At 42.9% G+C, this 132,540-nt stretch overlaps 41 protein-coding genes and 1 non-coding gene across 42 annotated transcripts; 23 read left to right on the top strand and 19 right to left on the bottom strand.

Annotated features, from left to right (window-relative positions):
• The first annotated feature begins 17,940 nt into the window (after positions 1–17,940).
• F4807DRAFT_329652 (uncharacterized protein) lies at positions 17,941–19,136 on the top strand. Its single transcript, XM_047995257.1, has 2 exons — positions 17,941–18,298; positions 18,397–19,136. The coding sequence occupies exons 1-2, from the start codon at positions 18,187–18,189 to the stop codon at positions 18,909–18,911; spliced, it is 627 nt and encodes a 208-aa protein (XP_047849079.1). The 5' UTR covers positions 17,941–18,186; the 3' UTR covers positions 18,912–19,136.
• A 25-nt stretch (positions 19,137–19,161) lies between these two features.
• On the bottom strand, positions 19,162–22,180 carry F4807DRAFT_329647 (HET-domain-containing protein). The gene is made up of 2 exons (XM_047995256.1): positions 21,245–22,180; positions 19,162–21,184 (listed from the first exon to the last, which is right to left on the bottom strand). Exons 1-2 carry the CDS (start codon positions 21,945–21,947, stop codon positions 19,413–19,415), a joined length of 2,475 nt encoding a protein of 824 aa, XP_047849078.1. The 5' UTR covers positions 21,948–22,180; the 3' UTR covers positions 19,162–19,412.
• On the top strand, positions 21,915–23,882 carry F4807DRAFT_329576 (uncharacterized protein). The gene is made up of 4 exons (XM_047995254.1): positions 21,915–22,241; positions 22,302–22,986; positions 23,075–23,525; positions 23,667–23,882. Exons 2-4 carry the CDS (start codon positions 22,325–22,327, stop codon positions 23,769–23,771), a joined length of 1,218 nt encoding a protein of 405 aa, XP_047849077.1. The 5' UTR covers positions 21,915–22,241; positions 22,302–22,324; the 3' UTR covers positions 23,772–23,882.
• Positions 23,883–25,030: 1,148 nt separating this feature from the next.
• Positions 25,031–26,523, top strand: F4807DRAFT_454604 (uncharacterized protein; the record flags this gene model as incomplete). The annotated part of the gene is made up of 6 exons (XM_048000600.1): positions 25,031–25,213; positions 25,293–25,406; positions 25,496–25,745; positions 25,799–25,916; positions 25,986–26,050; positions 26,129–26,523. 6 exons carry the CDS (start codon positions 25,031–25,033, stop codon positions 26,521–26,523), a joined length of 1,125 nt encoding a protein of 374 aa, XP_047849076.1.
• Positions 26,524–26,954: 431 nt separating this feature from the next.
• Positions 26,955–27,768, bottom strand: F4807DRAFT_454603 (iron-binding protein iscA; the record flags this gene model as incomplete). Its single annotated transcript, XM_048000599.1, has 2 exons — positions 26,955–26,992; positions 27,072–27,768. 2 exons carry the CDS (start codon positions 27,766–27,768, stop codon positions 26,955–26,957), a joined length of 735 nt encoding a protein of 244 aa, XP_047849075.1.
• A 515-nt stretch (positions 27,769–28,283) lies between these two features.
• F4807DRAFT_446804 (DUF1741-domain-containing protein) lies at positions 28,284–30,902 on the top strand. The gene is made up of 6 exons (XM_047999843.1): positions 28,284–28,632; positions 28,788–28,997; positions 29,076–29,229; positions 29,304–29,416; positions 29,466–29,803; positions 29,850–30,902. The coding sequence occupies exons 1-6, from the start codon at positions 28,543–28,545 to the stop codon at positions 30,826–30,828; spliced, it is 1,884 nt and encodes a 627-aa protein (XP_047849074.1). The 5' UTR covers positions 28,284–28,542; the 3' UTR covers positions 30,829–30,902.
• A 35-nt stretch (positions 30,903–30,937) lies between these two features.
• F4807DRAFT_329483 (uncharacterized protein) lies at positions 30,938–32,789 on the bottom strand. Its single transcript, XM_047995253.1, has 3 exons — positions 32,445–32,789; positions 31,283–32,374; positions 30,938–31,164 (listed from the first exon to the last, which is right to left on the bottom strand). The coding sequence occupies exons 2-3, from the start codon at positions 32,045–32,047 to the stop codon at positions 31,048–31,050; spliced, it is 882 nt and encodes a 293-aa protein (XP_047849073.1). The 5' UTR covers positions 32,048–32,374; positions 32,445–32,789; the 3' UTR covers positions 30,938–31,047.
• F4807DRAFT_t155 lies at positions 32,709–32,800 on the bottom strand. The gene has a single exon. It is a non-coding gene; the product is annotated as a tRNA-Asp (tRNA).
• A 1,474-nt stretch (positions 32,801–34,274) lies between these two features.
• Positions 34,275–35,473, top strand: F4807DRAFT_465578 (putative methyltransferase-domain-containing protein; the record flags this gene model as incomplete). The annotated part of the gene is made up of 4 exons (XM_048002294.1): positions 34,275–34,514; positions 34,565–35,110; positions 35,170–35,305; positions 35,355–35,473. The coding sequence occupies 4 exons, from the start codon at positions 34,275–34,277 to the stop codon at positions 35,471–35,473; spliced, it is 1,041 nt and encodes a 346-aa protein (XP_047849072.1).
• Positions 35,474–35,722: 249 nt separating this feature from the next.
• F4807DRAFT_454599 (serine carboxypeptidase) lies at positions 35,723–37,862 on the bottom strand (the record flags this gene model as incomplete). The annotated part of the gene is made up of 4 exons (XM_048000598.1): positions 35,723–35,885; positions 35,921–37,328; positions 37,381–37,666; positions 37,722–37,862. The coding sequence occupies 4 exons, from the start codon at positions 37,860–37,862 to the stop codon at positions 35,723–35,725; spliced, it is 1,998 nt and encodes a 665-aa protein (XP_047849071.1).
• Positions 37,863–38,751: 889 nt separating this feature from the next.
• F4807DRAFT_454598 (uncharacterized protein) lies at positions 38,752–40,866 on the bottom strand (the record flags this gene model as incomplete). The annotated part of the gene is made up of 2 exons (XM_048000597.1): positions 38,752–39,606; positions 39,730–40,866. The coding sequence occupies 2 exons, from the start codon at positions 40,864–40,866 to the stop codon at positions 38,752–38,754; spliced, it is 1,992 nt and encodes a 663-aa protein (XP_047849070.1).
• A 377-nt stretch (positions 40,867–41,243) lies between these two features.
• F4807DRAFT_329425 (uncharacterized protein) lies at positions 41,244–42,103 on the bottom strand. Its single transcript, XM_047995252.1, has 2 exons — positions 42,052–42,103; positions 41,244–41,902 (listed from the first exon to the last, which is right to left on the bottom strand). Exon 2 carries the CDS (start codon positions 41,766–41,768, stop codon positions 41,391–41,393), a length of 378 nt encoding a protein of 125 aa, XP_047849069.1. The 5' UTR covers positions 41,769–41,902; positions 42,052–42,103; the 3' UTR covers positions 41,244–41,390.
• Positions 42,104–46,846: 4,743 nt separating this feature from the next.
• Positions 46,847–51,173, top strand: F4807DRAFT_329402 (uncharacterized protein). Its single transcript, XM_047995251.1, has one exon. The coding sequence runs from the start codon at positions 47,393–47,395 to the stop codon at positions 51,125–51,127; it is 3,735 nt and encodes a 1,244-aa protein (XP_047849068.1). The 5' UTR covers positions 46,847–47,392; the 3' UTR covers positions 51,128–51,173.
• A 2,045-nt stretch (positions 51,174–53,218) lies between these two features.
• On the top strand, positions 53,219–54,611 carry F4807DRAFT_329266 (glycoside hydrolase family 18 protein). Its single transcript, XM_047995250.1, has one exon. The coding sequence runs from the start codon at positions 53,329–53,331 to the stop codon at positions 54,373–54,375; it is 1,047 nt and encodes a 348-aa protein (XP_047849067.1). The 5' UTR covers positions 53,219–53,328; the 3' UTR covers positions 54,376–54,611.
• Positions 54,612–54,847: 236 nt separating this feature from the next.
• F4807DRAFT_454595 (uncharacterized protein) lies at positions 54,848–55,768 on the bottom strand (the record flags this gene model as incomplete). The annotated part of the gene is made up of 2 exons (XM_048000596.1): positions 54,848–55,369; positions 55,448–55,768. The coding sequence occupies 2 exons, from the start codon at positions 55,766–55,768 to the stop codon at positions 54,848–54,850; spliced, it is 843 nt and encodes a 280-aa protein (XP_047849066.1).
• An 801-nt stretch (positions 55,769–56,569) lies between these two features.
• On the top strand, positions 56,570–58,389 carry F4807DRAFT_329172 (NAD(P)-binding protein). Its single transcript, XM_047995248.1, has 3 exons — positions 56,570–56,800; positions 56,876–57,319; positions 57,433–58,389. Exons 1-3 carry the CDS (start codon positions 56,740–56,742, stop codon positions 57,726–57,728), a joined length of 801 nt encoding a protein of 266 aa, XP_047849065.1. The 5' UTR covers positions 56,570–56,739; the 3' UTR covers positions 57,729–58,389.
• F4807DRAFT_446764 (ATP-dependent RNA helicase HAS1) lies at positions 57,433–60,181 on the bottom strand. The gene is made up of 4 exons (XM_047999842.1): positions 58,635–60,181; positions 58,432–58,552; positions 57,805–58,380; positions 57,433–57,754 (listed from the first exon to the last, which is right to left on the bottom strand). The coding sequence occupies exons 1-3, from the start codon at positions 59,837–59,839 to the stop codon at positions 57,874–57,876; spliced, it is 1,833 nt and encodes a 610-aa protein (XP_047849064.1). The 5' UTR covers positions 59,840–60,181; the 3' UTR covers positions 57,433–57,754; positions 57,805–57,873.
• Positions 60,182–61,724: 1,543 nt separating this feature from the next.
• On the top strand, positions 61,725–62,320 carry F4807DRAFT_465570 (uncharacterized protein; the record flags this gene model as incomplete). Its single annotated transcript, XM_048002293.1, has 2 exons — positions 61,725–61,952; positions 62,015–62,320. The coding sequence occupies 2 exons, from the start codon at positions 61,725–61,727 to the stop codon at positions 62,318–62,320; spliced, it is 534 nt and encodes a 177-aa protein (XP_047849063.1).
• Positions 62,321–62,560: 240 nt separating this feature from the next.
• Positions 62,561–64,782, bottom strand: F4807DRAFT_329237 (bifunctional 6-phosphofructo-2-kinase/fructose-2,6-bisphosphate 2-phosphatase). Its single transcript, XM_047995249.1, has 4 exons — positions 64,581–64,782; positions 63,724–64,427; positions 62,652–63,656; positions 62,561–62,593 (listed from the first exon to the last, which is right to left on the bottom strand). The coding sequence occupies exons 1-3, from the start codon at positions 64,684–64,686 to the stop codon at positions 63,108–63,110; spliced, it is 1,359 nt and encodes a 452-aa protein (XP_047849062.1). The 5' UTR covers positions 64,687–64,782; the 3' UTR covers positions 62,561–62,593; positions 62,652–63,107.
• Positions 64,783–66,919: 2,137 nt separating this feature from the next.
• On the bottom strand, positions 66,920–68,880 carry F4807DRAFT_465568 (uncharacterized protein; the record flags this gene model as incomplete). Its single annotated transcript, XM_048002292.1, has 4 exons — positions 66,920–68,315; positions 68,376–68,466; positions 68,527–68,776; positions 68,833–68,880. The coding sequence occupies 4 exons, from the start codon at positions 68,878–68,880 to the stop codon at positions 66,920–66,922; spliced, it is 1,785 nt and encodes a 594-aa protein (XP_047849061.1).
• Positions 68,881–70,869: 1,989 nt separating this feature from the next.
• Positions 70,870–71,499, bottom strand: F4807DRAFT_446756 (uncharacterized protein). The gene has a single exon (XM_047999841.1). The coding sequence runs from the start codon at positions 71,395–71,397 to the stop codon at positions 70,930–70,932; it is 468 nt and encodes a 155-aa protein (XP_047849060.1). The 5' UTR covers positions 71,398–71,499; the 3' UTR covers positions 70,870–70,929.
• A 1,189-nt stretch (positions 71,500–72,688) lies between these two features.
• Positions 72,689–73,778, top strand: F4807DRAFT_465566 (NAD(P)-binding protein; the record flags this gene model as incomplete). Its single annotated transcript, XM_048002291.1, has 4 exons — positions 72,689–72,732; positions 72,789–72,841; positions 72,894–73,062; positions 73,136–73,778. The coding sequence occupies 4 exons, from the start codon at positions 72,689–72,691 to the stop codon at positions 73,776–73,778; spliced, it is 909 nt and encodes a 302-aa protein (XP_047849059.1).
• Positions 73,779–75,019: 1,241 nt separating this feature from the next.
• Positions 75,020–76,372, top strand: F4807DRAFT_454589 (amidohydrolase; the record flags this gene model as incomplete). The annotated part of the gene is made up of 1 exon (XM_048000595.1): positions 75,020–76,372. One exon carries the CDS (start codon positions 75,020–75,022, stop codon positions 76,370–76,372), a length of 1,353 nt encoding a protein of 450 aa, XP_047849058.1.
• Positions 76,373–76,666: 294 nt separating this feature from the next.
• On the top strand, positions 76,667–78,147 carry F4807DRAFT_329010 (uncharacterized protein). The gene is made up of 3 exons (XM_047995246.1): positions 76,667–77,142; positions 77,198–77,414; positions 77,486–78,147. The coding sequence occupies exons 1-3, from the start codon at positions 76,922–76,924 to the stop codon at positions 77,717–77,719; spliced, it is 672 nt and encodes a 223-aa protein (XP_047849057.1). The 5' UTR covers positions 76,667–76,921; the 3' UTR covers positions 77,720–78,147.
• Positions 78,074–79,637, top strand: F4807DRAFT_329035 (S-adenosyl-L-methionine-dependent methyltransferase). The gene has a single exon (XM_047995247.1). It carries the CDS (start codon positions 78,576–78,578, stop codon positions 79,506–79,508), a length of 933 nt encoding a protein of 310 aa, XP_047849056.1. The 5' UTR covers positions 78,074–78,575; the 3' UTR covers positions 79,509–79,637.
• A 769-nt stretch (positions 79,638–80,406) lies between these two features.
• On the top strand, positions 80,407–81,906 carry F4807DRAFT_446751 (uncharacterized protein). The gene has a single exon (XM_047999840.1). It carries the CDS (start codon positions 80,465–80,467, stop codon positions 81,254–81,256), a length of 792 nt encoding a protein of 263 aa, XP_047849055.1. The 5' UTR covers positions 80,407–80,464; the 3' UTR covers positions 81,257–81,906.
• Positions 81,907–82,917: 1,011 nt separating this feature from the next.
• On the bottom strand, positions 82,918–84,884 carry F4807DRAFT_328958 (glycosyltransferase family 4 protein). Its single transcript, XM_047995245.1, has 2 exons — positions 83,999–84,884; positions 82,918–83,947 (listed from the first exon to the last, which is right to left on the bottom strand). The coding sequence occupies exons 1-2, from the start codon at positions 84,478–84,480 to the stop codon at positions 82,990–82,992; spliced, it is 1,440 nt and encodes a 479-aa protein (XP_047849054.1). The 5' UTR covers positions 84,481–84,884; the 3' UTR covers positions 82,918–82,989.
• Positions 84,885–85,030: 146 nt separating this feature from the next.
• Positions 85,031–87,655, top strand: F4807DRAFT_328947 (P-loop containing nucleoside triphosphate hydrolase protein). Its single transcript, XM_047995243.1, has one exon. The coding sequence runs from the start codon at positions 85,072–85,074 to the stop codon at positions 87,610–87,612; it is 2,541 nt and encodes an 846-aa protein (XP_047849053.1). The 5' UTR covers positions 85,031–85,071; the 3' UTR covers positions 87,613–87,655.
• Positions 87,656–88,406: 751 nt separating this feature from the next.
• On the top strand, positions 88,407–89,866 carry F4807DRAFT_328951 (uncharacterized protein). The gene has a single exon (XM_047995244.1). It carries the CDS (start codon positions 88,896–88,898, stop codon positions 89,472–89,474), a length of 579 nt encoding a protein of 192 aa, XP_047849052.1. The 5' UTR covers positions 88,407–88,895; the 3' UTR covers positions 89,475–89,866.
• A 1,291-nt stretch (positions 89,867–91,157) lies between these two features.
• On the top strand, positions 91,158–92,236 carry F4807DRAFT_446740 (EthD domain-containing protein). The gene has a single exon (XM_047999839.1). It carries the CDS (start codon positions 91,665–91,667, stop codon positions 92,037–92,039), a length of 375 nt encoding a protein of 124 aa, XP_047849051.1. The 5' UTR covers positions 91,158–91,664; the 3' UTR covers positions 92,040–92,236.
• A 484-nt stretch (positions 92,237–92,720) lies between these two features.
• On the top strand, positions 92,721–93,974 carry F4807DRAFT_446737 (uncharacterized protein). Its single transcript, XM_047999838.1, has one exon. It carries the CDS (start codon positions 92,967–92,969, stop codon positions 93,642–93,644), a length of 678 nt encoding a protein of 225 aa, XP_047849050.1. The 5' UTR covers positions 92,721–92,966; the 3' UTR covers positions 93,645–93,974.
• Positions 93,975–94,169: 195 nt separating this feature from the next.
• Positions 94,170–96,719, top strand: F4807DRAFT_446733 (HET-domain-containing protein). The gene is made up of 2 exons (XM_047999837.1): positions 94,170–94,864; positions 94,940–96,719. The coding sequence occupies exons 1-2, from the start codon at positions 94,588–94,590 to the stop codon at positions 96,622–96,624; spliced, it is 1,962 nt and encodes a 653-aa protein (XP_047849049.1). The 5' UTR covers positions 94,170–94,587; the 3' UTR covers positions 96,625–96,719.
• Positions 96,720–104,148: 7,429 nt separating this feature from the next.
• F4807DRAFT_446727 (AAA-domain-containing protein) lies at positions 104,149–107,468 on the bottom strand. Its single transcript, XM_047999836.1, has 4 exons — positions 107,205–107,468; positions 105,584–107,121; positions 104,750–105,424; positions 104,149–104,700 (listed from the first exon to the last, which is right to left on the bottom strand). The coding sequence occupies exons 2-4, from the start codon at positions 107,048–107,050 to the stop codon at positions 104,365–104,367; spliced, it is 2,478 nt and encodes an 825-aa protein (XP_047849048.1). The 5' UTR covers positions 107,051–107,121; positions 107,205–107,468; the 3' UTR covers positions 104,149–104,364.
• A 649-nt stretch (positions 107,469–108,117) lies between these two features.
• On the bottom strand, positions 108,118–110,829 carry F4807DRAFT_328823 (uncharacterized protein). The gene is made up of 5 exons (XM_047995242.1): positions 110,187–110,829; positions 109,696–110,124; positions 109,524–109,642; positions 108,791–109,471; positions 108,118–108,725 (listed from the first exon to the last, which is right to left on the bottom strand). The coding sequence occupies exons 1-5, from the start codon at positions 110,633–110,635 to the stop codon at positions 108,292–108,294; spliced, it is 2,112 nt and encodes a 703-aa protein (XP_047849047.1). The 5' UTR covers positions 110,636–110,829; the 3' UTR covers positions 108,118–108,291.
• A 779-nt stretch (positions 110,830–111,608) lies between these two features.
• Positions 111,609–113,943, top strand: F4807DRAFT_471941 (MFS general substrate transporter; the record flags this gene model as incomplete). The annotated part of the gene is made up of 4 exons (XM_048002975.1): positions 111,609–111,671; positions 111,738–112,160; positions 112,226–112,787; positions 112,884–113,943. 4 exons carry the CDS (start codon positions 111,609–111,611, stop codon positions 113,873–113,875), a joined length of 2,040 nt encoding a protein of 679 aa, XP_047849046.1. The 3' UTR covers positions 113,876–113,943.
• A 164-nt stretch (positions 113,944–114,107) lies between these two features.
• On the top strand, positions 114,108–115,315 carry F4807DRAFT_328814 (uncharacterized protein). The gene has a single exon (XM_047995241.1). The coding sequence runs from the start codon at positions 114,537–114,539 to the stop codon at positions 115,218–115,220; it is 684 nt and encodes a 227-aa protein (XP_047849045.1). The 5' UTR covers positions 114,108–114,536; the 3' UTR covers positions 115,221–115,315.
• On the bottom strand, positions 115,307–116,712 carry F4807DRAFT_446716 (uncharacterized protein). The gene is made up of 2 exons (XM_047999835.1): positions 116,557–116,712; positions 115,307–116,495 (listed from the first exon to the last, which is right to left on the bottom strand). The coding sequence occupies exons 1-2, from the start codon at positions 116,562–116,564 to the stop codon at positions 115,412–115,414; spliced, it is 1,092 nt and encodes a 363-aa protein (XP_047849044.1). The 5' UTR covers positions 116,565–116,712; the 3' UTR covers positions 115,307–115,411.
• Positions 116,713–116,984: 272 nt separating this feature from the next.
• F4807DRAFT_328757 (uncharacterized protein) lies at positions 116,985–117,989 on the top strand. The gene has a single exon (XM_047995239.1). It carries the CDS (start codon positions 117,170–117,172, stop codon positions 117,866–117,868), a length of 699 nt encoding a protein of 232 aa, XP_047849043.1. The 5' UTR covers positions 116,985–117,169; the 3' UTR covers positions 117,869–117,989.
• Positions 117,990–119,316: 1,327 nt separating this feature from the next.
• Positions 119,317–120,709, bottom strand: F4807DRAFT_328778 (uncharacterized protein). The gene is made up of 3 exons (XM_047995240.1): positions 120,189–120,709; positions 119,855–120,007; positions 119,317–119,595 (listed from the first exon to the last, which is right to left on the bottom strand). Exons 1-3 carry the CDS (start codon positions 120,539–120,541, stop codon positions 119,514–119,516), a joined length of 588 nt encoding a protein of 195 aa, XP_047849042.1. The 5' UTR covers positions 120,542–120,709; the 3' UTR covers positions 119,317–119,513.
• Positions 120,710–125,903: 5,194 nt separating this feature from the next.
• On the bottom strand, positions 125,904–127,804 carry F4807DRAFT_328719 (uncharacterized protein). Its single transcript, XM_047995238.1, has one exon. The coding sequence runs from the start codon at positions 127,324–127,326 to the stop codon at positions 126,112–126,114; it is 1,215 nt and encodes a 404-aa protein (XP_047849041.1). The 5' UTR covers positions 127,327–127,804; the 3' UTR covers positions 125,904–126,111.
• A 1-nt stretch (position 127,805) lies between these two features.
• Positions 127,806–130,221, bottom strand: F4807DRAFT_328684 (cytochrome P450). Its single transcript, XM_047995237.1, has 5 exons — positions 129,903–130,221; positions 129,313–129,845; positions 128,895–129,254; positions 128,323–128,841; positions 127,806–128,244 (listed from the first exon to the last, which is right to left on the bottom strand). Exons 1-5 carry the CDS (start codon positions 130,041–130,043, stop codon positions 128,136–128,138), a joined length of 1,662 nt encoding a protein of 553 aa, XP_047849040.1. The 5' UTR covers positions 130,044–130,221; the 3' UTR covers positions 127,806–128,135.
• A 276-nt stretch (positions 130,222–130,497) lies between these two features.
• F4807DRAFT_465545 (uncharacterized protein) lies at positions 130,498–131,856 on the top strand (the record flags this gene model as incomplete). Its single annotated transcript, XM_048002289.1, has 2 exons — positions 130,498–130,632; positions 130,693–131,856. The coding sequence occupies 2 exons, from the start codon at positions 130,498–130,500 to the stop codon at positions 131,854–131,856; spliced, it is 1,299 nt and encodes a 432-aa protein (XP_047849039.1).
• Between the last annotated feature and the right edge of the window lie 684 nt (positions 131,857–132,540).

Raw genomic sequence — 132,540 nt, 5'->3', positions numbered from 1 at the left:
TAATTATTTTAAGTTTAAGTTAATTAAAAGTTTTTAAAAAGAAAATTATTTATTATATTAATATAATTTAAACATATAATTATATAATTAAATTAAAATATAAATGTATTTTATTACCGTAATTTTATTATTATTATCGTCGTTTTTATTTTAAAATTTATTTCATAATTTTATTATTAATCTTTTTAATTAATTTATTAAATTTTAAATATTTAATTTTATTTTTAAATTTTATTAAATTTATATTTAAATATAAATTATATTATAACCACGTATAATATAATTTAAAAAATATAACTTAAGGTTAATAATAAATAATTTAAAGTTTTTTAATTATTTAAAATATTATTTAAATTTAAACTTAAAATATTTTAACCTTTAAAAATCGAAAATTTAAAACTATAAAATTATAAAAATTATATTTATTTACTTTAAAGCAATAATATTATAATTAATAATTAAATTAATTTAAAATTTAACATTCGTATAAAATTTTAATAACTTTATATTTAAAGTTATTTATATATTTAATAATTTAAATAATTATTATATAAAAACTTTATTAAAACTTATTTATTAAAACTTATTTAATAAGGTTAAAACTTAAATTAAAATTAATATTAACATATTTAAAAGTAAATTAATAATTATTACTTATATAAAAAAAATTATTTATTTAAAAAATAACTTTTTAAATTATATATTTAAATATTTATTAAATAAATATATTAACACGTTTTAATTATTAAAAATATTTAAGTGCACCGCGATTTAAACGTACCGATTTTATTTATTATACTTTATATTAAAAATAAAGTTTATATATTTAAATTATAAAGTATTTAAATTTTTTTAATAATTAAAACGTTAATTAAATAAAAATTTATTTAAATTTAAATTATTTAAACGTGTGGTTAAATTAAATGTATAGCTTTAAAGGAAAAAAACTACCATTAAATTTTAAATTAAAAATTTTACTTTTATATACACGTATTTAATTAATTAAAAACTAATGTGGTTAAAAAAGTATAAAACAAAAGCGGGGCTTTAATTTAAGCTCGCTAAAATAATAAAAATTATACGCCGGAAAAAACTTAACCCGTTCCGATTATTAATTATTTACGTTATATAACGGTATAATTTATTATTTTTTAATTATAAAAACTTATTTTTTTAATAAAAATTATAAAAAATCGTATATAATATAAATGTTTTTATATAAAATAAAAAAATTTAAATAAAATTATTATATAAAATTAAAAATAATTAAAATAATTTAAAAAAATAATAATAAAAGTTTTTAAAAATAATAATATTTTATAAAAAATAAAAAAATTTATTAAATTAAAAAATTAATAATTTAATATTAATTATTAAATTTTATTTTTATAAAAAAACATTATAAAAAAACTTTAAACGAAAAACTATTAAAATAAAAATATATTATTAATATAAATTTTTTTTAAATTTAATAATTAATTTATTAAACATTTTAATTAATTTAAATTTAAGTTAAAACGGGAAAACACCTTTTAAATATTTAAAAAAAAAAATTTAAAAAATTAAAAATATTATTAAAAATATAAAACCTTAAAAAACATTTAAAAAAAACACATTTTTAATTAAATTTTTAAAAATATACGAAAAATTATTATATCGCGTTTTTTTCGTAATTATAATATAAAATTTCATATTAAATTATTATTTTAAAATTTTTTAAAAAAATGTTAATAATAATATTATTAAAATTAAATAAATTAAAAGAAAATCCTTTTAAAATATATATAAACTTATATCGCATTATTTAATATAATAAAAAAATTATAAAAAAAAATTATAATAATATAAATTATTATTATAATAAAAAAAAATATTTTTTTTAAAAAATAAATAAAAAATAAAACATTTAAATTTATTAAAATTATAATATAAATAATTATTAAAAGCATTTATTTAACGTAAAAATATAACGGTATTATATTATTATTTTAATTAAATATATTAAAAATTTTCGATAATATAATATATTAAAAAATAATTTATATTTTAAACCGGAAAAATTATTTATTTTAAATAATTAAATAAATAATAAACTTTATAAAAAAAAATTAAATTTATATTTAATAAAAAAAATACGAAAAATTAACGCATTAAAATTAAAATCTTTTAAAATTTATTTTTATTATTTATTTTATTTATTTTATATATTATTATTTTATATAAAAAATTAAAATAAAAAAATATATTAATAATAAAATTTATTAATATTATAAATTTATTAATAATAAATAATAATTTTAACCGTAATTATTATAATAAAATAAAAAGCTTACGGGTGGAAATTATCATTTATTAATTAAGTTAAATAATTATTAAAAAACGAAAATCGTAAATTAAATAACGTTACGATATAATAAATAATAAAATTAATCCGTAATAAAAATTACCGAAAATTAAAAAAAATATATAAAACTTATAAAATATAAATAACGAAATATAATATAATTTTTACGTTATAAAAAAATAAATTAATATATTTTATTAAAATTTATTAATTTATAAAAACCTTAATAAAATTAAATTAAATAATAATTAATTTTTAAAAAAAACGTTAAATTTTTTAAAATATAATTAAATAAAAAACTAAAATAATTTAAACATTTAAAAATAATTAAAATAAAAATAAAATAATAATAATATATTTTTTTAAAATTAATAATTTTAATTTAAAATTATAATATATTAAAAATAAAAAAATATATATATTAAAATAATAAAAAACGTTATAATATATAAAATTATTATATAATATATATTTAACAAAAATAAACACGTAAAAAAATAATAAAATATTTTTATAATATTTAATTAATTTATTTTTAAAAAGTAAATAAAATATATAAAACCACATTTATAATATAATTTAAATTAAAAATAAAATATTTATTATTTAATTTATATTTAAATATAAAATTAATAAAATTCGAAAATAAAATTAAGCGTTTAAAATTTAATAAATTAATGAAAAAAATTAATAATAAAATCGTAAAATAAATTTTAAAATAAAAATAATAATAATAATAATAAAATCGTAGTTTTTTTTTTATAAATAAATTTTAAATATAATTATATTATTAAAAAAATAATTAAAAAAATAATTATTTAATTTAAGTTTAAAAAATAATTTTATAAAAATATGGAAAAAATTTTAAAATATAACGTAAAAAAATTACAATATATTAATTTTAGAAACCTTTTTAAAAAATATAATAATTAAGGAATAATATTATAACTTAAAAAAATATAAAGCTTTAATTTTATTATAAATCCGGATTAAAAAAATAAATCTTAAAACGGTTTTTTTTTAAAAAAAACATTTTTAATATAAACATATTTAAATACATTTATAATAATAATAAAAAATTATATATTATATAATTATAAAATATTAATAATTTGTAATTAAAAAAAATATTATAAAAATAAATCGTTTTTAAATAATTATTAACGAAAAAAAATTATTTACGAATTATAATTAAATTAAAAAAAATAAAAATAATCGTAAAATAATTAAAAGAATTTTTTTAATATATAAAGTTATATTATTATTAACGTTAAAAAAATAATAATATAAACGGAAAAAAATTAAATAATTTACGTATAATTAAAAATAAACGAGAAAAAAGAAATATATTATTATTATAATAAAATTTATAAAAAATAATTAAAATTAATATTAAAACTTAAATAAAAATAAACTTTAAAATTAATAAATAAATTTTTTAACCGAAAAAATATTATTAATTTTTTAAAAAAATATAATTATTAAAATAAAATAATAAATTATTAAATATTAATATACCCGTACCGCATTTATATTATTATTATTAATATTTATTATATTTTTTATTAAAAAAGAAAAAAAATATTCCTTTAAAATAATATAACTTTATATAATTTTTAATTTAAATATTAATAACTTTTTAAGTTTTTTATAAGATTTATTTTTATATATTTTTTAATAAAAATATTTTACATTTTTAAAAAATATATAATAATATAAAATATTAATAAATAAATTTTAACTTTTAATTATTTAAATATAAATTAATAATAATTAATTAATAATAAAACATTTTTATATAAAAAACGAATAAAAAGAAAATTTATATTAAAATATAAATTTTAAAAATAATATCGTTAAAATAAATTTTTTTACATTTAAATTTATTTAAAATAATAAATTAAAATATTTATTATATTAATTTTAAAAAGTTTAAACGTTTTTTATTATTAAACCTTTATTTTTATAAAATTAATTTTTAATTAATATATGGTTTTAATAAATTTAACCCGAAAATAAATAAAATATTAATAAATATTATTAAAATTATTAATTAAATTATATATATACGTTTCGATTTATATAAAAAAAACTTTATAAAATTTAAAAACCGAATAAAAATAAAATTTTTTTTTATTATATTAATAATAACTTAATAAAATAATTAATAAAAAATAATAAAATAATATTAAAATAATATTATATTATTTAAAAATTATTTATTTAAACGTATTTATTTTTTATTTTTTATGGTAGTTTGTTTATAAAAATTAAGGTTAAAATTATTATTATATTAAGTTAAAAATTTTATAACTTATGAAGTTATAAAGAATTATTATATATTAAGTTAATTAAACTTATTAAATTAATTATTCCTTATTTTTGTTATAATTGATTTTATTTTAATTTTAATATTTGTTTTTTACGAATAAAAAAGATAATGTCTTTATTATTATAACTGTTTTTTAATTAATGTTATACGGTTTAAAATGTTTTTATTTTTTTATTATATTAAAACTTGTTTTATTTTTTTTATTTTTTATAATAATTTATTTAATTTATTATTTACCGCGTTTAATTGTTTTTTATGTTTCGTTAATATTTATTAAATTATTTATGTTTTATTTTTTTATTATTTTTAGATTTTTATTTAAAATTTAAGTATGATTTTTTTTTTTATATAAGTTATATTAAATTATTTTCTTTAAGTTATTTATTAATTATTTACGGCATTATTTTATATTTAAGTTTAGTATTTTTTAATAATTATAGCGTTTTTAAAACATTAAGGTTTAATAATTTAAGTGTTATATTTTTTAATATTTTAATTATATTTTAATTATATTTCGAGTTGAATTTTTATATACGTTTTAAAATTATTTTTATTTAATGGTATAAATAAATTGTTAATATTTTTTAATGTATCGGTATTTTAATAAAAAAGTTAATTATTTTTTTTTATTAAATTATTATTAAATTTTAAAACTTTTAATAATAAAAAAGTAAAATATTTTCGGTGATTTTATACCTTGTAATAATTATATTTTATTAACATTATATGTATTTTTTTCGAATATAACTTATTTATTTTTAATGTTATATTTATTTTATTTTTATTAATATTATATTATTATTTTTACGTATTTAATAAATTAATTTTTATTAAATTTATTTAATTAGTTTTTTATTAAATTAATAATATTTATTCCTTATATAACTTTATTAAAAAGTATTATTATTATAATGTTATATAAATTAATAATATTATATAAATTAATAATATTATATAAATTGTTAATATTATATAGGGAAATGTTTTAATTAACGTATTATTATAATTATAAAATGAAAATTTTTTAATTAACGTTGTTATAAAGAAATATTTTAATATTAAAAAAAAATGCGTAAAAGTATTAAATAAATTTAATATAATGTAAAATTAAATTTATATAAACTTTAAATAATTTATTTTTTTTTATTAATGTTTTTTTTTTTTTTTTTATTTATCTTCGAATTATTTTTTCGTTGGTAGTTTAATTTTAATGTTTATTTTTAATATGTTAATTTTTATCGTTATATTAAATTTTTATTTTTTATTAACGCGTTATATCTTTAATTTATTTAAAATCATTGGATTTTTTTTATTAAATTTATTTATAAGTTTTATTACATTTTATATTAATAATTTTTTTAAGTATCATGCGTTATATAATATTAAATAACCTTTTTAATAAATTAAATATTTTAATATTAATTATTTACCTTACTTATTTACCTTTTATTATAAAAGTTTTTTAATTTTATATAAATGTTATTTATTATTATTGTTTTTTATTATTATTTTTCCCGGTTATAATTTACATTTTTTATATAAATCTACGTTTTATAAAATTTAATATAAGTAAATAATAAAAATTACTTTATTTATTTTTTACACATTTAAGATTTTTAACTTATATATTAAGTTATCGATTTATTTTTTAATTACGATCGGTCCTATTTTTTAAATATTTTATTTTTTTAAAAAATTCTTTAATAAATTATATTTTTTATATAAACCTAAATAAACTAAATTTCTAACTTTAAAAAATATTAATTTATGTTTATTATTATATTATTATTTTAACTTTATAATTATAAAATTTATAATCGTTTTTACTTTTTATTAATATATTTTTCGAAATGTTTTAAAATTAATATTATTTATTAAAACCTTTAAAATAAATAAAATTAATTATAACTTAAAATCTAATGTAACTTTATTTAAACTTTTATTTATTATTTATAATTTTACGTTATTTATATTATATTATAATACCGGAATAATATTAAATCATTTTATTTTTAATACCGAATAATGGTATTTTAAAGTAATTTTTATTTTTTAATTTTATCGTTTTAATTATTTATTTATTTAAAAATAATATAATATTAATATTATTAAAATGGTTTTTATTTATAAAAATAATATTTATTAAAACTTTAAAGTAAATTTCGGATTTTTATTCGATATAATTTTTAATAAAATTTTTTAATCGTATAATATTAATGTTTTTAATATTTATTTAACCCATGTTATTATATTATATTTTATGTTTTTTAAAATTAAAATTATTTTTTTAGAAAATTTATATATAATGACCATTAATATATTATAATAATTATATTAATTTATTATTTATAATATATTTTTCGAAAATATTTTAAGTAATTTAATTATAAAGTTTTAAGTAATTATATGATATAATTATAACGGGGAATTTATAAGTTATAATTTTTTATATGGTTTATTTTTATTTATTTAATTCTTGTAATATTATAAATAATAACGTATATATTTATAAATTTTTTATATTTATTTTTATATTTAAATATGTTATAAATCGTAAATTATTTATTTTATTTTAAAATAATATTTTATATTATGTATTAATGTTAATATTTTATATATATAATTTAATAAAATTATAAGCTTATGTTAATTTATAATTTTTACATGATATATTAAATTATTTTTTAATATATATTAATATTATTTAGTTATATTTTTATTCCGCGTTTTTACTTTTTATAACGTGTTTAATAATTTTTTTAACCGTTTATTTTTTTAATACCCGTTTATGATTTTTTATTTAAATTATTTATTAATCGTTATTTCGTATATTACATACGTATATTTATTAAATATATTTTTTAATATTAATTTATTATTATCCGTTTTTTATTAATTATAAAAATTAAATATAATTAATAAGCGTAATAACGTATTAAATATTAAATTTAATTATTTTATAATATAATAAATGTTTAAATTAAATTATAATAAATATATTAAAATTATTATAAATTTATTATTTATTTTATTTATGTTAATTATTCGTAAAAATTATTATACGATAATTTTTTTTATTATTTTATAGTTTATAATTATTTAAATTTTTTTTTTATAAAATTATAATTAAATATAATTCGTTTATATTACTTACATTAAATATATTACTTTTAATTTTATTATTTTATATTTTAATTCGGCTTTTATTAAAATTTTAAACATAAATAATATTAATTTAATTTTTATATTAATAAAATTTAATATTTTATTTTATTTTTTATTTAAATGGAAAATTATTATAATTAAATTACGTTATTTTAATATATTTATTTTAATGAAAATATAATCGTTATAATTTTAATAAAATAAAATTAAAAAGTTAATAAATTCCTTTTATATAATTTTAAACGTAAGTTTTTTTTCGTTCATTAAAATAAACTTTATTTTTATTATAAACTTTTATTAAGTAAAGGTTTTTAAAGGTACCGTTTTTTTTTTCATTATAATTAATATAATTATTTTTTAATTTTATAAAGGCTTAATTTTTTATTAATATTAAAAAATAAACTTTTTAAAATATTTTATTATTTTAATATATATCTTTAAATTAATTAATATTTTTAATATTTTTTTTTTTTTAATTTTAATCCGTTTTTTTATTAATATTATACCGTTTTTATTTATAATAAACTTTAATAATATAATAAATATATAACTTAAAAATAATTTTTTAAATAATAAAGTTAATTTAATATTTTAAAATATATTAAAAATTTAATTTAAATAATTAAAATATTTATTTTTTATATTTAAAAAAATTATAATATTATTAATATACGTTTTAATAAAAGATTTAAAAGAATGTAACTTTTAATTTATAAATTATTAATTAAAAATTAATAAATTTTTAAACTTTATTAAAGTTATATTAAACACTTTTAAGCCTTTTAAAAATATTATTATCATTTTATTTTTATTTTTAAAGGTAATTAATAATTAATAATAAAATATATAATCATTTACCATTAAAAAAAAATTTCTACCTTTTATTAATTAAATAATTTCTTTTTATTATAATAAAAAATAAATATCCGTTAAAGTTATTTTATTTAAAGTTTATAAATTAATTATAACCTTTCCTTTCTTTTTTCCGTTAATTATTTTTTAAATTATAAAATAAAAACATTTAAAAAAAAATGGCTTTTTTTTATTTATTCCATTTTAATTTTATCATATATATTATTAAAAATTTTATCGAGAAATTTTTTATTTTTTATATTTAATGAATATATTTATTTTAATTTATATATTTTTTTTTAACCTTTAATTAAATTTATTATTATTTTTTTTTCCTTAAATAAATTAATTATACTTTTATTTATTTATACGTTATAACTTTTTATTAACTTAATTAATTTCGTGTTAAACTTTTAATTTATTATATAATAATATATATTATTTTATATAATTATTTTAAATATACGTTTTAATTTTATAACGTTTAAAATTAATGATTTCGTTTCTTTAAATTTTTTTATTTTTTATAATATATTATAAATATCATTTATTATTTTATTTTTTATCATTAATATATTATAAATGTTATTTTTTAAATTAAACTTATTATTAAAAAAAATTTTATATTATTATTATTATTATATAATATTATTATTTAAATTAAATTTACTTTTTTTTATAACGTTTTAAAGTATTTATTATTTATTATTTTTTATATATTTTTTATATATTAATATTAATATATAATTATTATATTATTAATATTATTTATATAAATAATATTTTTTATTAATATTATATTATAAAAACTATATATTATACCTAGGAAATCCGGAATAAACTTAAAATCTTTTCCTTTAAAAAAATTAATATAATTTACAAGGATTAATATAAATATATATATTAATATTTTTAGTTAATTTTTAATAATTACCTTTTATTTTATTATTTATGGTTTTTAATAATATTATATTAAAATTTATATTCTTAAATAATTTAAAAATATTATAATATTTTTTTTATAATTAATTATTATTTAAACTTATTTTAAAAATTTATTATTTAATAATATATTAAGTTTAAATTTTTTATTATTTATTTATACGTTAATTAATATTCGTATTAATATTAATTAATTATTATTATTTAATATATATATATATAAATAAATTTTTTTTTTATTTTAAATATTCCGGGTATAACGTTTTATATATTTATTAATTAATTTAAAATATATATTTTATAATTTTTAATAAATTTATTTAATTATTTTTAATTAATTATTACATTTAAAATTTTATTATTTATATATACCGTTAATTTATTACCCGCATTATTAATTACTTTAAATTTTATATTAATATATTTTTTTAATATTATATTATTTTACGCGTTAAAAGTAAAGTTATAAATCGGGATGTTTATTACTTTTTTTACCATTAAGCTATTATTAATAATTATTAATTTATATTTTTTTTCCATTTTATTAATAATGTTATTTAATTTAAATAATTATTTTTTATTAAATGGAATATTTATTTTTAATTTTTAAAGTTTTTTATTAATTTAAAGTTAAATAAAATATTTATTTTTAATTTCTTCGATATATAAAAAAATATATTAATTTATTTATTAAATCCGGTTAATGGAAATTTATTAATTAAATTAATATGTTTTCCGTAGCGAATAATTTAATTAATTAAACTTTAACGGCATATATTTATTAATATATATATATTTAAAATAATTATTTTTAATAATAAAATATTTTTTATATTTATAATAAGTAAATTAAATATTTAATATATTATAAACATTTAAATGTTTAAAATAATTATATTCGTTAAATTTATTTTTAATTTTAAACTTTTTATATTTTTTTATTAAAAAATATTTTTCTTTATTTAATTTTTTTTTTTTTTATAAATATTATAATTTATTTTATATTTTATTAAATTTATTAAATATATTTTATTATTAAATCGTTTATTATTTTTAATTTAAAGTTTAAATTAATTATAAAGTTAATTATTAATTTAATATTTATTATAATTTTTATATTAATAAATTTATTTATTATATTTATTTTTATAATAACTTTATAACTTTTTATATCCCCGGCGCTTATTATTACGTTAATATTTATTTTATTCATGCCGATCGTTTTAATTATTTTAATTATTTTAATTATGGTTTTAATTATTATTACGGTTATATTATAAATAATATCGGTTATTTTTATTATTATTATTTAATTTAAGTTATTTTTTATAATATATATTAAAAACATTAAAATTTTTATTTATATTTTCGGCATTATTTATAATTTTTATTAATAATTTATTATTTAATAAAAATCTTTTAATTAAACGTTTTTATAATGTTAATTTTTTTATTTTTAAAATTTTTTTTTATAATAAATAATTATTTTATTAAGTTTTTTATAAATTATTTAAATATTTAAGGTATTTTTTTAATAATATGTTTTTTATTAATTACGTTATTAAAACGCGGAAATTATTATTAAAAATATTATAAATAATTAATAAATATTAAATTAATAAATTTATTTATAATATTTAATAATTTTATATTATTTTTATAATTTATTTTTTTATTAATTTATTATATAAATAATTTTCTTTAATAAAATAAGCTTTTTATAAAAATTTTAATACATTTACTTTATTAATTTTATAATGTTTAAATAATTATTAAAAAACATATTTAATATTTTTAATTATTTAAGCTTGGTCCGTTTACGATAATAATATTATTTATTATTATTACGTTAAACTTTTAAAAAATTAAAAAAACTTTTACGTAATGGCTTTTTTTTTTATTTTAATTATTTATATTACTTTTATAAAATTAATAAATAAATAAATGTTTTTTTATATGATATTTTTTTTAATTATTATATAATTTTTAAGCTTATATAATATTAATAAATTTAATTAAAAAAAATTAATATTATATATATTTTATTCGTTTTAGTTATATAAACTTCGATTATTAAAGAATTTTTTTAATAAATTTAATATTTATATTATATTATTAATTTAACGTCCGCCGCGTATAAACGGGTTAATTTTTTTTCCACCGTCCGATATATTATTATTATTTATTTATATATCTTTTAATAATATTACGTTAAATTATATATTATCGTTAATTATTTAAATTATTATAAATTATATATTATAATTAATTATTTAAATTATTATAAATTATATATTATTATTATTAATTTAAATTATTATAAATTACGTGTTATTATAAATTATTTAAATTATTATAAATTACGTATTATTATTAATTATTTAAATTATTTTTAAAAAAATTTTAACATTAATTTAATAAATTTATAATAATAAAATTAATAATTTTTTATATAAATTTAATTTAATAAATTATAAAAAGTTTTTTAATAAATATTATTATATATTAATATTTAAAAAAAAGTTTATTTTAAAATATATCGGTTATTTTATAAGTTAATATAATATTAAAATTAATAATAATACTTGTTTTAAATAAAATAAAATAAATAATAATAATTTTTATATATATTATTAAAATATTATAAAGTTCGGAATTATTATCCGATTATTTATTATTAAAAAATTAAATATCGGAATATTAAATATTTATTTATTTAATATAATTAATATATTTAATATTAATAAATTATTTAAAGTAAAAAATTATATTATTAATATTAAAAAAATTATTTACGCTTAATTAAAAAAATATATACGTTTTATATATCGTAATTAAATAAAACTTAATTTAATATTTTTTCTTTTATTTTTAAATTCGTATTCACGGAAAAATTTTTATAATATAATAATAAAAAAAATCCTTATAAATATTAATATTAATAAATATATTAAAATTAAATTTAAAAATAATATATTTAATAATTATTTTAATTTTTAACGTAAAAATATTTATTATATTTATTCGAATAAAAATAATTTTCGTAATAATTATATTAATTTTTATATAAATTTTAATAATTTAAATTTTAATAATTATTATATAAATTTTAATAATTATTATATTAATTTTAATTTAAATTTATATATTAATCCGTAAATTAATTCGTAATTATTAATAAAAAATTTATCCGTTAATAAAAATTTTAATAATAATAATTTAATAACGTTATTTAATATAAAAAAAAATTTATATTTATTTATAATTTATTTAAAATTATATATTAAAAAAAACTTTAAATTTTTTTTTATATTTTAATTAATATTTATAATTTTAAGTTTATAATTTATTTTTTTTAATATTTAAATATAAATGAAAATTAAATTTTTTTTTATAATATTTATATTTTTTATTTATTTTAAATTATTTTAATTATTATTTTAACGAATTTAAATTAAAACCCCACTTTTATTTTATACCTTTTTAACCATACTAGTTTTTAATTAATTAAATGTGCGCATATAAAAGTAAGATTTTTAATTTAAAACCTAATGGTGGTTTTTTTCCTTTAAAACCATACGTTTAATTTAAGAGCAATGCTAGCCGCGCAGTATGCAATCGCTTATCTCCGGCGCGCAGTACCGCTAAAATGGCGCTAGCGCGTTCGAACGGTGTGTAGAACACCCTCTAACGTTGCAATTGGGTTGAATCAATTATCCTACGCCTAATTCAAGTCCAAATCTCTTATAATTAGAATACCTCAAAAGCCCTTGATTTGAAGAATCTATCATCCTGATTTTGAAGGTTGCAACCTTGGAACAGTTGAGATATTGATGGTTGAAAAGATCGGTCGGATTGAAGCAATTCCAAGTCTTGCGACCCCGATTCAATCACTGCTCCATTTTAACCTTGCCATATCTCCTCCGGACCTTCGTTTTAGACCCTGCGAATTGGATTGAATATAAAATAGATTGAAGGCTTTTAAACTATTGTAATTATAAGAGATTTGGACATGAGTTGAGCGAGGAATAATCAATTGAAGTTGGCTGAGAAATAGTCGTGTCGAGTGGTTACAAAGGTACAACTAAATGTATGACGGTTTGTAGGGCAGCAAAGGTACCCGACCTATACCTCTTTCGGACGCGCTTTTTTAGCGCTACTGCGCGGCGGAGATAAGCAACATTATACTGCGCGGCTAGCATTGCTTTAATTTAATTACACGTTTAAATAATTTAAATTTAAATAAATTTTTATTTAATTAATGTTTTAATTATTAAAAAAGTTTAAATATTTTACGATTTAAATATACGGGTTTTATTTTTAATATAAAATATAATAAATAAAATTAATACGTTTAAATCGCGATATATTTAAATTTTTTTAATAATTAAAACGCGTTAACGTGTTTATTTAATAAATACTTAAATATATAATTTAAAAAATTATTTTTTAAATAAATAATTTTTTTTATATAAATAATAATTATTAATTTATTTTTAAATATATTAATATTAATTTTAATTTAAATTTTAATTTTATTAAATAAATTTTAATAAATAAACTTTAATAAAATTTTTATATAATAACCATTTAAATTATTAAATATATAAATAATTTTAAATATAAAATTATTAAAGTTTTATACGAATATTAAATTTTAAATTAATCCGATTATTAATTATAATATTATTATTTTAAAATAAACGAATATAATTTTTATAATTTTATAATTTTAAATTTTCGACCTTTAAAAATTAAAATATTTTAAGCTTAAATTTAAATAATATTTTAAATAATTAAAAAACTTTAAATTATTTATTATTAACTTTAAATTATATTTTTTAAATTATATTATACGTGGTTATAATATAATTTATATTTAAATTTTAAAAATAATTTTAATTTATAATTTTAATAAAAATTTTTACATTATTTAACTTTAAATTAAAGTTTAAAAAAAACTACATTTTACCTTATAAATATAATAACATAAATTATATAAACCACGTATAACGTGGTTAAGTATAATTAATTATTTAAACTTTAATTTAAGTTAATTAAAATAATTTAATCACGGAAGAAAATAATAATTTAAAAAATTTATTTATTTATTTTTAATATTATTTATTAAAATAAATTTTAAAAAATATTAAAATAAAACTTAAAATAAATTAAATAATAAATATAATATAAATAAATAAATATTAAATTAAATATTAAATTAAATATTAAATTAAATGTTAAATAAAAATAAAATAAAAAAATAAAAAATAAATTACTTAAAATAAAAATAATTAAAAATTAAAATTATTTAAATTTCTTAATAAAAAAAATTTTCCTTTATTTATATTACCGGTATAAACGGGTAATTAAATAAAAAAAAAATTATTACTTAAATATAAATTATAAACCTTTTTTAAACGGATTTTAAAAATTAAACACCCCCGAAAAAAACGAAAAAAAATGTTATTAATTATAATAATTTATTTATAAAAATTAAAATTAAAATTATTATTATATTAAATTAAGAATTTTATAATTTATAAAACTATAAAAAATTATTATATATTAAATTAATTAAACTTATTAAGTTAATTATTTTTTATTTTTATTATAATTAATTTTATTTTAATTTTAATATTTTTTTTATAATAAAAATAAATTTTTATTAAAAACCGGAAATATTAATATAAATAATTTAATTTAATTTTATTAATAAAAATATAATTTATAAATTTAAAATAAAAACATTTTATATAAAAAACTTTTAATTTAATAATATAAAAAAAATTTAAAAAATTTATAATTAATTTTTTATTAATATTATTAATAATATAATTAAAATTAATTAATTATAAAAATTTTTAATTTATAATAAATTTATAACGTAAATTTCTTTTTATATAAATTTTAATTAATAAAAAATAATTATATAATTTTTTTTAAATTTAATATTATAAAAAAATAATTATTATTATAATAAAAAAATTTATATTTAAATTATAAACGTAATATTAATAAAATAAAATAAAATTTATTTAATAATAAAAAAAATAATTATTATATAATAATTTTATATAATAATTTTATTTATTATATAAAAATATTTATATTATATATATAATTTTTTTTTATTTTTATTATTTTTATTAATAAAATAAATTTTTATAATTAATTAAAAAATAATAATCTATATTATTATATAATATAAATTATTAATAATTAAAATAAATTAAATTTTTTTTAACGTATAATTTTTATTTAAAAAATTACCCCGTTATAATACCGCACGTTTTTTATATAATATATATTATATAATTATATAAAATAACGAACATTCGAAATAAAATATAATAATAATAATAATAAATATAATATTAAATAATAAAAAAAATTTAATATTATTAAATTTAAAATTATTAACGTTTAAAATATTTTTTAAAATAATATTAAAATTATTTTTATATTTTTAAATATTATATTATTAAAAATTATATTTAATTTTCCGTTTTTTTTAAAAAAAATATTATATATAAATTATATTTTTAATAAAAGTTTAATTAAAATATTAATTAAATTTAAAAAACTTATTAACGTAATTACGAAAATATAATTTTTTTTTTCGAAAATTAAAAAAATTAATAAAATATATATATATTTTAATTTAATTATATATTTTAATTATATTAATATAATAAATAATTTTTTATTTAAAATTTTTTAATTAATTTAAACTTTAAATAATTAATTATTATTTATAATTTTATAATTAAGTTTTATTATATTTATTTTATTTATTATTTAATTTTTTTTAAATTTAAAAATTTAATATAAAAATAATTTTTTAAAATATAAATAAAATAATAATAATAATATATTTAATATTATAATTACTTTTAATTAAAATTTAATATAATAAAAATAAAATATTAATAAATATTATATTATTTTAATTTAAAATTTAATATTTTAAAAATAATTTTTTTAAATAATAATTTTAAATATTTTATTTTTAAATATTAAAAAAACTTTTTATTAATTAAATTTTCATTAAAAAATACGTTAAGCTTTAAATTATTTAAATTAATTTTCCGTTTATTTTTATATATAATATTCGTGGAGTTATTAAAGATTATATAAAATTAATAATACTTTATAAAGGGTTGGAAACTGTAAGGAGCACTAGTTTTAACTAGTGAGCCTAAGCAAATCCATTAAAAGTGGGGCGGGCACGGGTAGCAATAATGGCTGGGACGGAAACAAACTCGCGATCGAATCCGTTAGGCCAGTCCAGTATGCCAGCAGGATGGAAAAGGACAGTAGAGGTGCTACCATCTATGAAGCCTGGAGTCTTAATTGAAGTTGTCTCATTATAAGTTCTAGCTTGAGCTGACTAGCTACAAAACTATTGACACACAAGCTTAACTCACTTGCCTTTGCTCCTGCCTGCTATTCTCACTTACCCTTACAACTGTCTGTTGTTCTGCCTGCCAAGTCTATCAGCACGGGCTTTGCTGGCCACGCTGCGCGTGGCTAGGTGTGGCTTGTTCCAAAATCTAGTCTTAGCTTGCTGAGATTAAAATCGAACCCCTCGTTCGGTTAACCGTAACCACCAAAGGTGCTCATAACTCGCTATTCGCGACTTATCGTTCCCGGGGTTAATTGAACGTCTCAAAGCTTTGGAGCTGTATAACAACGAGATCAAGAAATTAAATCTTAAAACCTGCGGCTCGGTAGTAACTGACTTACTTCTGTGACTTGTATGTCATCTTACGGACGGTACGTATCAGAGCGCTAGCTGTATAACGTCAGATATAACCATGTCCTTATTTCTGGACGATTGAACTACAAAAGCTAATCGGTAAGTAATGTTGATTACTTAGTAGCGAACATCATGACAAATGGAAGTCTTTTTCAGGATTCACGAAGCAAATACGAGGTTTCCCTTTTAATTATCATTGTCATATATATATTTTTATGTTTCATAAGAAGATACAGTCAAACAACATAGAATCCGAGGTATATAGATCTCCGCTGCATACACGAGATCTGACGTGAGTGGTCGGTTCGCTTCAGCCTTTAGAAGGATGACCTATCACGATTGAGAAAACAGTCTTGGATCTGCGGCAATCGATGTAATCGTGTTGCGCTGACCATCCTCCTTCCCGATCCTCCCCCCACACACGCTATTGGTATTATATCATTGCCGATGCCATTGCTGCAGTGTAACGGGCTGACGGGGCAACGACAAGATGCAGAAGATCTTCACGCTAGATTGATAGCTTGAATAGCTTTACTACCTGATCGGGCAATTGCCCTGGCTCGCAACCTCAAAGGCGTAATGATAGGCATATCGGAGGCGAATACCCCAAATCGTTATAAATTTCTTTGATCTCGCTTTTCCCGCTTGCGGTTTTACGCCGTCGACCAAACAACGCAAGTTCGCCTTTTCTTCTCTGATCTACCGCCTACCACCTGTGCATCATCGTCCTATCGCTTATAAGACGTCAGTCACATCGTCGCCTTAGATTTAGAAACAGGAACATCCAAGATGTTGTTCCGTTCCACCACCCTTGCTGCCTTTGTCGCAACAGCGACAGCCTCCAACTCTACCGGTCCTTTTGCACTACATATCACTGGCAAAGCAAATTCCTCTATCGACGGTGACTACTTCCTTTTCCTTTAGCACAACGCTGCGCATATCCATACATGTGTGGGTGTGTCTGTCTAGAGAGAAACAGCTCGCTAAACTTGGACACAGGATATGCTGCCGCCTGTCACGCAGGTGCGGCTATAGAAGGATTGTGCTACTCAGCCGGCTCAACCCCTACAGCCGGGAGCGTAACCGAGTTCTACTTCAATTACACCGCCTACAATTCGGACACTGGCGTGCCTTCGCAGCCGGGCTGGCTTACCTACTTGTTGAGTGCGGGTAGCAACAACGGCACTATAACGATTCCGTCTTCGATGCGATTCATCCCCAACTTTGGAAGCAATGTCCTCACCGCTCTCATTTATCCGAGCGTCGAGGATGGCACTCCCGTATACTTCCATCCCGATAACGGCACGCTATATATCACCGGCGGCTATGATGATTCGCATTTCAACGCTACGTACCCAAATCCAGTCCCTTCTTTAGGCAACCTGACGAACTTCCACGTCTGCAATCAGTTTACCGGAGGCTATTATTATGAATCTCTCGCCTGGGTTTCCACGTTGCCACCCCACAACCCGTCATGCCAGGCTGTGGACGTGAGCATTCAACAACTTTCATAATACGGAGTTCCATGACTATGTATTCGATGAAGCCTAGGAAGTAATGTTTATAGAGAGATGATATGTCTATTCATTGTCTCATATTTATCCCCCCCGCGAGCTTTCTTGTAGACGAGGGCACGCGAGTGGCCAAGATAAGCTCATACTGAATCAATTAATATATTAATTCCTGTTGCTCGCTAGGTCGTCGGGGATGAATATTATTAGCATTGTCACACGCCACCAAACGAATATTGAGTATAAGGAGAGGATGTCTGAGGCCCTCATCTTGGACTACATAGGTACATGATAGACAATGAACTATCCCTGAGGTTGCGGTTAGATATTATATTTCTACCCAGGGACTATTGGAGGAACAACGTGTTAGTTGAGTGTCACTTTTAACTGCTTTTAGGGATAGCAAATAAGCTAATGTAAGACCAATACCCCGACCTCCCCATATATCTGTTTATACACAGGCAACTACCTACGTAGGCTCCTCGTTACCAACAAGGCTATCTACTAACAAAGAACAACGGTCTCCCATTTCGGATCACAGTCCTTCCATTTGCACAGCGTTACAGTCCCTACGGCGACCCTCCTAGCGACAAATGGTTTACAGGGCAACCTATGGACTAGCATCACATCAAGGAGCCACATCTCACCCCACCTGTCAAAGAAGGAATAACTATTCCTAACGGAAGATTTCTGCAGTTTTCCAGATAGAACGATAAAGTCGAAGAGCTTCTTGTTACCATTAGTGCTACGACGTGCCTCGATCCAGCTGTTTTCCAACGTCCTCATGATTCCTACAGCCTCACCGTACTTATTACGGAGAGAGGCGTCGGACATTTCATACTTCGCGGACATACCGTCGGCGTATCGTAGATGGTCTATCGACAAGAAAGCGACGGTGGTATTAAAAACGAGCGAGCCCGGGAACATGGCTGCAATCTTGCAAGCATCCTGGTCTAGATCCTGGCGGTCAAAGGTCTGCCATGGATTCTGTGGACAGTCTTTCCAATCTCTATTAGTCCTCCATTCCCCGGGGATATGTTTGCCTGCGAGCGCAGGCAGCTCTTCTCGCTTAGAGAGTTCTTCAATAGAGATCTCATTCCGTATCCACATCTCTTTAATATCGAGTTTTCGTAGCTCTTGCGAGTCGGGATCTTGATAATAGAAGTAGACGAGGCTCGCAATTTTAAGGAAAAGCTCATCACGATCATCATAATGCCAGTCGTAACGCACGGCACTTACCCAAGAGGCCCAGCTCCAGCTGGGTATGCTACAAGTCTCACCCCGGGGGGATGCAACGCTCGACGTGGACCACAGAAGACACTGCGTGAAATATTTTTCGGGTAGACCGTGGAGAAGCCGTGAGCCAAGTATTGCACCGAGCGCGTTGCCGACTCCGGCAAATGCGTTCAATATGTCTGTTCCAAATGACAGCTGGCGGCTGCTGTAATCCTGCACCCATACGCAATAGTCTCGTATCGAAGCTGTTTCCTTGACAGCGTACGAGTTGCTGACATATTGGTTCTCCATACAAAATCCCGAAACCTGGTCGATATGCCGGAGGTTGGTGGTGTCTTCGTCTTCATCAAAGGAGGAACTGCTGCTTCGCGTCTGAGAACCAAGGTCCCCGGACGCCCCGTACACGGCCGAATTATCCCAGGTAAATAGTTCAATGGCTTGTCCCTCGCAACACTCGTAAATGACTTGGTATTCGGTGATGAAGAGACGCCTCTTGGATAGCAGTCTCTCCTGAAAGGTCCATCCTCTCTTGTTCCAAAGTGACGTGTCAACAACGTTGCTGATATGATTTGTTATATCAAGACCTTGAGCCTCGACGTCTCCGGTATGAGGATGGGCCCAGACCGAGGATCGTGGATGCCGAGGTCGGTTGGCAAACCCCGGCAAACCTATCCCATTACGTGTGTTGAGAGCTGCGATGATAGTGAAAGTTGCTAAGTGATAAATCCTGTCCATTGCGTTGATCTGGCCTGGCTTGTTGACTTGATCGTCCTGGACGATACAAAGACGGTCCACCCACAGAAACCGCTCTCCCAAATCCCGACATAAGGCAACTGCATCAGCGATTATGTCTGGGATCCTGAGTGCTCTAAGACTGTCTTGCATCTCGAAGGCGTCAACGTTGGATCTTTCTAGTTGAGTATCGTTGCCTGGTTCTCCTGACCACATATAGCTCAACGCGACATATCGAACGAAGTCGTTGGGCTGTAATATTTTCATGTGGTGTGTATCGATGACCCGAAAGCCTGTAGGAAGCACATCTAATATATGGTAATTAACGTGCTTGCTTCAGATGAATTAAGAATTTTGCACCAACGCACCGTTTTCACCTTTTGAATTGACGCACTGTTTCCCGTGAACCTCGCTACAGTGGTTCAACCAGTTCCCAAGAAGCTGTATATCAAAGAAACACACTTCCCATTCCTTCATATCGCAGAGTACGGGAACTGTCTCGTTCGAATATTTCATCATGAACTGTGGGGTGGTAGTAAACTGTGTTGGCGCATTGCGAACTTCATCACTGGGTACATCAGCTTGGCCGTCACAGCGGATAAAATACGACTCTTCTTTGCCGTCTTCCGAATTCTCGTATGGAAGAGCTTTCACTTCAAGTTTAAGAAACGTCCTAACGACTATGTAATTTGGGTCTGAGAGGTTGGGCCTGCGGCGTATGATTCGTCCACCGGGGGAGACACCCCTATCCAGATAAAAGGGACCGGTGATAGAGATGACTATGTGTCGAGCAGGCCACGACTGTAAATGGGGGATTACCTGACTACGCATATAATATACATGGAGGATAGACGTGCACATGGCGCAATTCGGGTGTTGGATTAACTGTTCGACGTCAACGTATTCTCTTATTGTAGTAGATGTATCGCTTCTCTGTTTTATGATATTCCCGTACGTCATGTTGTGGATGTTGATTTGGCCCCATCTTTGACATCGCTGACAGAGAGATAAGGGGGTGAAATCCGAGTTTGTGTTAATCTTGGAAGATATCGAAAGCCCTTCCTCATTCATTGCCAAGGGCTATCGTATCCTGCGTATCGTACTAGTAGTTTCTTGACATAACAGACCACACGGACCAGGACCACGGATCATGATATGGTTGACTGTGGAGTTCTTCCATCCAACCAATCAGGGGTTCGTATTCGAACATCTAGTTTTATAGCCAATCAAACAGAATTATAAAACTAGGGGGCTCCGAAGGACTGTGACGTCAGTTGAGCGAGCGCGTCACTGGCCGTGTCGCGCCTTGGCCAATTCCCCTATTTCCCAATTTCCCAGTTTTCGTCTTGAAATTATATTCTTAATGTATGACCGAAGCGCAACTTGACAACATCATACCTAGTGTGTTCGTGCTAAAGTCTTAAGTCGATATACTTAGTATTACTAGAATGCCTCCTAAACGCGCTGCGTCCAGTTTAGCTGGTTCTGCTAGGAAAAGAACCGCTGCGCCGACTAACGTGCGGACAAGAAACGAACGATGGTCCGCTGTATCAGCCTCAGCTAATGCCGATGCTGATTATAAGACGATATGGCGGAATCCCGATAGGTGGTACGCGTACGTGACTATCTGTTCGCCTATACGGGATGAAGACGAAGACGAGGACGAAGACGAAGATGAGGACGAAGACGGCGAAGACGACGGAGATGGCGAAGGTAAAAAGAAGAATGATGACGACGACGAAGACGAGGACGACGATGCTCATGGCGACGACAACGAAGCCGAGGGTGAGACTCGGGATGGCCCTAATTGTGGCAAGAAGCGCTGCCTATGTTTCAAGCCTGCTCTGCAGAACCCGGACCACCCGTGGGTTGTCAGCAAGGCGGGCCACCGGAAATATATTACCCAGCATATCCATTTCAGCCTGCGTGTTCCCGATAACTTCGATATGTACACGTTCAATGACCATGCAAGTTATGGTTGCATAGAAATCGTGCAAAACCTGTTTCTCGACTACGTCGAAGCAGCAGAGCGTGGCTGGAGGGAACAGTGGGCTGTCTGTGAGGGTCTTGCTCTTTGGTTGCTGAACCCGGCTAGCGATGCCATGATGATGTGGGCATTCATATCTCATCCCAACCTGCCCCGTTTCCTTGGGTACCTCTGCATCTGTGCGTCTTACTAACATTCTCTGTCTGATTAGGGCTGATGATGGTGAGCTCGTCGACGCTACAATTCGTCTCGCCGGCCGAATGTTCCTCGATATGCTCGCTCAACTTGATAACCAAGACCTACTTGGTGACGTTACCGATGTAAAGAGCCTTGGCACCATCATGGCTATATTTCTGAAGCTATGCCCCGAAATGCGCCAATATGGCATACTCGATGGTGAGAGAGGTGACAAGAAGATCTTTGAAGAGTGCCATTTCGATGATGCTATTCTTTCTTATGCCAACCAGCGTGGCGTTACATTACGGGGCCCCGAAGACATTGATGAACTTACCGCGAACCTTGCGGGAGAGGTAGAGTTACCCAGCAAAGGCAAGGAGGATCCGTGGGGTTGGATCGCTGGGCTGAAGAAATACAAGGATACGTATAAGAAGGGAGATGTCGGTATTGACGGTATTGGCGGAGATGCTTTAGATATTACCACGGTACGTACCTGATGATTTACATATTTTGTTCCATTCTAGCTGGTGCCCGGAACAGAACGAGGGTTTGGTACTCCCGACACCTGCTGGAAATTCGCCCATCTATTCATCCAAGGGCTCGTCGCTGACAGTCATCAATCATAGTGGACTAGCGCCCAGCGCAAGAAGGCCAGCTTCGACGGTAAAGACCCCTTGGGCAAGCGAGAAATGGACGCTATTAAAAGAGGGATGGTGATGCAACTTGGATGATTTCGTCCTTGTTGATCATAGATCCTTCATGTATGCATACTCAAGTGTTTGGGCTTGCTGTTGGTGCGAAACTGACACTCCATGTATGATATATATTTCAGGGTCACGTCGAAGGGTGCCAACGGAGGTACGATTCACCTAGACAAGAGTCACCGCTCATCCAAGAGCTTTACCTAGGCCTAGAAAGAAATTGGTGTTGGTAATACCTTACAAATGTGGTGATGAGGTTATGTGATGAGGCAATGCAGAGGCACGGATGTTGTGAACCCGTGGCTCAGCGACGTTTTAAGAATGAAGAGGTTACGTCCAGAGCTACCAGGCCAACGGATGGATTTGAAATCTACCAACGGTATTAACGAGGATCGATTTTACCTACTGGCAGAGGTGGGAATTGAAAAAATAAAAAATAAAAAACTTATCTGCAATCGACCCTACCTCCTCCCTCTCCTATTACTACAGACCTTAATTCCCACGGAGAATGGCATTGGTAATTTAGTCAGCCTGTAGACAATTCTACGACACGGATCATGGGTTGGGGCGGCTTATATTACATACCTTCGCTCGGCACTCTTTTGCTACCGTTCTTATTTCGAAACATCTAAGCTATTTACCGGTGAATCAAGGGAAATACATAGCAGGACCGACACTATGAATCGGGAGTAGGAATAAAAGGACGGGGGGAGGTGAACGGCAGGATAACGGGAAGGAATGGTGATGCCGGCAACTACCGGTCAGCCAACCAGTCAATCCTATAATATGGACCTGCTCCGGTACCTGTCCCAGACGTCTTTTCTCTAACTTGTTCATGATATTGGGTTTCACAACAAATCCTGTGATTTTGAGGGACCAATGTAGGATGGTTATGTTGCATCGAATATTTGATGCTTACCTCAACTAGACTTGATCTTCCTCGCGTAGACTATGTGAAGCGGACGAGCCCTGGGGATGGGTTCCATTATAGGACCGCAGCTGCATGGCTACATCTGATGATTGATTTCGAAGGATTCCCCTTGCCGTTATGGTGCTTGGGACCACCGTCCATGTTTTGTACGTGCTCCCCATAGACACTCCAGCACGTAATTTCGTCGACCAAAATATTTGCAGCTAGTCACTCTTGCTTGTCCAGGTAGTTATTAACTTCAATGTCCCAATATAATGAAATGCTCCCCGAGAAGTCGTCGCATCTAGTATCTTCCTTGAAGTGATGTTTCCCCTTACCAAGCGTGAAAAGACCACGCAACACCACTCAGCTAGGTTAGATGGCTGATGCTAAATCAGGGTTAACGAACAACATGCACACGCCCGGTGCTGGTCACTGGATTGACACGGTTGTGTGGATCCTCATCGGTTTCGCGACAGCATTCCTAGGACTTCGAGTGTTCTGCAAGCTCAAGAGGAGTAAGGGCCTTTGGTGGGATGATTGGGTCTTGATAGCGTCGTGGGTCAGTCTTCACTGTCGATATATATATATGTCGATGCCAATAACGAGCTTGAGCTCACATAGCGTTACGATTACTTTAGCTTGTCCTTCTTGTTTCCGGCGTTCTCAATACTATTAGTGTCGCAACCGTTTTCTTTCAACATGACCAAGACGAGAGAATGGGAGTCCACGATGCTGGCCTGCTCACTACTATAGTAAGGAACTTCCAGTTTTATCTATCCCAAGCTGCTTTCCCGTAAGATGGCCATGTCCTTAATAATAAGCCATGCTTACGTCGTCATAGACAGGAACCCTATTCTTCGTTGCGGCAATATGGAGCAAGACATCTTTCGCCATCACCCTTATCAGGATTGCTGGGCCTCGGCTGAAAGTAGTGCTCCGTATTATCATCGTCTCCATGAATGGAATCACGTCTGTTAGCGTGGTACTCAGATGGTTGCAATGCCGACCGACCAGGCTGATCTGGGACTCACAGGCCAACGGAACGTGTTGGAATAGGGATCTTATTCTCGGGGTTACTATTTTCGCTGCCGGTATGTCCACGATAGCCCCAATGGCTCGGATGAACGACTCATCGACGCTGCAGCATATTCCGCTCTCATGGATTTCGTCCTAGCCGCTCTTCCGTGGCCCATTATCATAAACCTCCAGATGCGGACTGGTGAAAAAATAGGTATCTCCGTCGGAATGAGCATGGGTGTTTGGTAAGCCCGACAACCTGACGAGATACTTGACGTTATATTGTTCAACGATTATCTTACATGTTGCCACAGCGCGGGAGTAACTGCGATCATCAAATGCACCAAGTTTCAAGTACTTAGGAGTGAAGAGTTTGCTGGTGAGCAAAATCATTTGAGCCCATGACTTGCGGGCGAGACCGCTTTAACGATTACGGCTAAGACTATGAACTATGCAGACGACGTTTTCGAACTCTCAATATGGTCCGTCGCAGAAATCGCCACCACAATAATGGCGGCGTCGATTCCGGTGCTCCGCGCACTGGTGCGTGAAGCGACAGGGATGAATAAACGTCTTGAATGGGCCGCCGTGTATATCAGAGATCAATCCCGGAAAGTAGCGAGTAGGGTGTGCGGTATGAACGCCTCGTTGGTAACGCCTGGTCGCCCCAAGACAGCAAACCTCTCAGGCGGTACGGCGAACGACGACACAACCCAACTTAATATAACTAGAACGAACGGCCCCATATTGAAGATGGAGGAGGTCCATGTCGAAATTGTCGAGAGGAGACTTAATGACAGTGTCGATATCGAGCCAGAAAGGATCCCGCCGTCATATTCGCCGTGGGTATGATGGTATATCTGTCCGAAGACGGGGTAGACCCGTTAAAATGCCGGGGAGGCGATGGGTGGCGTTACTGACGTATAATCTGAGAGGGATTGTGACTGAATTCGGCATGCCAATAATTAGGTCCTGCGCTTGTAATCTTGTTTCTTTATATCTCCCAGTAGCGAATGACGAGGCGGTCCTACGTATAAGACCAGTCATCGGCAAGAGAGAAAGGGCGGGTTGTTGAGCAAATCCCGGTGAACATTCGAAATCTATCCAGAGGTAGCGAACCATTCGTGGTATAAACCGACCATCGAATTCGTAGTCGAATAGACGATGTTGAAACAAACAGAACCACCAATTGTATGATGTCTGTATGATCTAAATATATCCAGAACAACGCCGGCTGATGCATATGAGTGGTATCTTACTTCACCATCGCTTGCTTCCTGCCATTACACCATAAAAGACTCGCCACAGCCACATTCCTCCTCTGCAGGTAGATGGCATGTTAGTAAAGAAACGATGCCAAGATAACCCTGAAAAATAAAAGGGTGAGTGAGAAGACTTACTGATGTTCGGATTGCGGAATATGAACCGCTGGTTCAGCTTATCCTCGACCCAATCCATTTCACTTCCTATTATACTAAACAGTGCCTTGCTGTCGATCAAGACTTTCACTCCATCTTGTTCCACCTCCTCGTCAAAAGCTCCAGGTTCGTCGACGTAATCAAAGTGATACGACAAGCCGCTACAACCTCTATTGCGCACGCCTACTTTAATAAGCTTCGGCTCCGGGTTGTCTAACAAGACCCGCAGTCGTTCCACGGCTGACGGTGTGAGCTTCAGCGCAGCTTTGCGCGGCCTGAACTTGCGTTTTGGAGGGGCAGGCTTTGGTTTTGGCTTCTGCGCCTCTTGCTCCGTGAGGGTGGGATGGGGCTGTGATGCTATAGTTGTGGTTGTTTCTCGTTGCGCTGGAGCCGAGGTCGGAGGTGGTGGCCGGGTCTCGTGAACCTTCGGTATCGGACTAGCGATGGAAGTTTCTGGTATGGGTTCATTGCGCGGCTGAGAGGGCGGGTTTGGATTGAGAGGATAGGGTTGGTACGAAGGTATCGCTTGGAGTTTATCTGAAGGGCTATGCCAAGGCTGGAAATGGGAGAATTGTCGTAGGAGGGTTCCGCATGGTCGTGACCTCGGGACAGAGGTGGTGATGAGGCGACCCAACACACTCGTCGAAGCTCGTGAAAGAGCTATGTGCGGCGAATTCATGGGCGCGGTGGAGTACGGCAATTTGGTACAGGAGGTTGCGCGCCTGTGGTAAATTGGAGAAAAAGTACTGTTGTAGACCAATTTTCGATGTCTAGGTGCTTGTGTTCGTTTGTAGGTTCAGACGATTTGTGTATTATGGTATTAGTTGTTTAATAGTTGGTTGTTAGTAATTGTAACTGGAGGCAAAATTAGAAATTAGGAAACTAACGGCACTGAAATCGTCATCTGATGACATCGGTCGATTAGGGGACATCCGGTTCTTGCCGAGCCAATCAAAGAGTTCTTATTGGTCAACCATGGTGTCGGGTAAATGGCTCTTACGGAATATGGGTTGTTCCGGACAATAGTAGGTAAGCTGAGTACCTGCTGCTGACTCAGCGACCTCCAACCTTGTTGAAACGTTGAATTCAACCTAAACCTTCCACCTTATGTCAGCCAATCTAACTATATGGTATATACTGATATGTGCTTATCACCTAGACATTCAAATAAAGATGATTGATCAAGGTACACAAGTCGCATTCAATTAATTCGTTCATGATGCGCCGGTCGCGTGTCAGGTTATCTTATCATATCTACATACATACATACATACATATTCCATTACCTTATCCCACGATTGCCGGTTGTCGACCATCGAGATTCAACACAGCACCATATCACTTACACCCTCTTTTCACCACGATGATGGTCCTTTGCCTGTATTAGAAGCATAATAGTCGTACGGACCGCGTATATGTGCCTTCGTTTTCCCGCACCTCACCGTTGCCGGCCATGGATCCCTCTGCCTCTCCCCTGACCCAACAGGCTCGGCCTGAATCCTTCCAGCCAAAGGTGGTTCAACTATACGAGGCGCTATTCAAGGTTCGGGAGCAATCGGTTTCCCCTATAATCTTAGGACTGGCCAAATAGCTGACACATGGGATCCAAAGGTATGTCGGCCCTTGGTAGATTGACGCCAGCAGTTACTGCGTTGGGTACTGCGTGAGGTCGCTGATCGTCAATTTTCGCCCGAGTAGGACGACGTTGATCCAGACGCCGATAAGCCTGAGGGCTTCTGGACCGAGTTCTTCCTTCTAAAACCCGATCGGAACTCTTTGCAGAGGATACTCGCCCGGCTTGGACCCGACGACTTGATCGGTCTACAGTTGCAAACCCAGCAACTTTTCTTCCGCGCCGTAGAATGCTTGAAGAAGGGCAATGGAGTAGCCGACGCGCACGCCCTCGAGGTAAAACCCAAGACCTAGTTCTAGAAATACTATATAGGGAACATACTTCTAACTGGATGATTCCTTTTTCGTATAAAGACCCTAACAACTTTCTTCTCCGCCGTCCTCCCTAAGAAATATACGAATCCGAGCTCAGATATAATAGCCGTGTTAGCAGGGCTGGATCAGGTTGATGCCGTCTTCACTGATTTTGTAGGCGCTCTGGACGGGATTATCCGCAACGGTAAATCAAGTAGGTTGGCATTCAAAAATACCAAGTTACCTATGCTTGTAAGGTTGGTAAAGGGGTTAACAACTACAATATAGTGGAGGTTAGGCAGAAAGCCGTTGAGGTCGTTTTATCCATCACCTCGGGCGCGTACCAGACAAGCCTCCTGACGTATTTCATACAACGCGATCTTTTCCCCGCCATCATGAAGGTCTGCCTCTTTAATGTCCTGGGCAGTACATGAGACTGACTCGGCTTAGTTCATCCAAGAATCGGACTCGCCGCATAGGGTCCTAGAACCGTTCATGTTGTTGGGCCTGCTGGCAAACTACAACAAATTCGAATTCCAAAACCCCTATCAACTTCGGCTGAACGATTTCGTCAACGAGGCGACTATACAGAAGGTTGTCAGATGTGTTGGACACACATGCCGAAATCTGAGAGGCCAATATATCGATATTTTACAGGACTTGCCCGAAGGATGGACCATCGCGAACACTTTGAACATGATTGGTCTTGGAGCCATCGCTCCCGGTCCAAGGTCGAATCAGAAGCCAACATATGATCCGGAGGAAGCTAAGCAGATGTTCGCAAAATTGTAAGTTCCCTCCTGTTCACCTCCTACCCGTTACTAATCCCGCTAGGCCGGGCGAAGACGCTGCTGTGCTGCTAGGAACATACGATTTCAGCCACGCCAACAAGCTCTTCTGCTTCAATCTTGTCTCGCTACCAGCTGAGAAGGGCGAAGAGCAGCCCATCTCTAGTTTCTTATCGTTGACCTCTTACCTTCTCCAACATGCTTTCCTATCCACCCGAGCTACTAACTACGCGCACCTCAGCCTGATGGTTTTTCGGCTGCTCATTGAAGACCAGCTTCTGTGTAAACGGTTATGTAGCGACGAGAGCAAGGTCGCCGTCAGACTCTGTCGTCAGCGGCAGCCTTTCCTCCCGGCCGTTCGAGGGGAGCGCATCTTGGCAACTAGTGTTCTAGATACCATGATTGACGGTATCAATCACAACCTACGTCGCAGGCTAGACGTTAGTTTGTACACCCTATGTGTTGGTATTATGCTGCGCATCATATCATACCTATCGCGGTCCCGAACCCGATTGCAGTATCATTGGTCCGAGCTGTTCCGCTCACTCTTGTCCCTTATCCGATTCCTCACGACCTACGCCGCCGATATGAAGGGCCTATCGCACTTCGATTCTCTGCTGGATCTTGTCGTGAACCTCTTGGCTCTCTCCCTCTCCGCCGGCGAGGCATTCCTTCCTACTCCAGCCGCCTACGACGATCTATTCTACAAAGTTGTAGAGAGCGGCGAGGTCTTGATAAAGTTCCGCGACACGTACGCCCTCTCAAGTCGGCCGTCAAATTCAATAGGTACCCTCGTCAGCGTGAGCGCGCATTACAAGACCATGCTCGAGTCTGGCGGGTCCAAAAGAAATCTCACTAGCACGGAGGTAGCGGAAGTGATAAAACAGGGCTACGAGACATTGAGTATCCAAGCCAAGGAAGGACTTGACGGCTGGGAGAGATATCGCGAAGCCGACGAAAGGACGCTTCTGAAGAAGATGGCACGGGCGACCGTCACGGACGTCCATATTATCGTCCAAGCATAGATAGTGCGGCTCGAGGTTTAGGCGTGGCACCGACCGAGTCAGAAACATGTACGCACCGTAGATCCGGACAGCTCTACATAGTCAAAAACAGGTATATTTGACACCATGACAAGAGACATCTCAACTTTCTTTCAGGCCTGCCTAGCGAAATCCCCCAATCGATTAATACTGTAATCGCATTAGAAACTATTTCCGTTTAAATCCGAACGTTCCCATTTCTCAGCCATAAAATTTACGCGGCCAGATGTTCATAGCAGTCTTCAAGCCCTCTTCTACCGGCAAGCCGGCATGGATAGTCCGATCATCACCCGTGCCGTTCGCGAATAAATTGACCCACTACGGCACCGAGGGGTTAGCCGCCACTTCTTGGTATAACAAGACGAGTGATTCTGAACTCTTCCGGGTAAGAGAATAGGGAGAAAGGAGAAAGGAAAAGAAATAAGATATTACATACGAAAAGCGCGTTGCCAGCCACAGGCCTAAACGCCAAGCCCCCGTCCTCGTGCGTTTTCCAGAATCGGCGCCCCTTCCCGTCGGCCTTCGAGGGGACGGTAGTATTAATGAGCGGGAACCACGTCTCGCCGCCGGTGCATTGGTCTTGCAGGATGGCAAAGAAGCTAGCGATGCGGTTCCAGCTCTTCCCGCGCCCCATGCCCTTCCGCGCAGGTTGCGGGCGCTCGTACCAGTCACGGTGCCTATTGAAGCGTTGGCCGGCCGTATAACGTACCAATTGCGGCGGGCCAATGTCGTCCCGGGAAGGATCTAGCATCGTGCCGAGGAAGCCCTCGGCCCGCTCTAACACACATTGCACGGCCGGGTTGTCGCGCGGTAGACCGGCAGAGGAGGAAGTGCGATCCGACGTGCCCTGGTTGCGGCCTCGCTTATAGACACGAGAAGGGGCGAATTCGAGCTCACCAGCTTCTAGCAGGGCCTCGACTTCGGCAGGGGCAAGAAACGAGTCGATATAGATGAGAAGGGGGTCGAGGGATATGATTTCGGTTGTGTATGTATGCTGAATACAGCTGAAGGATGACGATGACGATGACGCTTGTTCAACATCTCGACCGAAGGTCTTTAAGATCGATGAGGAGTACGAGACAAGATGTGGGGATAGGGATGTGAGATATGGGAGAGCGGATCGGTACAAGGCCGGTGCTGATGCGGCGATTATGATGATAACGAGAGCTGCGATGCTTGACGGTCGAGTTATAGGAGCCATGACTTGCTACGACCAACGCAGCCCGTTCGTAAAGTAGTCGGCACTTCTACGATGCGATTTACACCAATGTAGCTGTTACTACATGGAGTGACTGGACTGAGGATTACAATCGACCTTGAACTGTAGAGCCCAGCGATATTCCGAGGTAGCTTTGGATCAGTATTCAGTAACACGAACCCCCCTTCGATATGCTCGGAATACGTAGTTCCGAACGAATCCCCTAAATAGTTGTCGATACCAGTCACGTCCGGTGGCATGAATGGTGACACCACATACAGGCTGAAAAACCGTGGATTTTTTGGAATAGAATGCAACGCATTGGAGGAACTAAGTACAAATAGGTTATTCGATGTGACATATCATTTTATACCCACCAACAGCATTGGTTACAACTTACAAGGAGGTTTTGATTATACAATATGGCAGTTAGCGTTCTTGTTTTATAATGTAATTTCACCGCCGATTCTATTGAAATAACAGAATTGCGAGTGCTAGTTACCGAACATACCATATCATCGGCCGAGGACAGTGACGAATTGAATAATCTCTTTCTAACCAGCCGATAGAGGAATCTGCGTGAGGCTAAACCATAAGCTGTCCTCGGATACATGGGCGCAAATAGAAGAGGAATAACAAACAATAAAAATAGAACTACATGAATCTCTCGATCGGGGAATTGAACCCCGGCCACCTGCGAATCGAACTCTGCCAAAGAATGACAAGCAGGTATCCTAACCACTAGACGAATCGAGAATTTGAGTCGCTGCAGATTTGTAGGCGCTAATTCCATGGCGCGGTGGAGCTGAGGAGCCATGATAGAAGTCGTCGTCTCCTAAACCTCCATATATAGGTATGAAGATTTGGCCTCAACAGATCATCTTTCACAGCTGAAGTGTCGTAACACTACATCTTATATCAAAAAATAATCTGTATCCATATGTATGATATGAATTATGATAGTGAGTACGGTTTGCACCAGCTGATGATTAATAATTCTTAGTTTATAACAATGAAAATTCCATATGTTCCTCTATCGGGGATGCTTAACTAAATAGCCAGCTATCCTCTCAGTAATGACTTAGGCAGTCTTTATAGTAGTAATGATCTTTCCCTTTCCATTCTATCCCTATCTATTCTTCCTCTTTTAATATCGAGTTTATAAATACATACATACACACACACACAAACACACACCGCAGCCAACCATGAAGATAGACGTTCCCACCAATCATGCGTTCCTCCTTTCTACAACTATTTGAACTGCCTGTCAGAAGCTTCCTCCACGAGAGCTGGTAGTCAGAGGTATCGGGAGTCGGCCTGTACGAGGCCGCCCTGTTAGCAGCTAGCCTTTAGCTATAGACAAAGGAAGGTTCATGTATGTATACCGCGTTCCCTGGAAGGGGTTAGTTAGAGCTCTTCGCGCAACAACGTCGTTCTTCCCTAGCTTCTTGGTTCCGCCTCGTAACACTGCCCTCAGAACACAATAATCACCAAAATACCCAAAACAACTAGAGAAACCATAAGACTAGAGTCACTACCATGTCAAGCCTGAAGATGGCCACGGACTTCCTATTAGAAGTCATCAAGTAAATTATAAAGAGCTAATTTTTCGCTGATCTTTCAACTCAGATGAAACACATTGTTGTCAACTAATCAGCGATACGCTTGGGATTTCTAGCTTCTTCCATTTCATTAGGTATGCTAACTAGACAGCACATAGTATCAAGTCACTTCTCGACTCTCTGAACAACCTACCTGACATTAGAACTTACCCTGCTATCATCGATGTTCCGGCTGTCACTGAGGGACCTAGTACTACTGGCCCCATTTTGACCAACGATGACTTATTGAAGATGAAAAAGCGTGGAATATATATGAAATAGGTAGTGTTGTCTTAGGGAGTCGTGTAATACAGGCAGTGTCCGGCCTCGGCTTCAGATAGGGTTAGTTAGAAGGCTTTCTCGAGCCTTCGTACCAACAAGAATGGCCAAGCGTGGATTGTATGAAGCGATTTATCTTGTTTTGTGTTTCTTTCTTTCTCTCTTTCTCTCTTTAAACGAAAAGGGCGCTGGTGAACTATGCATTTAGATAATGATATGTAAATACAAAGAATAAATACTACTGGGTTTTATGCATCAATGCGAAACGAGCTGCGATGGCGGATAGAATATCACCGTTGTTGTCTGAACGTGACTAAATGAAAATGCAAAAATTCCAAAGTCCAGACATGTCGGATCATGACATAGACCCCCGACTGCTCATTCTACGCCGACAATACATGCAGCTGTTTGAGCCCGATTTTCTAGCTTGGCCACCATCTAGTCTTCTCAAGAGCGCGGATGTACAGAAATGGTTATACAAACGTTTATTCGACCCAAGTCTAAATCCCAAGTTGCCACCCGAGGGCTATCAAATGCGTGTCTTGAAACTGCTTCTTTCTAAGATTAAGAAAGCTACGGATGAGCATGTGAGCCCTCTTTCCCCTCTTTCATTGAATGATGATCTAAACCTTCCCAGGAGGTTTCATGTGAGCTTAAGACGCACCTCGCGTCACTCGCTGCCAGAGGAGCACCGCCCGAGTTTCAGACATTCCACGAAAAAGCGTATGTGACGTTCACCTGCACACCAGAAAAGCCTGACCTCGTCGATGGCTATGATGATGCGCCAGAACGTACAGTAACGCTTCTCGAACGGCGGCACTTGGTATCAGGTTCACGAACGACGGGATTTAGGACTTGGGAGGCATCTCTTCACCTAGCCTCTTACCTACTGACAGATACTGGCTCAAGTTTTGTCCGTAATAAGAATGTGTTGGAGCTAGGCACTGGCACTGGTTTTCTCACCATTCTCCTAGCCAAGCATTTACAAGCAAAACGCGTCACTGCTACAGATGGCGATGAAGATGTCATTGAAGCATTAAACGAAAACATTGCTTTGAACAAACTGGACAACCCGCAAAGAGCCAGGACTGGAACTTTGACATGGGGTTGTGATCTAGAAGGGACCTGGGTCGAAGACGACTGTGGCACCCATCCGTACGATATTGTTATTGGCACCGATATTGTAAGTTCGTGCCGTCTGGTCGTCTTGAGACGGAAAATGGCACCTAACCTACTCTATAGACATATGATAAGATAGCTATTTCGGCTCTTGTATCGACGCTTTATAGTCTCTTTAACATGAGACCGGAGCTTAAGGTTATCATATCGAGCGTCGTCCGGAATGCCGAAACGTTCGAGGTATTTAAAGACGAGTGCGGTATGTATTTACAAGTTCAAATTTAGATAGAATACTCTAACCTTTGCAGCCTCTCGCAACTTTGCAGTTGAAGACGTCGAATTCGAGCCAAAGCCGATGAGGCAGCAAAAGTCACTATTCTATGCGGCGGCGGTGCCTATAAAGATATTATCCATCACCCGCCCGTGAGAAGCTTCTAAGGTGCCATATATAAGAACAACGCTTGTTTTCGTTTAAAGCAGAGAGATCTGGTGTGGCTTTGCTCCAAACCCCTTACATTAATTGGCGAATCATTAGATGTTACGAAGCAGGTGGCTGGTTAGGGGTTATGGTAGTAAAATAGACATACTACTTAGGCCTTGAAAAATAAAATGCCTAGCACTGAATATCCAAGTTAATATACCATAATCCATCTATAACTCGTCATAATCATATCAACTAAATATGTATCAATTTTAACATTGCAGCCCAAACCCCAAGAATCCGTGCATCAATTCCCCTTATACGAGTCGCGACACAACCTCCAGCTACCGAGGAACTCTCACTAGCGACCGCTATGGAAGTGGATATTGCATGGGGCGAGGAATTGCCTTGACCTCCCCTGGCGTGCCGTTACTACCGAAGATCTCTGGGAACAGCTGCGTCGAATTTTTATCCTTGATGATTCCGCTGATTATGACAGCCGTGCCGTTGAGTATGCTCTCAATTTGCTCCTCGGTGCACGTGGAAGTGTCGTAAACATAACAGAAATGCAACAGGTCCGGTGGGTCTTGGTTCTTAATCGCCCACGTGTCGGCCGGCCCCTCGGTCACATATTCGGTGTTCCCAACGAGGTCGACAGTGCCAGTCGCGATGTCCTTGTTAAATAGGGCGCGGTGGAACATTTTATACGCCGTCTCGGGCTGGTATGCGGGAACTTCGTGCCCGGCCTCGTACACGCGCGAGAATGAAAAGTTGCCGTACTGGCGGACTTGTCCTCCAATGTACGTTTCATTTATAACGATATCCGTGTATCCCGCGGCATGAAACTTTTCGGTGCCTGAGTAGTTGACTGCCAAGCTAACGGCCTCGCCACCGATCCAGTTGCACGCATAGTCTCGGTCGCCGTACATGAGGTGGACCTTTATGCCGCTTTCGAGCAGGAATGTGAGGTCCTCGATCCAGCCCGGCCGGGGATAGTCTCCTATAGCTCTGAAAGCAGAGGCTACAGCGCTCGAAGATTGAGTGTAGTTAATAGGAACACCAATCGCTCTCTGAACATGGGGTTGGTTGAGATAGAGACCGAAAAATGGGGCCGGAAAGGGGTTAGGATCGAGCGATGCATAATCGTAATAGTTGCGGCCCGAATATTCAAGATACGGTCCCCTGACATTATCAGAACAGAACGTTTCGGCATCCGAACATACTCTGTTCACGGTATCATTAATACCGATGTTGTCGGGGTCGTACTGAAGCGCCAGAGCGCGACAATCATTAATTTGGTCACGGCATCCGCCGGGCTTGTCGAGAGCGTCTACCATTTGCAAGTAAATGGTTTCGTTGACGGTTTCCAGGCCGTACGTATTGTTATAGGCGATATGCGGGTAAGCAGGCCATTGAACCTGGCGGTCGATACAAGAGTTGATGAGGATAAGCGTATCGAGATTGAGGATGTAATTCTCTCCGTCTGTACCGTTCCAAGTGCCATTCTTGATCTTCTGGTTCTGCTCTTCGAAAAAGGCCGTGAATTCCGGGCCGTATCTGCCGCCGTAGGACTCGGTAGCTAGACTGATCCTGGAATCATTAGGATGGTAACCGGGGAACTCTTGAAACCAAGACTGTGCAAAGTGCCACAAGGCAATGGCGGCATTACGAGTGCCTTTGGCCGTTTGGTTTCTGTTCTGGCTTGGGTATGTGCCGACTAAGAGGGTTGTATTTTGCTCGGGGATAGGGTCAGACTCATTAAGCTTGGAGATCTGCCCAGAGATAAGATCCTGGGTGATATTTTGTAAGGTGTCATATGAGAAGCCTACTTGAGTCGGTTGATCAAGAAATAGCATGTTGACTTGGGCGTGTCAGTGGGTAAGATATTGAGAGGGCTTCTCTACCAGGCTTACCATCTGTATTCCATGACCATGGGCTCAGCGTGGTCGAGTTGGAGTCGGAATTGACGTAGCAAGGGCCGTTCTCGGTGAAAAGTCCGTATAATGAACTACTTCCAGGACCGCCATTCAGCCATATGGAGAGTGGCGCGTTATCCGGGTCATTCCGGGCTTCGAAAAACCAGAAGAAGGTATTAATAGGGTAGTCTTGCTCCTCGCCCAAGTCCTCGAGTGAGTTGGGTGGAAGATGGACGTAGCCAGCGTAGGATTTAACACCCGGCGTCGTCTCGCAGATACCCGGCTTAGAAAAGATTAGACATAATAGATGAAATCGTCGTGTTATAGCATCTTCTCACCTCTTTATAGCTAATCTTGACGCCATTGCCAAACCTCGATTCAAGGACGGTGACGCCTTCTGGCGTTGGGGGAAATTGAGCTTGAATGACCGGAATCAATATGGAAAGTCTTAAGATTGCTTGAAAGCCATTCGGCGACATCTTGGAGCTGAAAACGTATACCGTCGAGCCGGAGGTCTTAGCAACTTCGCATTATAAAACCGCCAGGTGCCATGGCTGACCACCATTATATAGAGGTACTTATCAACCCATTTACTCGTATCAAAACTTGCCGTATTGACCCATCCCCCGCACTTCCGCCATTCGCAGACGATTACACCACTTGTAAACCTGGCATGGCTGCTAAGTGGATTGCCCACCTGCTAGGTAGTACGTAGGAATGTATAGTTATAGGACTGTAGAAAGAATCGGGGGAGATAAGAGGGTTAACGAGGCCGTCGGGATTTTCCCCGAAGGCAGCTTGGCTATACTAGTATTAGCACAATTCCGGAAGGTAACAACAGCAGGGGCAAGTTGGCCAACCTACGTATGTACTTAGGCTTCATTAGAGCAACCCCGCCTACATATATACGAGTAGCATCGAACATATCCGTCGTATTGCCATATTCGTCTAAGGCCTAGTTATTAAGCAGCTCCATATACTACCTAGTACACCAAGAATTCGTCTTATATGAAAATCTTAGTATAGAAGTTAAAGCTCTAAAACATCTCTTCTCCTTGTTCACCTCTAAGGTCGGCAAACCTCCTTTAAATAGTCTTGCCCGGCTCGAACATTTTTCTCTTATACTGTTCCTCCCCCGTCTGTCTTTCCGAAGTGAAGTCTTAACGCCAGCCCATATTACGAGCGCAATAACCCGATAACCTTCTGAACAAGTGCTATCCCCTACATGCTCCGGCTCCAAAGTCGTCTTCAATGTGGACATACCTATTTTCATGTTCATGAAAAACCTCATACAACAAAATTAACAAACGCTCCAATGCTATGCAACAGGCCAAAAAAACAACAACATCCGCGGCATGGCCTCTCCCTCTAAATGGCCCAACTTCCTCTCCTAGCCCTAACTCCCCAAGCCATCTCGCCAGAACCGGCATCATTAAGACTTGGGTGCTGGCGCGCCCATTCCCGTATATAAAGCTTGAGCGCGATCCATCGCGGTGGCTTTGGTTTCCTCCGAGTTCTTCTCTCGTCTTCTTCTGGCGTACGAAACCGGACATCTTCGCCGCTGTCGGAATCGCTCATCGAATATCCATGTCCCTTATGGATGCTCATCTCCATATGCAGCATGAAACCTTTCTCGACCTTGAGATTATCGTCCTTGCGCAGCTCCTCAAGGTCAATACCGCTGATCTTGCTTAATTCCAGGTCGAAGGCACGTGCCGTAGCGGGATATCCAAGACTTATGTAATTGTAGACCTGCGTGACAAAGGCATCATCGAATTCGGCCGCTATCCGTTCCTCGAGCTCTTTGCGAGCCTTCTCTTTCCTCAATCGTTCGTCTAATCCCGTGAGCATATATAGACCCCTCTGCTGGCTGTGACGATTCGTCGGAGACGCGGCCCCGGGCGACTGTGTACCGGTCATGACACCACTTATGCTCATGGAAGCGGTAAATGCGGCTGAGAAAGGATCGTTTGGCGAGGCCTGCTCCTGAGGGGTCATAAGAAGGTTGGGTCCCGTGTGCGCTGTTTCTACGGTGATATTAGCTTTGGCGGAGCAGTACCCGCGCCACAGCCCGGTGGTTCCCGTAACGTCCCGCCGATGCTCTTCGGGTTTGTTATCAGCGCAGTACCGCTGACTGGGCTCCATCCGCGTCTGCTTCGGGCTGGGACAAATGCGGAACGTCAGGTCGCCGCCAAGCATGGGCGGAGAAGCTGCCATGCGCATCTTTTTCATTTGAGGATCTTCCGGTTCATTATTGCGGAAGGCAAAGGGGATGCCAAATGGGCTGGCGCGGAGGCCAGTCTCAGGTGCGACGCGCGGCGAGGGCGCGCGAGGGTGCGAGTCTACCCTAGCTAGCAAGGCTGGCGAAGATGCGCTTACTACTGGGCTTGGAGCATCCCGCATCTCTTCGTCGAAAGATGTTCTGAAAGCAGACGTCGTCCATAGCGGATCTGCAGGTGGAGGAGCTATATCCATAGGATCTAGGTTTTCGTCCATGCCCATCCTCTCTTGTCTGGCCTGAGCTAGCTTTTCTGCATGCGCTCGCATTTCTTTGACAGCCCAACCTGGGTCAGACTCCTTACGGCGTAGAAGCTGCGAAGTACCGTGCCTTAACCGTTCGTCTAAGGGATCGTCGTCTTCCGAATTATCTCTGACAAGAAAGTGTTCCACACCCTCGGGTCGCACACCGTTTGGGAAGGCTGCCATAGCCGCCTCCAGCTCGCGTTGTCTTTGGGCCTCTCTAGCGGCTACAGCTAGCAGGTAACCCGAAAATTCTTCGTCACAGGACTCCCTTCTGTCACGAAGGTGGTAGTGCCTACTGCTCCACGAATCTCCGTCGTCATCGTCCTCTTCTTGCTCCGGAATTCCGGTTGATAAGGCGGGGGCCCCGATGCTGAGAGCCGGGGCGCCCTCATCGTCGTCATTTTCCTCGGAAGACTTCTCCGACTCGGATGACAGAATGGTGTCAAGGTCGGGGGTATAAGATTGCCGCGTACTTCTCCGAGTGTTCGGATGTGGCTTCATGGATTGTTGTCGACGCGGCGTAAGCAAACCTTCACTGTCGCCGGCGGCATTCGGCACGCCGGCAACGGCAGGACGAGGGGCAGCTTTTCGCTTCGGCTTCGGGGCATAGATGTGATTCGTGCCAGGTGTGATATCGGTCTTGTCAATTGGTTTCGTAGCCGGACCTGGTTGATCGGCCTTCTTTGATCTTCGCGTTGTCTCGATCAACTGCGGAGCGAACTTCCTTCTCGGCTTATTCTGAGATTGCTCGGCATGTTCGTGCTCGCCCTGCCTTTCCACTCTAAAAGAGAAGGATGGTTGTGGGGTAGTCGGTGAGGGGTCTGGGGTCAATTCGGCGGTAGGACCCATAGGATTCTTCCTGTTACCGCTTACTCTGTACGAGTCGAAGGTGGTCTCAATTGGCACGGGGGCAAAACGCCGAGTAGGTTTAGACGGCGCCGGCTGAGGCGCATCTGGCATTTCGGTATCATAAACCTGAACAGAAACATCTCGCGTGGGTCTCCTAGTCGAGTTCACGGTAGAATCCGGGGGGGTTATGAGTTGAAGCTCTTGCTTTTTACTGGAGGAAGATTTCACAGATTCCTCGACGAGTTGCGGAGCGAATCGACGACGAGGTTTCGCCGCTGGGGCGGGTTGAGGCATGGAGGTTGAAGCGTTATCATGCATCGATTCGTCATCACCAGATGCCATTTTGAGGGGTGGACGGCTTGGGGTTGAGGTTACCGGCAATATAACACACGAAGCGAAATAGAAAAAAAAGCTAGAAAGACAAACAACGTAAAAATTGCACAAGCATACGCTGGCAATGCGCAGGAAGAAAAGAAGAAAATCAGATGAACCGGAATTCCCGAAGGTTACGGATTAAAGAAGAGGAGCAGTAAAGGAGAGCAATCAGAGCGGTAGCGATTGTAAGAACAGGAGAACATTATGTTGGTAGGTCGGCTAGTTGGCTCCGATCTAGAAGCAGTATAAACCCACCCTAGCTACTTTTTAGCCCCGTGACGAGAGATGCCACAGATAAAATGAGCCATGAACCAAAGAACTGAGAACCAAGAGCTGCAAGAGCCACGAACCACGAGCGGCGCACCGCTAGTTTGCATGGAATGGAATGGGGATGATGGGTACAAGCAAGTCTCCCGCGGTCTCCTCCGGGCGGTGGGGAAGTGGGAAGTGGGAAGTGGATCGGGGAGTGGAGTTACTAAAGAATACCTAGTAGAGAAAAAAATAGAATATAGAGGGAGAAGAAAAGAGAGCGGCCTAGAGTAACCAGTGTGCATGTGGGCCTCGTGTTTGAAGTGACCTAGCGCAAGTGCCCTAAGTAACATTTGAACCTGCCCAAGTAAAATGGCCATGCATGACATGGAATTGATGGAAATGGTAAAATGAATGCTGGCTTCTGAGTGGATGGTTATGTCGAAATTGACCCAGAACGTTCTTAAATGCCATCGAGGTTGCCGGGTTTGGTCAGTGTCTAGGCTGGGTCTTTACATATAGTCTATACTATATGTAAGTAGGGGAGTTAGGTAGCTATGTACGTACACGTAGGCCATCGATACTTCCGTGCACCTATGCAAACTGTAGGAAGGAGAATCGGAAGGAGAATCGGAAGGTAATATCAATGATCGAAGCATAGGGGAAACTTACAGATAGTCCGAGTTATGTAGATGAACCTGTCTGCCTACCTACAGTAAGTACCCGTACCTTAGTCTTCCTAGGCTTAAAGTTTTGTTGGACCGGCCTAGGTAATTTAATATCATCATAAGCGTCAAAAACCTACCAGGTATATAGCGATAACATCCATCAATGATTGAATGCATCGCATGATTACTTAAGCAAGATATATTGATATTGTGATACATATGGATATGTACTGCGTATTATAAGCCTGCATACATGAAACAAGCTGTAGGATAGAACAAGGTACCATACAACTGTAGGCGTCACGGCTTCAACTTGCTGCAACCCCTCCTGTGTATTGCTGACCGACAATTTGGAACGCTTACTTCGGAAATACTGCGCACTATAAAGAAAGTTACCGAGGGAGGACGAGCTATCTTATACAATCCATCTCTAGCTAAGCAACAACAACTGTACTTAAAACGCATATACTGCTTAAACAATAACTAAGAGAATATTACGCCAACGCTGTTGTATCTTTGTTGAGTTTGGTAGTCTGATAAGTTTCCCCAGATTTCGCCCACCTAAATTAGGAGAGACAATGTCTGAGCGGTGTCGGGGGGCCTAGTATGCATTTGGCATTAATCTTCAAAGCCGGGTTTATATCGGGTTTCCTAAACCGGATTCTTCGCTTCTACCTATTTAAATAGATATTTTGTTCCCAGAAAAGTGACAATGCAATAGGTAGGAATGAAAGAAAAAAACGACAAATGGTAGTAATCGCTATAATCTTGACTCGTACAATAATAGTACATACCAGACTAGGTAGGTAGGTACATGTACCCATCAGATAAGTATTTAAGTAGGAAAATCTCTGGGGAAACTTACATATGTACCTACCTACATAGGTACATATGTACAGATGAAGAACCGAACCTCTCAACACAGGACCGCCCGTCGGATCTACCACTTTTTATCTAAGGTTATCTAAGGTTAGATCAGTCATACGTACAATAGGTACAGTATGTTACCATACTTTCAACAAGCACCAAATCATTAAACTTCACAAGCTTCAATCTTTTTCCTTAGTTCCAACATTTCGAACAATTCTTAACTCTACTTTTTTACGTATATATATATATATATATACCAAACTCCATTTTAATGTATTGATAAAGGGATGATTATCAAGAGAGTAAACTTGGTCGGTTTGCGAAGAGTTAATTGTGGATTAACGCATCTCCACTCCCTCTGTATCACCGATCTCGATCCTACATATTTCAGAAATTTCGCTCTATTCTTTTACTGAAAACCAACTGTCACGTAATGGCTGTTGGTCGGATACGCCTACCTTGTTGGGATAACTGATATAGTTTGGACGGAATCGAACGACAGTGGGAAGGAATATATCCAAGAGGTAGGTAAATCACACGTGTATCCTTGGTCTCTTGCTAGAAAGGTTAGCTATACTATGGATCGCTTGCGGCAAAACCACAACTACGCGTAGGTACCTACATAGTACGTTGGTAGTAAGTATGGAGTTGGGCCAATGGTTTACTTAGGGTACCAAGAACACGCCATACGCCGTTCTTTCACGAGCCTCACGCTGATGTGGAGTTAATCAGTTCCGCTTCTCCTTGATTGCTTACCTGGTACCTAGGTAGTATGTAGATTACTGCGCTCTTCGGCTTAAGAGAGCAAGGGGGAAAAAGACCTCACCTGATTTTACGATTGCCATAAATCTCGTATGATTGCTGATTCAGCCTTCCATTACTTCTGTACAGATACTAGGAACCTCTTTCTATTGTTCCCACCATCAATTAGAAAGTAAGCGGCATGCCGAACGCTATGTCTTTATCACTGGCCCCCTCTAACGACAGCATTGCAGCATACATAGTAGCTGGGTCTCGATGCCTTCACCGACTGTTCCGGACCGTCCTCGTGCAGCTCCGGGATATTGTAGCTCGCCAACCGCATTGGCCAGGTAGCCAGGTACTGTAAGCTCGGATCCTTGACAACCTATCTACACTAGGTACCAGCATGCTCTGCGAAGTGGTTGCGCAAGAGAGATCTGCGGAGGGATATGCCAACATCATCCACGATCTTTTTCTTATAATTTGCCTTATCTACTCCTGCCTCGCCTCCGAATACTAATAGAATCTATGGCTTTCTATGCTATGCGTATTTCTAACAAGAGCCAGAAAATATAATGCTTGAAATGAACGCATTTAGTTACACAGGATATTGCGTCTTGTATAGCACCTTATAACAAATACTTATTATTCGACGAAAGATAGACATGGTGTCACGCGAGTAGATGCAGTGGCCGGAAGGAAGCGGCTAACACCTTAGAAACAGACGCAGGCACGCGAGAGACGCGATACCTGAAATCACAGTTCGTCTAGAGAGAGGCGGGAGTGGTGGATCACTGCATGACAATGCGTAGGTAACACATCACGATAGGAAGAGTTCAGATGTTGGGACCCGAATCAAGTTTTCGGCGCTACGTTTTAATTTCGCGAAGTAGGACATTCTCCATCAACGTAATATCCTCGAATCACTCTAATCGGTAAGTTATTCTAGGTATTTACCATCCGGCTTGAAACTGTATTGTTCGTGCTGATCGGATACTCTACTTACTGGAAGCAATCTTGGGTAATTGGCTTGGTACAGATATGTTGCCGCTGATAACCTGGCAGATCAATGTTTGATGCTAACTGGTAACCCGTAAGGCTAGTTGTGCCAAGAGATATCTATTCGATAGTGTCAATGTGCCATAGTGCCATCTACCTACATAAGCAGTCAAGTCTTATCGTATCACAACTGTATATTGATGTGAAGCAACTAACCCATAAGTGCGAACAGGGGTTGGCGGGAAGATCCTCCAGGGCAGAGGGTAGGGTAACAAAGGCAACGAGATATGTATGTTTGCAAATCTTATAGCTCAGCTCTGGATTTAGGAATGGCTTGTGCTGTGGCCACAATGTTGTCGTCCTTCACATACATAGGGACCTATGTAATACTGGGAACGCAGGTATCTACATACAAACTCCAGCTTATCACAGACGGATATTGGCGCGATCGCAATTTTGCGCAGTACGAACTATAACATCAGTTCCACCAACGTGGATGGTTCTCCATGGGCCATCCCGTCGCCGTCACATGTCACATGCAGGTCTTGGGTTGGGCTGCATTTTCAACCAAAGGTTATCCTTGCAGGGCGCGATGTTATGATGTTGTAGCACCGGCAGCAACATGCCTTCATCTCAATCTTAGCGATTTCTAAGCTTATAGGCTGCTCAAGTAGCAGCTGCGATAGTAGTACCGCATCTTATTACGCGGCCGATGATTAGAGGCTGTATCACAAAGATCGCTAGTGGGGTAAATAGGATAAGAGATGCGATGACTCATCTTGCTTAAGAGATTAGGTACCTGACTATAGGTTAGGTATGTTATAGGTTGTGATGGAAAGGAGGGGGAGGTGTCTTACTTACATATCTAGGTAGGTAGGTAGTAAGTATATAGGTGCTGTATGTAGTTTGTGCTTAAGCTCCCAAGGACGACACGGGAGAGTGTAAATGCGACAGCTGCGCGCGCATGGAGTTCGAGCTCGCATTCTTTTATTAGTTGAGAATCGCGTACCACGCACTATCCTGGCGTGGGGCGTCAACTGTCCAATCGTATGCGGATGAAATGCGGCAGAGAGACAGATAATATCGACCTAAATCAAATATCCACTTCGCGCACAGGCATCGACGGAGATCGATGGAGTTAGTCATGACGTATCTATCGTCGCAGCGCATAATTTTCTAACCTCTCCAAGAGTGATGCTGGTGGTACCTAGGTAGAACTAAGAGGGATCGCGATCTTTGGATTATACGGGTTAGCTTCAGTTTGCTAAGCTGCTATAGAAGAACGGAGTTAAATGAATGCGGTTGCGGTGAAGCCCGAACTTGTGGACTAAAGCTAACATTTCTTAGCATCTCCTAAAGAAGTGCTGGAGATATTGTAGGTATGATGTATCAAATAGCACTGATACGGGATGCCCCTTTTCACATTCCGTAAATGTCTAGGTAGGTACTTAAGCGCAATTATCAAAGAGCGACTACTCAGACCAGGTGACCAATGGTACGCGTATATGTGGTATAGTACGGCATTGTTGCTGTTCGATGAAGGATATGTTGAAGCATTGATATCGAAAGAATAAGAGATAATATAATAGGGACGAATGTAGCTAGGATTGTGACCAAGTTCCCCACGAAGACCAGGATGTACATAACAAAATCTGACCCGTCAACCCGTATCCGACACAATAAGCTCCCAAGGTTCCAAGGGGTACCTAGGTAGATAATACAGCGTAACTGCAGACGAGGCCACTGGATATAAGCCACATGGGCTTCAATTGGCAAGCACGAGGACAAACATTGTCTTACATTTACATTAATGTACCTATGTATGTACCTAGCTAGATATTGATACAGAGAAGGTAGAGGAGGTATGTAGGAAGGTAGGACAGATAGGATGCACAGGGAACCTTAGCCAGGGAAAGCAGGGAAGAGCCTATTAAAATCTCGAACTCTTCATTCAGGTACAATCAATGACAACTCCATTCCTCCTCTAGTCCCTGCCATTTCTGTCCTGTCTGTTCTTACCATCGCACCTTTGCATCTACCGCTTTCGCGCCAACCCGATTTTCCTCACTCCCTCTTCCCTCCTTCGCAGAGTCCACCACCACTACTACAATATTTAAAAAAAACACCAAAAGCCAGACAAGGATCATGACCCGGTCTTAATCCCAGCTATCATGGAAGATTAATTGATTGACTGAAAAGACTATCAGCCGCCACAGCGGTGGGCTAGGAATTGGGTTCTATTTTATCACTATCACCTTTTTTTCTTCATACCTACTTTTGCTTTTTATCTACATGGTAAGGAGCAGCTTACCGCGTTGATCTAGCTGCTTGCTTGCTTCTTGCTTACCTTCTTTTATATGGACTCTCCTTCTATGCCGGATTTGCTATATTTGTTATCTCTGCTTTATCGCAACCATATCTTGTCAGATCCGAGTCTAAGTAGCCAGTAGTCTTCCTACTTCTCCATCTGTCCTAATTCTTCTACCTTGTCTCGTTTAAAATCTGCGTCGAAAGCGTCTATGCTCTGCGTATCTTGTTTTATATGAGCTATTTACTTGAGAATATCCGACGACAACGACGACGACGCATATGTACGACCTATTACCACGTTTAACGACTCGCCTTATGTTGTACATGCTCCGCGACGGTGGCTGTATTTGAGAAATATATTCTTTTCCGTCTGATTAGTTTGGGGAATTTGGAATGAGATAATATATCGAGTGGCGCTCCAAAATATGGCTGTAATGTACGACGAAGTCCCCCAACACGATAACGATGACGACGATCGAAACCACGGCGAGTCGCCTTCGATGTCACTTTCTCCGGCACTCTCATCGTCGCCCATGCCTTTCCTCCCATCCGTCGAGTCGACTTTTACTCCTTTATCGATGAACAGCGAATTCTACTCAGGAGTAGGCTTAGGGACTGAAGGTGGAGAGGTCCGCGATTTGGTCGGGAGCAATTCTCAAAAGAGGGAGAGCCACAAAAAGGCCGACAGCACGGCCACGATAAGGACCAGGGTTAGCGTTAGCATCGGCAGCATGGTCCAATCATTGACGCCAGCACGAGCCACCGGTAACCATCGTAACGAATACGGTCTCGTGTCTCCTGATACCGCACCCTCTTCCCCTTCTTTTAGCCCAATCCCAGACAAACCTAGTCCGAGTCTAGAATCCATCCAAGTCCTTAAGAGAGACCTGACTTCTAAATATGCTGAAATTAATCAACGCGACTCGAAAGCACCGGGTAGCATCCCGGTAGGGGAGTCGCAGATAAAGGATATATCGCATCAACATCAACACCAGCAAGATTCCCAACATCCCTTTATAGTCAAACCGAAACCACTTGTTCGTACTGCGTCTACGAAAAGCGTATCTCTACGTCATCCTACACCCGATTTGAATACGCGGTCATCGTCCTACGCAACTAATATCGCCCAGTTGGAGGCTACGGCTGAGAAGCTTTCGATGACATCGTCCATCGAGGACGCCATTCGTGATCTACATGAAGAACAGAAACGCAACGATAGCCGAAGATCCTCAATCCTAGCTGCAAGCATAGGCTCAATCCCTGAGAATAACGAAGCTGTCTCCTTCCCTGCTACGAAGCCCTTGTCCACTGCTGGCTCCATTTTCGAAACTAATAGTGCTGCACGCTACGGTGGTTACTCACCAGCCGGTTTTGTTATGTCGCCAAACCCTTCTCTGCTGTCTAATCCAACACGGATGAGGTCCGGCTCGGGTCCGCTGTCGAGACCAGAGTCCGAAGTTGGCAACGTCATGTCGAGACATGGTCCCGGAAAGAGTTCTGTACGAAGCGCCAAGTCAACTTCCAAGCCGACTTTGACGGACATTGCTGAGATGGAGCCTACCACTCTTACCCCGGCGGCTATGGATGAGGCAGACAGGTTGGCTGAGAAGCCGGAGGTAGACGAGACGTTACATATACCACCGATGGAGGATGTTGATCTTACTCCTAACGCCGAGCAATATGGAACCTACGATTACTGGGACCAAGCTGTTGCCGAGGCGCAAAATGACAATAGACAACATGGTAATAATGGCAGACCTCCGACTCCTACCGGGTCAACGGGCACTTACGAGCAGGCGGAGAGAGCCTTTGCTGACTTTGACGGAGCTCATTGTCCGTCTGACGTCGATGCAGAGGAGTCCTTATTCTTGCCCTCGCTCAACGGTCCATCTACAGATGTCGCTTTCCTGCGACCCTTTGATCTGGATCCATCGAGGGGTGATGATGAAGTGGGTAATTCAAGGCCTACCATATCAGGACCAGTCGGCCCACCGACCGTTAGGCCAAAGTCCTACTTAGATCCTGAAACCGGCAACACCATGCTTTACTACCCGGCGCGAGTCCCGTTGATGCTCAATCTCCCGCAGAAACTGTCTAAGAAACCGAAGTCGGAATCCCGGGATGCACGTAGGTCACAGCTCCCGGACAAGTTAACCGGAGTTGATCACAAATCTGGTGCCGGTTGGTTACCAGAGTATCTACCAGAGCCTGCGTTCGAGCCTTTAGGGTCGAAATCCGAATCAAGCATCCCTGCACCTCTTACTGGTACCGACGCCGAGTCGCAGATGCGACCTGCTTCGGATGGTCAAAACGAGTTCCAGGTCCAGCCCCAATCTGACCAGGCACAAGCAGACGACGCTGCTCGTAAGTCTCGCGTATCTATGCTTGATTCCGAAAAGCGAAAGTCGAAGGTGCCTAACCTAGACGGGCTACCGCCGCAATTACGTGCCAGTGCCTTTTTCGACCTTCCTTCCGAGCTACCTACGATCCAGCTCAAAGATGGATCTGCAATGGCTACTTTGGACAGTATTCTAGACGCATCCGCTAAGGCGCCTGTTTCGGCCTTCACGGACCACGCCTTTGCAGGATCCTTAGGATCAGAAGTTTATGGAACTGATAAGAAACGCAAGTCACACCTTAAGCGTGCGAGCGCTACTGATTTGTTAGAGCCCAAGAAGCGCAGTTCGTTTTTGCACCTCAGAAAACCAAGCGCTCTTGGTAAACATTCGGAATCCCCAGAAGAGCGACGCAATACTATTGCTGGAGGCACGGGAATGGACGAGATCATGAAACACGGGGGCGAACAAGATGAAGCGAAACAACGGCTGTCCGGCTCTGTGGAGGGCGACGCAGTGCCTAAGCCAGCCGAAGAAGAAGAAGATGAAAGCGAAGAGGAACCGCTCTATAATGGCCCCCCAACAACTTTGTTAGCCGAGCTCCAGATTCGAAAGCAGCAGCAGAAGCTTCGCACTCGACCTGTCGCTACGGCTTATCCTAATGGTATGCACTCCACACTACTCGAAATGGATACCGTTGCCCAGATTGAGCACAACGCCCGCAAAGGCAAAAAAGTAAATCTTGCTTGGGAGGATCCGAATACAGGTCCAGCCGATGATTCGGACGATGAAGATACACCATTAGGGTTGCTCGCGGTCGCAAGGGGGCAAGGCAACGACATAGCAGCCGCTATCGCCGAGATTAACCGGCCACTTGGCTTGATGGAACGGCGTGATATGGAAGACAACGAGCCCTTGAGTCGACGACGTGATCGACTTCAAGGGAGAGAAGTCGGACCAATGAAGAGGCCGAGCATGATGACACTTGGCCAAGGTCTCCATAACACGAATGGTAGTCTCAGAGCACCCAGCCTACAACTTCACGTACATACCCCAGAGGAAGAAGACATCGAGGGCGAAACGCTGGGAGAACGCATGCGGCGCTTGAAGGCCCGCGAGCAAGCCGATAACCCCCTTCCTCAAGCTAGACCAGTTAGCTCGTCATTTTCAGCTGAACTTCTAAGCCAGCTAGGTGATGCATTCAAGGAGAGCGAAAGCGGTAACAAAGGTCCAGATAAGCGAGAACCTCAACCAAAGGAGGAAGAAGAGACGTTAGGTCAGCGGCGTCGTCGTTTGCAAGTAGAGCGGGAAGCCTCTGATCGCGGAATGACCGCTGCCTTACTCTCGGACGGAGTCAATAACGCACCGAAACTTACGAAGAGACACTCGCTTGCCGATGTCCTTGGTACGCAAGGATCAAAGATCGTCTTGACCGATCCTAGGGCGCAAGCAGAGAGAGCAAAGCAAGAAGAGGCTTTCCGATATAGACAAGATCAAGACCAGAAGCTAGCTGTCCTTCGCAGCCAGATGCCCTCTAACCTAAGCACGCCTAATTTGAATCGGCCCGGAGGTTACATGGCTGGCCGGTTCAACGATGGTACCGGCGGTGGAACTGGCCATCTACGAACCAGCACAGCCTTAAGCGGATATACTAATCAAGACATAGGTGTTGGCGGCGGCATTGGGAGTGGAAGGATGACTAGCGGGATGATGGGAGCACCGGCCGTATATAGTGCCCAGGTAAATACTCCTTACGGCGTGCAAATGCAGGCACCTGGTCAAATGGATAGAGTAGAACGGTGGAGGCAGAGCATTCTGCCTTGAGGGGGTTTATCTATCCCGTTTTGCTGAACATATTCCGCGAAACTCTCTCTCGATTGGCTGGAGTGAGCAACGCCGGATTTATACCTGCTGGATTCACCAAGCATTGCGTCGGCGTTTCACCAGGGTTTTGGGGGTAATATTTTGGATCTTGCATGGATTGGCACCGTAGGGGATAACATTGGAGTTCGACCAAAAAGCAATTGTATAGGCATATACATAAACAGACATATATATAACATTAGGTAAATATGTAATTAGGGGTTTGCAGCGCGGAAAGGGTGATCTCGGGGTTGCGGCAGCACAGCGATGCATTTACACATTTGTAGTATACAAACATTATATATTATAGACACAGAGGATATAGCATATCACTTAATCGACTGAGTAACAAAATGTAACTAATGGGAGATCTAGTTGTCGAATCATAGTGACACGGCGATTCCGTTGCAGGTGGTGATGAGCAAGTCACGGGATGCCAGCGTTAATGAATTATCTCCTTCTCCCCATCTACCTATGATGTATCCGTCGAAGAGATCCAAAATACTTCACCGTCAGGAACATGACTCGCTTCGTGGGAGAAGCCTGCCACTGAGGCGACTAGTGGCAAAGTCAATAACAACTAGTTCCACCTCTTCTATGCCATGTTCCTAGGCTTGACTCGCGTTCTCTTGTCATGAGGCTCAACGACTCTCAGTCCTCCTATTTACTCGGCTCTCGATATCCCGGCATCATTAATAATGATTTGAGATCGATCACAACGAATCAGTTGGGACGTCTGTCTATAATCTATACATGATGATGAGGATGACTCAAAATGGTAGTGGCTCTCTTCTTTCTTTTTCCTCCTTATTTCAAAACTGATGTTAGGTACTACATATACAGGTACTTAGTTCAGGGGTGCCACACACATCCATGGATATGTAGACGCTCGAATTCACCCAATTAGGTAAGTACCGTCCTTACTTCAAGACGAAAGAGCCAATTAGACACAAGGTTTGAACTAGGACACCGGTTATTTTTATTTCCCACGTGGAGAGCTCCGTGCTAAGGTAGGTACTTATAATGCAGCCAATATGTAGTTACGTCCCAAGTCCCTTGAAAGTATGAAGGGACGTAAGGTTTGAGCCTTTCAGAGCGGGCCGTCAACCTTAATAAAAGTTTCTTTGTAGTTTGCCAATGTGCCTTGTTTACCTACGGCTAGATCCCGCCATTTGTCCACTACTGTTTCAAGTTCGAGATAGACGTATATATATAATATCGGTTAAGTCCGGCGGATGACAACATCCTTCTCATTCCATCACCGTTTGATTCTTATGAGGAATATAGACTGAATCGTAAACTCGGGCGTCGACCTAAACTTCTACATACCAAGCCACCACATTCCAACCACCAACCTTCTTGTAATCTTCGATAAGCAATAATGGTACACATGATTTTTAGATGCCACCCCTTTCGAGCTAAGAGCCTTGACGAGGTCTAAGATCAGAACTTGGTGGGAAAGAGGGACGCCAAGTCTACCTACAATCCTTTCTCTTACCTTGACAAACAGCAGAAGGCCACTGGTATACCTAGATTACTAGTGTGATCTGGTGTAGATCTGATGTCTGATCTTAGTTGACGCTAAGATGAATCTTCGTGGGTCAAAGCTCGACATCGCCTTTCTGTGAGAGGTCACCCCGTATGCGACTAATGTTTTGCCTCAAAGGCTCGATGAAGACTGGTTCAGCGTAGTCCTCGTGATTTTTTTATTAAAAAATATGAGAACCAACCCGAAATCATGAGGAAGGCACTGAATGCATCGTGGGGTAGGAATCGATCTAGTGGGAACGTAGAACCTGCTAGCCGTCGTCTGGAATGCAACCCGCACCTCCAACGCGAACGCTGCCTCCCTTCGTCAATGGTTCGCATGCATCTGTCCGTGGTGTATTTAGACTCTTCGATTCCCCCTCATGCTTTGAAGCCTCCCAAAGCATATATTTAAGTCCTTGAGTTTCTCCTGGTGGTTGGATCCGACCACTTCGATAGGCGTCATAACACTCCTTATTTCTTCCTTCGCTGCCGCACTGCAGAGGTCTTATCGCACTTTGCCTTTTTTTCCCTCTCTCTCTCTTCTTAGAAGTCATACAGCGTCTGACATTTCTTTTGAAATTAACCTTTACTTTTCAACCGTCGCTGCTTTCTCAGTATAATCTCACATCAGCATGCTGTCTTATTCTATCCTCATTGCCTGTTCCTTATGGGCTTCTATGGTCTTTGCCGGCTATGACGCGGGCGTCACAGAGAACATTGCGATATACTGGGGACAGAACTCGGCTGGTGCAATTAGCGCCGGACAACCTCAGAAGAACTTAGCGGAATATTGCACCAATGCGGCGGTGGACATCATCCCCATCGCTTTCTTGTCTAGCTTCAACCCTATACAGTTGAGTCTGACAAACATGGATGACGATAAGAACCTCGGCGACGAAATCGCTGCGTGCCAGGGGGCGGGCAAAACGATTCTGTTGTCCATCGGAGGCGCCATGTTCTACACAGGGCCCTCTAGCCCGCAGCAAGCCCAATATCTAGCCGACCAGATCTGGGCTATGTTTGGCCCTCCTAGCGGTGGTCCCGCTCCACGTCCCTTTGGCAATACTGTCGTCGACGGCTTCGACCTAGACATCGAAGCCCCGCTGCAGAACATCGCACCCTTCGCCGCACGTCTGCGCCAACACATCGACGACGCCAATGGCAAGGGGGGCCAGAGGTTCTATCTAGCCGCCGCGCCGCAGTGTCCATTCCCAGATAAAAACAACCAGGCCATATTGCACGGCGACGATGCCGTGGCCTTCGATTTCATCATGGTCCAATTCTACAATAATGCCAAGTGCGACATCCGGGCTTTCAGCTCGGAGGACCCATCACAGTCGGGCTTCAACATGGACCAGTGGGACAAGTGGGCGCACTCGAGCAAGAACCCCAACGTCAAGGTCTTCCTTGGTATCCCCGGTGGTCCTTCCGCCGTCACCACTTCTGAGAAGGCGTCGTACAAGCACCCCAGCCAGTTAGCCCCGATCATTTCTTACAGCAAGAAGTTCTCGAGTTTCGCTGGCGTCATGATTTGGGACATGTCCCAGGTGTGGGCCAACCCGGGCTTCCTCGATGCCGTCTCCAATGACGTGAAGTGTCCTCCCGCGAACGCGCGGAAATCCAATACTGCGTCCCTCCAGAGATCGCCACGAAACCACCAAAAGGATTGGAAGATGTAGATAAAGTCGCACATATATTATCATTCGTTTGGTCTTGAGCTCAACATGAATTAGGATTAGAAGATTATGTCGAGGGGAAGTACGAGAAATAGTCGATGGCCGCATCAGGCCCTCTGGTAGGCGCCAATTAACTGAAGAGACAACCTGGCGGAACTTGGAGAAAACTTTTTCGATCCCAATGTATTCCTATACTACATATATAGGCCAAGGAAGAAATAATCCTAGCTATGTAAATTATATGATTAGAAGAAGTCTATAGATACCCAATTCGTCAACTAAAGGCGGGTTAGATTTGGCTGTAAGGTATTTAATTAATAGTAATGATGATAAAATCAGACTTACTGTTCAACTTCATTTCTATTAGAGCCATCGATTCGGTACCATGGCTGTTCCATTAGGGTTCCCTCTAAGCTTCTTGAGTCTAATTAATCCGATCGTCCGATATCTTGCATGAGGTAGATGAATACGCAAGCTACTGTCGTGTCGTGCCCTTCTTCCAGGTCTCATTGACGATCTTCCAGTACCGGTCGCCGTCTGTCCTCATGTGTGATACGTGTGGGCTACGTTCAAACACCTCTCTTCGTACTGCTAGTCCCTTTGCCGCGGCCTGGTCTGCATGCCTTTCTACGTGTCTCCAATCAACCATGATATCGGCTTTACCGTAGACATACGACCGGTTTGTCTGCTTGACCAGATTCATGTCGTTATGTACCCTTTGATTGGCTGAAAGGAAATCCTCTCCCGAGAGCATTTTGAAGGGACGGTACCAAATCCAAAACCAGGCGACGATTGCGGTGATAAACGGAGCCGCAATCAAGCGAGTGAGGAAGGCTGAGAAGTTGACCATGAAGACACTATATACGGACGAAAATGAATATAACCCCGGACATGAATCATACACCGCCACGTGAAGGGGAAAGGCGCAACCGGTTTGATCTCGGAACAGTTGATACAATGTTCGCGTAGTGGCCGAGCCGCCATTTGAGAAAATATGCTACGTTTCTATTAGAGTTCATTGTGCCAGTATACTGTAAGATCTTGTTATATGAAGGACTATTAGATGTGTACTTACCACAAGGATTTCAGGTCGCGGCGGTGACAGCGATAGGACCCCTGAATTGATGAGAGATCGAAGATAAACAAGGGCGGGATCAACGACTTTTCGTGTAGATGATGCAAATATTGATTCCCTTAAGACAAATTTGACTAGTAAGATTTTTGATGTGGGATAGATGGACTGGTACTTCGTGATGTACTTGGAAATGTGTAAATCTTGCGCATCCATCCACGACGCAACCAAAATGAGCTTTGGAGCTTCTAGGTCCGTATGCTGGCCTTTAACGGACGATATGGGTTCGTATAAGTGTACGAAGGGCGACAGCTTCTGCATCATCGATGACAGCTTTACCACGAGAGAGATATGTGTTCTGTCAGATACAAAGGTTCGCGTTGTTAGGTCGGATAAGATGAATGATGAAGACGAAAGATGAGTGAAGGAGTGAAAGTTCCGCAGACCTCCCGAAACAAAGAAGTGCTCATGAAGACAGGAAGGTGCCTAGCAGTTGCTTGACATGTTGCACAAACTTTTGATTAGAAACTTTATAAATGTACTACCTACCTAGGTATTCATATACCCAAGTAATGGGCGTCCTACGGCGATGATGGTCGGCAGTTTCGGTGTAATGTTTGTTCCGCCGCAGCGTTGATCACCGACTACAACGGCGGTTCGAGACGCCGACCGGTCCGGGAGACGGCATAATCAAGTCATAATTTGACCATGAGTATTTTAGACATTGACTAATAGGATTATGCTTATTCCTCCACCAGTAGGGAGCCATGGCCACAAGCATTGTGCCCTTGATATTAGCCGTTCCTAACCAAGACGACACTGCCCGAGAGATAGAGCCCGCCCGGTCAATGACCGGGAGCAACCACCGACGGCGCCGGAACTGCGAATACGGTCTCTGATTCTGCGAAACATGACGTGCCAAAGGCAGCCAGGCAACTTCAGGGATTCGCCTCATTTATCATGATTGTTGCCATTGTCGTGAACCATATCGTACAATCTACTCACATGATGACATAGAGATATATTTCCGAGAATCGTGTTCCTTAGGATCTGTGGTGTCTCGGGATGGAATCTCCTAAATCTATTATTATATACCTAGGTAGGTTAGGTTGCATGCTAGAAGTGGCGAAGACAAGTGCGAGGGTTCCCTGATAAGCGCATCCCCTATCAAGGCAAGAATGGGGGATGTAAGTAGAGAAAAAAAAAAACAATTCGATTTGGCAAGTCGGTGATAAGATACCATTGTTATCACGATCACAACATCGTGTAATCCCCGGCGTAAAACGTGCACAAGAATGGCGTCAGGAATCTTCAAGCTCCCCGGCGTCGCTTTCATCACCGGAGCCGGTGGCACAGGTATTACTCTCACAACTCCGGAACAGAACATCCGTCATCGCGATACTGTCATACTCATACCACCCACCTAACCAGGTATCGGCGCCGCCGTCGCTCGCGGCTTCGCGCGATCTGGCTGCGCCAAGCTCGCCATCACCGACCTCAACCCGCGAACCCTTCAACAAACCAAGTCATCCATCCTATCCATCAACCCCCGCGCGCAGGTCCTAGCGCGTGAAGGCGACGTGGCGAGCGAGCCGTTCGTCCGATCGTTCACCGTTGACCTCGTTGCCCGGTTCTCGCGCCTCGATTACTCCGTGCACTGCGCCGGCATCCTGGGGGCTTCGCTGCGCACGCACGAGACGCCGCTGGCCGAGTACGAGCGCGTGGCCGGCGTCAATTGGAAAGGCGCCTGGCTTTCGACGCGGGCCGCGCTGGCGCAGATGCTGGCGCAAGAACCGCTGGATGCGCATCCGCGGCAGAGGGGAGCCGTGGTGAATATTGCGAGTCAGCTCGGTCTCGTGGCGCGGCCGACTGCATGTAAGCGTTCCTTATATTGCCTTCGAATCCGAGGTCGAATACCTACGGTGCATTTAACATAGGCGGGGTAAGACGATGTGTTAATTTACATGTTTACTAACTACTCGAAAAAGCACCTTACTGTGCTTCGAAAGCCGCCGTGATAAATATGACGCGGTCCGACGCGATAGATTACTCGCGGGATGGAATAAGAGTTAATTGTGTGTGCCCGGGCGTGATCGAGACACCGATGACGACGGGATCGCCTGAGGTTACAGAAAGACTAAGGCCAGCGATCGACATCGCGCCCATGCGGAGAATGGGGACGCCGGAAGAGGTAGCTGATGCTGTGCTATTCTTATGCTCGAGCCAATCCTCGTTTATCCAAGGTCACGCATTGGTAGTCGACGGTGGGTATACAATTAACTAATCGCGATGAAAATGCTTTGTGCAATTCTGATTTCTTGAGTGTACTGTTTACTCCCGTGTTGAGGATTTAAACGTACCCAGCTGGTATATCATGATAAACTCAACCGAAGACTCCGCAATTGATTGAAATTCCCAACTCAACACAACTACCGCCTCTTATTGAACTTCTGACCCTTTTGACCCTGCCGCGGCTGACTTCCGTAACCCCTTCTGCCTTGCGTCTTCTTATCTCTGCCCATACTCGCGCCTAACGTAAGGTCGATTCGGGGAGGAGTAGAAAAGCCAAAACTTTTGGCTACCTTTGCTAGATCCAACTTGTGGATGTCAAATACCGAACGTAAGCTGTGGCTCGCATAGGCGTGCAGATATGATCGGTAACCGTCCTTGGCACTCTGGTTGAGATAGTAGTTCTGAGAGATGAGCTTTTCAAGTTGTGAAGAGACGTTCAGAACCTTCTTGGCCGGGAACTCATACTCGAGCACGGGTACCTTGGCTTCCTTTAAGTGAGATAAGAAGGCGAGTTCGTGGGGTTGCAGGAAGAGGAGACTGCGGCCCTTGGAGTTTGCGCCACGCGCCGTTCGACCGACCCGATGAATGTAATCGCGGGGGTCGTCAGGCGGGTCGAATTGCACTATGTAATCGACTGCTGGGATCTAAAAGGCGATTAATGACCTAGCATTGCAAGATTATTGCAACGAACTTACATCTAAACCACGAGCAGCAACGTCTGTGCACAGGAGAATACCGGTTTTCGCATTGCAGAATTCAAAAAACGTGTTCGTCCGCTTCTGCTGCTTCTGTTTCCCGTGAAGAGAGAGGCAGGGCCTGAATGTTATTAGCAATGTATTCACGGATTGAGATCGTCACATTCGACTTCCCGAGAACAAAGAAAGGAATGTTGACTTACAGATCGATGTAGTTCAAAAGTTCAGCATAATAATTTACGCTTGCGCAGCTGGAGAAGAAGACGATAACCTTCTTCTTCAGATTTCGCTTCAAGAATGAGAAGAGGAGAAGGAATCGCTTGTCGGCGTCGCACGTCACATAACCTTGCTCGAGTCCGGCAACGGTAGAACTGGCGCTCTCTTCATCGACATTTATATAAAGAGGACCTGGGCGAAGGGAAATCCTAGCGAGGTCTTCGACTTTGGTCGTCTGCGTTGCGGAGAAGAGCATGGTCTGTCTGCCTTCGCTGGGTAGGATCTTGATAATTTGGCGCATCTCATCTTCGAAACCTATTTCCAGTATTCGGTCGGCCTCGTCGATGATTAGGGACTTCAGATTCTTGAAGACGAAGGGTGTGTTTTGCAGGTGATCTAAGAGTCTTCCTGGCGTCGCAATGATGAGATTCACGCCTTTAGATAACTTGTCGGCCTCTGCTCTACGATTTGCTCCTCCAATGACTATTCCGTAAGTCTGAGAGTGATGCGCCATCAGTTCGCGCGCGACGCCGAAAATCTGCAGAGCCAACTCCCTTGTAGGAGAAACGACGATAACGCCGGTTCCGTTTCGTGGCTTGAATCGGAGGGCACTTAGCATTTCGACGGCGGGGATCAAGAAAGCCAGAGTCTTTCCACTTCCAGTTTTTGCGGCGCCGAGCACATCGCGACCTGCGAGTAAAGGTGGGATCGCTCTCCGTTGTATAGTAGTCATCTTTCCGAAGCCCATATCCTCCTTGATAGCCTTCGTCGTCTTCTCCGAGAGGTTCAAGTCGGCAAAGTTCTGGGCATCGGAGCCTATGGCATCCTGCAGAGCGGATATTGCGCTGTCGGTAGGTAAGTCGGTGCTTTGGTTATTTTGGCCAGCGTCTTCATCCTCAGCATTTGCTGCTTCCACTCTCTTGTCCAGTTCGGATGTTTCTTCAGGGTCCTCTTCCAAACCACCATCTCCTACATCGCTTGCGTCTTGTTCTTCAAGTTCATCAAGTCCTTCAATCTCATCCCCTACTTCCACTTCGGAGTCGTCGCTCGAGGGTTCGGCAATATCACGTTCGACTCGCTTCGACTTCTTCAACTTAAGCGCCTTGACAGAAGGTATCTTTGACTTCTTGGATGCTTTGTCACCGTTGGCATCCTTGAGCTTTCTCTTTTTGCTAAGCTTGACTGACTCCATCTTGCCTAGGAAAGAGTGCGATAATTGGTCGTATTCGAAGTTGTTGAACTACAACTTTTAGAAGTGGGTTGGATAATGTTCAATCTTTCGCTCAGAGTCTATCGTCCTGGATTTTTTTTGCTTATCGATATAGAAAAAGACTGATAAGCAAAATGGGCCCCGTATTTCCCATTACCCGTTGTGGTCTGTGCGCTGGGGCTCCGTTAAAGCTCTAAATCGAAAGCCACTTGCGCCACTTACACCACTTACACTGACCCTGACTTAGAACCTTACTGTGCTTCTTCAGTGTTATTTCTTTAATTCATCCTTAATAGAGCACGTGTCAACCAAATATAGACCATGATATTTACTGGTTGTCTCGATCATTGAAAGAAATATAATGTTATAAGTAAATTTACGATCTTATCTATCATAGTTCTTTCATGAATCTTCCGCTCAGCATTGCGTATTGCAACCTCTTGGCTTCGGTCATTCTCTGTTTAGTTGTATGTATCAAAATCCATATTCGCTCTTACTACTCCTCATATCGTCGACCTCTTACTTGACCCATGCTTCTCTTGGCTCTGGACCCTTTCAGCTGCTGATATTGAATGCATGTCGTAAATGAAAGCAATACCGGATCCTGCTCTTGATTATAGTACCTACGAAATCCTTCCAGGCTGCCGGGTTCCTTGCCCACACATTTATAAATTGCCGGAAACTTTCTTGAATCTGAGGTCGTGGCGAGCTGCAGCACAGCTGCATACCGTTGCACTGGATAAATCCGTGGCTAAAATCAACCCTATTCTCTTGTGGTCTGGCTCACGATGGAACTCCCATGCCAGCTGTTCACGCGCCTCTCAATCTATCTCACGTTGAACACAAGATGAAATTTCAAGATGAGTTAGCACCGAGGCTCGATGTTTGGGTTGTTTGGTACCGCCGGACCAATAATCTCTCTCAGTTATATTAGGAGAAGTTTCACGCAGAGAAGTATATCCGCTATCCAGGTCAACTCTAGTTGAATTTAGATGAAGGCCATCTTCGATTCTAAAGCGGCTCTATGCTGCTGGGTAGTGCTTTTGTAGATGAATTTGTCTCTTTATTAGTAGGTCCGCAGAGTATGTTACCCCTATTTCCTATCTCAACGAGCCTCAGCCTACTCTTCTAGTAGCAAAAAACTAGGCTTATCTTCATCGGCACAACTACATGCCTCCCCTTTTCCGTACGCATTCCCGTCTCTTGGTCTTATTGGGCTTGGTTGTTAGTGCCACGTTACAACGTGATGTGACACTGTTGCGAAGAGGCGTCTCAATCTGGTAGCTGTGAGGCGTCACTAAGCTCAAAATATCACTTGGACCATGTCGTATCACGGCCGATGCGCGGACTTTTCCGTTGAAATCTAGGAGAACGTCGTAAGGACATGGCGTGGGGATGTGATAGCAACGGCTGAGGTGGAGCTCGGCGCCTTACAAGCTGCTGAGCAAGCCTTACCTCATTGGATAGTGCCAGAATCCCCTAAGCATAGGTCAGAGAGGATTTACAATGGCAGGCTCGGCATATAATTTGCCTGGAAAGGACATGTATGTGAGCATCATGATCAGTCTCCAAACTGACCACGAGCTGAGCTGTGATCGAGTCTCGACCGTGGGATATTATCTGCCCACATGGGCGAGAACGCCCAATCCCTCATCCGGCAGGTCCTAAAGACTCAAGGTTACCATATCTGTCGGAGTATATGCCCATCTGCCCACTGCTTGTCTGCAAGCCAAGCATGATATGTCAATGAGAAACAGTATAAAAGTATGCATACTTTCTTCCAGCTGGAGCAAATCTCGTACCAGCTCCCGGGAACCCGTAGTTTGTGTCGATCTCTCCTCGTCACGCAATTCAACTTTCTGCCACCATGAAACCAGTCTTCTTCCTCACTCTGATCACTAGCCTCGCCGCTTCTGTGGTGGAGGGATCAGGTCGTACCCAAAGCCAAGCACGACAGCCGCGACCTTCAAGCGGGCTCGCGACTATTACCATCCAACCATCGCTCAAGTTAGATGAAGTGAACTTAATGCAGCTTCCCGAAAGCCTTTCCATATCGCCTCGTGCCGCAAATGCCTTTTATGAGTGCAGAAGCTCGGTTTGTCTCACCTCACGTCCGCTCGTTCATTCATCCACTAATCATAATTCCCTTTTTCCTAGAGCCCTGCACCTGGCGACTCCGACTGTAACAACATCGTTGACGAGGTGCTCGCTCTAGACCAAGCTATCACGGTAGCGTCTAACGCGTGCCTCACCTTCCAATACGGCACATGCTGGGGTTTCTTCTGTTCGCTATGCCAGACCCTAAGCACAGACACCACCTTCATCGGCAACCAGCTCATCTCGGCCGAAGCACTCTGCGTTGCCAACGGCCAGATCGGCACCATCGTTAGCCAAGACGCACCCCAATGGCAGGCTGGTTTCGTCTATCAGGGCGCTGGCTTGCCTGACTATGATGTCTGCTAGTCTGCCCTCTTATATATACCTACATCCTCCTGGAGTTGCAACACGTTCGGTGGCTTCGTGGGCCGAGTGAGTTTTAACACTATTGGGGGAGGTTCTATACCTATGTGCGTGTATGTATATAACAATAGGGTATAATTTACCACATCTTGCCTTCACATCTGAGGGGTTGGTGGTAATTTATATGTAGAAGAACATCGAAGTTAAAAAGAAAGATATTAGACGTAATATTAAGTATTGCGCGATCAACCATTCGACCAATAGTAGCTACTTCAACTGAAATACATCAGTAATTATCCGTGGTGCGACTCTTGTAGAATAGGGGAGCACATACGAATGTATCACAGAACTAACCCCTTTCCACGCACCCTATATACATGAAATGAAGTCGAGAATCGCCACTTTCATGTTCTTTTGACTGTCATAATCAATCAATTCGGTGTTCCGCGGAATAGATATATCATATACATACACTCGGGCACGAATCTCATCTCATACGAGCAACCCACCCCACTCTATATTAAAATACCTATGCAGGGAGTTTCTTTTTATCCACAAGAGCCGGCTTCCATAAAACCCCAAAATAAAAAACCAATACACGTATAATTCCTCCGTTAATGCGCCTTTCAGAGACAGCCCGCCGGATCATTTCGTCTAGGTACTTCAATAATGGCAATTGTCGCCAACCGGATGCCCGTCGTCCCCTTAATTCCACATTGCCTATGCATGTTGTTTACGTTGTTTCGTTATGGTCATGATACTAAAGGGCCGACAAGCTAAGAAATCGTATTTAATGGACGGCCGCCGTGGCGTTAAATCCCAAGTTCGCCTCTGGAACGGGATCCTCGTGCTTGGCGGTGCTGCCCTTGCCGCGCCACGTGCTCACGGCGGGAATATCGGCTTGGTACCTCTCCTCGTCGGTTCCGTAGGCGCGCGGGGTTAGCTTGATGAGGCAGTGGAGAGGGACGTTCATCCAAGGACTGCGCGACTGGTCTTTCTTCATGAAATAGGCGTATATGCAACGAAGGATGGCTTGGTGGGTAACGATGAGAATATCTTCGGAGCGCTCGAGTTCCATGATAATAGGCTCGAGGCGGATAACGACATCCCGGTACGACTCGCCACCACGGTAACGGTAATTGTACTTGTCCTCATCGCGTGCCACAAAATCTTCCGGGTACACATCCTTGATCTCTTGGTAGGTCATGCCGTCGCAGACGCCCGCGTCGAGCTCATCTAACGCTTTCCACTGCAGTTGATTGTAATTGTCGGGTAAGAAACGGGCCGTCTGTATTGTCCGCTTTAAGGTCGAGGTCCACACCGTAAGGGGTCGATCATCCTATGGGATATATGTTAATCTCATGATTGGATGGAAACCATAGAATTTAAACCAATATTCAACTTACACCGACAGATTGGCGGACTAGATCAGGTAACTTCTTGGCATACTGATGTCCTCGCTGCGATAGGTCGGCATCGCCTCCTATTCTCCCATAAAGATTGTACAACGATTCACCGTGTCTCGAGAGCCAGACTGATCTTGGTCGAATATGTAGGTTCATCAGGTAATAAACAACCCGACTCTGAAGATAGTCTTTTATACGGTTGATAATGACCTGAGCACCGACATCCATAATCTTTAGGTAGGTATATTGGCTCTCGTCGCCATCCGCGTCTATGGATTTGTACACCTTCTCGTAGTTCTTTATCCGATTGCGAAAATCTAGGGCAGCCTTTTCCGGGTCCTGGCCCTTATAATCGGGACTGGTGGTCTTGACGTCTCGAATGTTGGCCATTATGAGATTCTCATTATCGCACTTGGACTCGACGAACAATACTTCGATACCCTCCTGCATCAACGTGTCGTATACCCATTTTCGTCGCTCCTTTGTTGAATTGGTGGCATCGAGTATCCCAATCACACCGCCTTGCCGGAACCAGCCCAACATATCAGCGATGGCAGCCTCAGCAGCAACCCGACGTTTTTGTTCGCCCTCGGCATTGCTAATGTCGAAGAAATCCGCTGACGGTTGGGGAGCATCGTGACGCCGATAATTGCCGACGTTGAAGGTCTTGGCATCGATCGAGAGCCATTGGAGATAACGCTGAGCTACAGAGGGCGAGTGAGATAGGTTAGTCTTTTTTTCTCTTTTCTTTTCTTTTCTTTTCCTTTCTTTTCTTGTTTTGTTTCTGGGAACCTCAAAGAGTCTTGGAGGGTTTCACAAAGGGATATGAAGTTTGACATGGTATCGGGGGGTGGTACCTTTTTGTGCTATGTAACTCTTCCCACGTGCAGGTAAACCGACCATGACCACGCAGATCTTGGTGTCCTCTGCCTGGACGGCACGGCCGTTAGTTTTTGGTGCCATATTTTCCTGCTACTTTCCAATATAACGAGATCGTAGGTGTGGGCAAGGGAAGCATGCTCTAGGGCAAAGAGCTTTAGATGGTATATGGCGGGAGGCGAATGACAACAATAGTATTCACGGTGTCGGGGAAAAGGGATTCAGTATTGGTTGGATATGACAGAACTATAGTTGATCAGGTGCTATAACAGCCGATTATATTTTTTTTAGTATGGGTTTTCTTCTTTTTCTTCTTTTTCTCTTCTTCTTAACGCAGTAATTCGTCAAGCCTGTAGTGTTGCATGCAGAAGGGGAGAAGATCAAAGGTGAAAAAGAAAAGTAAAGTTGCGGTGATGATGCAGAAGATTCCGTCACTATTAGGAATGCCATTGGCCCGCTGCTGGGCACACTACCGGGTTACACCACCGGGATTCTCAGGAACAAGCAACAGGGCTTTAATCAGGTAGCCAAGGTAAAGCATAAAACCGGGGTAGTTGGGTAGCTTCGAAAAAATAAGACCACGAAAATCTTAAATCTGGGAAGTCGGTAACACCCCGCATTGACAGGGAGAACCCCTCAAGGGAAGCCATTCTAATTCGACAATGGCAACCCGCTTTGTGTCGGGACAGCGGGGCAAAGGAAAGCTCCTAACGAAGTTAAAGGTAGCAGAAGTCATGGCAAGAACTAATGACTTTTTTGGGTTAAACCTTTGATTTGAATCCGATATTAAATTGATTATAATTCGTATTTTATTCCCATCAGTATCACCATCGAATGATCGAAAATGGCCAACTGACCAATTTTGGTCTGATGATCAAGAAATTTGCAAATATCCCAAGCGTTGAATTGATGGTCTCTGTATTACTCACCACGCCGGAAACAAAATGGACAAGGATGTATGAAGGCGAATACCGTGATCGTGAACCTGAAAATGGTCAAGGTCGACTTGAAAATCGGATTCAGTAGATGATGAGAGCGACTCGGCATCTTTCCGCAAAGGACAATTGAACTGTTCATTCGTCAAGTTGATACAAGAATCCCGCCTATCCGCAACCGACTCCTCCCGACGCCTATTCTCTTCCTTTCTCGCCTGGGAACACTGCCGGCATCTCTAACGGACGCAACTATTGCCGATGAAAATGAACCGCGAGTGGTTGGTGCCACGAAAACAGCATGCCTACCAATTCAGCCATCAAGGCCAGTCCGTAAAAGGAAGGGATGGCCTAATATGAAATTAAGGGTAGTGACACCGCCGGCAAGCCTGATGAATACCCAGACGGGTTTGCAGCCGGATCCTGCTCCGTTGTGCGAGCGAGATATCGGTTATCCGTGACCTCATTTATCTTCCCGGGCCATGATTGAAGAAGTAAACTCAGGATTCATTATAAGAAATCGAGAAACAAAACTTTACAGCCGACCTTAGGTAGACTCCACGCGTGACCCCGACAGACCTGGTGCGATCGGGTACCTGCAACCACACCCCTCATCGCGATCGTTTGGGAAGTTTGGATTCTCGCCTTTAGATTTGGCTACGATAAAAAGAGGATCTTCCCGTCCTAGTCTGCGGAATCCCGTGTCTACATCGTTCTTCAACCCCTATCTGATCGAAAGTATCGGTTCCGTTTGGTCGTCACGGCATCCACTTTCTCTGCGGTAGGGGATTATTTGCCAGAAGATTAATCCATTGCTCCAGTTAACAAGTAACAAGGAGAACCGTCGTATCTATCATACATACCTGACGAGCTAATTCGATATGAACGGTAGAGACTACATCATTACGATCACTCGAAATTGATCGGGGGCGATACGTTATTATCTAAATGGAGCGAAGTCGGTAATTAAGTCACTGTAAATCACGCCTCGGATTTATTTGGATGTAACGCATGCTAGACAGGAACGGCGAACGTACGGAACGCCAGCTAAGGTGAGTCGCAGTAGTTGATAAGGGTACCAAGATAACATCATGTCGGCGCCTTGGTCTTCCTTACATCACATCAATTTGTATTACTGGTGTATTCTTAAGCCAAGGTTCAGTTTTGTTTAGAAATACTTTAGGATTACTCCTATTTGACCCCTTTTTAGCTCATAGGCTACTGAGTACTTGTAGGTAGTCATAAGGTCTTCACTTAGAAGAACAATATGGAAGAGTACTTCGATCATATGATTTGTATCAATTGTTGCAAGAAGCTACGGATTGTTTTGGATGATAAGCACATCTTTGTTGCTTGGTCTTTATTCCGTCCCGAACTGATGAAGCCTACATCATCTCGTCATCGTCTCTGTACCGGTTTCTCACCCAAAACTTGGCCGCGTGCGCGACATCGAACTCGTACGGGATTGCAATCTTAAACAGGTCGGGAATCACGCGTTCGTTCTCCATTCTATCCAGCTCATGAAGAGCTAGTCCCAGCTCACGGTCGATACGCCAGGTAACTGAATTGATTCTCATGAACTTGAGACCATGGAGAATGTTGGCGACATCTCGCACGATTGCTTCCCATTCTGCCTTCTCCTGCTGAATATCTGTAATATCTCCTCCAGACTCATCATAGAAGAGCGCAGGATGCTGGTTAGAATTTGTACTCATGAGATACAATCCCTCCAGCTGAGGCATACGAGAGGCTAACAAGTTGACATCTTTGCAGAATGGTTCGCAATCAGTTGCAAGGTATCGAATTGACTTGCAGGCAGTTGCTTCGTTGAACGAGATTGCATTACGGCTGGCTCTAAAGAACATCAGCTCCTTAGGTTTGCAGGCGAGCAGGTGAGTCCAATTAACGGCAATATTAGACGAGTGAGCATGGTACAGGGGGTAGTTGTGCGAGCCAGGAAACGCTGCCTCGTTCACTCTGATCTGTCTCAGTGGCGCCCCCGTCTCGGTTACTCGCTTGGCCCATCTCACGAACCAACTAGTCGGCATCCTGACGGAGAGTTTCTCCAACTTCGGCATCGGACCGGGCGCGGTCGGCCACCACAATACGTTGTCATAACCGTTGAGTGCGTTCGGGATGTCGCCAGGAAAGCCGCCATCGTTGATAAGATCCATCGTGAGTTCTCGCACACTTGACCTATCCACCAATGCGTCCAGGTGTCCGCCATTCTCGTGCTCGTCTGCGAATTCGGGTCGGTATCGTCTTGGGCTGTTTCTAGCGCGCAACACGAACATGTAATGGCCGAGATGCAGAGCTTTGAGCTTCAGGGGCTCGCCGCCCGATTCGCGGTAGAGTCTGCAAAGCTCTCGTAAGAAGTGGGCCGGGTGACGTGCCGGGTCGTTCTGGTGTAGGTTGAAATTGGATAGTCGCCAACGGGTCGAGCCAGACAGTGAAAGACCCAAGTCCAGCAGGCCCGGCGAGTTGATCAAGACCTGGACGATCATATTTCGCCAGAGGCCTAGGTCCGCTCCCCACATATGGTGTAGGTGTAGGCGCTTGAGATTTCTGAATGGGAGCAGTGCCGGAACCCTCGCCCTGCTTTGGGTTAGAAACTGCCATTGTGCTTGGTCTGGCGAGCGCACGGGAAGATGGAAAAGATCAACTTCCAGACCTTGTCTCAGGTTGCGGTTCTGCGGTTCCACCACTGTGAGAGACTTCAAGCGCGGACAGTTGACCTGTAGTTCCTCGGTCACTTGGACGTCGAGAGGATATCCAACCCAGCTAGCTTCCCATGTTAGCGAACATTCGCTCCCTTTAATAGATCTTTAACTTAGTACTTACGTGAAACTCTCTAGACGAGGCATATGGCGTAACAAGATTGTCACATGGCTGCTAACAGTTAACCACCATCCTAGACTCTGGCAAACCTCGCCTACTTTAGTTAGTATCCTTATATAGCCGTCAAATACCTAGGTTATCGACTGCGACTTACTCGGGTGGCTAGCAGCTTGTACATGGTGGACCGTGTTCAAGTCTGTGTCTGCGTAGGCGCAGAATGTAAAGTGCTTGACATGGTTAAGGCATCTTCTATTTAATGCCAGCAGGCGGAACTTAGTATTGTCGGAGAGCCAGTCACCGTTTCGTTCGCAGAAGAAAAGTTCTTGGTAGTAGTACTCCGAAAAGATTTCGTTAAAAGCCTTGCTCACGAGGCAGAGGTTGAATAGCGTCTTGCGGTCATGGATCTGCGCACGTATTAGCGATGCTATACGATATATTATATTTCTATGTTTCTGCTTACCCCCGTGCTGAGAATGTGCAAGAGTTCGGGTAAGTTGAAAGAGGCCATGATTCGTAATGGCAGGGCTGTGGTGGGTGTGGGTTTGCGTAGGTGATGATGAGAGTAGCTCGTAGAACGGACGCAAAATATGGATATCAAAAACCTATGAGAGAGAATGCTTCATGAAGAATTCTCATGAAAGCATGAAGGCGATATCAAACGTTTAAGCAACAACTCTCCTAAGTGGTTGCGAAAGTGTTGTAGTTGCTTGCGTTCTAGATTGAATGATGGGGTTTTGGAAAGAAGATGGTACAAGCCTGGATGGAAATTTCCTGGTGAGGATGGATACCAATTGTTTTCTTTGGGCTGGTGATTAGATCTTGAGTCACTGATAGGGGTGTACGGTCGATTAGTCGTTCCCGAAAGGCGAGTGGAATAGAGACCAAGGATTTAGGTACCGAAGACATCGGGTCCTCCGTATACCAAGGAAAGGGGGTAGTAGCCAACAGTATCGAAACCGGGGAACTTCCCTCGAGAGTTTAGGAATATAGTCTACCACGATGAATACAAAGATGAAGAAGACTACGACAGCAACATGCCAAAATATTCATCATTCAGTTATTATGGGAAAAGGTTAATGCTATCCTATCGTCCACTAGATATTATATACGTAGAATAAGACGACAATAATCAAGATGATAGCGACGGCAGTAGGCTATGGCAGTAAATTATTAACCTAGGTAATAATATCTAGTCCTGTAGGGCATACATCGTAAGACAAGGCTAAGCCCGGGTGAATGGGCTAGACGTCAGGATAGATTCTAACATACTATTCCTTCAATTGGCGGTTGTCTACAGCCAAGGATTAGCAGTCAAAATACATCTAAGCACCCGCAAAAGCTCGGCTCAGGGCACTGCTGATACAATTTGTACGAAGAAAAATATATATAAAATCATGTACAATTCATGCTCTATGTTCTAGATCCGGTCCATCAGGTCATGTGAGCTTTATTTTGCCTGCTGGTGCCTGACTGGGGACAATTACCGGTCAAAGGGTTCGATAGTTGGTAACCACTCGGTACGCCTCACACACCCATAAGGAGCAAAGCCTTTCACCATACGTGAAAATGACATAATTCACATCTGCTTAGCTTTCCTATGAATAATAGGTGTGAGGTTTATGGATCCCCTACCCTACGGACTAGTTATGAAATAGAATAGGCCGCGCTTTGGTTCAAGTGTCTAAGATAACTCTCGGTCATCACTGCTCTTATCCTTTGGTCGATTAGATATGTACCTATATCTTGTCAATTTATGCATACAATAAGACACAACATCACAGCCGTCGATGTGAAGGAAGGGTGGGAAAGAACGTAGATATAGTAATAGTCATCGTCAAGATAGTCACTTTAACATGAATACAAAAGGGCGGGCTCAAGGGTTCCAGAAGTGACAATATCATCTATAATTCAAGGGGTTATTTCATTTCACACCTGCATTCTCATTAATATGGGGAGACAAGATTTCTTAGAGCTGACTATGGATATAATTTAAGCTGATTCTAGATTTCCAAGTGAGATCTCTCAATTGTGGATGATTTAACTTGCGAGTTCAGCACCTCAGTCGGAAGATCCATAGCCATAACGCCAAGGATTGAGAAATCATCATCTGTTTCCACGAATGAGAGGGACCAGGTACAGGATGTACAGAACGTAGAATGACAGGTAAAGTATGCCGCTTTTCGCTCACCGGTGGAAGTGGGCATATTCATCCTATTAAAAAGATTCCTCTATTAGACGATACACCTGGATAAGTTGCCCCGATAAAACATGGTGAGAGAAAGGATAAAAGAAATCTTCTTATGTAATTTTCATGATATTCAAACAGCATGCATTCACACCCCACAAACCCATTGTTTATAGGTCAAAGGATTATCGTCATGTGCAAATCACTTCCACTTAATAGGGAACAACAGAATAGCAGTAAAATTTCTATGTTATGAAACTAAATCATGATGCTAAAGAAAGTGAGTCTAGATTAGAACTAGCTAAATATTTCCACAGAGCTAGCCAGAAATGCGTAATCCGAAGAAGTTGGTGAATTCGGAATATCCGAGCCTTAGTTCTGCGGGTTCTGTGGTCTTTGGGGAGTAAGACTACCGTCGTTCAACTTCAGCGAGTAGAACCTCGGCTGGAAATTAAGAAAACCGTACGAAATGATGCACAGAGGAAGGACGAAGGCTTGTCTCCACTGGTCCAGAGATGCTTCGCCAACAGGGCTTCCGTATGTCTCATTAGCGAAAATAAATGCTTCATAGACCCTTTGCGCTTCCTCGGATAAGCCAAACAGGCGAAGGCTCCAGATAATGCCCTTAATATGTGTGTGGTTCTGGTCTGCTTCCTTCAGCCAACGTCCCACTAGCTCAGGGTTGTCTCGCACAAAGCTGAGTTTAAATCTGAAGTCGTCATCTTGATCCCAACTCACATCAAACCCGTAGAAGGCCATCATGCGGACAAGTGATGCTCTCATGTTCTGTAGTATTCCGTTGTGGCTACGAACGTAGATGAGTGTCTGCTGATCGAGCATACTTGATTGAAATGCCACTGGGAACACCCAATCTAGACAAGCAAGCCGATTCTCGAGTTGCCCGTCGTCCCATGAGAGTATTTCCTCGAGTCTTTGGTTCTCAAAACCCGGAGCAGACACATGAGGGTCCAGAAAGGCTATCAAACGTTGAGCCTCGAGGGCTTCAGGGGGGGGAATCGGCGATGGAGATGTCCATTGGACTTCTTCCTGCGATGTGTTGACTGTCGCCATTTTGGATGTGATAAATAGACGGAATATCTTAGTTACCTAGAGAAAGACAAAAGCAGGTTATTTACCTTATAGGCGCTTGTCACTAGGATATATACTGTAGATGGCTGGCAGGAGAAAGAATGGGCTAGATTATTGAAGGTATTTAATAGAAATTTCTAAAGGAGAACGAGCAAGATTGTTTCTGAACAATAATCCGTGTTGCCTGAAAGAATATACATATATACGAGATTCTCTGTTTTTGAACAACACGATCGTCATGACACATAGTCTCAACGATGTTCTTTCGGAGTGGCATAGCTCTGAAGCCCAATTAATTACTAGTTGCCTAAATATTCTTTAACATATGGCTGGATGATCGATATGCATAGGAATCATAGGTAGGTATAGCTGAGTCAGGTCTTGGTTTTAATTGGACAGCTGTAGCAACCTGAGACGTTGTAGGGCTGCTTGTAGGGCTGGAAAGCGGGTCATGAATAAGGGCTAGTGTGATCAGGGTGATCTAGATTGAACTGTACGCTGAGTAATCACCTTCAATTAGAACAGGTACATATTATCTAGTACACACGTATGGAATCCTTCTCCAGGAAGTGACCTCAAAAGTTCATTGCCAAACCTTCGGGGTCCATGTATGAAGCAAATAGTAATTGGCATATCTCTAATAAATCTCGACTCATGTGTATGACTTGTGATGAATTTACACTACATTTACCATAGAAAATAGGTGTACTTGTGCTTGGGTATATATAGAAAAACTTGCCCTTTCTTCTTTCGGAATTCCGCACTTGCCCAAAATGTACACAACCACCTAGAATTGCCTAAAGCGGTAATTTGTCTAGACCTCGGCATCCGGAGTCGGAGGGAATCATCCGGGATATGTACATATGAATATTCCGAGAATGGAAATCTCACCCATTCCCATCTCTTACGCCCTTGTGCGAGAGGACAACGTGGGGTTCTCACTTCTCAAAGGCCTCAATTGAATTTTTTCTTCCCAGTCGTCGATAAGACAATTGTGAAGCAAAATAACCCAATTGACATTTGCCGCAGCGCAGTTATTGAAATGGCGGGACCTAAGCCAGGCCAAAAGACGGTGCTAGTAACTGGGTGAGTGGTCTATTTTAGCGATTGAGCCCCGCGAATTACTAACGTGGAATCTACAGCTGTACGCCGGGCGGCATTGGACATGGAATATGTGTAGAATATCATCGTCAAGGTAAGTGATTATACTCTTATGGGAAGATATTGTGAGACTAATGCGATTGCAGGTCTTCATGTCATCGCCACGGCACGCAGACCCGAGGTGTTGACTGATCTCGCGGAAATGGGCATGAGCGCTGTCGCGCTAGACGTCACTGACCCCGAAAGCATCAAGCAATGCCACGAAGAGGTTGCGAAACTCACAGGCGGCAAGTTGGACATTCTCGTCAATAACGCGTGAGTACCCACCATTGGCGCTCACCTCGTCCACCTCACTTCTTTCTTCTCATCGTGCTGACTAAGACCATAGCGGCCGAACCCACACTCATCCAGCAACAGACATCTCACTCCCAGACGTTCGCCAAACATTCGAGACAAACGTTTTCTCGATCATGGCCATGGTGCAAGCCTTCATTGACCAGCTCATCGCCGCCAAAGGGTTAATCATCAACATCTCGTCTCTTTCATCGCTAACCCCTTACGTCTTCGGCTCCGTGTACTGCGCCAGCAAGGCCGCAGTGGCGGGGTACTCGCGCACGCTGCGCATGGAGCTCGCGCCCTTCGGCGTGCGCGTCATGTGCTCACTGACCGGCACTGTGAAGAGCAATACCGCCAGCCAGGGCCACCGCGAGCTGCCCGAGAACAGCTTGTACCAGGCTGTCAAGGACATCTTTGAGTGGCGGCTCGTGTTCAGCCAGAACAACTCCACAATCCCGACGGAGCAGTTTGCTCGTAGATTGGTCGCGGACTCGCTGCGCCCCGAAAGGCCCGCGTTCTTGAGACGCTGGTTTGGTCGCCCGGATTGGTTCTGGTACGGAGGCTTGGCGGATCTGGTCTGGCTGGGTACATGTCTGGGTGAATGGGTGATTGATGCGGTTTGCTGGCGGACGTTCCGGATGCCGGAGATTGTGAAGTTGCTAGATCAACAGCAACAGCAGAAGAAATTGCAATAAGCTGCTAGTCATGACTTCGGGTATGAGAGGATGAGCGTCTTTCGAGTTACTGTGTGTTGTAGATTTGGCGTTGGGATATTCTGGAATTGACTGAGCTGTTTCGGTATGTAACCTACCTACCTGAGTACACGGTATCTGTACGGTGTTCGAGGAATTTCTACTAAAAGACGTTTTTATATGATGCGGTATGCGTTTTGCTTTGAGTGCTTTTGCAATCATACTGCAGCTGTGGACAGCCTTTTCTGACTGATAACAAAGGCATCTGTTATGTACATTCCTTGTCAACTTGGAACCGTCACACGTGTAGTGCTTTCTTGACGACACAATTTCTTAGAGTAGTTATAAGATCTGCAGCCTCTTGCAAGATCTGAATGACCACTGACTCCTGTGCAATAATTATTGTGTATCAGTGAGATTGAGTATATATAGGGGAAGAGAATCTGCTAGATTCCAACTGATCCAATCATTCGAGCAAACACTCTATCCAACGAAACAGTAATCATATAATTAGTAACTTTAAAGTCAACACCAAGACCAACATCATGTGCTACATCAACGAAGAAGTATACAGCGTCTGCGGTTGCGCAAAGTCGCCCCCTAGAATTGTGCATACTAGTACCAACGCTAGATGTTCGGCCCCCTATCCCACCAGACGAAAGTTGGTGCCGGGAAACTGCCCAATGCACAGAACAGAGACGTAATGTTCGACTTGACCAGATGCTGCATTGAACACTGGAGAAAACATAGTTAGTAACTAGTATAGACTAAGTTATCTAGATTTGGATAATATGCAAATCAACATACCTATTCGATATACGAATTATCTAAGTATCTTGTTGTAAGTGATTTCTCAAGTAGTAATGTTCTGAAGCCATATGATAGGCACATATCACAAATTTTGTCGTGCAACGGATGTCAAATGTGAGCGTAATTGGGGCGACTTTTGTATCGGCATATTGCTACATTAGTACAGAACCCTCCAATCATCTCGCCTATCATCGGCGGAGTAAAGTTTACGGGGTCTACTCCAAAGGAAGGTGCTACTCACACTGGGAAAGGGTACTTAGCATCTAATTTCAGACTTGCTGTAGAAAAGCCTACTTAGAACAATCAACATCATACCCACTCACGCCCGTTTCTATCGCAACGCTAGCAACATACGGGTACATATAAATATTGTGCCCGTCCGTAATCTGCAATTGGCGTGTAGTGGGATGGCAAATGTAACCACAAACGTCACAATGCGAAAAGAAACTATGCCGCAAACTACGAGCAAGGAGATCACGATTCTTACCTCTTCGCTCTTTGATTCCAAGAAGAAACAGTTCCTTAAAGACGTATCTCTCACAATTGACCCGAGTACTGGCTTAATCACCAAAGTTGCACAAACACCCTCATCCCTACTTAGACATGAAGAATTACCCCTATACACAATCGACCTCCGCGGCCTCACAGTCCTGCCGGGTCTAGTCGACGCGCACACCCACGTGTTCCTGCACCCGTACTCAGAAGTCTCCTCGCTGCACCAGATGCGCGATGAAAGCTTCGTCGAGCGGATCGTGCGGGCGACGAACCACGCGAAAGCCGCGCTGATGGCGGGGTACACGACCTACCGCGACCTCGGCACCGAAGGGCTCCGCGACGCGGACGTCGCGCTCAGGGACACCATCAACCGGGGCATCATCCCGGGGCCGCGGCTGCTCGTGGCGACCGAGTGCATCGCCTCGAGCGGCGGCTACGAGATCCGCCAGGAGAACGGGCTGCCGGGCGTCGGCACGAGCGTCCCGCGCATCTCGGACGCGGCGGACGGCGTGGCGGGCGTACGCGCCGCCGTGCGCAGGAGGCTCGGCGCGGGCGCCGACGTCGTCAAGTTCTACGCCGACTACCGCAAGCGCGCGCTGCGGTTCCCGCAGCCCGCGTGGCCGGGCGCGAGGCAGATCTGCTGCGCGCCGTCGGCCGACGTGTTCGACGGCCAGCGCAACCCGAACGTGCTCCTGTTCACGCAGGAGGAGATGGACGAGATGGTGGCCGAGGCGAGGCGCGAGGGGGCGCCGATCGCCGCGCACGCGCAGAGTCCGCGGGCCGTGGTCATGGCGGCGAAGGCGGGCGTGACGACGGTTGAGCATGGGTTCGTGCCGAGCGAGGAGGCGCTGCGGGCGATGAAGGAGAATGGGACGATTTTTGTGCCGACGTTGGCGGTTTTGCAGGTTTCACTCGGCGACGAGGGCCAGGCGATGAATGCTATCTTGGCTCATACGAAAGCGGCGTTTGACCGGGGCATCAAGCTTGCTACGGGAGGCGACACGGGGGCTTTTGCGCATGGTGAGAACGTGTTTGAGCTGGAGTTGATGGCGAGGGCGGGTATTCCCGTTCCTGTTATTTTACAAGCGGCAACGCTGCACGGATGGGAAGCCTGTGGTGGAGACCTTAGCGGCCGGAAGTTTGGAGCGTTGGAGGAGGGGTTTGCTGCGGATATAATCGCGGTAAAAGGAGATCCAGCTGAAGACCTTAGTGCGTTGAGGAAGGTCAGCTTTGTCATGAAGGATGGGGTCGTTTATAAGGATGACCACAACCATGCATCTAGAATTCAATAGATAAGTAAAGAGGCACACGAGCATTGGCTTGCTGCACTAGGTATACTGAGTCATATGAATGAAGCGGGCATATACGGCATTCTCATTCAATTAAAGCCTCGAGAATTTATTCCGGATGAAGAAATTCTGACAACTATTCCCAGCTACTAGGTAGTCAGCGCAGTTCAGCCGCCACGTGTAGGGCTAAGCTCCAGCGCATTAGATATCCCTATCTGCAGATAATTGTTAGCGGAAGGGATAATTAAACTTGCCCAGACATCCAGATGCTAAACTCTCCGAATAAATCTCATCGTTATCTTCGACATTCTCCCGTGCCCAGCGTTCCCTACACTTTTATGGTTGCCTTCAGTCCGGCATTACCAATTGAGCTGACTAAGTTTCAGCCTTAATTGACGTAGCATATGCATGCGCCTATTAGGTAGCACTGCAACGATTTGACGATATTGTGACAGTGCACGTATAAAAGGCCGATATTCCCCGTTTCTCCAAGACATGACGGAACTCCAACCATAAACTTCATATCCTACCTTCATTTAAAATAGTTTCAAGATGAAGATTATCGTCACAGGTTCTACCGGATTCGTTGGGGGTGAAGTAATCCGGCAAGCGATCGCCGACGAGAGGATCACGCACGTTTTTGCTCTAACCCGCAAGCCACTCGCTGGAGATTTCGCCAAGAATCCCAAGCTTACGGTCGTCGAACATCAAGACTACTCCACCTATCCACCTGAGCTTCTGGCACAGCTTGCAGGCGCAGAGGCTTGTATTTGGTAAGCCTCTCATAATCGACATATGGCTTTCAATAACAACTAATATTTTCTGAAGGACCCTTGGAGGTCGTGCGTACCAATTTCCGGATGTAGAAACAGCGAGGAAAGTGTCGGTAGACTACACTCTCGCTGCGGCGAAAGCCTTCATCGATGAGCTGGCGCCCAAGCTACCGGAGCCTCAAAAGTTCCGCTTTCTGTTCTGCAGCGGAAGGGGGGCTGAGTGGGATGAGAAGAAGAATATGAGAATGTTCGCCGACACTAGAAGAATTAAGGTGAGTGCTGCGCTTTCAACACGTTATGGCCCCCATTTTTGGACGATTACCTAATCACGATCTTGATTCAGGGACAAGTCGAGAAAGGCTTATGCGACCTTGCGGATGCCAATAAGGAAAGGTTCGAAACCTGGTCTGTGCGGCCTGGTGCAATAATGAAGAGGCATGCTGGTTTGGTGAACATACTCACTGCCAACACGTCTGGCTTCATTGGGGTAGACCATCTCGCCAAAGCCATGTTGACGATTGTCATCAATGGCCACAAGGATCGAATTATTGAGGCTGAAGAGCTGCTGAAGCTTTGAAGTACACAGGGAATGTGCTTTGGAAGTAGCGGATATTGTAATAATGGTAATGATATTTTTCGAACAATATACTCTTCTTAATGGAATAATGGATATAAATTACCTAATCTCAGGATCGTAACTATGTATGTATTATGTTACATAGCGGACCGAGCCCTCGGAGGGGCTGTTGAGGGCCGAATTCCGAATTCAACTCCGGGCTGAACTCCAACCTACTCTCCGGCAAACTAGACCCTTAACACTTACCTATCTCTCACGGCTCAAAACCGGGGTCCTCAGATAGGAGTACGTACTTGTCAACTCAGGGGTTCAGGGGTCGGGGTTAAATGTTTCTGTGATGACTAATCCGGGACTCAAACTAAAGAAAATGCAGGCAGAACTCGCTTTAGACTAAGTTAATCCTTTTTCGACCAAATACCGGATCTGAGTAGTAAGGAAGCCAGATATGATGCAATATGACGCCTTCAGTGAGCGAACATTTTATTTAATAAGGTGTTGACGCACCGAAATGATCAGCGCCGGTAACAATCGGTAACAATCGCACCTATGTCCCTAGTTTATTGAATCCCGCTATAAGTCCTATATGTAAGACCGCGTGGCAGTGGCAGGGCATTCCCATTGTGAAAACTCCTGGGGAAAGCCCAAGCTGATACCTAGGTATCGTATCGTCAGAGTTTCCGAGTCACAGCCACAACCGTAGGTGGGTCGAATTCGCCGACGGAAGATATAAAAACTTTCCGAGTCCCGTTTGTAGCACTTGTTTAATTTTATTTAAAGCGAGCTCAAGGTATCATATAGGACGACCTAGCGAGATTGCAAGCTGTATTCTACGATCGCCAATTCTACATCCGCCGTTATGTCAGAGAAAACCTTCAAAGCATACAAGCACGAACAAGGCACTGCTTATGCCCAGGTTCGGCCTGTCTACGACAAAGATTTCTACCAGTTCATTGTCGACAGCCACACTTCAACCGGCGGCAAGCTTGACATCGTTCTTGATGTTGGCTCCGGCCCCGGAGTTGCTGCACGTGGTCTTGCACCGCACTTTGCTCATGTCATCGGCATCGATGCCTCGGAAGGCATGATCAGCGCAGCTCGCTCGATTGGGGGTCTCACGTCCATTTCTGAGCCTATCCGTTACGAGATTTCTGGCGCAGAAGAGCTCGGGTCTAACTTGGACCCACCTATTCCGGATGCCGGTGTTGATTTAATCACAGCCGCTACGGCCGCGCACTGGTTTGACATGTCCAGATTCTGGCCACGCGCGGCCCAAGTGCTTAAACCCGGCGGGTCTGTTGCGCTCTGGTCCCTCTCATCAGTGCAAATTCTTCCAGCCACCCCAAACCACGAGGCAATACAGGCAGCCTTGGAAAATTTCAGGTCACAAGAACTCCGGCCGTACCTAGAGAGGGGTAACATACTCGCTAGGGATCTGTATGTTGATCTTCCCCTCCCATGGACTCTGGAACACCCCGTTTCGGACTTCGACCAAAGCACTTTCGTCCGTAAAGAATGGAAGGATGAAGGACCGAATAGCGACCCCGACCCTATTGGTCTAGGCACACAAACTGTGAACTTGGAGCAATTCGAAAAGCGATTTGAAACCTCGAGTCCGGTGACTCGTTGGCGCGAGGCGCACCCAGATGCTGTTGGAACGGAACGTGATGTGGTGAAACTGCTCAGTCGAGAGGTGGCACGCCTCCTGCACGAAGCGGGTGTTGAGAAGGGAAAGGAGCAGATTACGGGACGTGTGCGATCGGTACTCTTGATGGTGAAGAAGAAGGCGTGATTCATTTAGAGGCCTGAAGATTATAAGCTTAATGTACCTTTTACTTAGCTAACTTAAGATAGATAGAAACGCAGCTATGTAGTAGATCTAATGTAGGGCCGGGTTTGATCTAAATCAAGTCATCTAGACGTAATAACCTATGTCAGTATGACTAAGTGATGCTTGAAAAAACGAGAGGGATAAACTCCTACATTAAGGCCGTTAGGTTCAAGCCCTGACTTCCCTCTAAGGGCTCTGTCTACCGGATATGCACACGAAGCCTCCTATTCTAACGCGCGGGAAGTATATATGCGAAACCGTGAATAAATTATATTCCACACACTTCAGAAGTGGTGATACGACAGCTAATTCCTCTCAAGACAAACGATCAACTCTAATGCATATAAATTCTTATATTTCTGCGGGGCAGATATAAGAGGCGTAGTTCACATCGTAACAAGCTAAGTAAACGTTGTAAAAGCCGTGATGGAGTGGTAATGATGCGGTATCTAAAAACCTAATAATTAATTTCGACTTGAGCAAGGGTCGTCGAACCAACACGAAAGTTTGGATTGTCTACGGCGGTGGAATATCTATCCTTTTGTAGTAGGTAACGGTATCTCGTATGAGAATAGAAAAATCCGCAATCCTGCATCCCGTCTCCGCAATAGGGAGTTGGCTAAGGCTAAGTAAACAAGCGCTCGACCCATCTCGGGCCCGTAGCGTCGGTTCGCTAAGTCGCGACGCCAGATTCCAGGATCCCGCCAACGTGGTAATCAGATATACGCCAAGCGTACAGGGGGACGCAATTCGACCGGCCCAGGCTAATTCGTTTACTGTTGCTACGTTACACAGCCGCGCAATCCTGTTCTGGAGATTTGAAGGATTTAATTTATACCTATATCGGGAAATTAGTCGCCAACAGTCCTGCCGGCGTGATCTGGTGTCTCGGAAAGAAATACGCGTGACGTCCCACGATGGTAGAGTATTTAATTCCCGGACTACTTCAATCACAGCTCTCCTTCTTCCGAGACCTTCCTTCTTTCTTCGGTAGTTTCATTTTGTCGCAGAAAGCGGAAGTCGTCAAGTCAAAAATGAAGTTCTTCGGGTCTCTGCTCACCGTGGCCGGCGCCGTAAGCGCCATCAGCGTGCCGTCCATGACGGTGCCGGCGTGCTCGACCGGGAAGGGAAGCGTTTCATACGACAAGTCCGTGCCTGACAAGGCCGACTTCCCCAAAACGCAAGTTGATCTCTGCTACGACGACGCCTCAATTCATATCACTTTCACGGCATTTAATGAGACAAACTATTACTTCAACAGCAGCCAGACGACTAACGACGCCATTTGGGAGTACGAGGTTATGGAGGGTTTCTTGTATCGCGGGACCAACGACCCGCAGACGTACCTGGAATTCGAGGTGAACCCGAACAACGTCACTTTCCAGGCGTGGATATTCAACAAATCAAAAGTGCGCGCTGCAAGCGCGCCGTTGGACACCTCCTATCTGACTCAGCCCCTGGTCGACGGTCTAACAGCAGAAACGACCCTCGACAAGGAGGCGCAGACATGGGTGTCATCCGCCACGATTCCCCTAGGACTTTTCAACGTCGACGACGGCCAGGCAGCGGGCACAGAGTGGCGGATGAACTTCTTCCGCACTGTCGTGTCGCCAGATACGTACCCGGACCAGCTCCTCGGCGCGTGGAACCCGACGAACGAGTCCAATTTCCACATGACGCCTTTCTTCGGCCAAGTCTCTTTCATTTAACGGAGCGACTAACTGGCTAGCAGTTGTTTCCAACCTCTACAGGTTGGCGCATACTAAATAATATATTAATTTCGACTTGCGTTGAAACTAACGTCCCTCAACATTGACTCAAACTGTATTAAAGATAAAATGCTCTAAGTATATCGGGTATATGAAAGATATGGCTGGTTCGTAGCACAGGAAAAGGCGTTCCGGGCCAATTTATGCGAGACGCGACTCTGTAAATTCATTGGCCTTCACCCGCGGTGCTACTTAGCGGGCCGTTTGGAATCCTCCCGTGAAAATAATGCATTGCCCTATCGCTTAAGGTGTAAGGCGAATTTGTGTAGTTAGCATTAGTAGATTTTTCAGACTTTTATATTGAAATGTTGGTTTTATTGTATTGTAATACAGCTCGTATATTGATCTTCCCTACCATTATATAGCTACGTTGTCGCCTTTGACGAAGCTGAGACGTTAAGTTCATCTAGGTAATTATGCATTAGTAACACGGTACGTCTGCAAATAGGAGAGTTCAAACTTGAGGTGAAGCATCCTCAGATACATCAGCATTAAACAATCAGTTGAGGGATGTACAATCCGCTCATCATGTATATGATTATCTAAATCAATGTTCATCACAGGAAATAATAGCAAAAAGCAAAATAACGTGGTAACGAACCTTGAGCATATGAATGACTAATCTATTAACAGATGAGCCAACCTATAAGAAGCACATATCAAGTTGATCCTTTTGAGAAATGCTGAAAATTAACTTAATGTTGTTGCAGATGTTCCATAGTTGACATTGATGTTGAACGTTTAAGTTCGAAGGTGAAGTTCAAAGTGAAGAATTTGTCTCTGTACCTTTGGTGGGGCATAAGATCGTCGCTCACCACGTGATTGAATTGAAAGCTCCTGCAGCTGCTGAGCTGCTACTTGCCAGCTGCAAAAGCTGAGTAATGATCGCGTTATCCGGGTATGACGATCAACCTAACTTCCCTAGACAACGCCGTCTTCCCGGCCGGTTCTTCCCGTTTTTAGCGATTGACGATTCTGCGTATGATTCTAAGAATCCGGCCTGGATCTTGCGCCAAGGCTGGCGGTCTAGATTGATCAGCTTGGCGCGAAGCATACCAAATACATCCGTCCAGAATCTCTTGCAATTCCTGCTGCCCGTAGAAGGTGCCTAATAGGTTTTGTGTTTCTTAATATAGGACGAGACACTCATCCGGTTAAGTTCGAGCTGAGAACGAATCTTACTGCTTGCTGGCGCTCTCCTAACTGTTTAGTCAAGAAAAAGGAAAATGTGGTTTCATAAGGGGTTGGCCAGTACCTTGACGTCTCTTCAACTAAAATAGTCAGCGGATACGTTTAAACACGAAGGGCGCCACAATGAGAGGCCGTGGATCACAAAGTAAAATATTCCAGAACACTGATAATTCGGAAATGCAAGAGGCCACATACCTAGGTAACTACGAATGGAACTTAGAAATTTTGCATTTGGAACCTCTGATATCCATAGCATCCTATATGGAGACGAGATTCAAATCATGTAACTTCATGGCGGGGCATGAGTTCCTTACACGTATTCAGGTCTTTACTCAGTAGTATTTGTTACGTCTAATAAAACGTATTTCCGCAATGAGACCTGTGATCTATTCTAATTTATATATTCATATCACTCGCTATGGCGCTGCCCAATTCAGACGCTCCTCAAACCCATACGCTCATAAACCCATTCCAAATCTAACTTAGTCATCATCATCCCCGGCAAAATGCTTCCTCGGCCAATCCCTCGCGATGTCAATCTGATCCCTGGGCCAGTACCACTCGCAAAACACAAAGATCAGGTAGTCAATAATAACACACAAACAGAACAACTTGCCAGCCCAGACACCGCAGCCATAGTACCTCTTCAACCGATCGATGAGCGCAAAATTGCGACCGCGCGTGGCATGCCAGTGCGGATCGTGGCCGACGTCGAAGCCGTAGAACTCAGCTTCGCCGATATCGCCCGAGATGCCGCGGTAGACGCGCTCGGTGCGCTTGGCCACGTTGGTCCAGGAGTACATGGCCTTGACCTGTTCGTGGAACTTCTCCGTGCGGACCTTATTCGCGCGGAGCGCCGCGATTGCTCTCCCCGTAGCCGCCACCAGGTCGTCTTCCTCGGGCTTCGCAAATACCGTCATGTGCGAGGGGAGAACTTCGGGGATGCCGCCTACGGCCGTGCATACGACGTATAGTCCACAGCTGGCGGCTTCGACAATGACGGTGCCGAATGCTTCTGTCAGGCTGGGATGCAGGTATATGTGTCCTTTGACCATCACATCTCGCACGTTTTCGTGCCGGACTGGTCCTAGCATTTCGATTTTGTCTTGGAGGACGTTTTGCTCGATCATCTGTTCCAGTTCGATTGCCTTGGGTCCCGAACCGGCGATGATGAATCGAGTGTTTGGATGGTTTTCGAGAATTCGCGGGATGGCCGCTGTGAGTAGGTCTGTTCCCTTGTTATAGAAGAGACGGCTAATAACCACGATTGTCAAGGTATCGTTTGGCCCGAGGGGATGCGCAGGTAGCGGGTGCTGGACGTATGTCATGTTACTCGGATCCGGGCGGGGAAGAGGCTTGAAGTTCTCCGAAACGACAGCATTAGGGATGACAGAGACCATGAGAGGATCTAACGCTGCTCTTAAGACCGTATTTTCTTTGCTTTAACTGTGTAAGTGCGGAGCTTCATATGAAGGAGGTAATATAACACACCATGTATTACTGACGCATATAACATGATCTACGTCGCTGAGCGTGAACTTCAATAGCTTGTTAGTTAAGATGCTTGCCGCATCAGCGAAACCAAATAGCGAGTGGTCTGTGAAGACAGTCCTCAGTCCCATGGTTCTGGCGTGCAGCATAGCCTCCTGACAGAGACTGCTCAAACTAGCATGGCCATGGACAATCTCGATTCGTTCCCGAAGTATGATATTGCGGAAAAGGGGAAAGAAGGAGAAGACAGTCGGAAAGGTGGCAGATCGATATATGACAGCGAATGGGACATGGAAGACCTTGATGCCGTTGGTCAGGTAGCGAACTCCCTTCCGGTCCTCATAAGCATGGGTGATCACAATGACCTTGTGTCCTCGGTCGACTAGCTTGGTAGCAAGTTGGTAGATGTGACTCTCGATTCCACCTGGTTGGGGAAAGAAGAAGTCGCTAACCATAGCGATATTATACGTTCGGTGCGGCATCGTGTTGGGTGATGAGCGCAGTTTTCGGGCAAAATTCGAGTCATATTCAAAAATGGGAAAAAGCGTCCACGGTGGGGTATAAATGATGGAATTGGGCTCGGTTGCCCGTCGTTTACAGTTTCGTTGCTATAATAGCAGACGACGGTCAAGGCGCGATGATTAATGTATGAATAGGGGCGTTAAGCGCAAGCGTGTTCTAGTGGAACGACTAGAAACCATGAGAGTTGTCATTGGTGCTTAGCAAGGAATGGCATTATGTTGAATAAATTCGTTCGTCGCGTTCGTAAGCCAATTCAAGGCTATAACTAGGTCTCGCGTAGCTATACGAGAAATAAGAGGCTTCATTAAGTCAGATGATTCATCTCAATTCATGTTGTCGCATTGGATGATGTTAATGATTGAGTGTCTGAAGGCGATTTAAAGTTGCATGAACAGCCAGTGTTACGTACCAGATTATCGATAGCACGATTGATAAGAGATAAGGACTAATAGGGAAGGCGGTCAATTTCATGTGGCGGCAGAATCTTTTTAGAAAACCAAAGCTCCTGCGCCATCTAAACTTTACATCGTCAAGCCTCACTAATTGCGACAATGTATGCGCGATACGTGCCACCTCCAAAAGGGGCTACGAAGGACCCGGAGCCCCAAAACGCCGTAGAATCAACATCAACCCTCCCCGTCAACTCTCAACCTACCGCTTATGCCAGATACATTCCACCCATAAAACCGACCAATGTCCAATCCAATCATCATCCACCATCTCATCATGTCCATTTTGATGAAGATGATGATAATAATGAACCACCAGCTAAGAAGGCCAGATTAGCGGAGGGAAATGATGCCTCCCAGAAGTTGAAAACGAAGTCTAAAAAGTCTAAGGAATTTAAGAAAGAAACGGAATCTAAGGCTGAGGAGTTAGATGAAGTAAGCGATGAGAAGGTCACTCAAGATGCGTCAGTGAACAATGATATTTCCGTGGAATCAGACCTCCCGGAACAGGAAGTGGTACAGGAATCGGCGCCAGAGAGCTCTCCCGAATTGATTGATAAGGTTAAGAAAGAAAGGAAGAGCAAAAAGAAAGCAAAGAAGAAGAGTGAACCTGCAGCGCCGGATGATGTTGAAAATGAAATCCCAGTACGACATCGATCTGTGCTTGAAAAAGCCGCAAAATCCATACGAGCTCCTGAGCCGCAACCTGAAACAGAGCAACGGGAGGATGCGGAAATGAGAGATGTATTCAACGGCGACGATGCCATAAACACTAAACCTGACGGTGCTATGAACTTAGATGAAGTACCAGAAGTTCATGGCCTCCAGCCATTACCTCAACCTAAACCGATCATCCCCGATGAGACCAAACCGGCTTATGAAACTTTGCCTCCCTGGCTGGCAAAGCCAATCCGTGTCTCCCCACACTCTACTGCGCCGTTTACCCAATTTGGGCTCTCTCCAGACCTAGGAATTACCCCTGAAGTGGCCGAAAAGTTGGCTTCTAACGGATACAAGCAAGCATTTGCCATACAAACCGCAGTCATACCCCTCCTTCTCCCTCACCACGACAAGACAATGCATGGAGACGTTCTAGTATCGGCTGCGACGGGTTCAGGGAAAACTCTAGCTTACACTCTTCCCATAATAAGAGATCTTAGCCAAGGTAATCGCCATCTAACAAGATTACGAGCAGTAATCGTTCTCCCAACTCGCGAACTTGTTAGGCAAGTCCAGCAAGTATGCGAGCAATGCGCAGGGGTCTTTTCCCTAGATGGCTCAAAAAGAAGAGTTCGAATTGGAATTGCAATGGGGAGTCAGTCGCTAGACAAAGAACAGGCTACCCTCGTTGAAAGGGAGGAGAAATATGACCCCGAAGCTTACGCTAGACGTAAAAAACGTCTGGCTTCTGAGAGTGGGTATGGTTCGGGAGAGGACAGCGACGAGGGTTACAACACTGAAGATGAAGAAAAAGCAGCTATCCAAAAAAGGGAGGACGATATCCCAACTCTGCCAGACCACGTAATATCCTACAATTCCAAGGTGGATATACTTATTTGCACGCCCGGGAGGCTTGTGGATCATATCAAAAGCACCCTCGGATTTTCACTAGATTTTGTTCGGTGGCTCGTTGTCGATGAGGCCGATAAACTACTAGGCCAGAACTTCCAACAGTGGCTGGATGTAGTTATGCCCCGGTTGCAGTCCGATAGTATGCGTTCTCGAAACCACAAGCAGTCCAACTTGTCAGGAGTTCGAAAGGTCGTCCTTAGTGCTACGATGACAAAGGACCTCGATCGTCTGGAAGGGCTGAAGCTTCGCTGGCCAAAACTAATTATGCTCGAAGGATCTGGAACCGTTGATGAGCCGGAGCCCACACTAAGCAAGGCTGAACTTGCGCTCCCCGAGTTACTCGAAGAAGCTGCCCTTAAAGTTAGCGACCCTAACTTGAAACCACTGTTCCTTCTAGACTTGCTACAAAGCAACCACATACTGGGGAAGCTGAGTTCCAAATACAGACAAGGCCTATCCGATGATGAGACTTCGTCGTCTGATTCTGATACAGAGTCGGACTCAGAGGTAGAAGCATTCAAGCCATCCGGAGCCACAGTTGCAAGAAAGGAGTTGCCCAGCGTCTTGATCTTCACGAAGTCAAATGAAACAGCTCTACGTTTATCGCGTCTTCTATCGCTACTTTCGTCAGCCCTAGGTAACATTACCGGTACGCTCACCTCTACGACACAGTATGCGACTCGAAGACGTACCATTCAATCATTCCTAGCCGGGAAATTACGAATCCTGGTAGCATCTGATCTTGTTGCTCGCGGCATAGATCTACCATCACTAGACCATGTTATCAACTATGATGTCCCGTCAAGCGTAGCTTCATATGTTCATCGAGTAGGTCGTACTGCCCGAGCTGGGAAGAAAGGGAAGGCTTGGACACTTTTTACAAATCGAGAGGCAAGATGGTTCTGGAACGAAGTAGCCAGCGAGACCGCCATTCAGAGGAACGGAAACGTGGAACGCATAAGGGTTACCGAAGAGAAGGAGGACGAATTTGATAAGAAGGTAGCTGCATACGAGTCGGCGCTCGCAAAGTTAGGAGAAGAAGCAAGTGAATCGAGACACCATGCGCGATAACTCCAAGGGATACCCGTTGCCAGCCTGAAGGAGTTAATGAATAAAATTAGTTTGATATATACAAGGTTGGTTGTTAACCATGATGCTTAGAGACCCCAATCCCACACCTCCGCCTTCCAACACTTTAATGCCTTTTGACCTATCACATCTGGTCCAACAACCGCAACCTCCGAGCCGCTGACAGCGGTGAGGGGTTTCCATTGTGTGGTATAAAAGCGAATAGCGACGAATTCTACCAGATGTTGTCTTACAAAAAGAGTTGCCGAAATACGAACAGGCGTCTTACTATTTACGTAAGACCTCATCTGCTTACATACCAGTCTACCAGCGCCTAAGCAGACTAGGCAATTGAATACGATATTCTTCAAGACTATATGTACGCATATTTCAGCTGCCAATTGCTTTTACCATCAACATATGTGCAGTAACACCATATTCGGCCTAATAGCCACGCCTCCTTCTGCTACCATACCACTGTCAATCGAAGCCGGTGAAGCGCAAAAAACATCACCAAAAATACTTTAACAGCCACTTCCCAGGCAGCCCTTTCGCATAATGATGCCTCCCGACTGGTGCCAGCAACGCACATGATCGAATTTTGATCCTCTGGCATGATGTTAGTAGGGCTTGGCAGATCCGGACGGCTTACCATGCCGATGGTGTTGAGGCTGAGAGAAAGTTCAAGACGCATGGCTTACATTCTTAGCTTAAGGGAGTATTAAGATATAGGCTATCGATATCATCCTTCATCGAGTTATCATTGGTGAGAACAACGTGTGTCGTGCTCTGGATAAAAACTGCGCCGGTCAGCCGGTGTCCGTTAGCTCACCATCAGGCTATCTCAAGCCTCATCTGTGGCAGTGCTGATCAAATTCTCTCCCTTAGCTCCTTGGTGTCGCTTTTTCAGAGCTAACGGTCTAGATCGAATTCAACCGGCGGTGTTAGGCGTCCAATGAGATAGACGAAAATTTCCATTGTTAGTGTCAGCAACTAAGACCTCAAGAGCGTAAGCCGAAAGCTGGGAAAGCTTGTGAGTAAAAATAGAACCAATCCGGGGATACCTCCAAATCCCTAGGACCGACTACTATGAGATGAGATGCGAGTGTCGAACCTCGTACGAATAAGTATATAATATGGCTTCTCGTCGTCGAAAAGGGGGAACATCCTCGTCACTAAAATCTGAATACCAACAACTCCAGCAACATTAGCAAACCCAATACTTCCGTAGTCCACAATATCAAGCCTTAAAGCTCAACGCATAATCTCAACCCCAATCATTCAAAATGAAGTACACCACTGCCGCCCTCTGCCTCATCTCGGCTACCATCTCCCTCGCCGCCCCAACCACCAAGCGCGATGCCTTCGCTGGATTCATCGTTCCCAGCGTCCTCAAGATCCATAACGTGAACAACAATGTCAACACGCCCTCAGTCCACACCTCCACCATCCGCGCCGCCAACGGCGTCGAGACCAGCACCCTGTACCAAATCCCGATCCCGTCCTCGCTACAGGGCAAGACGTGCGCGCTGGTCATCCACGCCACGTCCGCCGACCAGATCGAAGGCACGCAGGAGCTCGACATCTTCAACAACCTGTTCGCGGACCTGAACAACCTGCCGACGGGCAACCAGCGCAACGAGCAGCTCGCGCGCGTCAAGTTCGACGCCGCCACCGGGTTCTTCGACTTCGACACCGTCGGCTTCGCGAACCCTAAAATCCAGAGCTTCCCGTGCCCCGCCGGCAACACGCTGAAGTGGGAGAGCGTGGCGGTGGGCTCGTACGACGTGGATGTTATCGCGCAGGACTTTGCCAATGTGGTGGGGCCTAACGCGCCGAATGGGTTGAGCGTTGGGTACTACTAGATGTTTGTCTAGGTGGTTTGACTTAGGGGCTTTGGGGTATGGAGTTTGGGGATACGTGGGCCTTCGATTCTCTCGTTTATATTGCATTGGCATTGTGGCATCTGGGTGGAATGGTGTAGGTTATACGGACACTCCTTAGGTTAAGTGAAAATAGCATAATGTTGAATTGCTTTTACCCCTGTAACTCGTCTTGCCCCTTTTCTGATTTGGTGCGGGGCCTTGACTATATATCTTGGTAGGCACTATGTTTCGGAAACTTTTATCGTTGAATATAGTTCATAATCGAAAAAGTAACAATGATTCTTAGGTAGTTGATACATTAGGTATTTTTTGAACTATCTGAAGAGTTATGTTAGGTAAGTTACAAGTTGGCTGATATGTTAAGGGGTTAGTGGGATTAGGTAAATGCGTAGTATGAGAAGTCCGAATAGAGTTATCGAATGGCTCCGTAACTGCATATGACTATCACCCCCTTGTTGACTTGTAGTTCCACTTTTTACAAATATTCATATTGATCTGCAAGATGTAGGTTGATAACGTTAAATCTCAGTGTTATGCCGTTGACCCATTTGGCTCCATGCATGTCACTATACCCACCAACCCACTATGAAGGCTAGATCTTATCAATCTTGCAAATTCTCCGAATCCCTTGGTTATACAACGTAGTAAAGCACTGGGCGACTCAACATCCTACTAAGATCCATTTCCTTTTCTAAAGAAATGAACTGCTAAGTTAGATATTCTACACCAGAGAAGTCAAAGCTCTAGCAATGAGATCGATTGTAAGCACCGCCATACTACTCCGGCCATTGCGTCCGACCTGGTTGTTGATCGTTAATGCATTAGAGTCTCGTGGTGGTCTATATGCCTTGCCAAGTGAGGGCATCATTAGACATAAGACCACTCCTTATGTATACTGACTGGGTACGCGAGCACTGTAAATCCTGCATAGAAGAAGGGTGTGTAAGGGAGCTACCTAATGATGAGATTTCTTCTGGAGGCGGGGGGCTCGGAGATTGGATCTGTTTCTCAAATACTTAAATACCTAGGTAAACTCACATTAGAAGAACCCTATCTCTAATATAGCAGATTTATCTACCTAGATCAGACTTCTTCTATTTGTAGCCATTGAGTATTGTCAAATTTGGTAGACTAGTTAGGTCCTCGGCGCTCCTCCATATCCATCCGCGTAGTCTCCATAAATAAGGGGAGCGGCTACCTTACAAAGACGACATGACTCTAAGGCGTTGTCGTGATGATTATATTCCTTTCACTAAAATGGCATGTTGATAAGTTGATAAACACAATAGAACGCTTCCATCACACCGCCCATAGGAAGTGGCAGTCATGGTCGCCGAGGACCGAGGCTTCGATGTGCGCATCCGTCTCTAGGTTACTCGATGCGGTGATGATCTGCAAAGGCGTTAGAATGCTCTATACGGAAATGCTTTACACACACAAATTCCTATACGGCAGCCCGCGAAGCTCTCATAATACCAAGAGATGCTAATACTACCATGATGAACCCATAATCCTCTGACCGCTTCTTTGAAACATTGAATTGAAGAGTTTCAAGCCCGGTCGAGTTAGATTGAGAGCGAATGTAGTAATTGCCTCGGCAGCTATGTTCTTGGATACATATGTAGGTATGTAAGCTTACATGTATCTTGAAGGATTTTACCGCTATGCACGAAAGAAGTTGAACCAATCAAACAATCGGGTGGAAGGCAATGATACATCCTTTCTTACCTAATTAGGTATTTCGTAAGCCCGGCCTAACATCGCAACATTTCTTACGCCGCAAGCCAATTCATGCGGTTCAAAACATTACCTATTTCGTCTCGAAACGATGGGTCCGGCTATTCATGCGATTCACAAACATTGCCTATTCTGTCTCTACGCTATGGGCCGAGTTAGGCAAGACAATTAGGTGATTATACGTGACTATCAATCCTCGTCGATGTCGTCGACGGTAGCGAGTGCGAGTGATGGTACGATTCGGGGGCTAGATGCCGTTCTGTATTGAGTCTGCTGGAAACTGCTCGAGTATTAATATAGTCTCCTCCGGACTCATCTTCAGGACTTTATCTCAGCATCATCATCATCTCATCTCACGACATTCTACCAATCTCAGAACAAACTATCAGAACTCTATCACCAACTCTAAATCCTTCTCGATCCAAATTCAAGATGCCTTTCTCCGTTCTCTTCCTCGCCACCCGCAAGGCCGGTACCACACCCGAGGCCTTCAAGGACCACTACGAGAACACCCACATCCCTCTCCTAAAGGCGGCTGCCGGCGCCGCCTTCCCCCAGACCCACACCCGCCACTACATCCACCGTGCCGAGGGTCAGGCTCACGTCCTGCTCGGAACTCAGGGTGACTTCGACTACGACGTCGTCGTCGAACTCAGCTTCCCCGACCAGGCCGCCTTCCAGGCCTACGCCGCCGCCACCCACTCCGGCGACGCCCAGGCCAAGATCTCCGCCGACGAGGAGTCGTTCATTGACCGCTCCAAGTCGCGTGCCGTCATCCTCGGCAGCACCGAAGTCACCAAGGCATAAGGGGCTGCTGCTTCATCATTCGCTACGCCCTGATGGATGGACCTACCGCATCCGCTCTTCTCTTGTAGAGTCTTATTTCGTAGGATGGCATCTATTCGAGTAACGAGATTATGTGGACGACTTTGGATGGGCGGGAGAATTCACTTGAAGACACGATGTTTTTAGCTGGAAAGTCTGAATGAAAAAGTTTTGATCCATTTCTATAAGTCTATTCTTAGTGACTGCTTCTCATGTGATTTACTCGCTTTAATTTCAGCCATGTTCTGTAGTGGACAATGAAAAGGTCAGCATGGCTTACATAAGACTAGACCAAAGACCTTCGCAACTCATTCAGAACCAGAAATTAGCATGATCGTGCCTGATTGGACGTCCTTAAGAAACTGATGTGATACTAATTACCAAGTAGAATTGCGTCTTTTATATTACCGAAATTATTGGCTTTATTTCGCGAGCCTTTACACACGCGAAAGGCGTTGCATAGCAAATGACAACAAACGTTTTTACAACACTGTTCTGACATACATAAAAGTATATTAGCTCTTTGTCAGGCGCTGATAGTGAAAGGTGAGATAGCAGCACCCTAGTAGCATTTCTGGTAATCTTTGAGACGAATATAAAAGGGGTTAAAGGCCCCAAGGAGTCTTAGGAGAAGGTCAGGCGTCAGTAGCCATTCAACTATCACTACCTATAAGCGAGTCTACAGCAAGCTACACGCTACTATCTTTCAGTCTGTGTCATTGTCTCCAACTACAGGCCGCACACCGACACCCTGGGGATTTCGACGTAGCATAGGTAGGCATCCATGAATCTCTTGAAGATCATTGCTTCCCAGTATTCTAACTGTGGGGCTTGCAGCTATTTAACTCATCTATCTAGTGGTATTTATTGAAGCTACAGGTCCAGTCCTACTTATAGTGTCTCCATGAGATGGAAGGATCACCAAACACACTATTTATATATCCCACTGTTCCATCGGGGGAGGAAGACCCACGAGTACGCATCAATGTTATGATCAACATATTCAACGCCGGTCTACCAACCAAAGGGCAGAATGGAGGAGTTGACAAAGGCTTATTCCATGAGATCATGACAGCTTGCTATCTGGTCAAGAACTATAAGATTAACCATGGAAAGGAGATTTCTCGCCCTCTGACTCCGGCTGAGAGAGGCCTCCAGAAAGGCGACGCCCAAATGATCTTGGTACCCCTGAAGGACGGCGGCAACAGAGAGCTGGACATGGTCTATGTGGAAGATGGAAGACCCTATATTGTCGAGGCCAAGAACAAGAAAACTGCTGATCACAGACAGCTGGAAGCTAACGTGCAATTAGCACGGACACTCGGCGGTGGAGTTGTCTATGCCCTCACCCAGAAAAGTAGCCAAGAAGAGGCTATCAAGACGGCATATGACAAACTACCTGATCAGGCAAATCTTCCACCCTTGGAAATCATTCAGATTTCTGAAAAGCTTACCGACATATACTCTGGCGAGCGACCACAGTCATTGAAACCAATTCCCACACTTGCAAAGATTTGGGAGAACATATCGAGGCACGAAGGGCTTCTAGAGTTTGACTCCATGGATGAGGAAGGTGATTGGTGGTGAAATGTGGCAGGGTAGCTTCCCTACACATGTATGTTAGCATCCATGGATGACTTGCATACCTGACAGAACTGAGACCTTGGCAAATTGTTAAGAAGGGAAGATGCCATCGCGACCGTCCGACCTGAAATTGACAAATAAAAAGTGTGCATTTCATGTTTACCGGCATAATGACTTTAGTCTTGCAGAGCCTTTAAATGAACTAGAGCCAATACACTTATTGTTACACAGCGGTACTCTGATCTGCAATGTCTATTGAATGGGAGATAAAAGAATATGTGACATCGAGCCAATTAAAAGGGTAGGATATGCGACTGACTGACTCACTTCTCATCACGGAAACGCGACTATCTATGACTCGTACGTGGCTTGTTCGCGGACTTTTCGCGATAATTTGGTGTATTGGAACTTTCCGATGCAACCACTTGCTGCAAGCAGTAGCCACTTGCATGGTGGCGTTGCCATTGTTGGGGGCGGAGCATGTTCTAGCACCTGCACTTTACTTCGAAGATAATTTGGAGTCGATGTTAGATAGTGAGGCAAGCTCTTGATTCACTTATTATAATGGATATAAACTTTTTTAATTCATATTGATTTCTTTCTGTCTTATTTTCTGGACACTATGTATTTTTTATGTTTCTCCTGTCGTGAATTGTAATTATTGTGTTCCTAAGAGCAATCTATTCTTTGGTATCCATGAAATGAAGCCCGAGTTATTTTCCAGCTTGAGAAGGCTTCGCTCTGACGAGTTTACGATACTTCCTATGATTCATTCGCAAGACACGCTATGCTCTGCCAAGTCTGTAAAGACGGATTTGAGAGCATTGGAAAATCCACTCGACGTTGTCTGAACAAAAGCCACATTATAAAACGACGACAGCTGAAAATCCAAGGTACTCGGAATCCGTTTAACCCTTCACACCAAAATTGACGTTTGATTTGTTATATGATAGAAACCCCTATATACAATTGCTTGTGTGTGTACGAGCAACACCCATTTGGGCACCATTACGATCCACCTTCATTAAGACGTTCTGCAAAACAAGGATGTGCTATATGCAGCGATATTCCCTTCTATTTCAACCGAGAGGATCAGAAAAGTGGTGGGCAGATACTTGGCTTCTGTACCATTTTCAAGATTTCCTGTTGTGGTGCCGACAGGTTCGATATAACGATCGAATCGAGCTATGGGTCCAAGCTGATCGAATTGGTTCCACTTAAAAGTAAGGCGAAGTTATTTTTCTTCTCTTCCAAATTCTGTTCCATTTTGAATTCTGTCATACCAAGAATAATTGCAGATCATTCGTTGCCGTACCGTTCACTCAATTTCGATCTTCGTGATTCCACCGATTCTTCGCAGACATGGTCAATGATCTTTGATTGGATGAAGAAATGCTCGAACCATGAACGATGCAAGAGCGAGGTTCGGAGCAAGCGCTATAAACCAACACGGCTGCTCCAGACGAATTTCCGAAGACTCTACGGGCGAGAATCTCATACTTTTCGACTAGTTCGAGGAAATAAATGTCCCAGTAATTTGCCATACGTTACTCTCAGTTACCGCTGGGGCAACAAACCTCTGGATGATACACTTCGACTTTTGAAGAAGACATCAGATTGGTTACAGACGTCGAACCCGATTGACTGTCTACCGAAGACCTTCAGGGACGCGATGTATATTGCGTCTCGCTTTAATATCCGGTATATATGGATTGACCGGCTATGCATCTATCAAGATTCCCCAGAAGATTGGCGTACCGAAGCCCGCGCAGTGCGAGACGTCTACCGAAACGCGGAGTTTTGCATCTCGGCGCTTAGTTCTGAAGATGACGAAGGTGGTTGTCTTTTTATTCGCGATCCGACACTAGTCGCTCCTACGATCATCAATCTAAATCTAAACAGGACGGAGACTGCATTCAGAGCAGATGTTGAAGATGCGGCGTGGCGTGGAAGTTTTCTAAACGAGCCTCTCATCAAGCGGGGATGGGTTCATCAGGAAAGACTAATGTCCCCTCGTACCATTTATTTCGGAAAGAAACAAGTATATTGGGAATGCGCAGAGCTTCATGCGTGCGAAACGCATCCGGCTGGTTTCGAGGAGTTCATTCCTGTAACCGATTCTTCCAACCCGAACAAAGACTTGCAACGCGGTGAAGATCGCTTCAGATTATGGAAGCAACTCATTGCCGCACCACAAAGTCAACGTACCGAGAGAGACTGGCGAATTCAGGTATTTGCGAGCTGGAGCGCTGCTATAAGTGCGTATTCAGGCACTGAATTGACTAACCCAAGCGATAAACTTGTGGCCGTTTCCGGGTTAGCACAAGACATAAAAACGAATTTGCGAAGCGACAAACTAATACAACTTAGGTACCTAGCTGGGCTTTGGGAAGATGTCCTCATAGAAACATTGCTATGGTATGTCAAGGTTGGTGCCCGTGCCAGCCGGCCTACGATCTACCGGGCACCATCGTGGTCATGGGCTAGTCTTGATGGACAAATAATTATGCCAGACAAGTTTCTTACGGAAATAACCAAGCTCAGCCGTCTTGTGTTTAGTAGGGTGGGCTTTCTCGGCGAAGACGATACTGGAGAAGTAGGAAGTGGGTGGTTGACACTATTGGGACCAACATGCCTCATCGAGACCGAGGGTTCTTCGGATAACCGGCGCACAGTAAAGTCATTTCGGACGCCTGGTGATCAGCAGTTAGTTGGATGCTATGACAGCCATGACGGTTGGTTCGGTAAGTCAACGGTCATCTTCGATATTATGGAAGAGTTGATGGAAGAGTTTTTCTGCCTCTGGATGGTTACCCAACCCGCAGCATCGCGAGGGTGGGAGGCATCTGGGTTAGCTCTGCGTGCTTGCGTAGAAAGCTCTACGTATGAAAGGATAGGGACAGTTTCCTGCTATTATGCGGACAAGGCTGGTCTAGACGGATTCATTGAGGCATTCCCCTCTAGAATGGTGAAGGTTATCTGATCGGATGGGCAGTATCGGCCATGTATATAGTGTACGTTCTCTCAGGTTAGAGACCACACACCCCAATTCAAATATAGGGCTTTAACTACCTTTAATACCTAATTAATTAGAGTTACTCGGATCTGCTACGAAGGTTCCGGCCAAAAATTTGGACCATGAGCCACATCCATTTGCCCAGTGCGAAATGAAATAACCAGTGTATTAACACTGTATTAGCATTAAGCTAAGCCTGGACCTAATAGTGGTCTGATTACTATATTCCAGGGGAACGCTGCTATAGTTTAGGCAATAAAGCCACTGAAAAAAAAGACGCCACACGGTGCAGGATTCCTCAGTTTACACGGTTTCAGCCCATTTGGCCCATCAGCACATGGTCCAAACTTTTGGCCGGAACCTTCGTATAGGAGCAGATTACGGCACTGCTGAAACCAAACATGAAAACCCCTTTTCCGGGTCTTATCTGAAAATAGTCGATTCATATCTTGAGACCCGATTTAAAGACTTGATTCTGGGGCTTTTGCATCTTAGGTATTCACTGTTCGCAGATCGTGGGGTCCCTTATGTCTAATCTATCCGAATACCCTTGGCTATGATACCTCCATCCATTTATAGTGCTACTCCTGTAAGCCACCATGCAGCTCGTCCAAAGAGGCGTCAGATCTACCTTTTAGTGTAACATCCACATGTGAGCCGTGGATACACACTTTGCATAACTGGAGCACTAGCCCTTGGGTGCAATTATATTTAAAGTACATGATATCTCTTGCTAGTTTCCTAGTAGAAGATAGGTAGAGCATGCTTTCAACATGCATTCATCCAGCTCTTAAACTTCGTTTCGGGAAGTTAGCCGGCCCAAACCTGGCCATACCTCAAACAAAGTAATCAACCTTATCAGTCAATAATATGGAGGAATAGACAGGCACCCTAGTATCATTCAATCACTTCAAGGGTGGCGTCGGTTGTGCACCTTTTGGACGTATAAGACAACGCGTTTCCAGCCATGTATGCAGGCTCTACGCCCTATTCAATCCTGCTTGTTACTTTTCCTAGATGATTATTACCTTCGTTTCGAGGAATCGCATCCCATGTCCAGGGGTTCCCCCCAATATATGGACAAATAAGTTCTTAGCCCTTCCATAAGCCATTCAGTGAGAGGATGTCTTATCACGTTCCCATGATTGATTATCTTACAAGAAATATGTCCCAAAATCTTGGCTGAATCCAGCTCGTCAGCTTTCTCGGCTAATGATAACTTTTCTATTTTACAATATGCTTCACATTTCTCCTCTGATTCTTACCCTAGGAGTGTTGAATGCTGTCAATGGGGTACAAAATTGGCCTATAACTGCCCTGGTTGCGAATGAAGTAGTTCCTGTAGGCTTACCATACACAATAAGATGGGATAACGACACTCAGGGCCCTGTCTCGATCACCTTGAATTATAATCAGCAACCAGTGATCCTTACTTGTGGGCCAACTTATCGTAATTATTTGTCCAACGAGTATTAACATACAAATAGCATCTAGTAATAATAATGGGACTTTTGTGTGGACTCCTGCTAGTGTATACGCAGGGAATTACGACTACTATCTTTCCATCTGCGATATAAACCTAGATTCGAGCGAATGTAGCGTTACATACGAAGGAAGATTCCACATAGCGTTGTCCTCGTCCTCCTCCTCATCACCCATCGAAACAACGACTTCATCATCATCTTCGACTACCTTCTCGTCGTTGCAAACAACACAATCGACTACCACCACACCGTCAACGACAAGGTATGATAAAACACACATCACCCGCATTGTACTACTTGATGATTGATATAATGCTGATTGTAACTTCTTGTAGCTTTCCTCCCACGCCGACACCCTCAACAAACTCTGGTAATACATCTGGGTTGGCGACTGGCGGCGTTGTTGGTGTCACGGTGGGGACTACGGTAGCCGTCCTGGCACTGACTGCTCTCGTGTTCTGGGCCTACAAAAGGACAAAGCATACTACACATATAGAGGCCGAGCCTTCCGCCTCCCAGACCGACAAGAACTTGCCCGAAGGGTACAATAAACCCGAGTTGTCTGCGGAGGTTCCTAGTGCGAATGATTTTATGCGACTTTATGGCCAGTTCGTTGGTCCGGCAGAATTGCACACAGAAAGAGGCCCTTATGAACTTGGCGGGAACTCCTCAAGATAGCTCATATATGTATTAATATCGTCTAAAGCTATATCAATTTTGCTATATTGGTAACTTGGCGCAATGGTCCAGCGTCTGGTCCGCTTTCGATCCGCTAACTACCCGTTTTAACTCAAGGGAGGGGGTTTAAATCCCTTAATTATTACAGATTTTATCCCTAATAAAATCCGGACCTTGCTACTTTATAGCTTAAGGAAGTAGCGTTAGTATGTTCCTGCTTAATTTACTACAAGGCTAGATATTTTAAAAGCTTAAAGCTTAAGGAATTATTAAAACTATTATTAACGGATAAGTAACGGTTAGGAAACGGGTTGTTCTCGCCTTAAAAGAAAGTGATAAGGGGGCTTCGTTTTACCCTTAATAAATTACTTTAGTAATAATAAAGAATATATTATTCGTTTTATACCCGCCCTTTTTTAAATATTTGCCGATAATAAAATAAATTTATCGAAGCAATTATTAAAACTTATAATTACCGCTTAAAACCGATATATTTAAAAATATATTATTATATTTTTAATAATTAAAAATTAATTTAATATTACTTTTTTTTTAAATAATTATATAATAAAATATAACTTTTATAACCCGTAAACTAAAGTTTTTAATTAAAATGTAATAAAATAAAATAAATTATTATATAAAAAATATAAAGTTTTTTATTTTAATTATTATAAAGTTTTCTTTTTATTATTTTAAGTAAAATAAATTTAATAAAAAAACTTCACACCAATTATAACCGTAACATATATAAATAATTAATAAACTTACGCCGGTTAAATATATATAAATATTTATTTTATAATAATACCGTATATTCCTTATAAAAATAAACATACGGAATAAGAAATAATAAATAAATTTTATTATATTACACTTACATACTTAAAAGACTACGTACCTACCTCAATACTATAAAGAATAGGTGTTTATGCTCTAAGATTGCTAAACTATATGACTACATTCATACTTACAAACGTTCATTGATGTCACTGGGAATAATTTTACACTGGCAATAGCGTACCTTTGTTCAAAGTTGAAACTTCCTTAAAAAGGAATCTTGACACATACAGGGGCTATTCTCGTGGGGACGACTTCCCCTAAAGCGGGTCCAGTAGGTAAGTATTTTTGGATCACCTAAGAGAACAATGAGAGACCACGGCTAGAATTATAGATCATGAGCAATAATCTATCTGTCGTTATCTTAAATTGTTTGCATTGTGAGCATACCGATAGCACACCATGTCACCGTCTAACAAGAGACGCATCTAGTCTCCTCTGCCCTAGATGTATAAAATGCGGGCCACCTATATAACATGAATGCTTGAACATTTAATATAGGCAGGCGGTATCCAGGTCCCACAACAGTATCAAAAGCCGTGACCGCCTAGGCCCAGGCACATCTAATAGGGGGGGAGTTCACACAATAGCGACTTCCAAACTACCTATGATTCATGACAGACATTGTGTTCAATCTTTCAAGTGCTCTGACAACAGCTTAGGAAGGAAAGGATCATGATAGAGATGTTTTTCAAGGGAATTTACTCATAATTTATATACTATATACATGTATGATGTCGCCTCGAACCTTAAGCTAGTAGTCATCACAAGAGCTCCCTTTTTTGTACCTTGTCGTAAGAATGTATTTCTCGAGATCGATATGATACAGGTATAGATGTACTTCTGGTAGTATTCTCTACACGCTGCAACATATCAGATATTCCTTTGAACTAGTAGCCTACGCATAGAAAATATTTCTGGTATTTCATCATTCTTCATCACTCTTTAGCAGTTCTTGTAATATCCTTACTGATACATAACTTCACACAGTTCCATTCTAATTATATACTTGGGCATAAAAGTTCTATATTTAACCCTCCTCTTTCCGAATATTCAAACTTTCCTCGTCGTTATTCCCTCTAACTTTTTATTATTAATTTTATACCAGTTACACATTAGGCAGGTGTACCGCCAAGTATCTACTTTATCTGGTTACTATGACGTGTACCATCATGTAGAGGGCATGGCTATACATGTATGTGGTATATTGTATGCCTCGGTACTACCTGTAGCGCAGGTATATATGGTTGAAGTCTATACATGTAGCCGTCATAATACCCTCCATCACGCCATTCTCGGCTAAGCCGGATATGAAGGTGTAGGTTAGAGTTCCATTTGAATTCTTCTTATTGATAGGTAGCTAACTGAGCAGATTCATATCTTGTCGGGGGTCAAAGAAATATATTTTCTCCTCTACAACATTCACCTACCAAGATCCTTTCCCAGAGACCGCTATGGATGGTAAAGAACATCCTCTTCATTGTAATATCATCATATTCCACATCATCTTGGCCTACACATTCATCGATTCTAATTTCTAGTCTATATAGACTTCACTAACTATATTGATGTTGACGTAAGTCAGCCCTTCTAGCCAACAGGTACGCATATATTCCTAACTTTTCCCGGGCGATGGCGTCAAGGAAACATGATCCTATGAACTAACAACCAAATTACAGGGCTTACTTACCTATAGGAACGGGCCGTGACTTGGCCCAGGCCCAAGTCCAAATCCAGGCCAAAGCCAAAACGCAGGTCTCTCGTGGTACAGCACGAGCATTAGTCTTGCTCAGAGGTAATTGGAAGCAAGCAATACCTGACTGTGGTGAATAGAAACTAATGAGATATGATACAGAATCAATTCCAGGAGGCCGCTATTCCTACGCCGAGTACCGGTGTACTAGATCTCAACCACAACAATGACAACAATACTCTGGCTTCCGAGTCCACTCCTTTAATAGTAAGTTTTAGTTTAATTTCGCTCTCCATCCACCCTATCCTTACGCACGTAATCCCTGTTGGGGATGGGCCTTCTGGAAACGGCTCTCTTGTCGGGTCCACTGGACAGGCATGTAATCTTTTCTTGCGTTGTTTTTCGGGTATGTCATACATAAGCTAACTAATATCTCGTACCAGTGATATCAGACACTACTTTCCTTACTTCGAGATGTCCTGCATGTTATAATATTAGACCATTGTTGGTGGCGACCAGATGACACTTCCTCGCTCTACAACAAAAACCATACAGACGGCCCCAAAGCCTCAAGGAGGCTGGTGGTAATTGCATCTATTAGGGGGAAAGAACTCGACAAAGATGTCAAGCTCCTCGTTGGAGACCTTGCAACTACCCCTATGCTCCGAAGATCAAAGGCGTTTTAGCCATGTACAATGGTCTCGACTCTTATAGACATACCCTGGAATTACGAGAGAAATCTTGACCAGACACAACATTCGAAGAAAGATATTTGGAGAAACAACTGCCGCATCACTCAACCTCCATACCTTGGGGGTGGGCCGAAACTCATCGACCCCGATCAAGAACAACATATAGCTGTTGGCTGGCATATCGTCCACGACTTTGACGAACGGCAGTCAAAACCCGCTCTGCGTTGGAGCGATTCAAAAGAAGGACATAGAAGGGGTTCGACAATCCACAATCATGACAATTCCCTTTCAAGTGGGAATCAACGCAAGTGCGCAATTTGCGATGAAAGCCCCTACGTTATTGATGATATGGCCGAGAACAGGAGGGGCACTCACCAAACAAGTCCTAGTGTCCATTTCGCACAAGACTACATATACTCGGTCACCTGTATGCTGTACCAACAAACATGGAGCCAAATCGAAGTCTGGAAGACTCTAACACCGATATCCAGAGATCCGGGATCTTGATCACTGCCGACGGATGGCTATATTCAATCCCTTTTAAACGGCGCTCTCCGCTCACGTCGTAGTTGGGTCTCATGTCTAACGAATTCGCTGCCAGAGTGTAAGGTAGTCGCAGACGTGGTCAACAAGATCGACGACGAGTTGCACAGATGTGGCTGTATCCCTGAGACTCTCTACGAGAGCGAGCACTGGGTGGCGGCTAGCTGTAGCAGCCGTGTCAGGACTTCCCCAGTAGAGCAGAATCGACATCGACCACGCATCCATGGTAAGCCAAATATACCATTGCTGACGCCAGAATACGTCAATACCACCACCTCAAAGGTGTATCTTGGCCATTAACCTAGGAAACTGGGCCTAATGGAGGTGGCGAAGAGCCTTCGGCCCTCTCTACTCTTGAAGAGACTCCCATCATCCTGACCTACAATGGCGTACACACGCTAGATACGAACCCAAGACTACACGCGAGATACCTATATTTAGCGTGCTTGCCACGTGACAACACAGCGTGGACAAATTCTAGACTAACTGTTGGGTGCTCAACAGCCCTCCAGTTGCCTAGCAGTTTTAGGTGCGGCCAACATAGCCGATGATACACAACACTTACCGTATATACCGGCATATACTGCGTTAGCTGAGCCTCAGAGGGGGGCGGAATCAAGCACCTGGGAGGATGCACTCCCTTCTGCGGAGGACGGTGAAGCCAAGCTACTCTGGAAGTAGTTGGTGGTCTCCAGTGCAGAGATGCACTCACCTCAGCGAAGGAAGCGACGACGGGCGTCAACCAAGCCGACACCCAAGCACTGGAGAAGATTTGCCTCCGTGCCTACACAGCCGCTGAGGAGACTAAAACCGTGAGCATGGAATACTGATGTTCTACGGCACTCCTGGCTTAATCCAATCACCACGCACCTTTGACCAACCCGCCTGCGGCCAAAGGGGAGGATGGTGAAATTGGCGATCGCCATTACTACCGATGCAATGCTAATGGCTATCATGGACGTCGACGAGAACCGTAGAGGAAAATATTCCACTCTTAGCAACAGTGAGGACAACGACATGGGGACGAAAAGCCCAGTCGGGGGAGAAAGACAGGAAAACCAATACCGCGTCAGCTCACACGGTAACCACACCGCACACTGGATGAATCTGCAGCGGTGGTTGGGGACATCCCTCGTAGGTACCGTAGGTATCGACATAGACACGTTCTAACCATCTCTACACTATTCGGCAAGCCAAACCTGCCTTTTCACCAAGAATGGCCTCGGCCTATAAGCCATAACACCAAGCCAACTTGGTGAATTTCCCATCTTAGCGATGGGAGATGTTAACCTTACTAACGAATCAGTTGCGGAAGAAGGGATTTCTCCCCGGCTCTCTTCCCTACATTCCGCTAACCTAGCATCCCGCAGCCAGGATGGTAGCAAGTTTGGTGGCTGGAAGTACTTTCAATGTACTTATGGGGGGACTACCAAGAACCTCAACGAGGATCGCGGAGGAGAGAAGATTTATAGTCTTCGTGGGAATAAGACAGGAAACGCTGAGGACTATTACAACGAAGGAATACTAAGAAGCCCGTTGGGCCCATTACCGCTCATGCTTTCCGGAGAAGAATCATTGGCAAAATAAATCATTGCCTGGAATTGTTCCTTCGGATGATGGGCAATGTACCTAATTGCCGAGGTACCATACATAGATATTCTATGTTATCTATATTCTATCGAGCAGACCAAATCTGCAATTACATCACATCGACATTGATGTTAACTCTACTCCGTGAATCTAACGACGCCGTTGAGAGCATGCCTTCTAGCACCTCCTAGTACCCCTGGGGATTCCGCGCGGCCATGATAGCGCTGATATCCTCCGCCAGACTTATCGGCAGCGGATCCCTCACGGCAGCCGTCTCAAGCGCCGAGAACACCGCCTTAACACCAATACCGACCTCCTGTCCGCCCGTCAGAGTTTGCAGCTCGTTTAGTGCTTCGTTGATGTCGACAGGCCCGTTGAACTTGCCCGAGGCGGCTAGGAGGGCTTGCAATTCCCGGTGGTCCTTGACTGCTGGGACCGCAATTTCTCTGTCCCACGCAAACACGCCGTGCTGGTCGAGCATAGATCGTTGGCTCGTCGTCGCTATGATGAGAAGTCTGCGGCCCTATAAAGCTGTTAGCATAATGAATGAGGCATGCTTGCGTACTACTTGCCTTGGGTGGGCGGGTCTCGAGCACAGCGCCCAAGTACTGCACGACGGCGTTAGAAAACCTCGGGCCAATCGGGTTCCAGTCGATGATCTTCTCCACACTGTCTAGAATTACGATAGAGAGGGCTGATTTATACGCATCAGAGAACGTGCGTCGCAGGTGCTCAAGCTTGGCAGCTTCGTTGGTTCCAACGTCAATCGGCCTAACTAGTTTAACAAACGGGAACTCTGACTTCAGACCGATCTCTGCAGCCAGTGCCGTCTTTCCAGCTCCATGTGGCCCATGGACTAAGACGGAGAATAGAGGGGACTTCTCGGATGTTCGGACTGCTTGGACGAAGCTCAGACCAGTGGACAAGATTGATTGAATGTGTGGACTGTAGTCGATGATTCCGTACGGGGCGGCGCCGCTCAGTTCTTCCTCAGAGACACCAAAGGCTGGTTTGACGTCCTCTAACGCTCGCACAAAATCGGCCCGTGTCAACATAACGTCTTGAGGGTTGCCGCTAACGCCGGTGACATCTCCGACCCTCGTATGCCTGGTAAAGGCATAGGAAAGGGCCGCTTTGACGAGACCAGCAATCTCTGCACCCGAGTAGTTTTTGGTCAAATGAGCGAGTTCATCCAAGCTGACATCGTTACCTAGTTTGTTAATAGCTCTGATTTTGGAAGTGTGAATCTGCAACGAATTAGTGGACGCTTTTCTCAGGCGGGGTACATAGATAATTTGAGGTATTAAAAACAATAATTCCCACCAGAAATTTTATGAAGACATCGTGACTTTTAGGGGAATCGAATAAGGGAAGAAAGGACTGTAGAGAGGACCGTCACAACTCACGTTTAGAATCTGTACTCGGCCATGTTCGTCAGGCAATGAGATTTCCACATGCACCTCGAGACGCCCCGGTCGCAACAGCGCATCATCGATCATGTCCTTCCGGTTAGTCATACCAATAAGCAAGATATTGTTAAGCTGATCCACGCCGTCAAGCTTCGACAGAAGCTGATTGACAACGCTGTCGCCGACGCCAGTACCGCCAGTTCCGCTGCCCCTCTGCTTGCAGACGGCATCCAACTCGTCGAAAATAATAATATGCAAGCCACTCTCCTCGCCCTTCTCCTTGTATTCTTTCTCCGCATCCGCAAACATCTTTCTGACGTTTTCTTCGGACTGACCTACGTATTTATTAAGGATTTCCGGACCGTTGATAATCTTCGGCTCTCTGGCATTGAGCATCTTGCCGATCTGCCTGGCAATCAGCGTTTTACCCGTCCCTGGTGGGCCGTAGAGCAGGACACCCTTTACGTGGGAGATGCCCATCTGCTCAACCAGACCCGGAGGGAAAACTCGAGATGCGAAAGCACGTCTGAAAATCGTGCTGAATTCCTCGTCTAGACCACCAATGCCCATGTCGGCGAACTTGAAGTCCGGTCGAAGGATAGCGTTGGTGGCGGGTCGTTTCGTCGAGCCCTTTAGCTTGATGGGATTCTTAGCATCTTTGAAGAAGTTGATTTCAGACGTCTCCGCTACCAACAAACCCCGGGTATCAGGTCTTGATGAAGATTCGCCAGTCTCGCCTTTCTCGCCGCCGAGCAGTTCAAGGAGCTGAACCGTCTTAACGACAAACATCAATGGTATTCCCCTGTAATCCATTAACAACCGTTGGCCAGGGGCGAATATCTGGCCCTGGAACATTTTGGTAAAGTTGTCTGCAAGCTCGTCCTGGTCATATGGTACATCCGTCGTCTTCCGCTGGGACGCAAAACCGACTTCAATATCCATGGCACCGAGAGGAACTTTATGGTCGTATCTCTCACCAATGACGACGTCCGTCATGCTGATACCGCACCATGTTCGCTGCGGATCGGACAGACTTATGCATCCGGGTGGGATATATTCGGTCGGGCGAGCAGTCACGACGAAGTTTCCATTCAACATGATATGCAAGTCCTTGCCATACGGATCAGGAGGGAAGTCTTGTGGGGAGACGGCGCAGAGGTTGCTGAAGATGTATTGCTGAGCCATGTCGCCCTTCTCTAATTTCGCTAGTCTGAGTTGTACCGGCCGGCCGGCAGGAGGAGCGCTGGGTCGCGTGTTCCTCGGTTGGGGCGGCATGTTGCCCCCGCCGTATCCTGGCGACGGCGCACCGTAGGCGCCCCGAGGATCGTATTCAGGAGGGCCGGAGTAGTCGCGCGTTGGCCGGCTTTGGGGCACTTGGTTGTAGCCGCCTTGGTCTTGTTGGACCTGACGCCCGGGCAATCCGCTGCGGGGTCCTCTTCCAAAGAGGTTGTTTCGCATATCCATCGTTACGGTATTACGATTAAGAGGCGGTCGTTAGAGGTTGATTGAGTGTATTGGGTGTTCTTGTTTAGTAGCTAAGCAAAGTGTTCGGTCAGCATGAAGGTCATGAGGGTCACCGACGTCAGAGTTGGCTACGTCAACGGGAGAAAACACCTACATATGTACGATGACCGCACAAACTTGTAGAAACTTCAGTAGATAAGTCCGAGAGTGGTAAGCATTCCAGATCTTACGGCATCTCTTTCTTTATAAATCCAGGTGATGAAAGTTGTAGGTTAGGCTGCAGCTTAAAGGTAAAAAAAAGACAAGTAGCTGTTAGCTGTAAGGCTGTACATAGTCTAGAGCAATCGGACGTCAGCGGGCAAAGCGAGTCGGTTACGTCGCAGCTGTCGTTTCAAAGCGAATTCGATCAAGCTAGCCCTAATATTGCTTAGCCGCTCTCTGCCCTGGGTGGCGGGGTAAGTTCTCTGGCCAATCATTGGACAAGAGAAGGTACTCCCATTTCTATATAAGTAACTAGAGCAAAGATGTACACTTGACTTTTGGCCTGCTTGAGGTTGTATAGAGTTGCCTATTTAGGAAGTCATCTAATTGATTGAATTTCTTATGCAAGTTGAAGAGCTGTGGTTTTCATTTCTCGAGAAATTAACCTCTTCTCTGTGAGATGAAACCAGATATTAACCAAGGAATGATTTTGATTTCGGTTTCAATTGTTATCAGGAGTAGGTTGTGAGATTAATAATACTCCCATAAACCGAGTCGTAGAAAATGAATACTTAAACCAAAGTCGTTGGCTCACACTGCTGCTCTCTAATCAACCAGATGAAGCCTACACTAAGTTCAAGCGAGGAAGATCAGATGGCGATAATCCACTAAACTTTCCGCCTAGAAGTTAGATGTTATGAATCATATGATTACTTGGACTTTAAGGACTTATTTAGTTTTAGTAATTACATGTTAAGGGTCGTGATGTTGTATGATGGTTGTCCCACAACCTCGCCGCCGTTACCATCTGTAACTCACGCCCCATTCTCTCGGCCTCAGATCAAGATCCTAGGACATGGCTACCTTATCCCCTATGTATCGTAGCATGCAACGTGTCAACCTCATGCGAGTCATCGATATCTCATATTAACCATGACCAGCCCTTATGCTGCCTCCATTCCCAAATATACTTATGCCTATAGAAGATTGTCGTCATAGTACAATAATGATGGTCGATCATAAGTCGATTTCAAAATCCATCAGGAAGGTTCATTTGCAGAGAGAAAATGCGATCCCGGTTCGCGTGTAAGCGACTCTGTACCGTACTCCTTATTTACCCCCTTCACTAATCCACTAGCAGCCGTCCGCGACGGCAAAAATAATGTCTCGGTATTAAAATGGACTTCCTCGGGGGAATACGGCGTGTTTAGGCTCGGGGATGGAATTTGAAAACTTGGACTTCCCATTTCATACACTCCTGCTTTATGCATCATCTCATGACTGCCAAAGTCCCCCATTAATTCGTACCGAGCCGAGTCCCCCAGCTCGTATGGGTCTTGTTGCGGTCCTAGCATTAGAGTTGGAGGCCCGGTGTATTTCTGCTGTGATAAAACGGGACTTGGTGTGCCATTTCTCGCAGCTGCCATGGCGGGACGGTGGGCTTCGTAGCATGCTTTTATGAAGCTTCTCCGGACTACACCAAATATCTATTAGAAATGCATCCTTAATTGTAAGTGGGTAAGTTAAAATGCGGCTTACGTTCCGAGTCCTTGAACTCAATCTCGAGATGCCCTAGGTTCCTAATATCGCTTGGTGGTTCTATGCCTTGAAAGTACTCGTACAGAACCGGTGCAGGCGCTTTACTCGAGGATGATCGCGACCGCGACTTTGGGCGTGAAGGACCTCCGTGGCTTGAATTTCCCGATAGCTTCCTAACTTTACTTCCGAATGTTGAAGATCGTCTCCTTGCTCCTTCCGTTTCCAGCAACTTTTCATGGTCACTCTCCTTCGAATACATTCGCAGTATCAACCTAGTGTCTCCTTTCAACTCCGGAGTTCTCTTGAACCATCGGATGTAGAACTCTTCGTGGTGAAGGGGACGACCGACTCCGTGAGCCGCGAAGGAGATGGTTGGCTTGTCGTCATAGTCGGTTTGGCGCCAAACTTTCAGGTGTTCTAATGTCGCGATGTCCTTCTTCGCCGCGCTGTGTATTTTCGAAGCTCTTATGATTTCTAGAGACTCGTAACCCCGAAGGTTCTGCTGAAATATATCCCTGTCCATTTTACGCGCAAATTGGTATTGCGCTCTGTCTTCCAGATCCACTGCTTGCTGGTCGGCCTCCGTTATCCTGAAATGGTGCTTGGTGCTTGGTGGGAGGAAGGATACTCTGAGTTTCTCATCAGTAGGTTTCGTATGCGGTATACAACATCCGCTCGGGACTGGACTGAGTTAGTTATTTATCTTTCAATGGATGCTTAAGTTAGGTCTGACCAAAATGCTGAATTGTTACCCCGGAGCTAGTATTATACCATTCGGCTACTCTATTACCATCACTATCAAGGATCCTGTAACAAGTAGTAGTAAATTGATAACGTCGTGAGCCAATGTACCTGGATAAATGATGTTAACATATTGTATAATATAGGAGATAGGGAAGACAAACAACCACACAGAGTACCCCTGTCCCTGGAACTGTTGCGGTGGTGTTGTCGACAGTGGAGAAGGGGATAATGGACCTATATTATATTCAGACCCGACAAGCGTCGAAGCCGAACTGGCTGTATCTTGACGATCATGGCCAATGTAAGCCATAACCGGGCCAGTTCCCGTACTTCGGCACAATTGTCTTTGCGCTGCTACATCGAAAGTGTAGTTGTTGCCTGCTCGAGGAGAAGGAAGTTCGATCTCGTTTATTGGAGAAAGGGAAGGATTCCGGGGATTTGCTTTAAGGGTAGGAGATCTAGGAAATCCGGACCGGCTCCGTGCCATATGATTGTCATTTGATTGCCCTGCGGCAAAGCCTGTGGATGATTCAAGTTGTGGCGACCCTGTCAAACTGGGGATTTGGGGTGAAACATGCATCGCGACCATTCTGTATCAATGTTTACCTGTTTAGCAGCGCCAGAAAAAGCAACATGGCAGGAAACAACTTACGATTCGCCCAGTCTCTTGACAGCATCTTCAACCGCGACGGTTTTCCAATACTGAAGCTCCGTATAGTGATACATTATTCTCTTATCCAGTTCATCTACCTTGGAGTTATCCGGACCAACGAGTAGGGCAAGCCGTTGGCTTGCACCCACGACTGTTGAATGTGACAACAACGCCGATTCATATTGACGGAGAAATTCTTTGCATTCAGAAAGGGTTTCGATAATGTCATCAGCCCCGGGGAACTTAAGGTTAGAAGGCGCATTATGCTTTTGGGGCTCTTGTATTATATTTTTAACAACTGTGTGAAATCGCCCAAGACGATCGTTAAGACGTTTGAGCTTGTCTGGGACTCTATCACTTCTACTCAAGAACTCGCGTGCGATCTTTGAGCCCAGTTCGAAAGCAGACAATGAAAGTTGGACGATCGATAAAATTGTCCCAGGGTCCATTTTCCGAGGGGATCCGTTAGTCCCAAAAGAAAGGAACTACCACGCAAGCCCGCGTTCAACAGACTGGAACCCGGTCTCACATAAGGGAGCTCTGGTGTGGGGGCGGCTCAAAACCACCCCCGGGCTCTGGTTTACTTACGGTAAGACCGGTATCACTGCCCGGATCTACGACGGGAGGGCCCTTCTATGGGCTATTTCCAATGGGGTTCGAACAAGCGAGCATATGTAGCGAATTGGTGATTTGGAGATTGAACAGGGGTCTTTTAAAGGCGTCCAATAGAAGGCCATAATTCGCCCACGTTCCTGAGAGACCGTTAGAGGATTTATATCAAGTCAACCACGTTGCCACGTTGCTCTGCAGTTAGGTGGGTTTATAGGGCAACTGATTTTCGTTGCACCTAATATGGATCTGAGAAGAAGCACTGTGCCCTACTTAGGGCGTTTTGTTATGTAGGTCATGTCCGACGTTCCCGCTAGCTTGGGTCTTCCTGTAGCTTCCAGATTGCTGACAGCTTGAGAGATCACAGAGTCCGACGCTGCGTCTGCCTGATCAGACTGCCTTTCAAGATAAAGGGGGTCGCTCGTGCTTGGTCGAAGGCCTAAGATAGGCCCAGAAAAGTCGCCGGGGTGTAGTCGGCGTGTCTAAGGGTTCACCGAGGGAATCTACAACGAGATGGATGCGGCTGAGTCGTTCTAAAACCTGCTTGCAGCTTCATCTCATATCATGAAATACGACCCTACTACACATTAGGCATATTATCTTGACCGAATCAAAGATTCAGGGCGATGTAATAACTTTAACCGAAATGGTTGGGCGTAGTTCGATATACGAAACCTCGTAATTTAAGGGATAAATAGTTAGGTATTCGTAGACTTGATCAGATCCGAACTCATATTGTCTAACTCTGGAGTGTGAACGATTGAAGATATTCTCACGATATCTTAGAAGCGTCGAAGGGCGCTGTAGCACGTAATGGGTGGTTACTTCTCCAGCCTAGATGCTGCAACTGGTCGCGTTGCAGACGAGATTGAATGCGTATGTATTAGAATTTCCAATTATTGCCCACTCGAGAATTTCATCTGACACACGGATGCAATGTAGGACCTACACGACCCAGAGAGAGCAGTCCAGTCCGTGATCGACTATCCAGGCCTGGATAAGTTTCAGTGGAAGGTGTGGTGGGTTGCTGCCTCGGGATTTTTCACAACATCCTACAGCATATTCGCCGTGAACGTCATTAGCCCAGCCCTGAGTTACGTCTATCCAGAATGTACTCACTGGTGGTCAACGAACTCATTGGTCATCAACCTGACAACATTAACGGGGACGATGATCGGGATGCTCATATTCGGCCACCTGGCAGACAGATATGGTCGAAAAGCTGTATACGGTCTTGAGCTAAGCATTGTCGTGGTTGCGACAGTTGGGATGACGACGGCCTCTTCGGGTCATCTGAACTCGATGAATGTGTACGGTTGGATCGGGTTTTGGCGGGCTATGTTAGGGATTGGACTTGGAGCAGAGGTTAGAAAATACTGCTTGGCTTTACCCTAACTAGATAAACATAGGAACATGCTAACACGAGACAGTACCCACTCTCTACGATCATAGCTGCGGAATGGTCTTCGACGAAGTCCCGAGGTAGAATGATAGCGGCTGTGTTTTTAATGCAGTCCCTGGGTCAATTTGCTGCATACGCCTTTGGTTTAGCTATACTGCGGGGGATTAGCATCAGGCTTGGGTTGTCCCCTGATGAGACAGATTACGATGTCGCTTCACCGGTTATCGATGTTGTCTGGCGAACAATAATTGGAATCGGGGCAGTTCCAGCTCTTATCTCGCTCTTCCTAAGACGGATAATCCCCGAAACCCCTCACTATCTTGTAGAAAAAGGCGAACTTGTGAACGCTGTCGCAGCTGTAGGCCGAGTCCTTCCTCTTGACGCAGCTCTCCAGCCTACTAATCACAGCTATCCTATGGCTCAATCGTCATCGAAAAGGCCGATATCCAATTTGAGAACACGGCAAAAGAGTCGGTGGGAGTCAATTGTTGACTATATGCGAGAACTAAAGGAGCATCTCGCCGAAAAAGGGCGTTGGCGTGCTCTTCTTGGCGTTATGGCCACTTGGTGGTTGTTGGACCTAGCTTATTGTACGTCACATTGACTTTTCCCCTGATTCCTTGCAACACGTCTGTTCTTTCTGAACTCTCGACCCGAATGGAGTAATTGCTAATATTAATCATTAGACGGGCTTGGCCTTGACAACCCGAAACTTATCTCCACAATCTGGCTTTCAGATGCGCCGCCCCAATCAAATGTTTCTACGTCGCTGGGAGAGTTAGCGTGCAATAATGTTCCATGGCGAGCTGATCCGGCCCGGCCGAACATTACGATATACGAAATGCTCCAGCAAGACAGCATACGGAATATTATGACTATTTCAAGCGGAGCTCTACCAGGGAGCATTGTTATCCTGTTTGCCGTCGACTACTTGCCTCGAACCACATGGATGGGGTGGATGTTCGTTGCGCTCGCAGCGCTTTTCGCGATCAACGGCGGGACCTTTTCCGTTAATTTTGAAACGGATAAGCATGCGTTGACGATGACCTTGTATGTGCTTGCGCAATTCGTCTTTAACCTTGGTCCCAACATCATGACGTTCATGCTTCCGGCCGAGCTCTTCGCAACAAAGTATCGGGGCACGTTCTACGGAGTTGCGGCAGCTTCCGGGAAGCTCGGAGTGATCACAATTTTGCTACTAACCAACTTAGTGGTCTATACAGGCGACTATAGTCATAAGTTTGCGGCGCTTCTGCTAGGGTTCTGCCCAGCGATGCTCCTAGGGGCCTTCATCACGTGGGTTTGGATTCCTGAAGTCCAATATCCCCGAGGACGTGATGATACGTTTGAAGGCGGAGATGACGTATCTGAAGCCCGGGTTGAGCTAGAGATCTCTACATTTAGACAGAAGCTCAAGCTACGAAATCGCCCGCTGGCGGACATCGCTCAGAATCCAGGGGATGGCCAAATTTTAGGTATGAGGCGGAACATTGCCCGACTGTTCCGACCGGCGCGGTCCCACAATACGGATAGGATTCGACGGAGACATGCGGAAGGCACCAGAGGAGACTCAATGGATCAGCAAGATGTGATGTATTATGACCATGAACAAGTTGTTGAAATGGAGGAAGCTGATATCGGAGATGGACTGGGGATGAGACATATACATTGTAGATAATATTGATCTAGTTCAAAGACAAGTTTAGAGTAATGAAGTTATGAGAAGATTCGTTCAGTCATTTTGACTTCTAGATTGGAAAGGTTTACTATGTCTCACTTCAAATGTAGATGATACTAATCAAAATATATTACATAAACTTATAAGATCACGTGTCAATTAGATAGCAGGCGTCTTCTGCTCGACATCGTCATTGATAGCAAAATCTACCTAGTTTCTTCTATCCTCGATGGGTCAAGCAAGAGATAACCTTGGAAATATAGTAATAAGAGGTACTTACTATCTGTTCTTATTTATCAATTGATCTTATTGACCATAATCTTCCTATAAATGACACTTCTAGTTCAGCTTATTTCTATGCAAGTTCCAATTGTGCAATTATACCCTTGAAATATGCGCCGGATAAGAACTTCCCGAGCTTTGACGCATGAATATGACGAAAGGAGCTCCCTGGACCATAGCTCTAATCAAATAATCAATTGCTTTTCTACACCTTCTTGACGTCTCTTATAAAAACTTTACCTACAGGTATCTACGCGTCCGAATTGCATATCCGACAGACATCGCCAACCTATCCCATTTCTTTGTTTTGACTTAAAACCATATAACTACCCCTGACTATCTAAACCCCTCCACGAAACCACGAAAGCTTCCTCCCACGATGACAGAAACAGCGTCTAACACGCAACCTCCAACCGCAATCAACCTCCGCGCGCCTTCCAAATACCTCTCCCCCTCCTCCAAAGCCAACCCAACTACCACTGCCAGCGCCCCCTTTGTCTCTCCGCCCCTCGAATGGCTCTGGCGCACGTGGATTGTAACGCACTCCACGCTGAGCATGTGGCGCTCCGCGCGTAACGTGCGCATCACGTACGCGCCGTACAAGCCAGTGGCCGGCGCCAACGACAACCTGGTCGAGTACGAGAAGCGGAGCGGCAAGGGTGGCGTCAAGACTGTCGTGGGTATTGAGAAGCCGGACCCGGTTATACCGGGGGCGTGGACGTGGCGAGGGAAGGGGTTGCTGGCTATTGCGAGTAGCCACTGGGAGGTTTTAGGATGGGGTGAACGTCCGCTGCGTGGTGCGAGTGGTGAAGGAAACGCGGCGGAGGGAGGGGGCGAAGGAGAAGGTATTGAGCGCTGGGCTGTGACGTGGTTTGCGCCGACGCTGTTTACGCAGGAGGGCGTTGATATATACAGTGATCGAAAGGAAGGTCTAAGCAAAGAGACGGCGGAGGAAATTATCAAGGTATTGAAGGAATTGAAGGATGCGCCGAAGGTTGTAGAACTGGTTGAGAAGCATATGCAAGAGGTTGATATCAGCTTACCATGGAAAGAGAGAAAATAGGCAAAGTTGGTCACGGTTGGGAGTTTGAAAGTAATGATACCCATGAAGCAATAGCACATTGGAAGGCGACAAGTAATAATCCAAAAGTTTTAACCATGAATACTCAATTCATATGGACTTCTTCGCAAGGCGAGAGGGGGTATCTGATACTCAAAAGACAAACTCCATACTACTAAACAAACCATGCAATGCTAATAATGATCCGCTCTCCCTAATCGCCGGCGGTCATGTTTTGAGCTGCTTGAGTTTCGGTCGTGATGATCCGATCGGGAACGCCGGTGTTCGTCGTCGTGCCGGCGCTCCCTGTGCTCAGAATGATGTCTTGACCTGGACCGGTCATCCTCATTCCGAGGTGAGCGATGCCGTCTCTGCCGGTGACCGTCATCATCCTGCGATCGATCCTGAGGCTTGCTCGACGAGGTGCCATCTAGGCTAAACCCTTCAAGGTCGTCATGATCTTCCTTTCCTTCTCGTTTTCGCCTTCTCTCCTTTCTTCTCTCTTCTTTCCTAAGTTGTTTCAATTCTCGTTCCCTCTCGTCATTCAACTGTCGTCTCTCCTTCTCGACCTCCCTAACCTTCGCAGCGCCTCTCTTCATCATAGCCAGGGGATCACTAGAGATAACTCGCGCAGCTTCCCTCTCTTTGCGTCTTGGATCCTCATTACCCCACACATCTTTGCTTGGAGCTTCTAGGTTACCATCCATAATATCCTTCATATCACCGCCTTTCGCATACCAAGGACCAACAAGTCCGTCTTTGCCCGCGGCGTTCGAGAAGCGCATAGTGTATTGGTCTTCATATTCCCGTTTCTTTTTCGCAGCTTCCTTTTCCGCCTCCGCATTCTTTTCCAATGGCATGCGAGATCGCTCGTCGGGGAATAAGTCGATATGACCCCTGTGATCCATGAGCGGGGCGTCACTGCTCTTCACAAGCGCGCTACTCGTCGTTGGTGCAGTATCCACCCGTTCTCGCGCAAGTCGCAGTTCGAAATCTGTATCGTCCTCGCCCACGCGCTTACGCTTCCTACGCTCTCTCCTTGGCTCCTCATCGCGATTTCGTTTCCGGCTAGGGGCTTCGTCGTCGGCGCTTGGCTCGGGCGGAGGCAAAGGCGGTGGGACTTCGCCACGTAGGATGGCCAGACGGCGTTCCGCGTCTACTTCTTGCTGGCGTTGCTCTTCGGCTTCTTCGCGCTCTCTGGCGGCTGCTTCGTCGCGCTTCACGCGCTCGATGTTCTTAGGGTTGTAGACGTTCCATGATTTCTTGCCTAGTAGATGTCTGTAAAATTACGTATTAGGGAGGTAATCTATATAGTAAAAGTCAATTATGGGGTGCTTACAGAGGCATTATGGATGTTCGCAGGCAATATTGAGCCTACTAATATCGCTAAGATGTTCTTTGGAAGAGAGACAATTCATGGAGGGGCTCAAGAAGTCCAATAAGCAGCAATGAAGTCTGTTTAAGTGCAGATATTATTCACTAACTTCATATTATTATCGATCCCAAGCTTTACGCTCCGATCCGTGCATATTCCATTATAAAATTCACGTCTAAAGTGATTCGTGATTCTCTAGCTGGTTAATGCAGAAATCGAGTTACGCTAAGAATTCCGTCATGATGAGTCAGCCAATATCCTTGTCTCACTTTTACACTTGTTTAATGTTAGTAAAAGTTCCTTTTCGTTCGCAAATTCGGTGCTAACTTTCGACGTGCCTCTTCCTAGAGCCAGAGCCCTTTTCCAACATCATCTCTCATATTCAACAAAAGTCGGATCCTCGATTCAAGTGACTCGTATTGAGCTTCAGATAAGAGAGTAGGCCCTAAAGCACTTAGCTCATGTAACCCTGCCAACGAATGTCTTAAGTTCCTTTCCCCACACAATTTTGAGGAATTCACATATATCGACTTCATTCCCATAATATTCACCAATAACGGACCCCGGGTAGTTCACCATGGAAAGTGACGAGGACACAGCTGCTGCTATGGCAGAAGCCATGGGCTTCTCAAGCTTCGGCATGCAGAATGCTAACAAGCGACGCAAATTCAACCCCCGTGCCGATGAAGCTGTGACTGCATCAACCACCATTCCCCTTCACCAGAGCGGTACTGTCAAGGAGGCCAGAACAGGATCAAACACAACACCTTTAGGTGTAAGAACTCGAAACGAAGATGAGATTGACCTCGAAGAGGACGAAGATGAACCCAATGTCTCCAAAAGCGATGTTCGTGATAGCCTCAACGACCAGAGTAACGATAATCCAGGGCCACAGTACATGGACACATCGCGCCCACCTACAGCTGTTATGGCTGAATTAAATGACGACATTCAGTCTAAAATTGACAGTATAACTGGAGTCTCCTCTGATCAGGCTTGGGGAACTCCATCTTCAACAACAAGCATCGACGGAGGCACAAGTTATCGAGGTGGCCGTGGTCGTGGCGGTCATCAAGCCAGTCGAGGTCGAGGTCGAGGACGGGGAGGTGGTCAAGGGCATGAGCCAGGAAAGAAGTGGTGGGAGGGCTATTATGACCCGAGTACGAACACTAACCCATGGGAGGCACTGGAGAAGGCCAGTGGCTTGGAGCCGGTAGGCAGTTGGATGTCATGGGAGGAGGCAAAGTCTCGGTCTGGTCAGGCGTCGGTTAGTTGAATTGCCATGGGCGAGCAATGATTTAATCAGTCCATATCGTTCATCGAAGGACGAAGATAGGGGGCAAAGAGAAATATGACTTACCTAGGTACCTAACAAACTCTTGCGTTCGTGCAGGTATACTAACACCCAACCAGACACGATATTTGGTATACACGTTTGGAGCACCCAACAATAATTGGGCATCACTATATCACGTGACACCCATCGACTTACATGAAGGTGCCTACCTACCTCGGTCTACGGTGGATTCATCTCAGCGTCCCAAGTCACCGATCAAACTGTTGTGCCCCCTGGCTTTCATTGGTCCAAGGGGGTTACGGGCGATTACGGTCCACTGTGTCTTAGACACACGGAGGTACATACACACATATACACGATGTTGGGACGGGTCACCGAACTGGGAATCATTGTATTACATACTATGTCTGGGAGAAGCACGCTACCGACCTAACAATACTCTCTAAGGAAACTCTGGGCCCAGAAATGGACAGCCACCGCCTACGCCGCCGCCGACTTATTACAAAAGGGGTAATATCCATACCCTAAAGCGGACAAGTGTCGTCCCAGCCGCTAGGTTACGGAGGTAGTGTGCGATCTATCTACGAGTACATCCTTGGTCTCGCGCCCCAGAGTGTGCCCCTAGGAAGCTCGATCCACTGCCGCTACTCTAACCCCAAGCCCCTCTCTCTCTCCCCGGTCGACCCAACTTGCAGGAACCGGTTCATCGGTCAGACCTGCGTCATCCCGTCGTCTGTACCCTGCTAGAGACAAAAGATGGTGTGCTTTTAAGCCATGGTACCCCCGGATCGCCCGAAATCGTCCAATCATATCTCGTAACCTCGTGAAACAAGCCCTGCTCGACTAGCTAACCGCCGGTCCGCTTGCGCTGTGCGTCAGCACATGCGGTTCGCGTGAGTAGCGAGCAGGATAATGCAGGAACAGAGAACGGGATTTGCGTTGCGTCTGCTACCCACACACCTTCTCGATACGTACCACGCTGCCCCGGCCGTAAAGCAGCGATGCATAAAAATAACGGGCGTCTATTTTGTCATTTTTCCCCCGCCGCCAATAACAAGACTGTCGAATCAGCTCCGTCCTCCGCCACGTGAAACTTTTGCGTTTTTGTCTTTCCCACCCAACTTATATGAAGAAAAAAACGACAGGGGTATGCGCAGCAACAAGTTTTTCTGGGAATCACACAAACAGAGAAGTGAAAAATGCGGAAAGGGAGGGGGGGTGTGCATATGAGAGACATTTTTCCCCGGAGGGATCTCGCAGCAAGCAACCCCAGATCTCGCGTGATGGCAACCACGCACCCGCACGCCGTACATGATGTACATGATGTACGTACACGAACAGGGGGAAAGGGATGGCGCGCCCGGAAACGCAGAGGCGATCGGCCGCTAAAAAGGTTAAATAAACGACATGTTGCAGAAAATACGTGGGTTAGGTTTTGTGCGCGCGTGTGTATGTGTGTAATGCAGGAAAATCTTTCCGATGAGCCCCCTTATTTTCGGCTGAGGCTCACCGGCGGAAATGATGCGCAGATTATCGCGTCGCCACCCTCTAGATGCGGCTCAAATATGTGTACGGAGCGCGCGAACCAGATCAGGGCACAGGGCGAACGATTGTGTTAGGGAGCTTAGTAGTCGGGCGACGGGTATCGCTCGCGCGCCTTCTCGTACTCCTTGGAGTGCTTCTTCTCCGCCTTCTTCTTTAGGGAACTGTCGCACCGGTTTGTTAGCTTGCTGGATTTTCTGACTTTTTTTATTTTCGCTGGTTTGCGGATTTTAGGGGATTGGATGGGAGTGTTCTCGCAAAGACTGCGATTTGCGAGTTTGGAGATTTTGCCCCTTTTGAATTGAGGCTCTTCTCACTCTCCGCCCCCCGCAATTATGCAGATATGCAAACTCCACTAATTGTTTTGCCGCGTGATTTTGAAGAAGTAGAAAACCTGGAATTTAGGGATTTTGCATTACTTACGAGACTTTCTTGGACGTCCACTCCAGATCCGCGTGCACCTCCCGCGCGTCGTTCAGGCCCTGCTGGAACCGGGCGCGCGAGCGGGCGAGGCGGGCTTGCGCCGCCGCTTGCATCTCCAGGAGTTCGCGGTGCTTGTTGTTGAGTTTGCCGGAACTGTAGGTTTGCTGTTAGCTAGTTTTTTTTCTATTTTCCTGATTGCGAATTTTCTAAAATTTCTAGTTTGTCATTTCTCGCGCCCCGTTCGCTTTGCTCGCTTAAAAAGTGAGAAGCTAGGGGGTCGAAAAATGGACAAATCGGGAATTGGGGAGTTCGGAGTAAAGGGGAGACAACTCACGTTTGCGCCTGACGGGCCAAGCTCCGGTCCAACGGGATAGGGTCGAAGGACTCGTCAAACCGGTTCTGCATGTAGTCATTGAAGTCAACGCCGCTGGCGGAACCGCCGCTCTGGTTGCTGTCGCAGTAGTCGCCGCTCGCATAGCTGGTAGCGTAGCTGGCGGCGTTGCTAGTGCTGCCGCCGTAGGATGGTACACCGGAAGTCACGGAGGCGTCGCGCTCCCGCTGGTCATCTTCTGTAGGAGAGACCGAATAGTTGCTGCCACCGCTCTGGTAGTACTGCTGGTACTGCTCCGCCTTGGACGGGATGGGCATCGCCGCCGTGTCGTAGTACTGCGTGTTATAGGAGGCCATTGTGGGTAGAGTGTGGTAAGAGGTGGAGTGATGGTAGGGATATCAGTGGTAGTAGAGTAGAAACTCTAGATAAGTAAGACAGCAATAGAGTGTTTGCAACGAAACTTGCAAGACAAGATGTGCGTGTGACTATGTAGGCAAGGCTTCTAAGTCCTTTGTTTGTGTGAAGGTAGGTAGGTGTATGTGTTGTATGTGAGTCAAGAGCAAAGATGTCTTGACAAACTAAGTCACCGGTAGAAAGATAACTTCTGGATAGATCACGACCGAGAAGACTTGAGGAGTTGAGAGTTGTTTGAAAGAAAGAAAAGAGGAAGAAGAAGAAGACGAGCTCAACCCGTCAACAGCACCCCCTTTTATACTTTTTCATACTCACTTCTCGAAGGGAAAACTCCCTCGTCCGGATCAAACGACGAGGGGACGGACCATCTCTAGTCCCGTCCATAGGGGATAAGTCTCGACGACACGATTCGTCGATCGACGAGTGAGTCCTTGAGTAACCCCGCTCCATATAGTGTTGTTGGTCGAAGGGAGTCAGGATGGGGGAGGCGAGCGGGAGGCAAGGGCTCTAGCTTCCCCGAACTGATGGACTAGGAAGAATTATCCAAGAGCATGACAGATCACAAGTACAACTACACATGGGACTGACGGTGTAGGTACAGTAATGGCATTGTAGATAGGACCGATCATTGGTATGTATCGACAAGCTATGATAATAGGGCTCCAGTACTATGTGCCTCTTTTCCGATAGACCCTGGTCCTTACCAGCGTGATATACATATACGTGTATACATACTTACTTTACATGACTAGGTAGGCATATAATGCCTTGGTCTACCGAAGTACGGTATTACGTGAACCACACCCCATCTAGGTGAGCCAGCCAGTCACGCAGGGGAACTAGGTACGAGGAGAGTAAGAGAAACAAGGTAGAAGATATGAAATAAAAGTAAGATATGTATAAGGAAGACCACGCATACGTGATGAGGCAGTCTGGCCATCTTCATGCCGTGTCAATGTGGGCAGATCTCCACGGGGGCGTATGCATGTTTGGTCCAGACGAGGGGCAACAATGACAATACAGCAACACGTATGGGACTTGGATCGGGGTCCATCGGTTCGGTCTTTTCGCTTATGGTATAAGTCGATTCACATGAGAATGAACTTTGGTAAGCTTTCTGGTAGCTTAAGAGCCATATGCCGAAAAGAGACGACTATCACTTCCACCCAGGAACGACATGCTATGGGGGGAAAGATAGGACGGGTTATGTCTTTCCCTTTGATGGAAAGGCAGCCTTCGATGGTAAGGGGAGTGCGAGTATAAGATGCAGGAGGATCTGGGAGACGTGCTACTGCGCTGCGGACAGGGGGGAAACAGGCAGGCAGACTAGTAATTCGGGAAATACAAAACCTTGGTACGTCCAGTGATTGTTTCGACATCAGGAAAAGAGAGGAAGAAAAGGGCCAATGTAGTGTATGTATATGTATAAGTATATGTATGAGTGTATGTATGTACGTGGATGCGGATGTATGTAAGTATGTGGGGACATGGGGGTTGAAGAATATCGGGGAAGCGGCTGCGGAAACGACGAATGAGACCAACCGGCTTCTTGCGGCAGTAAGACGAAAGGATGAATAAGGGTATCATAGTTGACATAAGAACGAGGTGCTAGGTAGGCAAGCAGACTACTGCGGATGACTGTGGAGGCCATGAGAGTATGATGACAAGGAGAACAGAGCCAGAAAAGGCGTTTCTATAAGTAGATATCATACGCCTTACTGTAGGCATAGAAGAGGAAATCTACCTCTGTCCCATGAAGGCCAGGAGCCTAGTAAGTGGAAGGAAGACGGATTTTCTAGAATTCAGATGATGGAACATATCCCTGAATATATCAGAATGTCAGAACTCTACCGAGAAGGCTCTTAGCCTCTAGAGGGTGGGCGTGGGTGTACGTTGGCCCATCGGGATTGGACGTGGTACGTATAAGTGTCTATACCATCATGTCATTGAATGGGGGGGCGTGTAGATAGACGGATAACCGTTAGACCCGTCTGCTTCGACGCGATTTATCGTCTATGTAGATAGTGTAAATAGACCGCTTTCCCGTTCGACCCTCGCCCAGCCGGTTGTACCGTCTAAGCCTATTTAGAGAGCCGAACGACACGAGCGCTGACGCTAACTAGTAGTACCTGACGACAGGAACATGGCAGACGCAAGACGAGGTCGCAAAAGCAGCGACAGGTTTCATCGACAAATCCACCGATCCATGGCTCGTGAAGAAAAGAAAGCGGGCTCCGGCTGGGGGCGAAAGGGGGGTGGTAGCGTGGGAAGCGGATTGCATATTCTGCGAGTTGTAGCTTTAGGCTGACGAGCTCGTTGGTCGAGATCGGCTTTCTAAAAGTGGAATAAGGGAAAAGAAAAGAGAGAAAAAAACTTTTTGGGAAGAACCGAGCAAGCAAGATAAAAAAATTTGTCGAAAGGAGGGAAGGGCGTAGGGTGGTCTTGGTCAGAAAACAAACGTTCGAATAATGTCAACGTTGCTAGCTACTGGCCAGTCAGGCAGAAGTGCAGCAAGATCGGGCATTTTGTGTGATGTGTTGTCAAGCCCCAGGACCAGCCGAATGAGAATGAGAGCGTCATTTGGGAAGTAAATTTATTTATTTCTATTTTATTTGCTGTTCTCCCTCTATCTTGCCTGTCAATTCCGCCCCTTCTCGCTTTACTTTCATTATTATTATTATTAGTTTTTATTCCGACGACACTTAACCCTTTAAGTATCCCTCTTCTCTTCCAAATTCCCAGAAGCCGGGGCCGTCATGCAAGAAATACCTTCTGAGGCGACCTTATGTTTCCGCATTGGGAATGTTCATCGTGGATTTTGTATGGTCCTTTAATAATTTTATGACAGAAATTCTTAAAAAGTTTCGGCAATATAATTTTCTCATTGGTCCAAAATCGTAGAATTTCCGTCATGGGCAGGGAATTTAGAAGAGGGTAAGGGGAATAGTTGACGGGGGAGAATACATGCTATTACGTACCCGCGCTCTATTCTTTGGTACGGCGAAAGGGGAAGTGCTCCGCTTGCTTGCCTCGCCTTGCCCCTCCATTAAAGGGGGGTCGTCAAATACCATGGATGGTAGACAAAATGCATTATGCCCCACCACCCTGGTTATCAAGAATAGTCTTGGCATACATAATCCCAGAATACTAGTAAGATATACGACTATGTATTGATAGCTAGTTTTTTTCTCGAAGAACTTAATGGTCTCTAAAATGGGCCATTGGAACTAAGAAGAGATGGATTGGATATGAGAATGTCACAGGTTATCCTCTATACACCGAAGCTTTTCCGCTTTTCCTAGAAACACGGCACACAGTATGGATAAAGGAATAGGCAAGCTCCGGTGTAAGTGGTTCTGACCGGGGCGGTACGTACATGTACACTGAGGCATGATGAGCTGGCACGAATGTCCAGATGTGTAGGGTGAGAAAAGAGCAATTCGCCTCTTCGGGCTAGATTCCGTTGATCGATATGTCTTACGAAACGAACTGAGATACCTGGCTGCATATTTCTTCGTCTGCTCTTTTAGACGAATAAGCGTCAAAGGCGCAAAAAGCGTGTGGTAGGCAGAATGAAAACTTATAGAGACTAAGTCGTACATGATACCAGGGTATAGCCGGAAAGACACTTCATCAGTGAGACGAATTGCGATAGACCGAGTCGCCGTTCGGTAAATGTTATGGGGTTTAAATGTTCCCGAGCTCGTGTTCAATACAATTGGTCTGGCTAGGCGTGATCAATTACTACGTATGCTGGCGTTGATTGCGTATTAGTACGTTGTAATGCTATGCTCAGTCTCATGAGAACCGGGACTATACAAGCCGGAATCCTTTACCTTTCTTCATAGACACAAAGAGCTACAGGGAGCGGGGCAGAGGGGCAATTCTTCTAGATTCAGTATGGAGAAGCTAGGATAATGCGACTAAGACGACATCAAGTCTAAAGAATGTCTCATTCGTACATAACAGTTGTTGCCGGGAGGGAGGTGGTGTGGAGAGGCGTGACTTTCACGGCATGCGAATGGCTTCGGGATACCATATGCCTCGGACCAGTCGCAGGGAATATCCCAAGAGCTTGGGTCCAGAGTCCAGACAGCGTGAGGCTAGCGAACTACTTAGTTGCAACTAGCTCCGTCGCGTCCGGTAGACAATGACCTGTTTGTACGACGAAAACGGCATCTAGCGGTGTCGTCTAGGTCCGTAGGCACTTTGCTTCAAGTAAAGCGACCTTATCGAAAAGACCTGACGATATACGTTTTAAGTAAAACGACCTAGAGAAGAGGCCTCCTGCTCGAGGCGTCAGATGTAATCACCACCGAAGAATGGACGGTTGCACATAGCGTGAGGCGCATTGGTACATGGAGCTTATAAGTTTGAATATGCAGGGTCGGGTTAAGATACTACATCACCCACGAGACAACTCATCGTGGGTCCCAAGGCCTACAGGAATCCAAGTTGCCAACGGACCGATCAGCGATGGGGGAGTACGAATAAGAAGATAATAGAGATTCCGGGAGAGACTAACGGTTGCGTGGGAAAATGTGAAATATGTGAAAAATGTAGAAAATGTAGAAAGTGTATGTATTATGTACCTGATAAGTGTATCGGCGGCGCAGAATGTGTGGATACAAGTTATCCGATGTATCCAAGCTGTTTGGTCGCGAAAGTAAGTGACAGGGCCTGGCTGGATTGGTATGCAGTCAAGCAGGACTTGCGCGCCGATGATGATGATGGGGCATCTTCTAATAGGATGGAAGATGAGCCGGAGTATGCCTCGACGATACCTTAAAGGTTCGATTGCGTCTTAGAGTGGCGGATTCCTAACCATGAGAGTTCTCTTTCCAGCTCCCTCCATGTAGGAACGGGATCCAGTCAATTTTCGTGTATTGAAATAAGGGATCGAGAAACCTTCATTTCTGTTCGTCCCAGCTTATTGAAATCTTTGAACGCGACTGATCGTTAGCCTTGGACAACAGTTCGTCGGTCATGCTGTGTAAGTCGGAGGTAAATAGCATGCTGGCCGCATCCATAGGGCCTGCGTAACGATTCCTCCCTTTCTCTTTTTGTACTAAGTCCAAGCGAAGCATGCACGACATCCCGCAAGCTGATCCTACAGATCTGGCCAACGCCCGTGGCAAACCTGCAGAATACGTCGGTCCTTCTCAACTGACCTACTTTATGGCCTGCTAGTCTAAGACTTGTTGAATTGCGTCTAAGAAACTTCATAGGGGCGGCTAAAATTACCAAAGAACTGTGTGACCCTGCCCAGATTCCATGTTTGTCAAGGAGAAATGTCTTGAGAAAATTCTAGAAAATTTCCAATCGTGAGAGGAGTGAGTTTATGTCATCGAAATCGCAAGTAACCGTCATTGTCTAGTCATACCTAGTAGCCTGCCTACCAAGACCAATCGATCATATGCCTTTCCGCACCAATCCCCCCTCCGTAACGCCGAATGCCTTGCAAATATCCCCGAAGCCTTGTAAAGGGCTACACTGTCTGACCAGTTTATGCCTATCCGAAAACTTTGAGAAACCCCCAGATTCCGATGCCACTGAGGACGGGAATTGTGAGATTATCGTCCCAGCCGAAGAGATCGATTACCTCGCTTCCCGCCGCGATGAAGCCCGACCATAAGCTCAACAACCCAAAAGCGATAGGACCACCAACGACACTTTGCAACTCAGAAAGTCCGAGCGCGGACGAGGCGAACTCCGGAAGTCGCAAGAAGCCCTGGAACATAAAAGGGTGATGTTCATCTCCAGGGAAAGGGCCTGTCTTCGGAGCCAGCCAGCCCCAAAACCAACCGGCCGTAGCCACACCGACGATGAATGCAGCCAGAGATCCAGCTAGGGACTTTCCCCGTCGAATTCTTGGCGTATATCTTCCGTACAATCGGCCAAAAGTGCTAGCAGCCGTATCGCACCAGCTCAAGAGCATAACGGCCACTACTGCGACGTCCTTAGGGAAGAAGTAAAGGACGGTCCAGGCGCCAAGTAAGTAGAAGACGACTCCATTCCAGCCGTTATACTCGGATTCGCGCATCAAAGCGCCAAGGCACTTCACGTAGAGGCGATTTAGAGAAGCATACTTATGACGTAAATAGTCCGTAGTCGCAATAGGGATCAAGGCTCCCATCAAAAAGGGAGTGACCGAAGAGGTCTGGGTGCCGCTGACGTAGAGCCAGTACACGAGAAAGCCGATCGACACATGCAGCACCTTGCGCGGTACTTCGTGCTTGTGGATAAAAATCTTGAAATGACGATGTATCGGAATCAGGCCGAGCGGACTGGGGCTACGGCTGAAATCACGCCAGTCCCACCCCGCGATGGTGGGTGCATATCCCGGAGTGGGAGGCGCCAAATGACCATTTGAAGTACCATTTGCAGTCTCCCCTTCCTTGACCTTTGCCTCGTCTTTATCCTTTTGCTTCGATTTGGTGGCGCGACCGGACCTGGCGGAAGCAAGAGCACCGACGTTGCGAGATTTTATTGGGCTTCTCGATCTACTCCGGGCCCTCCGGAGCTCCGGATCTGACTCCTCGTCGATGTTTTCGTGCAGAGGTAATTGGGGCGCAACACTGCCTAGCTGTCGGCGCCTCGCTGCAGAACGTGTGACTGGACCAAGATAGGAATTTTGCGAAATCTCGTCCTGGGTCTCGGAGGGTGTAGGGCTCGGTGATATCACACGAGGAGGGGCAGGGATGATCGGCTTGCCGCGAAAAGCCATATTATAAGGAAACAAAGGTAGAGGCGATATGGGGACGGTGCCAGTAACTATCTGTCGCAAATCGTAGAATCGCAAAGGCCAGAGGGCAGAATGAATGTGCTTATCCCTTCTAGATTCACGTCCGCGTTCATGCGCAGACGACAAAGGTGTGCTGTAAAAAGACGAAGCGAGAAGCGCTACCGAATCCAGATTGAAGAATTTTGGTGATGCAGCAGAGTCGCGCCCTGCCGCATTGTGTTTCTCGTTGCTTCGATGAATTGGGTCGTGGGTCCGAAGGTGGTGTTGGAAACCGGGCTCGGGTGAATACTCGCACCCATACGAAATAGATAATTTCCGTCGGACAGTTTAAAACTGGTCAGGCTGAACTGGTCAGACTGGTGACGAAGTGTGGCGGTGGTGTATGGCGGGTGTCGCAAACGGCGCAGTGAGGGAGCCTTAAAATAACAGATGATAGGCTCGCGTGATGCGAAATGTGAAAATGGTTCAGGAATTGAATTTTTCGCATTTTTGTTCAGAGTTAGAAAACGAAAGACGCCTTACGAAAGCTTGGCACATCCTAGCATCACATGGTCTGTGCTTTTTACATGTGAATCGCATTAGGTAAGCAGCACGTATTTCTCAGCCCCTCAGAGCCCCTTTTCAATGTACACCTCCCTCAAACCTCCAAGAAGTATAAAGGGATATCATAAATCAGATCGATATCCATAATGATACGCATATTTAGTGACACCAACTCCGCATCACTGGGTAGTCTGTCCAAATACCGAATCCAAGGCTACTTTCACCTATGAAAAATACTACTAACGAAGTTATCGAAGCTTGATCCGAGTAGGTAGCCTGTCTTTGACGGAGCCGATACCGCTGCCCACACGGTAGATATGTTCTCCACCCACAGAATCCGGTGGTGTTGTGCGTCCCCTAGTAAACATTAGCAACAGCAACATAAGAATTGCAAAAGTGGCAGGGAATGAAAAGTCTAATAACGATATTACGTACTGCAGCGCGTTCCAACCCTCCCAATCAAAGTGGAAGTCCAGTTCGCGCATGGTAAGCGCCAGCACGAGCTTCATCTCGATCATAGCCAGCTCCTCGCCGATGCACTTGGTAGTCCCGAGCTCGAAAGGCCGCCACGCGTTCTTCACCGGGTGGAGCGGATGGCCTTCGGCGACGATAAACCGCTCGGGCAGGAACTCCATAACCCGTGGCCACAGGTCGGCGCGCAGGTGGATAGCAGTCGGACTCGTCCAGATGATGGCGCCGTCAGTAGGATAGGTGGTCCCGTCGCAGGCAAAGCTGAAACCGCGACTTCCACGGCGGTGCGTCGAGGCTATCGGGTGAAGGCGAAGCGATTCCTTGATGACTGCCGTCGTGTACCGCAAGCTGTTGAGCTTGTGGGGATCCGCGGAAAGAATCTGAGCCGCGAGCTTGACGTTCGGGCCGAGGACTTCGTCGTGCTCGGCTCGGATCTGTCCGAGAGCTTCGGGGGACTTGGTGATCTCGTACAAGACCCAGCATCTCCAGAAGACGTCAGCAGAGACACAAGCCCACTGCAAGAAGACTATACCTACATTGCTTGAGCAGTTGTGTCGTGGCCGGCGAGTATGAAGAGCTTGAGCTGGGATATGACCGTATCGATGAAATCAGGACTTGGCTGCCGATTCTCATTTCCGTACTCATTCTTGTATTCCTTCACGGCGAGATCTATAACAGTCTTCTCACTGCTAGCATCGGGCTGCAAACGGGACTTTATTTGGGGTAGTAGACTATCACGTAATATTTTGGAGTTGAGGGCAACATCCTGGCGATATGACGGCGTCCAGCGCTCGAGTTCAGACCAGATGTTTGGACCTTTGACATGACGGATCAATGCTCTTAGCGCTTTAAGAATCGGCGTTGGACCTCGAGTCTGTTCTCTGACCTGTAGATCACTAAACGCGGTTGCATTAACAGCAGTCCCTAGCATCCCAACTTCGAAGACTTGCTTACAGGGAAACCCGCATGATGATATCAAAGGTTAACGCCACGGTCCTATCGTAAAGATGGCATAAATCTCCGAAATTCCCATCTGTTCCCGCTTTCTCCTTTAGCTGCTGAACAAAAGTACCCACCTCCTCAATAAGGATAGGGGTTTGCGATAAAAGGTTCTTTGGTGAGAAACCCGGGTTCAATCTGGAACGCCATATGCGATGTGTCGGCATATCCATAGATATCAGGTCTTTACCGCCAGTTACTGGGAATAAAGCCCATGAGAACATGGGGTGTCTCGGTTGGGCTGTCTGCTGGGTTACTTGAAAACATGCCTCCGGACTCGTTACATAGATGAATGGCTGAGAGGCAAGGGGCCAAAGATCTAAGTAAATTACAGGAGGGCAACTCTTCTGGTTAGGGAAATATTTAGGCCAATTCATGGTAAGCTTCCTATGAACATAGGTGTCGTGTGCATCATTTGGCAAGCCTTCCTTTAGAGTCTTCAGCAGTGGGATATGGCCATACAGAAAAGAGTGTGGCTCAGGGACAGGCTAGTTCTTCTGTCAGTACGATGTGTCTGAATTATTAGGAAGAGGTAGGTAGCGTACAAGACCGCGAGACCGCATAGCGCGGAATTTGAGCCTTACCGAAAGGCCTCGGCCGATGAGCTGAGCGAGCCATATGACTACAATCAGAGCGACCGACAAGCCCACGAGACTTGCAGTACCAGATGAGAAATGAAGCTGCATAGTCAACACAGGATATGATTCAATACCCAATTACAGAAAGTTTCCTAAACTAAACTCGATTATGTTGTTGTGTCAGTTGGAAGCGGGGAAGACTGAAATCATTGATAATTGGTTGGTTGCCTATATATATACCTATCTAGGTAGGCAGGGTAGGGTCCGGTATGCATTTGTACATGCCTTTGTATCTTCATGCGCTAGGTATGCTCAGGCGTTGGTTACACTGCCGCAATAGCTGTTGAAAGCATGATTTTGGAAAGCGTACATGATACTTATATCGGTTGTGTAACCTGAGTACTGCCAGTGATGTACTTGTATGTACCTACTAGGTACGTGTTTACCAACATATAGATAATAAGGTAGTAGGTAATGTGACTTGGAATATAAAAATATAGCTATACTACAGCGAAACATGCCCGGCGGCAAGGTTGGCATCTGAATCTTCTCGATCGTCACCATGTTCGGCACCCTTAGGTACGACCAGTCGACAAACGCATCCTCTCTCCTATTGGAGGCAACAGATGCTCCTTTCAACAAGCAACGCCAATGTGCCTTGACAAGGAGTGCCTGTGCGCAGTGTCGTGTGAGAAAGGTAAACAGCTTCGAAACACCAATCTCGCCCTATATCTGACAGCCCCTTTCTTTTCCGTAGTCAAAATGCACTGGCGAAGCAGGTGGATGTCAGAGATGCCTGGCGAAAAACATCCAGTGTCGCTATCCAGCCCCTCAGAGCTCTAAGTTGGGGAAAAGAGGTGCCGAGGGATACCCCGAAACTTCGCCCTCGCTCTTGATGTCTGATACAGGTAGCCGCCATATCGTTGCTGAAAATACCGAAGTCTCTAGTACTTCCCTAAGCAACGTAGGAGCAACTACCGGTGTCTCTCAGGGGCCTGACACGATCTCTGAGGCGTCAGATATGATCGATACGACTGCGTGGAGCCAACGGCACAACTCGAACACGGACAGCGAGTATGTCTTTAACTTTGATACTCAATTTGTGGCCGAAGGAGTCCTTGATAGCTTCGCGTCTGATATGCCATCGCTGGACGTTCTAGATAGCGATTCCAGTCCTGGTTTCCAGCCCGAATCTCGCAGCAAGGTCGCAGAAGGCAGTCAGACGGCAGCCCAGGACGCCAAAGCAAGCCTATTGTTTGACAGTGTACCTACATGCAATTGTTTTAGCCGGGCAGTTCGCATACACGAGTCTATCGAGATCAAGCTAGTATCTGCTCTACAGGACCAAGTAGGAACCGCCGAAGAGTTTCTACAGCAGCTCAAGACGTGCTTGGCTGGTTGCGAGGGTCTTCTATTATGCGTTTCCTGTAGGTATAGGTCGGAATATACCATGTTAATACTCTCCATGTGTGAGAAGCTTGCGTCAAGTCTAGAAAATGCCTGGCTAGTCATGCCTTCAGGGGGGCGTGCGGTCACGTCAGACTACACAACAAGGCAAGATGTCTCTTCACCTGTAGGACTGGTTCAACCGCGGGCGCCGAGGCCGCGATCAGAAGAAGAAAGTATCGAGTATGGAGCCGAGCTGCGTCTGGCCGGGGCAGAGGGCAGATCTAGCGAACGTCGACAGACTGGGCAAGGATGTGGCTTGGAAAATCGAAGTGCTCATCGAAGACTAGAGATTGGGCTGTGGAAGTTAGACGACGAGGATGAAATTCATGTTTTCTATGGTCTCCTAGTGGTACGTGTAGGTATGTTCCGTGCCTTACTTGCCACATTGGAAACGCTGGTGACTAGCCACAACTGGCCTGTTCACAAGAGTATCACCATAGATCTACAAAAGCGTTGCATGGATATGCCCTGAGTTTACGAAGGGTTATTGTGGCGTTGATTTTTTTCTTTCCTTTGGGAAGTCCTTCGAAAAATTACTCAAATAGGCAGTTTTGAGATAGCGGCTTATCGCCGGGCTTTGATTGACTAGAATCTCTGATTTAGTGGGCCCTTGGGTATATCCGGTCCAAATCCGGCTTATGTAATCAGATTTTTGGTAAAGTCAGTTGACCTGATTTGACAAAGTCTTGGCAAATCACTTTGTAGGAGCGTTGATTGGTTGTAGGGGGTGGAATAGTGGGCCTGAACCGACGAATTCTTGGCAAGTCCCCTTTTATAGTCGTTGATTGGGTGCATCGCTCCTTTTAGTGGGGTTAGCGCTCCAAAGGGCTAGCTTACGTAAGAACGGCCTTTGACCAGCTAAAGTCAATTGACCTGATTGAACAAAGGTTAATCTACAGTTAAACCTGCAGTCTAAACAACGGCTGATCAACAGTTGACCTATAATCTAATTGAAGTGCGATTAGACCTACAGTCTAATTGAACTGCAGTTGGTATAGCCAGTTGTCTGCAGTGCCAGGGGTTGATTAGTCAATTGAATTAAGGTTGACTGATTATATAATACAACAGCCCTGACTTTTAGGTCAGGTCAGGTCAGGTCCCTGACTTTTAGGTCAGGTCAGGTCAGGTCCCTGACTTTTAGGTCAGGTCAGGTCAG

This window comes from Annulohypoxylon truncatum (assembly GCF_022578515.1).
Source record: "Annulohypoxylon truncatum strain CBS 140777 unplaced genomic scaffold F4807scaffold_55, whole genome shotgun sequence".
In the NCBI taxonomy this organism is placed as follows: Eukaryota; Fungi; Ascomycota; class Sordariomycetes; order Xylariales; family Hypoxylaceae; genus Annulohypoxylon; species Annulohypoxylon truncatum.
Note: the sequence above shows the minus strand (reverse complement) of the source record. Positions and strands in the feature narration are given on the sequence as shown.

What these genes read in the sequence shown, in the direction of transcription:
- F4807DRAFT_329652 (XM_047995257.1), top strand. Translation starts at nt 18,187, where the DNA reads ATGTTGTTCCGTTCCACCACCCTTGCTGCCTTTGTCGCAACAGCGACA. An exon ending in AGCAAATTCCTCTATCGACG is followed by an intron (nt 18,299 to 18,396) that starts GTGACTACTTCC and finishes ACTTGGACACAG; the next exon opens with GATATGCTGCCGCCTGTCAC.
- F4807DRAFT_329647 (XM_047995256.1), bottom strand. Translation starts at nt 21,947, where the DNA reads ATGAATGAGGAAGGGCTTTCGATATCTTCCAAGATTAACACAAACTCG. An exon ending in CAATTCAAAAGGTGAAAACG is followed by an intron (nt 21,185 to 21,244) that starts GTGCGTTGGTGC and finishes ACCATATATTAG; the next exon opens with ATGTGCTTCCTACAGGCTTT.
- F4807DRAFT_329576 (XM_047995254.1), top strand. Translation starts at nt 22,325, where the DNA reads ATGCCTCCTAAACGCGCTGCGTCCAGTTTAGCTGGTTCTGCTAGGAAA. An exon ending in GCTAGCGATGCCATGATGAT is followed by an intron (nt 22,987 to 23,074) that starts GTGGGCATTCAT and finishes CTGTCTGATTAG; the next exon opens with GGCTGATGATGGTGAGCTCG. An exon ending in ATGCTTTAGATATTACCACG is followed by an intron (nt 23,526 to 23,666) that starts GTACGTACCTGA and finishes CATCAATCATAG; the next exon opens with TGGACTAGCGCCCAGCGCAA.
- F4807DRAFT_446804 (XM_047999843.1), top strand. Translation starts at nt 28,543, where the DNA reads ATGGATCCCTCTGCCTCTCCCCTGACCCAACAGGCTCGGCCTGAATCC. An exon ending in TATCCGCAACGGTAAATCAA is followed by an intron (nt 29,230 to 29,303) that starts GTAGGTTGGCAT and finishes ACTACAATATAG; the next exon opens with TGGAGGTTAGGCAGAAAGCC. An exon ending in AAGCAGATGTTCGCAAAATT is followed by an intron (nt 29,804 to 29,849) that starts GTAAGTTCCCTC and finishes TAATCCCGCTAG; the next exon opens with GCCGGGCGAAGACGCTGCTG.
- F4807DRAFT_329483 (XM_047995253.1), bottom strand. Translation starts at nt 32,047, where the DNA reads ATGGCTCCTATAACTCGACCGTCAAGCATCGCAGCTCTCGTTATCATC. An exon ending in TGGCTGGCAACGCGCTTTTC is followed by an intron (nt 31,165 to 31,282) that starts GTATGTAATATC and finishes TCGGTGCCGTAG; the next exon opens with TGGGTCAATTTATTCGCGAA.
- F4807DRAFT_329425 (XM_047995252.1), bottom strand. Translation starts at nt 41,768, where the DNA reads ATGTCATGCATGGCCATTTTACTTGGGCAGGTTCAAATGTTACTTAGG.
- F4807DRAFT_329402 (XM_047995251.1), top strand. Translation starts at nt 47,393, where the DNA reads ATGGCTGTAATGTACGACGAAGTCCCCCAACACGATAACGATGACGAC.
- F4807DRAFT_329266 (XM_047995250.1), top strand. Translation starts at nt 53,329, where the DNA reads ATGCTGTCTTATTCTATCCTCATTGCCTGTTCCTTATGGGCTTCTATG.
- F4807DRAFT_329172 (XM_047995248.1), top strand. Translation starts at nt 56,740, where the DNA reads ATGGCGTCAGGAATCTTCAAGCTCCCCGGCGTCGCTTTCATCACCGGA. An exon ending in CACCGGAGCCGGTGGCACAG is followed by an intron (nt 56,801 to 56,875) that starts GTATTACTCTCA and finishes CCACCTAACCAG; the next exon opens with GTATCGGCGCCGCCGTCGCT. An exon ending in CGTGGCGCGGCCGACTGCAT is followed by an intron (nt 57,320 to 57,432) that starts GTAAGCGTTCCT and finishes TACTCGAAAAAG; the next exon opens with CACCTTACTGTGCTTCGAAA.
- F4807DRAFT_446764 (XM_047999842.1), bottom strand. Translation starts at nt 59,839, where the DNA reads ATGGAGTCAGTCAAGCTTAGCAAAAAGAGAAAGCTCAAGGATGCCAAC. An exon ending in CTTTTGAACTACATCGATCT is followed by an intron (nt 58,553 to 58,634) that starts GTAAGTCAACAT and finishes AATAACATTCAG; the next exon opens with GCCCTGCCTCTCTCTTCACG. An exon ending in TTGCTGCTCGTGGTTTAGAT is followed by an intron (nt 58,381 to 58,431) that starts GTAAGTTCGTTG and finishes ATCGCCTTTTAG; the next exon opens with ATCCCAGCAGTCGATTACAT.
- F4807DRAFT_329237 (XM_047995249.1), bottom strand. Translation starts at nt 64,686, where the DNA reads ATGGCACCAAAAACTAACGGCCGTGCCGTCCAGGCAGAGGACACCAAG. An exon ending in GAGTTACATAGCACAAAAAG is followed by an intron (nt 64,428 to 64,580) that starts GTACCACCCCCC and finishes CGCCCTCTGTAG; the next exon opens with CTCAGCGTTATCTCCAATGG. An exon ending in TAGTCCGCCAATCTGTCGGT is followed by an intron (nt 63,657 to 63,723) that starts GTAAGTTGAATA and finishes TATATCCCATAG; the next exon opens with GATGATCGACCCCTTACGGT.
- F4807DRAFT_446756 (XM_047999841.1), bottom strand. Translation starts at nt 71,397, where the DNA reads ATGCTCGATCAGCAGACACTCATCTACGTTCGTAGCCACAACGGAATA.
- F4807DRAFT_329010 (XM_047995246.1), top strand. Translation starts at nt 76,922, where the DNA reads ATGAAGATTATCGTCACAGGTTCTACCGGATTCGTTGGGGGTGAAGTA. An exon ending in GGCGCAGAGGCTTGTATTTG is followed by an intron (nt 77,143 to 77,197) that starts GTAAGCCTCTCA and finishes TATTTTCTGAAG; the next exon opens with GACCCTTGGAGGTCGTGCGT. An exon ending in CCGACACTAGAAGAATTAAG is followed by an intron (nt 77,415 to 77,485) that starts GTGAGTGCTGCG and finishes ATCTTGATTCAG; the next exon opens with GGACAAGTCGAGAAAGGCTT.
- F4807DRAFT_329035 (XM_047995247.1), top strand. Translation starts at nt 78,576, where the DNA reads ATGTCAGAGAAAACCTTCAAAGCATACAAGCACGAACAAGGCACTGCT.
- F4807DRAFT_446751 (XM_047999840.1), top strand. Translation starts at nt 80,465, where the DNA reads ATGGTAGAGTATTTAATTCCCGGACTACTTCAATCACAGCTCTCCTTC.
- F4807DRAFT_328958 (XM_047995245.1), bottom strand. Translation starts at nt 84,480, where the DNA reads ATGCCGCACCGAACGTATAATATCGCTATGGTTAGCGACTTCTTCTTT. An exon ending in ATATGCGTCAGTAATACATG is followed by an intron (nt 83,948 to 83,998) that starts GTGTGTTATATT and finishes ACACAGTTAAAG; the next exon opens with CAAAGAAAATACGGTCTTAA.
- F4807DRAFT_328947 (XM_047995243.1), top strand. Translation starts at nt 85,072, where the DNA reads ATGTATGCGCGATACGTGCCACCTCCAAAAGGGGCTACGAAGGACCCG.
- F4807DRAFT_328951 (XM_047995244.1), top strand. Translation starts at nt 88,896, where the DNA reads ATGAAGTACACCACTGCCGCCCTCTGCCTCATCTCGGCTACCATCTCC.
- F4807DRAFT_446740 (XM_047999839.1), top strand. Translation starts at nt 91,665, where the DNA reads ATGCCTTTCTCCGTTCTCTTCCTCGCCACCCGCAAGGCCGGTACCACA.
- F4807DRAFT_446737 (XM_047999838.1), top strand. Translation starts at nt 92,967, where the DNA reads ATGGAAGGATCACCAAACACACTATTTATATATCCCACTGTTCCATCG.
- F4807DRAFT_446733 (XM_047999837.1), top strand. Translation starts at nt 94,588, where the DNA reads ATGATAGAAACCCCTATATACAATTGCTTGTGTGTGTACGAGCAACAC. An exon ending in CGAATTGGTTCCACTTAAAA is followed by an intron (nt 94,865 to 94,939) that starts GTAAGGCGAAGT and finishes GAATAATTGCAG; the next exon opens with ATCATTCGTTGCCGTACCGT.
- F4807DRAFT_446727 (XM_047999836.1), bottom strand. Translation starts at nt 107,050, where the DNA reads ATGGATATGCGAAACAACCTCTTTGGAAGAGGACCCCGCAGCGGATTG. An exon ending in GCCGAGTACAGATTCTAAAC is followed by an intron (nt 105,425 to 105,583) that starts GTGAGTTGTGAC and finishes AATTCGTTGCAG; the next exon opens with ATTCACACTTCCAAAATCAG. An exon ending in TCGAGACCCGCCCACCCAAG is followed by an intron (nt 104,701 to 104,749) that starts GCAAGTAGTACG and finishes ACAGCTTTATAG; the next exon opens with GGCCGCAGACTTCTCATCAT.
- F4807DRAFT_328823 (XM_047995242.1), bottom strand. Translation starts at nt 110,635, where the DNA reads ATGGACCCTGGGACAATTTTATCGATCGTCCAACTTTCATTGTCTGCT. An exon ending in CAGGGGTACTCTGTGTGGTT is followed by an intron (nt 109,643 to 109,695) that starts GTTTGTCTTCCC and finishes TCATTTATCCAG; the next exon opens with GTACATTGGCTCACGACGTT. An exon ending in TGAGTTCAAGGACTCGGAAC is followed by an intron (nt 108,726 to 108,790) that starts GTAAGCCGCATT and finishes TATTTGGTGTAG; the next exon opens with TCCGGAGAAGCTTCATAAAA.
- F4807DRAFT_328814 (XM_047995241.1), top strand. Translation starts at nt 114,537, where the DNA reads ATGACAGAAACAGCGTCTAACACGCAACCTCCAACCGCAATCAACCTC.
- F4807DRAFT_328757 (XM_047995239.1), top strand. Translation starts at nt 117,170, where the DNA reads ATGGAAAGTGACGAGGACACAGCTGCTGCTATGGCAGAAGCCATGGGC.
- F4807DRAFT_328778 (XM_047995240.1), bottom strand. Translation starts at nt 120,541, where the DNA reads ATGGCCTCCTATAACACGCAGTACTACGACACGGCGGCGATGCCCATC. An exon ending in TTGGCCCGTCAGGCGCAAAC is followed by an intron (nt 120,008 to 120,188) that starts GTGAGTTGTCTC and finishes GCAAACCTACAG; the next exon opens with TTCCGGCAAACTCAACAACA. An exon ending in TGGACGTCCAAGAAAGTCTC is followed by an intron (nt 119,596 to 119,854) that starts GTAAGTAATGCA and finishes CCGGTGCGACAG; the next exon opens with TTCCCTAAAGAAGAAGGCGG.
- F4807DRAFT_328719 (XM_047995238.1), bottom strand. Translation starts at nt 127,326, where the DNA reads ATGGCTTTTCGCGGCAAGCCGATCATCCCTGCCCCTCCTCGTGTGATA.
- F4807DRAFT_328684 (XM_047995237.1), bottom strand. Translation starts at nt 130,043, where the DNA reads ATGCAGCTTCATTTCTCATCTGGTACTGCAAGTCTCGTGGGCTTGTCG. An exon ending in GACACAACTGCTCAAGCAAT is followed by an intron (nt 128,842 to 128,894) that starts GTAGGTATAGTC and finishes CGTCTTCTGGAG; the next exon opens with ATGCTGGGTCTTGTACGAGA. An exon ending in GAGGGTTGGAACGCGCTGCA is followed by an intron (nt 128,245 to 128,322) that starts GTACGTAATATC and finishes AATGTTTACTAG; the next exon opens with GGGACGCACAACACCACCGG.